Raw genomic sequence first — 144179 nt, 5'->3', positions numbered from 1 at the left:
GTCTGCCATTGTTCATGAAATGAAGTTCTATTCCTCACTTGAACTAGGTTGCACCACCTCAAATGACAGACTGGGATTCATCCACATAGAGCTCCAATATTTAATCTTCTGGAAATAAATATCTCTATAGAGTAGCACTAACAACAGATAAGTAGATAATTCACATGCAGCCTGAGGTGTCTCAATCAGGGCTCAAGTTTACTACTGCGAGCACGGGCAAACAGATATAATCCCTTGCCCTTGGTCGGGTTGGCTGAAAATGATGAAAATTAAAATCCAAAACATCTGGAGAACACCGAGTCTACTTTTGAACTATTGTGTAGGTCACTTTTTCTCCAAAAAGTTGTCTAGTTTTACTTAGCCTGCTGAATTTTTCTAATTGTAGAACTTCTTTCCAGATCAGATCATATTTTTATATGTATGTTTTGGGACTGGCTAAACTATCACTTATAGGACAGTATTTATGAATAGATATAGGATTAGATAGCAACAGAACAAAAAAGAGTGTGTCTGTTCAGGGTCAAATGTTAGATTAATAGTGGAGAAGAAGAAATCAAAAAATTATATTTTAGTTAGTTGGCAAGTAGTTCCCATCCATGATAAATTTCATTCCCAAGTTGACATGTTTTTAAATGTTAATGTTCTCTGGAGGAAGAAATTGCATTCTAATGGTAGAAATAATAGCTTCCAAGCTGAGTGTTCTACACAATCTGGATCCAACCCTTGGCATTCAAAATGTGTAGGTATTAGGTTTTACTTTCCACAAGAATGAAGCTGTGGAAAGCTGTAGCTGTGTAATGGAAATAAACTGTAAGAAAAAAGGAAATTATGAAAAGGATCTGAGTCACGAAGGAAACGGGCTACTTCATCAGTGAAAAGCCATGGACAATGAAGAAAGGTAGTCCATAACGTGGCTTGCATTTTATGAAAACTCACATATTAATTGAAGCATGGTGAATTCTGGGATGCTTTATTAAGTCACCCCAGGGGTCAGTTACACAATGTGTGTCTGCGCTTCTCCTTCGATCTTCTCTTTCTCTGCCCAGCTTTTGGGGTAAGGAAATAAAAAATAGGTTAAAAAAGAAAAGAAAAAAAGGGAAGTAACTCTGCAGGAAAGGGTAAATTCTATGCCAAATCTTGAAATTCTCAGATGAAAAAGTCCATGATCAAAAATCCACTCTTTTCTCTGGGCTCCTAAACTATCAGTCTGGTTACATACTAAATACTCCCTCCTTGAGGGAGATCGATGGTCTAGAAACATGAAAAATAAATAAGTAAATAAAAATAAATAAATAAATAATACACACACACACACACACACACACACACACACACACACACACACACACTTTCGGCAACCCAAATTACATAGAAGACTGTACTTTCTCTTTTACTGTCCAAAGTATTAGAATAATAGATGTTTTAAATAATCTATATACCCAGAAATTTATTTCCTTGGATAATAGATTCCCTGAGGATGTCCATCTAAGAATGTCAGGTGCAAGGGTGGGAAACCTGTTGCTGGAAGATCGCCAAGTGAAAGAGGTATACCCTTGACCGAAGATCAGTACACTCCTTCTATCTGGGATGGTCGTCCTCTTCCACCGAGCACGGAGCTTCAGGAGGGACGCACATGGAGTGGTGAGGGAGAAAGGGAACACCCGCCTAGCCAGCCAGATCAGCTGAATCAACCCTGGCGATCAATGGGGTGACAGATGTCACAGCCAGATCGCAGTGAAAGAGGTCAAATTGCACAGTTTTGTATTTGGAGCCTTGAGTCATCCTTTGAAATACAGAAATATAGAGATCACCTATACCGGTGTTTCCGAAACTGAATAATCTTAAAGTGTGTGAATGTCATCTCCCACAGTTCCCCAGATTACTGGCTGGGGAATTCTGGAAATAGAAGTCCACACATCTTAAAGTTGTGCAGGTTGAGAAATATTGATCTATAACATGGCCATTTGAAGAGAGGGAGGGAGGGAGGGAGGGAGGCAGGGAGGAGACATAGCAGTGATGAATACTGTAGTCTGCCTGATTTCAGACAGATAGATTAATTTGTCAGTCCTGGAATGCTTTTGATAAAGTTTTAGTTGTGCATTGTCTGTGATCTATCTGAAGCGGAAGTTAAAGTCTCGGTTAGCATCTTTGCCCTGAGCTACTTAATGAAATGTAAGTCTGCCTTGGAAAAAACTTCAGTGGATAGGAAATTCAGCCTCCTGGATGTTAACAGGGACCAGTGTGTCAGAGCATATGTTACCACTTTTTGTGCCCATTGAAACTTCTGAATTTCTGAGCCTTATTCCAACTGCTAATGGAGATGAAATAGAAATCTGTTGCATTACAAGAATGCAACATTCCTGTTATGTCCCGAGCCTTTGCAAACGGCTCGGGCGTTTGCAGGCAGTCCCGGGCAGGTGCAAAGCTGCCCGGGACCAGACAGGCTGTCGCCAGCGCCGTGCGCATGCGCAGGTGCTGGCGCGGGAAAAGTAACCCATTTACCCGGGAGTTGCCTATATAAGAGGCTGCAAGGCGTTTGGGCGAGGCTGAAGCCATCTTCCTGTAAGCTGAACGCTGAATAAATGAAACTGAGAACTCCAGCTGCTTCTCGTGTCTGTTTTCCCGCCACGGACTCAACACTGGCGACGAGGTGGGATGCCTTGCACTACCTGGAAAGGAAGAAGTGTAAGCTTACCCAAGGAGTCCTGAGCGGCGGAAGAGGAACGGCGTCGACTCGGCAGCTGCCCGCCAATCCGGTGCGCATTCGGGGGTAGGCTGGCTGATAGACCGTCTCCTGAAGATCCGAAGATGGCGAAAATCGGAAGGCTTTCGGAATTCGACGTCTCACATCCAGAGCGGTGGGAGTCCTACGTATCCAGAATGGAGAACTACTTCAAGGCAAACCAAGTGAGGGAAGATAGCTTGAAGGCCGCCACCCTGCTTTGCGTTTGCGGCCAAGACGCCTTCGAAATCGCAGAAAATCTTGCAGCACCTGTTCCAGTAGAGTCTGTAAGCTACGCAGACCTGAAGAAGCTGCTGAAAGAGCACTTCCACCCCAAGGTGTCCATTATCTCATGGCGCCACACCTTCGAGCAGAGGGATCAACGGTCCGGTGAAACAGCCAAGGAATACATCGCCGCGCTACGGAAGGCCGCCAAGCCCTGCGAGTTCAAGGACCTCGAGGAACGACTGAGGGACCGATTCGTGTGCGGGCTAAGGCATCGAGAGCTACAACAGAGACTTTTTGCCAAGGAAGAATTATCCTTCCAAGACGCCTTAAGGGAAGTCACCGCAGAAGAAGCAGCAGGCGGCGCCATCAAAAACATGCGGCCGATCAGAAACAGTGCAGAGGGTGCGTCCGTGCACCAGGAAGACGTCCGACGAAACTCCGAGGAGGATCCGGACGAGGAAGTCGACCGTCTACACCCCGCGAAGGAAGAGAACCAGAAGGGAAGCTCTTCGGCTCTGCTCAAGTGCATCGGCTGTGGAGGTCGCCACAGGAGAACCGACTGCAAGTTCCGCTCCGCTACCTGCCGGGCATGCGGCAAACAAGGGCATATTGCAGCTGTGTGTCTGAGCCGACGAAAGGCACAACCCCAAGAAGAACGCCTGAAAGGTACCAGATTCCCCAGCCAGAATAGGGTAGGGTTTTGCGCTTCGCGAAGAAGCATCTGTAGAACAGGCACACACAAGCCCATGAAGAAAAAGCTGTCACTCAACGTGAAGCTACAAGGGGTTCATTATCTATGGAACTAGACACAGGGTCTGCCCTGTCCATCATTTCATTGCATACATTTAGGAAGATTTGTTCCAGTAGTGGGTCTAAGGCCAAGTTAAGGCCTTCTGATATTGTATTAACAGATTTTCAGAACTCAAGAGTGTGTGTTAAGGGGGAGGCCACCCTTAACGTGCAATACAAGAGTTTTGAAGGTCCACTAGACTTATTAGTAGTAGGGGGTGAACGAACGAGTCTCATAGGACTCGATTGGTTTGAGGCCCTGGGGATACACGTCACAGGACTCAACAGCTTACAAACACTCGACCTACAGGAAGTCTGCAAAGAATTTGCAGATGTTTTCAGCCCCCAGCTGGGCACATTCAAAGGACCACCTGTGTCCTTAAAGCTAGACCCCACTGTCACTCCCATTAGGATTAAAGCAAGAAGGGTCCCTTTTGCTTTAAAAAGTAAGATTGACACTGAATTAGACAAACTAATCCAACAGGGAATCCTAGAACCTGTTGATTCCAGCCCATGGGAGACCCCCATTGTCACGCCTCTAAAGGCAAATGGGGACATTCGCATTTGTGCTGATTACAAATGCACACTCAATAAGGCATTGCAGCAACATGCCTATCCTGTTCCTGTGGTCAGTCACATCCTGGCCTCTCTCAAGGGGGGGCGTGTTTTTGCAAAGCTTGACCTAGCTCAAGCATATCAACAGCTGCCTGTTGATGATGATGCTGCCATAGCTCAGACCATTGTGACCCACAGGGGAGCCTTTAAAGTAAAAAGGCTACAGTTTGGAGTAAATGTCGCTCCTGGGATTTTCCAAAGCGTAATGGAAAACACACTACGAGGTATACCAGGGGTCTGCCCCTACTTTGACGATGTCTTGATTGCAGGAGACTCCACACACATTCTAGCTGAAAGACTTAGGGCTGTCCTGTTAAGATTCAGGGAATCAGGCCTCAAGCTCAGAAAAGACAAATGCAAGATCGGGGTGCCTTCTACTGAATTTCTGGGATTCAAAATTGATGCTGCTGGGATTCATCCTGCTGAATCCAAACTAACTGCTATTTTACAAGCACCCAGGCCAAAGTCTAAGGCCGAACTTCAGGCCTTCCTAGGCCTCCTGAATTTCTACAATTCTTTTCTTCCACATAAAGCTAGTGTAGCTGAGCCTCTTCACAGGCTACTAGACAAACAAGCTGTGTGGCTGTGGTCACAAGCACATGAGGCTTGCTTTAAAGAAGTCAAGGCCTTGCTCACTTCTAACAGTGTTCTTGCACATTTCAACGAGTCTCTTCCTGTGTGCATCGCTTGTGATGCATCCCCCTACGGGGTTGGAGCTGTCCTGAGTCACCTCAGGTCTGATGGAACTCAGGTTCCTATTGCATACTACTCCAGAACACTGTCTTCTGCCGAGCGCAACTACGCTCAGATAGACAGGGAGGCTCTGGCTGTTGTTGCTGGAATTAAAAAATTCCACGATTTTCTATATGGCAGGCATTTCACGGTCTTCACTGACCATAAGCCTCTGCTGGGACTGTTTACCACACGTAAGCAGACTCCCCACATCATTTCCCCTAGAATGCTTAGGTGGTCTATTTTCTTGTCTGCATATGATTTTTCATTACTCCACAAGCCTGGGAAAGAAATGGGCCATGCTGATGGCCTCAGTAGGTTGCCTCTGCCAGTAGTAGAAGCTGACCCCGCGCCAGCTGTCAACATTCTATCAATCCAAGCCTTGCCCGAGCTCCCTCTTAGTGCCAGGGATGTTACCGCTGAAACAGGTACAGATCACACACTTTCACGTGTCCGCTCCTGGGTCCTGTCCGGGTGGCCTGAGCACTGCCCTAGTCCTGAGTTTCAGAGTTTCTGGTCCAAAAGAAACGAACTGTCCCTTTCTCAGGGTTGTCTGCTTTGGGGAAACAGAGTTGTCATTCCCACCTCAATGAGGACTAGGGTCTTAGAATCCCTCCACGAGGGTCATCCTGGCATTGTCCGTATGAAGGCTCTTGCACGAAGCCACTTGTGGTGGCCTGCTTTAGATAAAGATATTGAGGCTAAGGTGCACGCATGCCACCTCTGCCAACGATCTCGCCCAGAGATGCCCCAAGCTCCTGTGCATAGATGGGAGGAAACACAGTCCCCATGGTCTAGGGTGCACATTGACTACGCTGGGCCCTTTCAGGGCCAGTTCTTCTTGGTCCTTGTTGACAGCCATTCAAAATGGCTTGAGGTTGTGCCTGTCTCATCCACCACCACTGCAAAGACTATTCAGGTACTGAGGGGGATTTTTGCTGCACACGGGCTGCCAGATGTCATTGTGTCCGACAACGGCCCTCAATTCACCTCCTCCGAATTCCAAGCTTTCTTACAGGCAAACCTGATTCGTCATGCCACGTCTGCGCCTTTTCACCCGTCCACCAACGGTATGGCGGAACGCATGGTGCGCATCGCAAAGGACGCCTTGAAGAGACTCACCTACGGGGACTGGCATCACAGGTTGGCTGACTTTCTCCTTTCTTATCGCACCACACCGTCCACTTCTACAGGGAGAAGTCCAGCTGAACTTCGTTGGGGGCGCCAACTTACTACTAGACTTGACCGGTTGCATCCGGACAGACTGCCTTCATCTACCTCACATCCTAGGGCACCTAGACGACTACTTGTGGGTGCCCCGGTTTGGGCTCGCAATTACGGGCCTGGTCATACATGGGTCCCCGCTTCTGTGTCCAGGATCACAGGTCCTCTCTCCTACGAGGTTGCCCTGGACAACGGTCGTGTCCTACGTCGGCACATCGACCAACTTCGCTCTAGGCGAGACTTTTCTGCTGAGACTCCTGGGTCTTTTCCAGGGGGGGAGGGGGACCCTTTGGAGCAAAGGGAAGGGCAAGAGTTACTGCCCATCTCCACTGAGGGAGCCACAAACGGCCCGTCCCAAGATTCCGCAATTGCTCCGAAAAGGAAGTCATGGAGCTTACCCACACAACAGGCACTCACGCCTACTCCAGCCAGGGAGTCACCCCGGGGGCATACTCACGTTCCACACACGTCACACAGCACTCCAGTCACGGAGGATACCCGGGGGCATCCCAACAAATCATTCCCCGCAAGAGAGCTGGCACACAATCCCCAAAGTTGGCCTGACCTTACCCCAAATCCTACAGGGGGTCAAACATACACGGAGCTAGTCGAGGAACCAAGTCCCGACTACAACAACCCTAGCACAAATCAGGGAACACCTGAGTTTTGGGAAAGTACAGAAACCCACACGAGCCCGAACACAGAATGGGGTTCAGGGAATGGACAGCCTCCTGACAGGTCTTGGACTGACCTAGGAGGTTCTACAGAGACGCCCAGCAGCGGCTATCACTTCAAGGGGCCCGAGGGTCTACAGCTAGGCAGGTCAACCAGGTCACAAAGCAACAGAAGCCCTGGCCTGACGAGCCCGGTGGGCAAGCAAGCAGGCCAGGCATCGGGGCACAGTCCTTGGAAGACACCAGGGCACAATAGAGAGAACAGGCTCACGCCTCCCTCCAGTCAGGGGACTTATGCCAGTAACCCACAGCTAAGAAGGTCACAGAGAGCAAAGAAATCTCCTAAGTACCTAGAAGACTACATAACATTGCTGGCAAGGCAAAGGCCAGTAAACAGTGGGAGCACTGGGGAGCAAAATGTCATATAAAATAAATGTTGTATGTTGGTAGTAGTTTTAGCCCGGGGGAAAGGGGTGTTATGTCCCGAGCCTTTGCAAACGGCTCGGGCGTTTGCAGGCAGTCCCGGGCAGGTGCAAAGCTGCCCGGGACCAGACAGGCTGTCGCCAGCGCCGTGCGCATGCGCGGGTGCTGGCGCGGGAAAAGTAACCCATTTACCCGGGAGTTGCCTATATAAGAGGCTGCGAGGCGTTTGGGCGAGGCTGAAGCCATCTTCCTGTAAGCTGAACGCTGAATAAAAGAAACTGAGAACTCCAGCTGCTTCTCGTGTCTGTTTTCCCGCCAAGGACGCAACAATTCCCTTATCAAAAAGGTCAGAAGAAATAGTAAGGAATTTAGAGAAAAAAGAGTAGCACTCAGAGTTAGGCTTAGGAGATAAGCTAGTTACATAAAATAAAAAGAAAAAATAATACTAGAAAATACTGGAACTCTCTATCAAACTCATTGTGTAACTAACTATTTTCTCCTTTTGATGCTCTATAACCTGTTTGTTTTGTTGTTGCATTTGGTTACTTGGTTTTGTTACTGGCTGTGTTTATATCCCTGCCTGTGAAGTCATACAGGATGACCAGCATGAGGACAGGGTCTACTCAGTGTGAGCCTATAGTTGTCACACTGGGAGCATTCTTCTGGCTCTTTCGAAGACAGCATTCAAAAAGACACATGAAAACTGTTTAAAATACATACTGGGTTGTTTTTTTAATGGATGGTGTAATCTAAAGCAATTCTTCTCCCATCTTTCTTTTAATCTGTCCACCTCTTGCTTAAATATGTTAATATCCATTCCTTATTTATTTTATGTCTATTGCTTAGTGAATATTTGATTGCATAAAACAACTAAGAAGCATTTTAATTAACTAATTAATTAAATTAATTATAAAAAGTACAAGCAAATACATTCACCCAATTAACATCATGATTATTTTGATGCTCCATCAGTGGGTCTCTCCAGATCATCTGAATGACTTGCTGTAGGAGAAACTGAAGTTGGATCTATAGAGGGATTAGTTCAGCAAAGAAAAAGGATCTGTTCCTTTTCAAGGCTGCAAAAAGGAAAATTAAACTTGGACTAACATAGTATTTTAATGATAAAAATTAGTTACTTGGCCAAGCTTCTTGTGCTGCAGAAAATGTAATGCCATAACTTCTCACATCTCTGTTCTAGATGTCACTTCAAGTGCACCCACTCTTATTTTCTTTGTGAAAATAATAACTAATAACATTTGATCTTGCCAATGACCCTCTTGTATCACCGTACAGATGTTCCTTCTGAAATGCCGCTTAGCAATCAGACAGAAAAAAACATATGCTATTAATTTAGCAATTTTGCAAATTTAGAAATACAAATTATATTGTTTTCAACCCAAATAATGAGCTACCAATTATTCTGCCAAAGAGATTGACTTGCACTTCTTGATATTTTTTCTTCCCATTGGCCATTGTTTTTTTAGTTATTAACAGGGTTACAGTTGGTCTTTCTTGACCAAAGACTTTTTTGCCAGAGTTGCTGCTTAAGCTTAAAAAAAAAAGATCTCTTTAAACTAAATACCTTCTGAAATCCCTTTGAAATTAAATCTTACCTCTTTTATAAGTAGAACATTTTTCTGCAATTATGTGAACGTCACATTTTGTAACACCAGGGTTTTTAAAACCCAGCTTGTAGCCGAAAGATTTTTCCTCCCTCTAACCCACAAGTTTAATAAAAGATCCTTCTGAGTCATTAAGCTTTGTAAATGAATTTATGTTAGGGAATATTCTACACAGAATTAAAATGGTAAAGTTCAGCGGTCTTTCTCATGATATTTCAAAGGGGGAAAAGTAGATATAAAAATGAAATGAAATGTTTGTCTCAGCCTTTCCCAACTGAATAGAAGGCATGTTCCAATAGTAATCAGAAAAAGAGATGTTGGGATAAGGATGGGAGGAGAGCTCTTTCTTAGTTAGTCATTTTCAGCTATGCCTCCCCGGGATGGAGTTTTTCTATAAGCTTATTTCCCCCTTCCCATCTTCACTTTGGTATGTTTGCTTTTATGAAACATTATCATGCAAGTTGTTCTTTTTAGATTTTGGCTTAAAATGTCATCCTTTCTGGTCTTCTCTACTGATGAAGAAACAAAATATAAATAGCAAAATATGGCTGTCAGATCCCAAAATCCTTACTGTTTCTCCTGCATATGTGCTCTTGTTTGAGGCCTGCCATTCTGCTAGGAGGTGGGGGGGGGGGATTTTGTTTTCACTTGGGATAACTTTTGCTTTTCCTCTCCCACCCCTATCCACTTGAGAAAAGATTGTGTCTCCCTTATCAGGAAAACAGCTACTGAGAAACGAAACTGGAGAAGACCTTGAGATGCTGCCAACTATGCCAGTTACCCAAACATCATGCCACCTGTGGATTGGCTGGATTTCAAATGGACATATGACTTTGGTGGGAGGAGGAAGATTGCTAGTTTAACTATACCATTTAGGCGGGATTTTCCCCAGATCTCGCCTTGACCTCCCTACTGTCACTAACCCCTAATAAAGTTCCTTTTGTGACAATACTGTTTCAAGAGTTCTGCTTTCTTGGGTGGTTAACTGAGGTGGGTCCTTACAATGGCACTCGCTCCCAGAATACTGTTCCTGATGCTGTCTTCAGATTGTATAAAACCCATGAACCAAACATGGACCAGAGAGAAATTCTAGGTGAGAAAGGGGAATAGAAAGCTAGCTGTTAATCACTTGATAGTTATCCAATGGATTCATCTATATATCTTTCTTGCCCTGGAGCTGAGATGGCCTCTTACCTCTTGTTGAGAATGTATCCTCACAATGAAACTTCATCTCCTTGCCAGCATGCCAATATAGTCACTTCTTCATCCCTTTGAAATTTCCCAGATGCCCATAATTCTATTCAAAAACAACCAATAGGAAGGGTTTGTTTTTCTGATTTGAATCAAAATATGAGAAGCCAGGAAGGCTGCATATTACACAATTTATTGTACAACCATGTATGCTCCTGGAGGGAGGAAGGGATGGGTCAAAAATCATAAATCATGAAAATATTTATGCGCATGTATCAGATGTTGTGAGACATGTACATAATTGTAGCCTATGTGTGAGGATATCACTGCATGCCTGTCATCAGTTTAGTATATTGAAGGTTTTTTACAGACACTACTGAATACAATGATAATGTATTCACACAAACAAAATATTTCATAAAAATGTTACATTCCCAAAAAAAGTTAAAGTCATTTTGGAAGCAAATTATTTTTCATACTAACTTATAGTGGGGGAAAGAAGCAGAGAATTCTTAAGTAAAGTAGACTAAACCAAATAATGAAACAGGTCGCTTCAGCACCAAACAAAGCTGTAATGTGATTTGTTTGACTTACAATGTTGTGTGAATCCAGCTCTTATCATCTGTACAACTTGAGACCCAGAACAACACTGGCATGGGGCTCCAAAAAGCCTTGGTCCTAACCTTACTTTTGTCATTTATAGATCAAAATAAAATAAAATAATTTGAAAAGGAAGGAAGATCAGAAGACAGAGATATATGAATGCACACACAGTGTCTCTCAAAGCTTTCATAATTAAAGTCATAAAGTGGGCATTGCTAAAATTATATCAATTCATTCAGAGAATATTACAAAATAATATTTACCTTTTTCATATCTTTTCATTCTTGTTGCATTTCTAATTCTTCTTTTTCTTGCTTTTCTTTTTTAATTTTTCTTTTACCATTATTCTGTATTTTGTCATTTTAGGAAATTCAATAAAGTTATATTAAAAGAGAGAGAGAGAGAATATTACAAAATAAAAAGGTTCTTTATATACATGTTGTATATTGGCAATTTAATCAAGCAAGGACTTAAATAATAAAGAATATATTGCACATTGCACAAACTTTTAATTAATCACACGAGAGATTGCATATCTGTTTGAATGTATTCCAGTGGCATCAGATGTTTATGCAAGGAGTAAAAAGCCTTAACCTTAAGGAGGACTCTGGGGCAGAAGTGAGAACTGGTCAAAAGGACTTCATAGGGAAGAAGTGAGGAAGAATCTCTTATGCATTATCCCTGTCTATATTTTATTATTGAATTTTGAACTTTTACTCACTGGGTAATTATTTTGCTTTGATCAGCTTGTAGAAAAGGTCCACAGTATTTACTGGAATAAGCATACTAGAAACTAGAAAGAAGATGAACATTTATCTGGGAAGGCAGCCTACTGATTTTTAAAGGGGATATAATGTCTTGTCATGAGAAATGAATCTGTAAAGTTCAGAATGGAGAATCTGTGGTCCTAGAGATCGTTCAGCTACAGATCATTTTTATTTGTTTGTTTGTTTGTTTGCATGGGTACCTGTGTTTAATTTTATTATAAATTTAAAAACAAAGGTAAAAACTAATACAAACTAATATAGAGCAAGGAAGAAAAAAGAAAAAGCTAAAAGTAAAGGAAAAATAGAAAATAAAGAAAAAAAATACAAAGAAGGGCCTTTCAATTTTCTTTACAGCAGTTATAAATGCAATTATAAACTTACCTCTCTCTCTCTAAAGTTCCATCATGATTCTCTCCTTTCTATAATCTATCCTGTCTAATCATCAAAACCATAAATCATAAGTTGATTTTTTTTCTGTTTTATGCAAAAAGTCCATAAGGGGTTTCCAATCAGCAATAAATGTAGATACTGTATTGTATTTTCTCCAATCAAACAAGTCAATTTGACCACCTCAGCAAGTTCTATCATGTTCACCAGCCCTTCCTTCATTGTACAGCGGGCATTGTGAAATCTTTCCATCTTTGTGCATACAATAATCTCTCTGTGGTTATTCTGTGCAGCTATAGATCTCATAATAAAACAGGATCTATGAGAAATTAAGTCCCATTTGGAAGGCATCAGATTCCTTCAGAAAAGTTCGTGAGTGTGCTCAGTGGATATGCATTTATTTTATGATTATTGAAGGTATCTCCTACCTTTCCTATGAAAGATCCATCCTTACAACCACAAATTCTGTAAAGCAGATTAGGCTGAGAGAAGGACCTCCAATGAGACGCATTGGTGCAGGGAGGCAGGAATGTGGCATTCCCAGTCCAGGTTTAACACCTTGACTGGCTCACTGGTGTGAGTGGAACTCACAAACTTTAGAAAGTTAGCCAAGAGTCTTCCCTGCTTTCCAGATTTGCCCATGTCAGCATGCAAAGCTGTATAATAACATGGTCAGTGGCAAAATTGTTTGGGAAAAAGTTTCTATGTTTCATAGAGCTCTACACTGCTGTAAATAGACTGAGGTAGAAAAGCAGACCAAAATACAGAGGCCATTTTATAAAGTTTATATTATAATTTCTGCCCTCATTTTTTTCTAAATTTTAACAAAAATCAGAACAAAAATTTGCCAGAACAGGCATCTATCACCAAACGTGGAGAGAGAAGGGAATTCTTGATCCCTTAAGACTTAAATGTTACAAAGGTTTTGTTTATACAAATAAAAACAGGCTTTTTTTTTTAACCATTACCACTAATGGTTTTTTGCTTTTGTTTTTTGGTTTTGTTATGGGAACAAAAGCAGCTTGTGGTTAAGTATTTCGTCTGTAAATACTTTTGTCTGAGTAATGAATGTTAAGTGTCTCGTTCTGCCATGGAGGGCTTCAATACAAAGTCTTCCAGTCTTCAATGTAAAGTTCCATGAAATAAAGACACATGAAAATCCTATCAGGAGAGGGCCCACCATTTGCCTCCCTTTCCCACATCTCATTCTGCTGCCAAAGGATAGCCTTGTGTTTGTCATAAACCACAGCTCTATCTTTCTCTGCTATTAATTTTAATTAATGTTCAAAGTGATCCATTTCTGGGGTAAGCAGATATGCTTCCTTATAAAACTACCACAGATGGAGTCCAATTTTCTTGAGGTAGTGAGTACATTAGAATGGGATGAGCATGCAGGACTGAGGCAAGGAAGCTGGCCTCTCAACCCAAAATGTAAAATTGAATGCTAAGAAAATATTCCTAACATCAAGAGCAGCTCAGCAGTGAAATCTAGAGAAATAGTTGGCTCCCTTTTGAAAGACGCATTCAGGGGAAGGCTAGAGAGTGGTTTGTCAGGGATGATTAAATTTGAATTCCTGTACTGAGCTGGAGATTGGACTGATTGGTATAGATGGATCCTTACAGGTCTGTGATTCTATGAAAATGGCTGAAATGGAGAAGCTTGATTGTAAACAAAATGGCTGACTTTTTTTAATAAAATGGTTCGGAAATAATCCTAGCCCCAAAACAGGTTGATTGTAAGCTCTCCCACAATAGGATTTACTTCTGTTAATGATCCAATATAGTTTGTCACCACAAATAAATAGAATATATGTTTCAAATCCTTTTGTTGCCGCAATTTAACCATTGTATTTTTCATTACACACAAACATTGTAAAGGTATCTGATATGGTCAAGCAAGATTTTTTAAAATGTGATATATGTAACAAGAAAGAAATATGTTTTATTTTCTCCAAGGCAATAGATGCAAGATTCCTTTCCCCTGCCCCCACAAGAATATTCTAAGCATTCCCTTTCTTTACTGCTAATAAAGATAAAACAACCATAAAAAATAATTACATCTGCGACAAAGTACAATAAAGGCCAGATCCTCAGCTGCCATAAATCAGCATAAAGCCATTAGCTTTAAGGGAATTATGTTGTTGATTTACATCTGATGAGGATCAGATACTACCGCTTTAAGGACTTATCTGCCTAATCATTAAAGACAGCTAGAAAATTGTATTTAGCTGCAACCAGCAAGTTCACCTTGTATCATTGGGCTGTATTTGTACATTTCCTGAACTCATCCATCATCGAGATTTAATTAACTTCCGTTCAAAATTATATAACTTGAACTATGGGTGGCATGCTTCTGATATAGACCGAAAGCTCCTCACCTTATTTTAGTGGGTCTGAAAATGTCTCCAGGCACATAACTCAAGCCTGAGGATAGTAACCATTAATTCACCTGAGGAACTCACTGCCTTGAGAAACAGCAAGAAAGAGTCCTCTTCAAATAAAACATAACAAATTCAAGGAAAATAAATACTCAGAGATACACTACTGCAAAGCTTTGGTTTGTTGTAATAGCAATGTTGTTGTTTTAATTAATAGTCCATCTTGACTAAAAGGCTGAGTAAACTGCTAAAAATACTTTAGCTAGCTCTATAGTAAAAAAAAAAAAGTTTACTGTACTTTCCAGTTGAAAAAAAAACCCACCAGTGCAATACAAGGCCGAGGACCCATTACTGTGAACTTTCAGACAAAATAAGTTGTGCATATAAACAAGAACTCAGTGTGAGGATGACTATGGAGAGTTTAGCATTTGAAATTTCATTTAACTTCTTCCTATGTTAAATAAAAGGCAAATGGTAGATTTACTCTAATTTTAGAGTTTGAGAATGTGAAAAACCTTGCAAAATAAGACACTAGAGGAAACTTGTTTTCTTCCACTTTCCAATCCTTTCCTAATTTTGCAATAATAAAAACTAGATTTTGTTTAATTGAAGCTGCAGTGTTCAGATCTGAGATACAATCCTGAAAGGTGCATTAAAGTCTTGGATCTATGCAACCTATGTGTTCTTTCCCTCGGAATCACCTAAGGATTTGTAAAATGCTGTTACGGAAGAATAAGGAACCAAAGAATTAACTCTCTTGGTCCTTCAGTTGGGTACCATCAGCAAGTAAGATGTTGTGCTAGGTGGTAGGTCAGTCCCAGGCTGGATAGGATCTAAAATTCATTTTCATGTCAGTAGATTGCTCTACACATAAAGCAATAATAAAGGGATCAAGAACATGATTATGGTCTCAAATTTATTGCCTTCAGGTGTAGTGACAAGCACCATTTTAGCAGTTTTTAAAATAGATCTAGACAGCTTTCTGGAGAATCAGCTATTATGAGTACTGTTCTTGTGAGTTGCACTCTAGCTCCAAAATAAAAAACAGAATGCTTTAGAAGTCAGTTTCTACAGTACTAATGGAATAAATCTATCACCTTCATTTCCTGCTCATGAATTTACTGGATGAATGCATCTGGCTGGTCTGTGGGTGATCCAGATTAGGTGTTTGTCTTGATTCAGCAAAATTCTTGATCTGTGTCTGAGCAATTTTATTCTTCTTTCAGGTGCCACAAAAAGATGCAAGAAAACCCAACGCATGAATCATATCACTAAAGGTTAGGACTTTAATGTTTCCAAGTGTGTGCTTTTGGCTTCAACACAAAGCCCTGGAGAGATATTTCCTGTGTTTCTAATAGTTCGTTCTAGTCATCATAACTTGCAGATAATTTTGCTATGCCTCACTTTGCAAAGTTCATAACAGTCTGAATTGCACCTCCCCACTGCTATTACCTTCATTTAACCTATATTCTGATTTTCATTTATTATTTCTTGTGATGGGAACAATCTAACAGGCTCTGAAGACTTTTGCTCATTTCAGTAGGCTTTCCTGGCACATTTTATCCACCAAATAAATTGACTGCATTAGCAAAACTAAAATCCAGCATCATGTTTCAGGATTGATAAATACTACATTTGTGGCTACCTTATTTAAATCTCTCACCCATTCATGGACCTACACTCTGATTAGCAACAACTCTCCAGATTTTTCATCAAAATGCTATTTGCTCCAGCTCACATTCCCTTTTATGTGAGGTTCAGCTTTTAAAAACTATTTTCAAATTGTACCTTCCAGAACCGAGTTCCGACACTGAAATATATCTGAAGTTGAACTTAGTGTAGAATACCTAACCAATTAAAAAAAGAGATTGCTATTTGGTATAAACAGTCCATTGTTTTAACAAATTTTAGTTTTGGGGAATATTTGGATTGTCTCAGAATTCATTGGCTTGAAGGAACAGCAGGAGCACACATCATAAGCTTAAACTTTCTTCATTTGGAGAAAGTGTTGGAATTTCCAAGTTTAAAACTATGGGAAGATTTACATATCTTCCCATATTCTAATGTATTAATGTATTTGTGTTCATGTTTTAGACTCATGCTTTAATCCAGTTTTTTCATTGTCTCTAAACTTTAGAAATGTTTCCAGGCTAATCCTGTAGCCAGGGTAGCAATACATAAAGAATTCCATGGTAGTGCATGGATAGAACCCAAGTTTCACAAATATAAAGAAAACACACAACAGGAGACTCATTCTTTTGAAATCAGGCATTTCTTCCACATGACTTTGGCAAGAAAAGGGAGCTATAGTCAATAAGTCCTGTTTGTTTGTTTAAGAAAAATGAAATGGTAATTATGTGCTATGTTGGTTGAGCTCCATTTCCTTCTTTTTCTTGCTTGGTTAGTTTCTGAATTGGAGTGGGGATAATTTTGGGCAGGAGTATTATAAGATAATTGACCAACTTTGGAAGATAAACTTTTGTGTTCCGATTCTGACATTCACAGCATTAGTGGAAAGTATTCTCCTTGGAGTGAATCCTTTGTATCCTTATCCAAATGAACTGTGTTGAAATAGAGATCTTAAAAGAGACATAGTCTTCTGAGATAAAGTTCACTGATCCAGTTTAATTTCTGTATTTTGTGTCTCTGGAAAATTGAAGGGCATAGGACTATATTACTTTGTACACAAAACCCTCATTTGAGCTACATTAAGAAATCCACATAACTGTAAAATTCAGCCCAAGACTCCATTCTGCCTATTTTTTTCCACCTGTTATAGTGGAGATACTACTCATTTTCATCTCTTGGGTCAAAAAAACAATAGGAACTTTACTTCTTTTGATATTTTTCCAGAAAACCCATGAAAATGATGACTGTTGTATTCAGACACTCAGTTTCAAGTCGGGGTCCCAAAAATCTTCTGTTCATTGATCCTTTCTTAAAGTTTCAGATTGTTCATCAACCCCAAACATTTATTATGTGAAAACAATTTAATAAATATTTAATTAATAGTACTATGAATAATAATAGCAACAACAACAACGGACCTTGGGGTTCAATACTAACCACTTTGGGGATCCATGGTTTAAAGAATGCCCTTCTACTACATAGTTCTCTCAGGATAGGGCATCTTGTGATTGTTTCAAAAACATCTCATAACTTGTATTTCAAGCTAAACAATATAGGTAATCCTCGACTTATAACCACAATTAAGCCCAAAATTTCTGTTGCTAAGGGAAACATTTGTTAAATGAGTTTGCCCCATTTTACAATTTTTCTTGCCACAGTTGTTAAATGAATTACCATAGTTGTTAAATTAGTCAAAACTGTTGTTAAATGATCCGGCTTCCCTATTGACTTTGCTTGTCAGAAAGTTGCAAAAGGCAATCGCATGACCATGGGATACTGCAACCATCATAAATATGAGTCAATTGCCAAGAGTCTAAATTTTGATCACATGACCATAAGGATGCTACAATGGTCACAAGTGTGAAAACTGTTCATAAGTCATTTTTTTCACTGCCATTGTAGCTTTGAACAGTCACTAAATGAACTGTTGTAAGTCTAGGACTACCTGCACTGAAATTTACAATGAGCTAGCAACAGAGCTTACACTGAATAATTAGTTCTCTGAAGTAAAAAATAAATTGGTACTCTGCTTTATTTCACATCCAGAAGCAGTCCAGATGGGCAGTTGAATTCTTCTTCAAATGTGGAATTGTGTTGTCAATTATGTTCAAAGGACAGGATGTTACTTAAAGGACCCAGAAAAAGATATATGGCACACACAGCTGTGGCTATGAACACCTCACTGCTGCTCCTAGCTTTTGCCATTTGAGGGGATCCACTCATGCTCTGTAGTGGAGGAGATAGTTTATTCTTAATGCTAATAAGAACGTCCAGGTTTCCACTGATTTTGGAAGAGCTCCACGTAAGAGTTTTTTTTACTGCTCTAATTTCAGTCTTATAATCACAGAGGTTGCTGAAGAGAGGTCTCATAAAAATTGAGAGAAGAGATTTTATATCTGCAGTTTTGAAGATTTCAGGCTCTTTTTCACTTCTCATTATATATTGCAATATACTTCTTAAGCAGAGAGCTTCTTTCTGTACTGCCAAACTATAGTAACTGCCATGAACGAGGCTATTGTTGCAATAGTAACCAGCAATTTTCAGAAAACAATATAGTGAACACTTTTTAGGCTATAAACACCATGCAGACAACCCATTTTAAGCTATATTGTAAAATATAGTTGATCATGAGTTTTGTGGCATGTCTAAATTTTATTTATTTTTTTGATTCTGAGCAATTATAATGCTGACTGACACAAACTCTCTGAATACAGATGGGTAAATAAATATACACACACAAGATATAACTATACTATGAACTTTTGTGGCTTTTATAAAACACTAACTGTTGTGGCTTTTCCTAAACAATTCTGATAATGTTAACCTGGAGGTGGAGAGAGAGTTGCCAGATTATAATAAGGCTATATTTTAGTTTCTGAAAACTATGAAGTATTGTCAACTGTTTCTTTTTTACAAAGACAGGGTGACATAAGAATAACAATAAAAAAACTAGGGTTATGTGTTAATAGTATCAGAGTAAATAAGAAAATATACTATCCCAAAAGCATCTAAACTGAGCAATGCATTAGTCTTCTTTCCAATGGAGAAAATGTGTTGAAATATTCTGAAAAAGCTTCCTTTCTTGCGTTTCCTGGATATAATGTCTCTCTCTTCACAATCAAACTTTATCATATAAATTTCTAAGGGCATCCCTAGGTTGCTGAAATCTAGACCATTTGTAACTAACTAGTTCTTGTTGCTATTGTTGCTGTTATTATAATTATTGTTAGGTTTTTATCTATCTCTTTAATGTATAACTCAAACTGGTGATCATGCCTAACACATTGACAAACTGTTTGATATTTCTGAAAACATAAAAAAGCATTCTTTTTCAAATGACACACCAGATAATAATGCTGCTCAATTTCACTGTAAACCCTAGAAAGCTTCAGGTAATGGGTCATTTAAAAATTGTAATCAATGTATTGTTGTTGTTGTTGTTGTTGATGATTGCACAGTCAGTTTAGACTAGATTGTACAGTTGTTTAGACTAGATTCGGCATGTTTATTCACCTAAGGACCTGGGATAGGCAGATGTGGTTGTTTGATGGTGTTAGAGATATTGTCACAGGATGTAAGTCAGGGGTGTCAAACTGCCGGCCCACAGGCCAGACACGTCATCTGGAAGCCGCACCCACCCCTTTGCCGGCAATGGCAAAATTGTCCCGATACGTTGCGCGACATCACATGATGTCGCGAGTTTGACATGTCTGATGTAAGCTGTTCCGAGTAAAGCTGCCTTCTGCAATTGACTGGTGGTGATTTTGTCAATGCCGATGATGTTCAAGTGGTGCTCCAGATGTTTTGGAATTGCACCCAAGGCGCCTATCACTATCATTTTTATTACTGTTATTATATTTGAAATCCCAATTCTGCTTTTATAGAGAAAAGACAAAGTTTAAAAGACCTGTTTTAAACATATTGAATAAAAGAGTTCAGAAACTTTAATTTCAACTATGATCTCATAAAAATATTATGGGGGTAGGGGAGGAGATTGCTGGATTTGCAACTATACTGACCTGATAGGAATGGAAAATGTCTGCAGGTATCTCACATGTTCTAATTATGCATGAATTTTCTTTTTTAGTAAGTATTCTGTCCCTCTTCTCTTTCCCTGCCTCAATAACATAGGAGAATCTTTCAGCAATTTGTGAAGCTGCAGTCGTCTGAGCATTCAATGTTCCTTTGCTGCCACCCAGTGCAAAATGGATGTATGGAAATTCTCCAACTAAGTTACAATACATTTTCATAGTTTTTGATCTTCATATTAAAATTTCTCCTCTGAAAAGGCATTTTTTAAATGAGTTGCCTGCTTTTTAAAAAATGCACCTATGTTCCCAAATCATTTACCATTCCTCTCTGAATTACCAACAATTATGAGAGAAAGCAAAAATATTGGCTGCAAATCTTCAGATTTCTTAAGTATGCACAGAAATAAACACAGGGATAACATTTGCATTTGCTGGAAATGGTGGGCGAGTTTCCAAGCAGGGCGCCTCTTGTGATACCAGATGGAGCTGTTAAAACTTTTCCTTCATGAATTCTGCCAAAGCTGCAAAAATGGAAGGAAAAGAAAAGAGTATTATAAAGGAGAGCTCATATCAGTCACTGCCCACTCCCCACATTTGCAAATGAAGAGTAGAAATTCAGTACATGTCTTCAAAAAGGAAAGGACAAAAATTCTCTATTACAGACCATAAATGTGCTTTTTTGGTCACCTTAAAGAGATCACGCATGAATTGTACACTTACTTACCAAAGCAAGATTGCGCCAATTAATTATTGTATTGGCACAGCAAGGAATTGTGAGAGCATTACCGTGAAGGCTCCATTGAAAGGAATCTCCCAGTGAGATGAAGGAAAAGTGAACTACCAATGAAAAGCATGGTGGTGCAGAACATCTCTTTCCAGTTTATATTCCAAAGAGAGACGAAACTAAGCAAAAGACATTTGGGAGGTGATGGTGGAAGAACAGGCCTGAGGGAATTGTAGCCAGTGGAGGGATTCAAATATGTGAACAACTGGTTCTCTGTGTGGATGCCACTTCGGGATGTCCATTCTGGGCCTGGGCAACAAAAAAATAGCTACCGGTTCTGCTGAACTGGTGTGAACTGGGTGAATCCCATCACTAGGAAAACCTCCATCTACTAGGGCAGTGGTGGCAAACCTTTTAGAGACCGAGTGCCCAAACTGCAACCCAAACCCCACTTATGCATTGTCAGGTGCCGGGTGGGCGTGGCCATTGAGTGGGTGTGGCCACCAAGCTGTCGGCTCATGCTCACTCACTCGCTCACTGTCTGCTCCAACTCGTGCTCGCTCTCAAGCTGTCTGCAGCAAATGCTGCTTCTGCAGAAAGTTGCTCCTTTTATAGCCTCTCACTTATTGCCAGATGCGTGTATGCGGAAAGGAGGAGGAAGCAGTTTGGCCCAGCAATGGCTCAAGTGCCACCAGAGATGGCTCCGCGTGCCGCCTTTGGCACGCGTGCCATAGGTTCGCTACCATGGTACTAGGGAGTCTCAATACTAAGTTCAATACTTAGTACTAAGGAAGGTAAGCACTGACAAATTATAGATATGCTGTAATATCTAAAACTGTTGAAAGCCTATTTTAAATTAGTTAGTAAAGATGAATTTACTTCTTCATTTAAATGTTAACAACGAGATTGTGCGGTCCTATATCTTTCTTATTCTACTTAACCACATCCTTCAAAGACACAGGAAATAGAGGGAACAGCAAAAGAATTTTTAAGCCAGAAAAAGGTTTAGTGGTAGCAGCAAGATAAATAGATCCCTTTAGTGTGGTTCCTGAGTTAATGGGGTTTTGCTTTCATTTTAAAAAACAAGAAAAAAGGGAAAAAAACTACCCCCTAGAGAACTTGTGGTTCTTCTGTGGCTGACAAAATTGGGTTACAAAAATCCAGACTAACCATTTCATTCATTCGTTCGTTCGTTCATTCATTCATTCGTTTCACTTTTGAATGACTTTTGGTGGGTGCACATAGAAAAGAAGAAAATGGTGTACATGAAAGGATAATAGCTGACCAGAAGACTAGGTCAACAAAGTTACCACGCACACTAGATCACCAAACACACCCCGGTCATGCAATCAAACACACTACAATCAGCCCAGACTTTCACAGCAGCCCTCCAATTACACACCAAGCTGCATCTGCCCATGGACACTTGGCAGTCCACAGGAGAGGGTTCTGTGGCAGATGGCAGTGAAGCCCTGAAAAACTATATTTTTATTTATAATTTCCATTTCTAAGGCTGATTATTTATCAATGAATTCCAGAGAAGGTGAAAGGGAAAAAGGAGAATTCCTATGTGTGTGTCTTTAGGATCACTGCATGAGAGTAGAGGGAAAACTCATATGAGGTCAGGGAAGGACAAATGACTTTATTGGAAGAAATAAAACATAATGGACCTGTGCTCTCAAAACAAAAATAGAGATTAGGCACAGAAACTGCAGCTAGTTGAGCTAGAGCAAGTATGCTCAATCTGTTTTGGGCCGAGTCCATATATTGTCTTGGGATTCCATTTAAAAGAAAAAGAATAAGAATAAGAGGGCCAGGAAGCAGATTAATTTAATTTCATTTAACTATAAGAAAATTAAATTAAGTTAATTAATTCAGTTAATATGATTACTTACAAAGTATTTAAGAACTTTCCCCTTCTGTCACATTAAAATTAGAGTTTAGGAAAATGTTTTAGATGGTCTCTGGAGATCTGAGCTCTGAGCCTAGAGTCAAGAATCACAAATAATAAAAACAAAGAGGAACAAGAACATGAGACCAGGATCATACAGATGAGAGGCAAGGAGCTATCCACTCTCAGTAGTGGTGAGATTCAAATATGTGAACAGCCGGTTCTGTCCAGGTCTTTCCAAGAAAAGTTCAGGGACTAATCCACAAGTCATCAGGAGTCAACACTGACTCAAAGGAAGGAAGGAAGGAGGGAGGGGAGGGAAGGAAGAGTTTTTGATCTATCTGTCTTTGAAACATACTTCAGCTTATTATTCTGTGTGGATGCCGCTTCCGGAAGTCCATTCTGGGCCTGGGCAACAAAAAAATAGTTACTGGTTCTGCTGAAGTGGTGCGAACCGGCTGAATCCTACCGTTGACTGTCCAGGACACCGCTGATCCTGGATTCCGTTAACTACATCAGAATGTTGATGTTTCCATAAAGACAAAGGTCTTATTGTAATGAGACCAAGTTTTACTCACCAAATAGGAGAAATCCCTAAAATGTTTCCCTTCTTTTCTTCCTCCCTCTCTCCATAAATCTCATGGTACTCCCACTACCAAGTATACAAATGTCTCCCTTAACAATTCCATTTTGGCTCTAATCCCATTGGCACTTGACCAATAGTATTCACCAGTATTCACATTATTGCCAGAATAAAATATCTTAGACCTTTCAGATTGCAGCCTAGATATATTCATTTGGAAACAGCAAATTAGATTTATGCTAAGTAAATGTGCTCAATTGTATTCTTAACAGTCAACATTAAGTTAGATTGCCATGTGATTTCTTTTTCATAAAATGGTTGAAAAATCATACAGTTGTTCTAGCTATCTATTTTCCCTGCCTTTATTCTCCAATAGTGTTAATGCCTATTAGACTCACTTAGTTGCATAATGCACATGTAATCTTTCAAACTCCTATTGATCTCCTATTTCCACATTAAACTATCAGTTGATTCTTTGGAATTAAGATAGGCATTGTACTGATAAATCAAATATGTAGGGCTAGTTGTCACTAGTACATCTATTGTATATCTTGTCTATTTCTATAATGGAGGTTCAGGTATTTCTTTGTTTATTAACTTTACATTTCACCATTCTAGCCATACAAAGCTAAAAGCATATTGCAATAATTAAGAATAAAAATAATTAATTGTAAAAATAAAAAACAATACAGTTTAAAAATAAAAACAATACAGTTGAAACAAGAGAAAAAACTAAAATCAGTGTCCTTAAAATTCAGTCCAGTTAACAACTGAAAGCTTGGTTTTGCCATTTTCCTGAATTCTGGGAGATTAATGGTGAAATGCGCCTCTTTCTGTGTGCCAGGCAGATAAGCTTCTGGCCCTGAGGAGAATTTCAGAAAGGCCTCTCCTGCTGATCTATGATACAGAGTAGAATCATAGTGAGAGAGGCAATCCCTTAGGGAAACCATTTGGGATTTTAAAGACCAAGAACATGTTAAATTCTCCCAAGCAAGCAATTGGCAGCCACTGAAGTCCTTTCCATTCAGAATTCATAAGATCTCAGTGCGTTGCATCGCTTAGTGGCCATCTGACTACCACAAATAATAGAAAAGTAAAGTGTTGAGAAAAGCAGGTAAGAATGCTTATTATGTGAAGATATTCCCCATGTTATTTATTGTCCAAACTGGATATTAAGTAAAGCACTAACCAGTAGAACTCAGAAACATCAGTACTCTTCTATTCTGTATCTTCAAAGACCAATTTTTATCTCATAGTGTCACAGGAAAACCACTACCTGCACAGTTTTGATCTTTGTAGGTATACCTCCTGGCATCTGAATATTTTTTTCCAAGCCCTTTGTAGCTACCCTACCAAATATTAATCTGTAGTATATTTCCTTTACTGTTGATAGTTGATCCTAAAAGGCAGAAGCTTTCCATCTCTTCAGTGTCTTCATTCTTAGTTCCAAGGCTGATTGATATAGATGTTGTCATTACTTGGTCCTCTTTGTATTTAATTGGGGCCCATAGTTTCACTGTGTTACTTAATTTTCATTCCAAAAGTTTGCAAATCATTATTATTTTCAGCAATCAGAGAAGCTTAGCTTAGCTATTGCAAGAGCAACAATATTAACCATATCAAACTATGAAAGATTAAATAAAAACCTCTATAACAGTATAGCTGAAACAAATTTGAATCTCATATATCCTTATTACCTTTACAATTTAGCATAATCAGATCTATGGATAGTTCTTGGTCAATGATAGTAATTGGGAATGGGAACCCTGTTGCTAAGCAACATGGTCCTAAAGTGTGACATCACATGACTGCACCAACTTATGATGGCACTCCCATTTCAGTTGTAAATGTAAAGCAATCCTGTGTGGTCATTAAGTGTGATGTCACATGCTTGCCATTTGCAAACTCTTGCTGGCTTCCAAATTAACTTTGCACATTGGAAGCTAGCAGTGAAGGTTGCAAATGATGATCACATGACTGCAGGGATGCTGCAGCCATTGTAATTGTAAGCCAGTTGCCAAGCACCCAAATTGTGGTCATATCATATGACCATGGGAACACTGCAATGGTCACATCTTCAAGGACCGGTTGTAAGTATTCTTGTTCAGTGCCATCATAACTTTGAACAATCACTGAACAAATAATTATTAACTGAGGATTACCTGTACATATGCAACTCTCAATTACATTGTTTTATTCAAAAAATTGGCTTGGGATATTTGAGTTCTGGCCACACAAATCTCATTCTGAGACATGGGTCCCAGTTAGTTGTTCATATGGTTCAAGATAACAATCTCTCTCTGTGATATACAACTGCCACCAATAATATACATTTTATATCTGCAATATGTGGTGCACCACAGTAACATGCATGTTCCAGATAAGGAGCTCGATTAAACTTTCCATGTTTTACGGTTATGCTTAGTTGCTCAGATCTCACACGGGTAAACCCTCGGACATTTTAATAAGTGAATACCTTTCAATTTAAAAATTACATTTACAGTGACTCATCTGTTTCCACATACCAGCCTTAGTGAAAGTAGCCATATCATTTGAGCTCTATATTGAAGGTTCTTTGTACAACAATTTTCTTAACTTTTTGTCTGCCAGGAGCCCAAATTCCTAATGTAATTTGTAAGTCATGGTGTCTTTGGTATTGTATGAAGAGTGACCTCTTCCAATCTGTAGGCTACTATGGCTGGTTTTCAAAACAAAAACAAAAAACCCCTATCCTCAGCATGGGGAAAGTTTGGTTTTGTAGGCATTTTGCAGGTTCCCAAGTACCCTTATTTATCCAATTTCTGTCACATTGGGTTCAGCTCTCAGCAAGTATTATGTTCATTCCTGGATTCTTTTTCTTCCTTGGCTCTGACTTCTCTTCTCTTTTTGGCAATTTCCAGCTAAGTCAGAGTTTATTTTCTTCTTTCTTAACAACTTGCTTGAATTCATTCCAGAGGTTCCCTATCTGAATCTCTGTCAATGGGGTTCAAAGTGATTCCTGATGTTCCCCTTGAAAGTAGTAGGCATTTACACAATATTAATCAGGGAAATTGGTTAGCTTTTTTATTTTCCTTTGGCTTCACTCATATGAACCAGTACATGAACTAGTCTCTATTCTCTGCTCTACAGTCAGCCCGTATGCGTCTTTGCAATTATAACTTAGATCTTCCACCACTTTGTGCCAATCATATTGTCAGTTGATTACTGGGTGCTCTGTTTGATGAAATCCACATATGTAAGAATAATTTTGTAATTTTCATTACAAAAATGCATTAGGAATGAAGAAATAATTGGATTGGCAGAAACTGATAAATTATTCTCTTGCTTGTTTCCTCTTTCCTAGGCCATTCAATCCCTCTATATTCTCCTCCTTACTATTTTCAATCTTGGCATTCCAACCATAGGCGGCATGTCTTGTTTGCATGTTCTGCTGATTTCAGATTGAAGTTGACCATAAAATCCATCAACTTTCTTTTCTTCTGCATCCATGCATAGGTTTGGATAATCATTATACTTAAAGGCTGTTTGTGAACCTAATTGGTATTATGCAGGTACTATCTTTGCCATATCTTTTTCAACTATGAAAGCAATGCCATTCCTAGTTTTTTGCGTCCTGATTAAAAACTGTATGCTTTTCTGACATAAGTTCCATTTGTAGTCCGTTTCAATTCAAGCCAATGCCTAAGATGCCAAGTGTAGTTAATTCATTTCATTTTTCACAGTGTTAAGCTTTCACATGTTCATGCTTCTTACATTTCCATGTTCCAACTGTAATTCTGTCTTTACAGCTTCAGATTTTCTTTTGCTGCATAGCCACATCAGCAATTGGATGCCTGAAAGACTTTAATTTAGCTGCATCATAAACACCATTGGCACATCAGCTTTTCCTCAGTAGAGGTTGAGTGGCATCCAGCATGAGGAATCCATCATTTGGCACTAAATCATCTATTTTGTCTATCCATGTGGTTTTCCTGGTAAAACACATTGCCTTCTCCCACACAGTACAAATTGATGTCTTTGCCATTGTCTCTGAAGTTACCATTGCCTCTACTATCTCTGCATGTAACTGGTCATCCCAGATGCCCAGTAAAGGAAGAAGACACCTATATTGGGCAACTGGGATAACCTTTACACCTTGTGCATCCACAGTGTCCTTCACTCATTCCTCCAAGAACAGCCCCTCCAATGATAAAGCAGCATTCTTCCTTGGGACAGAAGAATGAAAAGGAGATAGAAAAAAAAACCAAAGTCATTTAAAAGATTAAAGTTTCCTACCACTAGTCATTCCAAAGGTTTGCTGTACTTTCATAAAAATACAAGCAGGTCTACTAAGGGAAAGCAAAAATGCTCTTTATAAAGGTGTTAAAATTAGGCTTGGTGACCTTACATGCTAAATTTAGACTACTTTTGTCTGGTGCTAATATTATGGATCTCCTATAATGGTAAAGGAAGGCATCTTAATAAAACAGATTAAAAATAAATTATGACTTGTGTACAGACATATAGAAGAACTGCTCAAACCAGGTCATAAATAGGAACCGAGAGCGAGGGAGTTCACTGTGAGACACAAACAGGCTGGGATGTTAAGGGGCTTGATTAAAATGTCTCTCCATGGAAACACCACATGTTCACTCCTTCTCTCTTCATGAAGGAGGTTTCCCTAGCCTAAGGCAGCAAATTAAAAAGGCTGTTTATGTCCTCCCCGACAAGGTTCACTAGCAAGATGCCTGGATTTTTCATCTTATAAATAAGGCAACTACAGGAATTTGAACAGTGACTAATTCTTCCTCACTGAAGATGAAATGTAACAGAGGATAACAACAGTACAGGTGTTTACACCCCATAATTATCCATAAAATATCAATGTGATTGGAATACAAGGTTGCTAATCTAGTCTGCTTTTATTGTTTAAAAGATCTTGCTGTGTCTAGAAAAAGCCTGATTCAGAAATCCATGAGATTTATACTCCATAAATATATCCCAGAAATTAATGCATCATTTGAGATTTATAGTTTTATTTATATGTTCAAGCCAAAATGAAAGGAGCCTTTCTAAAATGATGAATTATTCTCTGTAAACCGACATCAATATTTCCCTTCATCACTGATCTATCTATCTTAATGGAAAATATGCTTTTGGATTGCTCAAATATACAACTATTCTAAGAAAGAGCCATTGCTCTTCCTGTCGTACGGATTAGGAATAGAAACTGAGCAAAGGTGAGGGATTATAGCTTTGCGGCCAAGTATTTTATACACCTAACTGTCAAAGATCCCAAGTTGAATCTCAAGTATGGCTGGAAACATTGGTCTGTCAGACAATATTGGGCAAGGTAGATCTTTCATCCGATATAAGGCGTCAGTTCACAAATGTTAAACTCTCTTCTTTTGATAGTGGTTTGTAAGTAAACCAGTTTCTGGGTCAAAACCAAAACTATATACTGTACACAGCATTATGGATTTCATTGTGTGAACCTAAGGCTGAACCTGATTCATGAAACCATGGTTAAAGAAAGTTTGTTGAGTTCTTAGTTGTGGAGTCATCTAAGCATTAGATGAGTCATCTAAGCATTTAACAGCATTAAACTTTTTGACTTCTACTGCATAATTATGTTATCATATGGAAGAAAAATAAAACTTCAAGCTGATGAAAATAATATGTACAGTATATGCTCTGGGAGGGAAGAATAATACAAATGTTGTACCCATGTCAGAGAAACTGATCCTTATATTTATCTGAAGGTTAGGATCTTGGTCCTCCACAATTTTGTCATATTCCACCACAGGGCTGAGGTCACCTTGGGCAGACTGGATGCCTATGCTTATTCTGATTATGATCCCATTCAGATGTGAGCTACTCAAGTCAGCTCACATTCTCATTATACAAAATCAGGTTGTGCATTTCTACTATAAATTTATCTGTGTAGCTGCTAGGAGTCGAAAATGACTTGATGGCACATAATCAATTCATCAATCTCCGGCTACAGATTTTGTCTATAATGCACAATGTTATGTGCAATTATATTTGAGAAATTTTCCTTTTAAAATATTTTAATGTAAAAATATTCTATGAATACTCTGTAGGTGGTTCAGTTTTAGTTTTCAATGATTTCCAACCTTCTGCTTTTTTAATCAACAGCTAAATATGCCCCTTGATTTCCACCAGGACTCGCCATGGCTAAAAATGACTCCTTTAAGATGTTCATAATGCTATTTGCTCAACTTCAGAATGAGAAACGAAAGACATTCTTCATCCTGAATGCAACTAATAAAAGGCAAATCAAACAAGCCCTGCTTCATTTATTATTAACATTCCATCACAGAAAAATTCATTGATGGAATCTGGATCCTATGGAAGTCTCATTTTAATGTTTTAATAGCTGTGCTATTACACTCCAACGTATGTTCAGAGAAGCAAAAATTAGAAAATTGAATTCAAGAGGGTAGCAGCTCTTCAATTTATCTAAAGTCCAGAAATAGCAATAAAGGAAGGCCTAGCCATCACTCAATACCAGTTTAAGGCTATAATATCTATCTATCCACCTCACTCTCTCTTACTTGCTTTCCATTATGGGACAGAGAAACAATAACATCCACTTCATATACCACCGTAATTTCAGGGGCTTTGAATTGTAGTATAGTATTATTATGGGACAGCAAAAACCTAGATGAATAGATACATCTTCAATACATGTATGGATTATATTAATCTTGTTGTGATCCTTATTTTTAAGAGGAGAATATTAGGGAAAGTGGTGGACATAATGAAAAAAAACCCCAAAACCCTCTTCCTGATGTATGCCAGATGAATTAAGATTCAACCAAAAAGGCCTCTAATTCACCGAGAGGATCATAAAGAACTCAAATTCCTTGATTCCAAGTGGTTTGGAGGTTTCTAATTAATTACAAATTAAAACATGGCCCATAGCAAAGGTGCAGCCAATGTGCTTTCCTCTGTAGTGATGTTATATCCCAGTAACTGGCAAGAAACCTAAACAACAACCTTTTTTCAATTTTTTTTTTTTTTGCACCAAAAGCATTTTTCAAGCCCACCCATTCAGTGTATTAAAACCGTTGGAAACACTACAGAATTAAAGAAGTGATTACAGTTGTTACCCAACAATCTAAGTCTGCGTAGCTGCACCTGATGCCAACTGGGTCTTTTTCATTCGACACATGGCCACATTTCAAGCAATTGCAACAATGTGGATGCACACTGTTACTACTGTGTTTCTCCAAAAATAAGACCCAACCGGAAAATAAGCCCTAGCATGATTTTTCAGGATGCTTATAATATAAGCCCACCCCCAAAATAAGCCCCAGTTAAGATCGTCAGCCAAGCAGACACATTTAGTACTGTATTTCCCCAAATATAAGCCCTAACCAGAAAATAAGCCCTTTTGGAGCAAAAATTAAGACTCGGTCTTATTTTTGGGGAAACATGGTAGGTGCGTGGATTTGATTATGTGAGTCTCGTTCCCTCTAGTTTATTCTCTTTTGTTTTTCAAATAAGGCTACTTGAACACAGAGACTTTCTGGAGCAGTGATGGTGACATGGCACAACATTTTGGGTAACATATCAGCATTCACCAACACTAAACAACAGCTATTCTCCCTGTTTGAGTTTCCAAAGAAACTGACTGAACATGAATACAAGAACTATACAAGCCTGCACCACTTGAAAGGAATTCTCACCATCCATATCAGAGAGGATCTGTCATCTTCAGAATTGTGTTTGGTGGTGACATGAAAGAGAGAGTAAACTTGCAAAATGCAATAGGAACATGGCAGATGTACAATTAGATGGACTTCCAAGAGTGGTTGTTTGTGCAGCGCAGTTCATTTTCAAGAGGATAGCTGCAACTGCAGTTTCCAAAATGAATGCACCATCAATGATGTTGTGAAATCAGCTTTTATATTCATGTAAAGAAGAATATGTTGAATTATAAATTAATATGTAAAGAATTGTTTCTCTTTTGTTCAGAGCAAGCGGGGTGACCCACTGACTAGCAGAATCAATTTAGTCATTTTTCTAAACTTTTGACACAACAAGCACAAAATGTTCACCATCACTGTTCTAGAGAGTCCCGTTATCAGAAACACAGAAAGCCATTTATACACAAGAGGGGAGAAACGAGGTTGGAGCAGAGATTTGGGAGAGTTCATCTCATTAACTCTGGATTTTTAAAACTCATTTTTGTCATTCATCCCTTCAGTGACAATAATCACAAAGTCTTCCAGCAGAACTTCAGTGTTCAAACCAGGTTGATTAAAATTTGTTAGCCACTGCTTTTTCTAGGCACCCATCCTTAGCCATTTCTGTCTCTGGAAGCAGCAGTCCCTAGCTGAACATGAGTAGGTACCTCTTAGAACCTTTTGGAAACTAGGAATGAAATCTAGAAGCAAAAAGCTTGAGGTCATATTTGGTGGTTACAATCCAATAATACGTGCAGCAAAAGTGAGAAATTTTTAGTCTATTACACCACGGGACATAAAATTAGAACTTCAACACTGAAGTTAGTGTAGATATTAATTAATAGTATAGATAGATTGTAGCTACTAATTACACGGAAGGTGGTGGGGAGAGACGGGGTGAATGAGAGAGATGGCTTGTTTTTTATACTCTGAAGCCATTAGATTTCTTCTCCGATGGCATTTTAGCTCTTGCAATCAGCATTGCTTATCCAACAGTTGTGTCCTCCAATCATTGTCTGTGGGACCTGTTCTGTTTCTCACATTGGTAGGCATTGAACAAGGCAGAGTAACAAACAGGTACTTCTTTATTCAGCTTTAACAGAACAGCAAACAAAATGGCTCCACCCCTTTTATACCTTTTGCAAGGGACAGCATCAGCCAATGAATGCAACATGCATGCTCAATAAGCCAGAGACAGCCTGTCTGGCCGTGCATGCTCAATAAGCCAGAGACAGCCTGTCTGGCCCAGGCAGGCCATGTGGTCTGCCCGTGTCTCAGGGCAGCTTCCTGCACCTGCTCTGTCAATCAGAGCCCAGGACATAACAGGACCCCTAATTACTGTAGCAATCAAGGTCATCTACATGCTAGACTGGAAGGTAAAACAATCAACACCTCAACTTCCTCAAAAAAAGTAATAGCAAACCAGAGGTCTCTTCAGGATCCTATACTTTCCTCAAAATGACAAAAGCAGCCAGCACAGCTTGGACTCTTTCATACACACATATATCATTGTGCACTTACAAAGGGGACAGAGCTTGGATTGCATCAGCATGACCTTGTTTTCATAATTTGCCTTCCTTGATACACACATATGGATGCTTCCGCATTTCCCTAATACTTACAAGACATTTGCATGGCAGTTACTAGCAATCAAACTTACAGTATATTCTGGTTTCTCTTTAGATCATAGAAACTTGCCTGAAAGATGTTTTTAGAAATAATTGTTAAGGGAAAGAGTTTGACAAGATTATAAAACAAAATGAACAAGGACAATGTGCAGCTCTTCATTTGGTTTTCCCAAACCTTGTCTTCTTCAGATACGTTGCACCGTAATCCCTAAGCAACTATCTTTATGCAAGCACTGTGCTCCTTTTCTGAGAAGGCATTTTCTTGTGTTTTTTTTTAAGAGCAAGAATTATGGATCTGAATAAGACTTACAAGGCCTATAATTCAGTTTTCTAATGGGCTTGGGCAAAATATATCCAGCTCGCTATGAAAGTTCAAAGCTCATGAAAGGAAATCAGTATGATGATCCTAGAAATAAGTAGGATGCCACTTATGAAACCAGTGTGTGAAAAACAGATTTTTGTAAACAATTTATTTATCTTTTTAATGTATTTCCTCAAAAGCACAGCTTAAAATTATTACTGGTCCTGATCGTATTCATTCATTTACTGTTTTTAGTTCTTCAGTGCATGATTTAGGGTCCAGCTGCTTCTTAAACGAAACTGTGAAGATTGATTGGGAGCGATTGCCAATTTCTCAGGCAACAATCCCAATCTTCCTTACGATTCTCTTCCACCACACATCCCAAAGCCACACTGCAAAGCAAACGATTGTTACATCCAACCCTTCTTTTTCCCTTTGAGCAAAATACCATCCAAGTCCTATTATGCAACTGTGGGGATTAAGAAAGCCAGACAGATGCTTAAAAGTGCATCTATGTTATTAAGGCCCAGGTATTTGGGAAAAAAGTCATTTTTCCTTCCTCAGGGGAAATTCAGAAGACTAGACTTGTCATTTGATATCAACCCTCCTAACCTGGTGGCTTCCAGGTATGCTGGCCTCTAATTGTCATCATCGCCAGCTCGCATGCCTTTGGGAAATGTACTACACCATACCTGGAAGGCAACAGGCTAAGGAAGGCTGATTTACGTCCCTCAGAGTCAAACCAGGACAGTTAAAAATGTAAGAAGAATCACAAACCTACAAGATATTGGATTTAATAAACTTGGTCATATTCGTGGCCTTTCCTTGACTGTCTTGTTCCAATTGTTCTCCTTCCTATCTATCAGCTATTTCCTAGCCTGAGTCCTGCCCAGTTCAAGATTAGATCCCATAGTTTAGCTTGAACCACTAGAATTTCTGCCTACATTCTTTTCAGCAAGATTGATGCCCTGTCGATAATTCATCATCTTCTTTGTTAAAAGGAAGTGCTATTTCAAATGGCTAATTTTTCTTTAGGAACATACAGGCTCCTTCTTAACTTCAGGAACCTGAAAGAAAGAGAAGTGTCTATAAATTATTATACATGGAACATATAAAGGAGGTAAGAAAGAGACAGTCCTCTGAGCCTTGAGGGGAAACACTGTACAAAGTGGATAAAGTGTAACACTGATTATGCATGAAAAAATGCCACGTAAGTTATCTTGGCACACACACATGTGGCTGGCAGGAACATGTCAACAGGATGATTTATTGTTGCAAAATCCACCTACCAGCTATATGCATTAAGTTAAAACCACTTTCGTTGCTTCCTGTCCAAACATTGATCAGTGTGCTCCCTGTATCCAACAATGTTTTTGATTACACTCCTCTAATGGTTTGCAGAAAATCCAAACAGTGGCAAACTTTATGATGTTGTATGTGTCCAGATTTGTAGTGAATGGCACTAAATCTATACAGATGGCATTTTGTATCTACAAAGGAGGGATGTAGCATTGGACACATACACACACACACACACACCAGTCATTATCCTTGCCTTAACCTCCAAGTTACATATTATGACCTAACACTGCAAGCTGTTGTCTATCATTTTTTTTCCCTTTGGGAAAGGCATAAAATCACATGATAGGTCACTGTGCCAACCAGACATGGGAGATCACAGAGCAGGTATATTTTGGTTCTCCAACAAGACCAATTTGCAGAGATGCTCTATGACATTGCACATCACATGCCTATGTTTGCTCCCCACAGCATGAACCATTTTTTTATTTATTCATTTCACTGTGCTCTACATTGGTTTAGAGTTCTGTCTTTTTAAATTCTTTTAAATTACCTAAAGCCAGTTTAATTATTGATTAAGATATCAGATTAGAAACCGGGAAAAACCTTTTTCCCAACCAGGTGAGATTCAATAATTTCTAGCTAAAAAGAAAAAAAATCTCCAGGTTTGTATAAGGAAAGTTAACGCTGATTACTGTTTATTAAAAAATTATCTTTTTAAAAACAAATCTTTTTAAAGCACTTATAATGGTACATCTCTAAAAAAGCGGTAGCCTCTTTGCCCACTCAGGGAAGGAAAGGAGATTACAAGACATTAAAATCATACAGTGAACCATCACTATATTATCTTAATGCAGTAATAGAGTTTTCTTAATATTTTGTATTAGCCCAGATTTAAAGTTACCTGCATTCTGTGCTGAGATCCTATATTTTAGTTGTGAGTTGGTCTCCCATTTATTCAGCAGTTGATTCTGAATTACTTGAATTGATGTTTTGCAAATGTGTTTGGGAGGGGATATGTTATACATTTGGATAGTTAATTAATATTTATTTTAACAGTGTTGGATACAGTTGGCTGGGGAAAACATATTACTAAACAAGGGAAAAAAATTACAAAGAAAAAAGTGTAGGAAAGTACTCAGAGACTATGAGATGTAAACAAAATTAATACCAGCAGAATAGTCAGGCTGAAGTTCCATATAAATAAAATAAATGTCCAAATATCTCTCCTGTTAAATTGTATTTTTAGTTCTCTCAAAGTAATATTTATGCTTCTTTCTCTGTCCACTTACTAGTATATCTTTGCATTATTGTTTATTTTAAAAAGATTAAAAAATATTTTTATTTAAAGAACAAATATTAAATACACTCCTGATTTTTCCCTTTTTCCCCACTGAAACCATTCTCTCTTTTTTGTAAATATTTTATTAATTTCCAATTTTACAATTATAAGTACTTAATAAACAACTCAGTGTCTGGGTTCGTTTATCATTCAGTGGTGTATATTAACCTTCACTCAAAATATCCAATACTACACCATCCAGTATTTCCCTGATCCTCTCTTCTTCCAATAATAATCATTTTCCCCACTATGCAAGTATAATTCTTACTGCTATTAATACCTATACAATTAAATATAAACATCTTCATCACGTTTCTGTTATAGTGTCAATAATATCAGTTTATAATATCTTCTGTAGCCAAAACATATCTCAAATGCATTTGCAATCAGAGTTTCCTTATTCAATCCGTATCCTATTTTTTTTTTCTTTTAATTTCCCATCAATATTCAAAACAACTTAATCAATTATCATTTTTCTCATAATTGATATTTGGGTAACTAAAAGCTTTCCTTATACCAATCCTCTTAGTATTTTCATATTTCCCATCTTATAGAAAATTATGTTATCCTAGTTACAAATCATACCCTTCTATTTTATAATGATCCTTTTATTTCTAACAATTATCTATTCTTTTAATCATATTCAAACATCCATTAGATGGTATAATACCTCATCTAATTAGTCAGGACCTCTATTTTCTTCAATCTTACTCTAGCTTTCTTCCTTTACCAAGTAACTTTGCAAATCAGTACATTTAAGTCACCAAGTATTTCTTCCTCTGTTTCCATATATATTATTTGGAATAAAAAAGACAATTAAAGTTTTTTTGTAAAAACAGCCTCCATTTTCTTTCTCCTTCAGTTTCTCTTTTAGTTTCTTGTTCCCCAGTTTTCAGCATTTTTCCTAATAGCTCTGTCATCCATTCTATCAATTCTTCTTCCTTGTCCTCAAATACAATCTGAAGTCTTGAAAAGTAAAATGTCTTTCCCATTTCCTGTGTTATATCTGGGTCTTCCAAATTTTTATTTATCTGCGCCTGTCTGTTGGTTTCTTCTTTCAAATCCTCTATCTTTATGTCAGTTTCCTCTATTTTTTCCTCTGGTTTCTCAGTTTCTAGTTCATTCTTTATGGTCATTTTCTGAATATTTTTTGCTTGTAAGTTTAAGTTGGAGAGTTGCTCATTTATGTTATTTAAATTATTTTTAGTCTCCTCATAATTTAAAACAATTGTTTCTTGAATTGATTTTAACATGGAAAGAATTTCTTTCTGGAGTCCATTTACATTTTCTTGTTGAGTATCCATGTTTCTTCCAAACAGAAATAGTCCAGAAGCAACTTTCCCACTGTTTCTTAATATTTCTTGATAATTCTTGAAACTAAAAGTCAGTCAATATTTGTAATCCAGGCCACTCAATTTAGAATGGTTTATTGTCTCCTTTGTACAGATAAAACAGCCCAAGGATTTTTCTTTTCTTTTCCCAGCTGCAATCTGTGAAAGTGAAAGTTTCCAGGAACAACAAAGAGCCTTACCTATGTCTGGGCTTCATGCCAAATTTTCTTTAAGCATAATAAATTGTAATGCCAAGGTTCACCCCTAGATGTTGTTAACTCCATCTTCCAGTTTTTAAATCCAAACCTATTTCATCAACATTCCAAATATCTTTTCGAATATAAAGTCTTAAAAATACTTTTAGTGCCCAAATTTGTCAAAGCTATGTCTCTATATTAAATCAAAATTAATCTTGTAGTTTTCTCTAATTTCCTCCTGAAGAAAGTTATTTGCCACTTCTCTTTTCCTGAGAGTGGGTTGGAAATTCCCCTTCTATCATCTGGGGGATTCTTTGCTTTGGGAGTTTTTTTCCAGGAAAAGGTTTTAAGGTTATAAAGAGGGGATTGTTCTCACCCAGTTCCATCCGTGTTGTTCAGAAGTTGCTAGTTAGTGCTTATCTTGGGTTGTCGGTGGCTTCTGGCTGGCTGTATTTCCACCAGTTTGAACGGCTTCCTCGGATCAAACGGAAGGGCTGCTACCCCTCCGCAATCGATGAAGGTCCCCTTCTTCTTGGTTGCCTCTCCGGGGTGACTTTAGTTTAGACCCTTTTTAGAATCCCCAGCAGAGCGAAATTGGACGTGGAAAAGAGAGCCCCATTTTCCTGCGCCTATCAGGCCACGTGGTCTAACCCGGAAGTCCCCACTGAAACCATTCTCAATCTGCACATAGCTTCTGATTAGGAAAAGACTTTTACAAACACGCACTAGTGACCAAATCCTTCTAATCAAATAGTTCAAAGAGGATGTAGCAACTTTATGGAGTAGAAGAGCCACAAGATCAATTCCTCCCAATGAAGTGGAACAGAGGAAAATGAATGTGCCCTGATTTTAAATCAACATTCAAAAAGAATCATGATTACAATTACCTATGGAAATAGTATTACAATATAAAACTGCAGTATGACTATCAAGAGGGCCTGAATTTATAATGATACCCCTTTGATGGCCTCATTTACATTGGAAAGGATATGTCAGTGAAAGCCCAAACTGGATTTGTTGTTGTTATTGATCTCACAGACCTTTCTGTGTTATACTGTTGTATTTTTAGAGTGTTATTAATTTTTTTAAGACAGCAGTTCTCGTGGTACAGTGCTTAGAATGCAGTATAGCAGGGTAACTCTGTCCACTGCCAGAAGTTCGATCCTGACTGGCTCAAGGTTGACTCAGCCTTCCATCCTTCTGAGGTTGTTAAAATAAGGACCCAGATTGTTGGGGGCAGTATGTTGACTCTGTAAACCACTTAAGAGAGTGCTATTAAGCACTATGAAGTGATATATAAGTCTAAGTGCTATTGCTATTTTAATCTAACAGAGAGGTTGTTATATTGTACTACTACCTTTGCATTTAAAAAGTTGGAGGTCACTTTTGTTTTATATTTTTGGTGTATTTTGTCATTTTTTAATGTTTTATTACTCCCTTTCCTTTTTCCTCCTTATATTCATTTATATTTTAATGTTTATGAAATACAATAAAGATATTTGTAAAAAAAAAAAAAGACAACTTACTAGGCTGATTTCTAACAAGCCTCAGACAAAAGATGTGGTTCCCCCCCCCCCAAGGCATTTAAGTGAATGGGCAGAATCCAGTAACAATAACAACTATCCAATTCATCTAGAACAGCAGGGAAGCTGAATGGCTAAAACCTTCCTTCCATTAGATTATTTGAATGAATTTGATAAATACAGCTGTTTACACATTACAATAAGTTAATTTCTCCTACAGAACATCCTTCCAACATCTCCTGCCAAGTAAGTGATGTGTGTTTAAACACTGACAAGCAGCCTGCATGCACTGATGAATTTCCTCTTAACATACCTCCTTAATTCATCAGATTTATATCTTGACTTTCCTTCAAGCAAGACAGAATACATATCACTCCCTCATCTAATTTTCCACCACAACCACCCTATGAATTAGAGTTGCTCTGGAGTCAGGCAGCCTTAAATCTAACAAATGAAGGAATGAATGGATTGATATCACAATCAACCCAAAGCCACTTCCATGGTTGAAGGTGGATTTTGAGTCTTCTTTGTGCTAATTTAACAGCTGAAGAACTACACTGCACTATCTATGTACCATGTTCTTTTCAGATCCAAGGTGGGAAAAATAGCCATGTGAAATATTTACAGAACACTGGGTTGATTTTACTTTCTAAAATACCCCAAACACAAATATGAGTAGATTTGGACACTCTACTTGGTGATATATCCATCTGTGAAAAAAATGCTATTTTACCAGGAAATAGTCTTTTTATCCTTTTCTATCAGAAATCAAAATAAAGATTAGATCTTTTAAAAAAAAGTTATAGGAGAGAAAAACAGAAATATCAAGGGCATTTTATTACATATAAAACTTATTAAAATAATTCTAATTAATACTGAACAGGGAGATGTTAATGAGTTTTTTTCTTTTTGGTTGGAATGGGACTTTTCTTTGCAGGTTTGCTTTGAGTTTTTGGCTCATACAGTGCATTTCGTAAAAATCTTGATGCCGCGCCTTTATCCAGCTTGGCAGCTTTTTTCTTTTCTTCAATCTCTTTCACTCTGTTCATGTATGTTCTTATTCTCTCCTGAAACATATGAAAATATAAAAAGTACATTTCCTATCATATCAAAAGGACCAAATATATTTTCAAACTCAAGTCAGCTGAAAAAAAGGCCAACAGTGAAGTTATTGAGACGTTCGAGCAGTATTTCAAAATACAGTGGAGAGTTTTGAATATTGAGCAAGTATTATCAGGGATACATACAAAATCCAAAGAAGATGCCCCTTTCCTGGAGGAAGATGCACGAGGAGGTTTCACATTGGTAAACAACTCTCTGGATGAGCCCATATCCAACCTCCTAGGCAGTACTACCTGACATGTGCCTTATGTTATTGAACTACTATTTTTCTTTCAGATCACCCAAATCTCAAAAGTTATTGCTAATGTAACAGATAGGAAGGCCATTTGACTCTGTGTTTCCTTCAATTGAAGTTGGCCAAAATGATCAAAAGGCAAGTTTTAAAACAGACATGTCAAACTTGCACAATGTATCGGAGCTTTTTCGCCATTGACAGCAATGGGGTGGGCGTGGTTTTCCGATGACGCATCTGGCTCACTGGCCGGCAGTTTGACACCCCTGTTTTAAAACTACCAATCAAATCAAATTGTTGTAACCTAAGCAAATATGACTTCCCATATGCAAGAATCAGTTGTTCCCAGTTCCAAAGAAGAGGTTTAATTTTAATCCTAATAAAGTGTAGTTTGTATAAAAATTCTCATATACTCATACACCTTACAGAACAGTCACTGTTTTATATCTTAATCTCTTCTACAAGATTACAAGAGAATGTGTGTGTGTGTGTGTGTGTGTGTGAGAGAGAGAGAGAGAGAGAGAGGGAGGGAGGGAGGGAGGGAGGGAGAGAATATTAATGAAAAATGGATTTGGACATCACAGAGCACTTGAGAATATCAATCTACTGAGCACCTATTACAAAGCATGAAGTTGCAAATCTGAAGGAAGCAAAACTGCTAAAAAAGTGCCTTGCTCCAAATCTATTTAGCATCTGTATACTGAAAAAAGATATTGTGTTGCTAAAAAAGATATGCAAAACCCCCATGATTAAGGAATTGGAGCAACTGTCCTGAAATAAAAGGTTAAAAGTAAGGCTTCCTAGCTTAGAAGAAAAGCAAAATAGTGGGTAACAATTATATCTGGGGTGAATCATTAAGGTAGTTTTTCTTTTTTTTTTCCCCTCCTCTTTTCTTAACAGAACAAATCAGTATTGTATAACAAATAATAGAAAATTCAGGTTGGATAAAAAAAAAAGTACTATACATAGTACTTTCTTGACATGTAAAATTTGCAAAAGATGTACTGAAGATAATACCAACATTTAAAAGGAAAGAGAAGAGGGAAACCACAGCAAGGTGGATGGGCTCAATAACAATGGATGGGCTCAATAACCAGGAGTCTTGAAGGGACAGGTTGGGGACAGATCATTTTGGAGTCTACCAGCATGATTGCTAAGAATGACATTGAAATAATCAGTCAATCAGTTAACTGATCAATGGCTCCTTGCCACAGCAATAACTATGTCATGTTCCACTATCTCTCTTGCTGAATGGCATTAAGTAGGAAGGGGCATTCCTGCCCTGCTTGTGAGCCTCCCTTTAGCATCTGAATGGCCATTCCAGAATCAGAATGTACCTTTGGTGAGCCATGACGGTTCTTCTTATGATATGCTAGCATGGCTGAAGTGTTGCTAAGGATCTTATGATGGAGGTAGCAGAAGAAGCAGCCACATAGGTAAACTGCTGTGTGCAGTATGGAGCAGTGTGGCCCAGACAAAATAAATCCAAGAGAACTCTGCTTCTTTTGACAATTGTATGTCTTAGACTAAACAGTATTCTACAGAATAGGAAAACAGCTTTTGACTTCTGTTTTGGCCTCAGTTAATTTCCCCATGCTCTCGGCCATCACTTTTGCCCCAAGGCCAGACTTCTGAGGTAGCCCTCAGCATCTCAGAAAAGGATTATTTTGGGAGTTGGGAAAGAAATGGGAGATTTTTCTTCCACTAGAACAGTAGGGGAAGGGCCTTTTCTGTGGTGGCTCCGACCTGGTGGAATCAACTTCCCCCCGAGGTTCGAACTACTCCCACCCTGCCGGCCTTTAAGAAAGCCGTTAAAACTCTCCTGTTCCGACAGGCCTGGGGCTGATGTCCCCGGGGGGGGCCGGGATATGATCGGACTCGCGGTATGACTGTATTATTTTATTGTTTTATGATTGTTTTAACTCTGTACGCCGCCCTGAGTCCTTTGGGATTGGGTGGCATATAAATAAAATTAAATAAATAAAATAAATAAATAAATAGGGCCAACATTTAATTTGATTCTTACTGTGTCCTTCAACTCTACTTTATCTCAATCATTCTGTCAGGATATAAGAAAGAGTATAATAGGAAGTAGAACTGCAGCACTAGCTCACCTAAAAAAAAAAAAACAGGAATTGTTGGCTCCTTTTTTTTCTTTCCAGCTAGCTGTGAAAGATGACTAAGAACTTCCAGTTGTATTATACCTGGTTATTACAAAATGGATATAAAATTAAAAGTCTTGCTTTCTGTTCCCTTCCCTTTCAATTCTTCCTTTTATTTCATCCCTTTTTAGATTTAGGGGGAGGGACTCCTGAATTATCAGTAACTTAGTTTGGGAGCCTTTCTGACAAAGGAATGATGTATAAATTATGATTTTAACTCTTTGATCCAAGTCACCAGCATTCATCCCCTTAACAGAGAAATTCCACATTTCTGTAAATGTTTTAATATCAAATAAAATCTTCATCTTCTAGTTCCCCTTCCCCAATAACACCAGCACACACACACACACACACACACACACACACACAACACACACACACACACACAAATGATAAATGTAAACTGATGGATTAATTATAGTTTCCCTTTTAAGGGAATTTAGAGATTGCTAAATGCAATCACCCAATTGTTGCAACTCTCCCTGGAAAATTAAGTGATTTCCATTCATTCAGTCAAGGCAATTGCTTTATTTTAAGTTTGTCTGCTACCAAATCTTAGTACTACTGCCTTTTGTAGAAAATGTGTAAATTAATTTTGACAAAATTACTTGTAAAAGCACATTCTTTTAATACAACCGTTTATGTTAAAATTACCTAAATAAAGATTTCAAAACTCAACCAAATCTGTCTGAATTCCATTTCATTTGTTATTCTAATGACACATTAATAAAATAACAGAATAAGGCAGGAATGTTCATTAATCAGGCAATACTGCATCCTGCAATATCACTGCAAAGATTGTTTATTATATTGTTTTTAACGTTTATAATGTTTAATTATAATATTACTGCAAAAGACCTCATTTAGCAACTGCCTTGTTTAGTGGTCATTCACAATTAAGATGGTCATTAAAGTGCCCTTTTTCTTAGTGACCACTTTATTTAACAACCAATTTTCTTGTCCCTACTGTAATCATTAGATGAGGACTACCTATAGCACTTTTAAAGAATGGATCCTGGTCCAGAAGGGAATTGTAGGAAAAGTAATTCATAATCTACTCTGGGCACCAAAAGAACACTGAATTTATCAAATAATTGTCTCAAATTAGGGGTATACAAAGGCACTAGATTTCATTAATGATTTGATCTATCAGACTTCAGAAGAGATCGGAAATCTACACTGTTCAATGCCTTCCACAATTATGGAAGCCACTGATCAGGAGAGAATGCAAGTCTAAGGCTGGTTTCATTTTTCATACTAAGGAATGATTTATTTTGGATTAGGTTGTGTGAATCCAACCCTGGTATCTTATTCAATAAACTGTGGACAAATGCAACATTCAAACCTAACCAATATGTTAGTGACTACCTTCACACTTAATCCTAAATCACAATTTATTATTATGTGGATAAGCCTCTATAAGCCTAGCCAAATAGGCAGGCCTTGAATTTCTGTATTGTCATTATAACCCCAACTCAGTCACTAAATATATCACAAAACATTTGGCTTAACTCATAGACTGTTTAACTGAACAAATCAGAGTCTGATTTATAGCATGGCTCTTGGTTCATATATAAATAACATATCAAGATAAGTCTTCTTTCTTGTTGCAAGGGGGAGTACAAATCAAGGCTTGCACAGACTTGTACACATGGTCCTAAATGATGTCTTAGTATTATGTAGCAACCAGTTCAAGATCCAAAAAAAAAAAAAAAAAGCCAGTAAGAAATGATCTGCAGAACAAATTCTCAGGTAACATGAAATAACTATTTCACTGAAAAGATACTTTTCTCTCCAGGCAGATGAAAAGTCAGTTCTCAGTATCAAGCTACCAGTAATAGCAAAATAAAAAAGAGCAGCTGACTGATCTTTTATATGCAAGAAATGGACATCAAACTGAGCTTTAGAAGGAAATAACATCCATTTCACACGGCATATATTATAAAGTCTATAAGAAATTAAGAGAAGCTGAAAAATAACTGCTTTCCTCTTGGGAAGTTCAAGATAACAGGAAATATAACAGTGATTGAGCTTTTCAACTTTCATTATATTTACTGTACTGGATATTTACTAGCATGACATACTTTTCATACTGATGCGACCTGGGAAAGAGTTAAAAAAAATTGAGTGGCAATTTGGACAATCTTGAACAAAAAGCAGTTTTGCTTTAAAAAAAAGCAACGTACAGCCACTAACCAATATGTATATATGTATATACCTACATTTCCCTATGAATTTTATTTTGTAATTAATTTTATTTATTACCTGTATTTGTAGTTATTATTTTATTGTATTAACAACATGGCATATCTGGATAAGTCTAATATATAGAACGTAACAATTCTGGTAGCCAACTGTAGATTTGATCTGTAGTTTTTCTATCTGCCAAGCTAAATCACTTGATCTGTTTCTTCAAGTCAGCAGAATTTCTAAGATATCCAGTCTTATACATTCTGCTCATGCTTCTAAATGGATTATAAGACAAACCTAAAAGATTTATTATAGGCAGTAAATATGTCACTAATGCAGAATTACTGGACAGAACACATATAACTGGTGCCAAAAAAGCTTTTAGCTTTGTTGCTGAACTGGATTCTTTACTGCTGAGAAAATGAATTAATGGAGGGATTGGAGCAGGGGAGGAGGGAATCTTTCCCGTCTTTGCTAGTAAATCAAACACATGATACTTTTAAAGTCAGGCAGGAGTAAGAAAAGGTAGCCTTAGAGATTAACACGAGTCCAAGTATTTATAGGAAAACATACTGTACTGGAAGTTATAAATAATTATTAAGACAGGTAACATTTTTCCACTCCGTAAGGAAAGAGTTGGTTGGCACAAAATTCATTTTTTAAAAAAAATGAAAAAGAAGGAAAGGATCATCTTATTTGAGAACTGAACTGAGATCAAAACATCTACTTTGAAAATGACAATATCATTTTGAGCAAAAACTATGTCTGGGTATTCAAGGTTTTGCAAGGTAAGCAAATGAGATGAAGAACAGATTAGATCCCATGGCAGCTTTGTCTCAGGGCTATCATATCTGGTTTGCAAAACAGCGGATAACCAGGGCAACAAAGAAATACCGAAAGTCCTTTTTGCTGCCACCTAGAGGTCATTAAGATTTTTACAACCCAGATATACAGTAGTAGTCCAGCTTTTATTTATTTATTTATTTTTTGGCTACAGGAACATTTGCAACAAAGTGATCCCTCAAACAAACCGCAGATGTTGTGATTCCCCACTTGCAGTAGAAGTGAAGCAATTCATCTCTGTTCTCCACCATGCATATGGAAGGCTTACACTAAGTGAGACACAGGCTTGTTGTTCTCCAGTGCTGCTCTGTTACCTTCACTTTTTTTTCCTGTCAAAATACTGACTGGCAGTTAAACCAAACAGGCTGTTTACAATAATCACCCCCTTTAGAAAACAATATGAGAAAACTGCACTGCAGTGTTTTCTTATATTGAGAATTATATGCTTCATGGAAAAAGCAGAAGGAAAACTGTTTGTGATGTGCAATGATCAATATTTAACTCAATTATGCTTTGTTTGGAATTCACAAAATTTCTGCAAACCATTTTCTCAACACAAGAAGAATTTTGCACGGTAGCGAACATAAGACACTTACCAATTCCTGTTTGACTGGATGTTCCTTTGGATTTATTCCTTGTGTAGCAAGGTACACTGCAAAGTGAACATATTGTTACCAGAGTTAATTAGAAAGATGTAGCAGTATATTCTTCACTGTGTATTTAAAATACAGGAATACATTATCACTTGCATGACTGGAAAAGTCCTTTGCCAAATCCTTAACAATCAAAAGGTAAAATGTTTAAGACTTGGGAAAAGGGTATATTTTGGTATTACAAAACTAAGTGCAGGTGAAAGTGCAAGTAGCTACACAAGACATAGTTTACTTGCTTGCTTATTTATTTATCTGCTAACCTCTCACACAAGTAGCTACACAAAATAGTTTGATATTTAATTGCTAAGCTATCACTTAGTTCCAGAGATTCAGGCAGTTGACATTCCAACAAAACTCATAAAATAACATAAATATCAGAATAACAATATAAACATAATGAAAAGGGGGAATTAAAACTCATATAGGCAGTGCTTTTTTTGTAAAAAAAAAAAAAAAGGTGCTGGAACTCACACACGTCATACAACCTGCCTTGCCTATCCTACACGGTTCCATCCAAAAAAGATGCCGGAACTCCGTTCTGTGCGTTCTGTGACAAAAAAAGCCCTGCGTATAGGTATTAGAGGCCATTAATGTTTAAATATGCCAGTAGATGCAGATTCATCTGTATGTATTTCTTACTCTGCATACTTACCCCAAAACATTGAATTCAGTGTATAAGCAGAGACCAAATCTATTTTGGCTTGTTCAAGAGGATCTAGCTAAAATGAGAAAGATAAAATAACCTTCAAAACAGTTTATCATGCACGAATCATCCGATGACACTGGCACTGATGAAAATTATAGTCAATGCCTTTCCTTCTACATTGTGAAGCTAGACAGACATTAGCACTTTGCTGAACAAATGAGTTTACAAGTCTTTGAAAAAGATTCAGACAGGGAATCCCTACCTGTAATTTAGTCTTTTATCCATTATGCAGCCCTTATTCTCACCTAAAATAGAGAATGTGTTCTTTCTTGAAAAATGGGAGTACCATTATCTGTTTGAGTTGCTTTCTCTCCTCCAAGTCCTTCTAGATATGCTGGACATGAACTCACATAGCCCATCAGACAGCTAAGGAATTATAGGAACAAAGTCAAGAACCTCTGGTGGGCACTGCTTAGGGGACCCTGCTCTAGGCACTTGCCACTTGTCATTTTTTGCACAATTCATGACTCTAAAATATCATGACCGCACATTAAAAGGCAAAAAGAGTTTAGGCAGCCAATGCCAATCTATCATTTTGTTCCTCTAGGTCTGCTAAAAACACAGGCTACAAGTTTGAACAGGGAACCTGTCAAAGGGCTGTATTGTAAAGCTGTTGTGCTCATAATTTATTTTTGACTGAAAGGCTGAAGACTTCAGGGGTGAAATTTCCTGATATATGAGCTCTTATTTTGCCCCAAAGAAACTACAAATTGGATGTACATAGGTACTTGTACAAAGAACTCAGGCAGCATCTTGTGCTGTTGCTTCAGGTTTAAAAAAGGGAACAAAGGATGCCTTATATATTCCTTTACTTCTTAAAAAAAACTTTCCCTGATACGTAGCAAAAATCCATCTAAATCAAACAATTTTGGACTTTCCATACCAGAACTCCCTTCTAGAGGCAAGGAAAGCAAGCAATATATTTTGCTTTTTAGTCACTGTGCATAACCCACTCAAGTGTTAAGAAAGCAACAAGCCCTGTAATTTTTATTTATTCTTCTAAATCTCTGTCACTGCCATTCCAACTGGCACCATCCAGATATATTGTTCTACAGCTCCAACCCATCCATCAGCACGGATAACAAAGAATTATAAGAATAATAATCAAACAAATATGCCTATGTCAAGGGTGTCAAACTCAATTTAACTGAGGGCCGCATCAGCATTGCGGTTGCCCTCGGGGGGGGGGGGTGTGTGACCAGTTCTACATCATTCGCGTCAATACCACTTTACAATGCCTTGGTAAAGCCACACTTGGAATACTGCATCCAGTTTTGGTCACCACGATGTAAAAAAGATGCTGAGACTCTAGAAAGAGTAAGAGAAGAGCAACAAAGATGATTAGGGGACTGGAGGCTAAAACATATAAGGAACGGTTGCTGGAATTGGGTATGTCTAGTTTAATGAAGAGAAGGACGAGGGGGGGACATGATAGCAGTGTTCCAATATCTCAGGAGCTGCCACAAAGAAGAGGGAGTCAAGCTATTTTCCAAGGCGCCTGAAGGCAGGACAAGAAGCAACGGATGGAAACTGATCAAGGAGAGAAGCAACTTAGAACTAAGGAGAAACTTCCTGACAGTTAGAACAATTAACCAATGGAACAACCTGCCTCCAGAAGCGGTGAATGCTCCACCACTGGAAGTTTTTAAGAAGAGACTGGACAGCCATTTGTCTGAAATGGGGTAGAGTTCCTGCCTGAGCAGGGGGTTGGACTCGATGACCTCCAAGGTCCCTTCCAACTTTATTATTATTATTATTATTATTATTATTATTATTATTATTATTAGGGCCTGTGGGGCCTGGGCAGGAGTGGGACAGATCTGAGGGTCTCTGGCAGAAGGGGGTGGGACTGGGGCAAGTGCCAAGGCATGGTCCACCGGGGCAAGTGCCAAGATGGCCACCACAAAATTGTACATTGGCTCCCGGCTGGCCTGGGCCAGGGCCAAGGCAGAGGGAGCCATTCCCTCACTGTTTCCAGGATGGCTTCGTGGGCCACATGAAATCACTTCGCGGGCTGCATCCGGCCACCAGGCCTTGTGTTTGACATGTCTGGCGTATGTGCAGAAAATCAAACTGGAGTCTCTCCAGTCAAGCTCACCAAGGGAGCAAGCAAAAATTAAACAGCAGCAAAAAGTTTCTTGCTCTCATCTTCTTACCTTCTGGAGGAGCTCACTTCTGGATACAGACATCATTGTCTTCAACACTGCATCTACTGAACCAACAGCTGTTTCAAAGGCTGAAAGGTAATCATGAATCTCTGTGGGGTAGTCTTCTTCGGCAGGATCCATTTTCAAGATGACACTCACTACATGAAAAGGTACCAAGAAATAAATAAGAAAACAAAGACTGTTCACAAATGGTGCCAAACTGTCTGGATTCACACATGCTAAACTACAGAACAATGTAGCTTACCACAATATAAAATACAAGCTATATATCGTTTGTGAAGTAGCAAAACTGGCTTACATGGTATTAAGGCTACCACTCCTCCTAACTGTAAATCAAAGTTTTGGACCCTTCAAAGAAGGGTAGTAGAGGTGGTCCTCAACTTACAACAGTTCATTTAATGACTGTTCGAAGTTACAATGACACTGAAAAAAGTGACTTCTGACGATTTTTCACACAATAACCATTGCAGCATTTCCATGTTTACATGATCAAAATTCACATGCTTGGCAATTGATTCATACTTAAGACTGCTGCTGTGTCCCAAGGTCATGTAACAAGCAAAGTCAAAAGGGGAAGCCAGATTCACTTAACAACTGTGTGACTATCTTAACAACTGCAGTGATTCACTTAACAGCTATGGCAAGATAGGTCTTAAAATGAGCCAAAACTCACTTAACAACTGAAATTAGCAACAGAACTTTGGGAAACCAAAACTAAACATTTCATATTAAAGTTCTGCACAATGTATGAATTGTGAATGTTAAACCATGTTTCATGACCTAATGTAATGTGACTTAAAGGGTTACGAAGAATAATGTGATGTAAAGAGTTGTGATGGGAGAGGATGGGATATATAATTTCAAAAAGAATTAAAACAAATCATGACTTAAGGCAATACACTAATTACTTAAGGTAGTATGAACATGTTGCTGCAGTTATATAAGAACAATTATTTATTTTTTAAAAGAAACCTGAAATAGAGAAATGATTAATCTATCAATTAATCATTTAGAGTAATTTCATGATATCTTCAGATATAGAAAAATATTTCTAGTTAATCAGAAAGTCAATATATTTATCAAATGTGGTCACAAAAGTTGCCAAATGCACAGCTGATTGTTACACGGTTCAACCAGTGTCAAAATATTTGTGTTACTTGCACAATATTTTGCACATATAATGAAACTAATTGTATCTCACCAAAGTTCATGAGGATTTCTCCCAAAATGGCAATCTCTCAACATCATGAGTCCTTATGGCCAATCAGAATTATTTCCACCTATACAAAAAGTCATTTCTACCTATAGACAGATGTTTAATTTCCTCCTGAACTTTCTCTGACCATTTGGATTCACTGAATCTTAATTTACTTAATGTGGAATCTATGTTATGGTATAAATTGCTTAGCATTATATAATTGAAATGGCCTAGAAGCCCTGGTAATAAATAAGTAAAAAAACAACCTGAAAAATTATTCTACCAAACAAAAACAGTATTTAAAAACCCCAAAAATATTAAGGGGTTTCTAAATACTCCCAGTTATAAAATGAAAGATAAACAGATAATTAAGCAGAGTCACAAGGGAAACAATACCAAATGGAGAAACTAGGCTGAATAAGTAATCATTTGAATCTGATGCTATTTACTAATTGACAGATTTTGCTAAAATGAGGAAATACAATGTTGTAATATTTGATTAGAAAAAAGACAATATCTACATTTATTGGTGCCTGCAAGCCTCTTATGGATTTTTTTGTGAAAAAGTGAACTTGTGATTTATGATTTTGATGATTTGATAGATTACAGAGAGTCATGATGTAGCTTAGACAAGGAGGTAAATTTATAAAGTACTTATAACTGATATAAAAAAAATCGTAAGCCACTTCTATCTTTATTCTTTCTTTGCTTTTTTTCTTCAACTTTTTTATTTTCTTGCACTTTTTGCCATTTCTTTTGTGTTTCTGTATCTCCCTCATTTTATATTAGTTTGTGTTAGCTTTTACTTTTTGTTTATATTTTTAAAATAAAAGTTATATACAATTTTATATACAACCTATATAAAATTATGGCGCTATGCTTCCAAATCCAATTGGAAGGGAGCAATGGAGGAAGTTTCCCTCTGCTGCTTGCAAAAGAGAAACTGTGAGAAACAAATATTCAACCACAATGGAGGCTGGATTTAGGAAGGCAATTAGTATATTCTGCAACAGAAGGCTGACCATCTAAATCAGAGGCCCCCAACCTTTTGGGCACCAGGGACCAGTTCCATGGAGAGAGGTTTTTCCATGGACGGGAAGGGGTTGCGGTTTCGTGTGCTGCCTGCATCTCACAGATAGGGCTTCACTTGTTTGCATGAACAGGTTTCTGGCATGCCACAAACTGGTGCCGGTCGATGGACCAGGGGTTGGGGACCCCTGATCTAAATCTGTGACACTCTAAAACAATTGAGTCGATGTCAATAAGGCAAAATGCCATGAGTGTGGTGCATATCATAAGAAATAGAAAAATTATATTACTACTGTTAGTTCATAAAAGGTGCTGAATGAATAATGAAAAGAACATAAAGTAGTACAACCACCAAGCATAGCTCAAAATCATGAAACTGCACACAGTTATTTAAAAATACATTCTTTTTGTTTCTGAGTTCAGTGATTCCTTAAATATTGTTTAGGAATATGAATAACGCCAACATTTAAAAAGGTTTTTTCCCTTGCACCCAATTGCTATTTACCAAACATCAACTGAGAGTTACTACATGGAATATATACTTTGTAGACTTTATGGTAATGTTTTCCTTTCAAATATTTAATATATAGGCCAGGTTCAAACCTGTTAAGCCATGTTTAACCACAGTTTGAATAAGCCACAAGCTAGATGTACATATACCATGAATCTTGGTTCACAAACTACAATGGTTAGATTGCATAACTAGGCTCATGAAACATTCAGAGCCCAATTATAGACAAACACAATATTGAAATAAGGAAAAGTCATGTCCTATTAAAACTCTTGAATCATATGAAGCGTAAAAATGTAAGCATTCAGGAAACTGCCACTTAATTGATAGCTTTAAATGACAATTCATGGGCTCTGTACAATTAGGAAGCAGGACTAAAAGTATAAAAATTTGGCTTTTCAAGAAAGTCTATAAATGGATTCTGGCATCAGGTAACTTTCACTTGTTAAAATACACACACACACATACACATACACACTAGATTGGATTCACATATTACATTAAATGATGATTTAAGCTAGGACTATCAGATCTGAGCTGCAAAAATCCAGAAGATCACTAGACAAGAGCAAAGACCTGCAGACAACTCTTACCATTTTGTTGCCATTTAGTGGCCATCCAGATTTGTGTACCCCAAATGTGGTAGCCTCAATTAAGCATGGTTTATTGAATGAACCCAACTGATTAGGCTCACACATTCTGCCATGCCAAAACCAAGTAAACAACATTGTCTTATGTAATGCCATATGAACCTAGCCACAATTTTATTTTGGAAAATGGTAAGTAAAACTGACCCAATTTCTCCACCTTGAACAATACTGAAAAAAGAGCATTCTGCCTTGACATCTATTTTCAGTTATACTGTTCAGGATAAAGCATCATGTTGGAGATTGGATTTGCTCTAGTGGACCAAAGTGCATCAGTTCCACTGATATAAGGTGGGGTGTTTCTATTTTACCCATCGGTCTCTCAGACAGATGTGACAACACAACGCTTTGTACTGGCATAGCCCAGACTGTTCCAAGCCCATAGCAGCAGCTTTTCAAAGTGACAAAGGGGATAAGAAAAGGGGCTGAAAAGTGGTTAAAATCGGGCCTCCGATCTCCTGCCACAACCAGAGCAACTATAAGCAAAAACACAGCCTTCGCAAGACAAGGCCTTTCTTCAGTCTATTGTCCAGCAAAGGCAGATGATGGCACCAACCCTGCAAGGTATAACTTCTCCCTCAAAGTCCCAAAGGTGCTTTTTTTTTTCTTTTCCAAAAGGCAACTGGCCTTCGTTTTTGCTTGAAGACGTTTCGCTTCTCGTCCAAGGCGCTTCTTCGTTCTGATTGTCAGAACTGAAGAAGATCCTTGGATGAGAAGCGAAACGTCTTCAACGGAAAAAGAAGCACCTTTGGGACAACCACCATGACCTGGATGCCTGAGAAGCTCCACAGACATTCTCTCTCCAAAGGCTGCTCAGCTGGCCCGTCCTTTGCGCAGCGGGAAAAGGATGCCCGGGCACGGCTGCTCCCAACCGTCAGGGCCGCGCACCCTGAACGTGGCCAAACGAACCACCCACGGCGGCAAGCGCCATCCGCCCTCAACCTACCCAGCCTTCTACCAGCACTTCCGACCTGCCGCGCGAAAAGAAGGACGCAACCTACCCGCACCGGCCTCCCCGCCCCTTGGCACCCACGTGACGGAGGCGAGTGCGGGAGATGAGGCGTAAGTAGGCGGAGTTACAGTATTAACTCCGGACCGGCTAGACCCGCAGTATTAATGGAAGAATCTCTCATTCCCCCCCCCCCCGATAAAAGGTGGTTCAATCCGATCCCCTTTCCTCCCATTCCCTTTTCGCCAGCTGCGATCCAAAGAATGGAATCAAGTTGCCTTAGCAATATAGTGTGTCCCTCCGTGTTTGGCGCTGTATGGCAGAAGCCTGGCAAGGAAATGGCCGGTCGGCTTGCTTTGAATGGCGATATATAGAGCCAAGCACGGGAAGGTGGTTCTCTTTCCCGCTGGACCTGTGCGGAAGGCATTCCGGCAGGAACAAAAGGTCGAGAGGAGGCATATCGGTCTAAGTGCTATTGCTATTAAAAGAGCTTTCTCGGCTTAGCGCCCGCCCTGCTACAAAGTGAAGGCCAAGCCTTGGGAAAGAGGTCGGCGTTGGGTTGGAGGAGGCTGCAATGTTCCTGGTTTATTGGGGCTTGCGCGGTGTTTTTCCCGAGCTCTCCTGGGGTATTTCCAGGTTTGTTCCGCCCTGTGAAAGCGCGTGCAATTACATAATTCAATCCTATCTTCATTTATTTCTCAGCAGATAGTGGCATTCGGATGATGTTACCGGAAGTCCAAAGCCTAGCAGTATGGTTAGCTCTGGCTGGGGACCACCCAGGACTCTTAGGGGTGCAGCCTGGAATGGGAAGTTGAAAAAAATCATGGAAGAGGACCAGGGACACAGTGCTTCCCTATTAATGCCTAAAAAACTGCCTGGGAGTGTCTATTTAATTATCAACTGCCACGTTTATTTTATCACAAATGTGGTTATTACTTGCTTCAGACAAAAGAGAGACAGATGTGTGAGAGGTAAAACGTTTCAAAGAAGGAAACCCCACCCCATATAGTCAGTTTTGTCCTGGAAAGATGTAAAACCAGTCAAGTGACCCATTAAACGTATCTAGACAGTTGCACTGACATCCATTATTATGAAATGCTTGGAGAAGCTGATAAAGGACATTATTGTATCAAGCTCCCTGCCAGCATTTGACTTGCTTGTTTGCTTACCGACCAAATCGCTCTACGGAGGATGCTATTCTATTCTCCATCAGAGCTTGAAGCACTTAGAGGAAAGAAATACTCAGGTATGTTTGTTGTTTGTCGACTTCAGTTTGGCATTTAACACAATCATTCCCCAGCAATTAGTAGACAAACTGGGCCTTTTAGGCTTAAACACTCCTTTGTGCAACTGAATTCTTGATTTTCTTACTAACAGGCCCCAATATGTCCGAGCTGGAACAAATATTTCTAACACCATTTTCTTGAGTGCAGGTTCTCCTCAGGGCTGTGTCCTAAATCCAAACATGATTCACCTGTGGAGATGGTTACCAGCATCGAATTCCTGGATGTGCATTTAATAAGTAGGCTGGCTTGGTCGCTCAACAGCGAGGCACTGATGAAGCAGGCACAGCAGCACCTGCATTTTCTACATCGCATGAGAAAAGCACATCTTCCTTTCCCTATCCTTACCACTTTCTACAGAGGGACGATTGAGAGCATCCTGTCATACAGCATCACAGTCTGGTTTAGAAGCATCACTGCTTCAGACAGGAAGGCAGTGCAGAGTGGTGAGGATAGCTGAAATGAATATTGGCAGTTCCCTCCCTTCCATCCAGGACACAGCATATAAGCTTTGCTTGAGCAGTGTCCACAAGATTGTCTGGGACACTACACACCCTCTTCACAACCTGTTTTCCTTGTTACCTTCTAGGAGGAGGCTCCGTGGTATCCGAAGCAGAGCATCCAGATTCAGTCAGTTTTGTTCCATACAGTATTAACCTTGTGAACTCTAAAGCTTCCTCCTTCCGTTATATATTCAAGATGAACAGTGATTAATATTTGTTACTTGTATGTAAGGGTGTAGGTCTATACATATGTTGTATATGGTGTGTTTAAATGTGTTATGTATGTGCACACTTTGAGAGCAAGCAACTAAATTTCATTTTTAATGTGTGCCATTGTACCCACAGTAAAAAATAACAAAGGCTCTCCCTCTCTCTCTCTCTCTCTCTCTCTCTCTCTCTCTCTCTCTCTCTCTCTCTCTCTCTCTATATATATATATATATATATATATATATATATATATATATATATATATATTTGTTTTCTGAGGTTTTCGCGGGTGTTTGTATGTAGGTCTTTGGTTGTTCGGGTTTTCTCCCGCGTAAAATTGGAAGTGTCTTGGCGACGTTTCGACGAAGTCCCATTCGTCATCTTCAGGCTGGTGTTTTCAGCTTCGTGCTTCGTCGAAACGTCGCCAAGACACTTCCAATTTTGGGAGAAAACCCGAACAACCAAAGACCTACTATATATATACATATATATATATATATATATATATATATATATATATATATATATATATATATATATAATCCCTCCAACAGAACTGGAGAAATTGAGCTGCTGAAAAACTACCCTTTTTTGGACTAAATGTTGAACTTGAGCAGTAAGGGACATACTTCTCAAACCTTGATTGGCTATATCAGGCATGTCAAACTCGCGATGTCACGTGACATCGTGCAACGTATCGGGCCGGTTTTGCCATTGCTGGCAATACGGTGGGTGCGGCTTCCACGTGACGCGTCTGGCCATGGGCTCGCAATTTGACACCTCTGGGCTACATTGATCCAGTAATGCCTGGTCAGTGGAGTGGATGGGAGCAATGTTATTAAGATTTATCAATACTTTCCTGGTATAGCTGATGACGTACTTCACATTTTCTTGAGAAAATAGATGGGGAGCTCCTGTTCTCAAAATGATAGCTTAAAAAGACTGCAGCTAGAAGCATTAAGAGGGAGATTTGATTATTTTAATAGTTGAGTTATGGTGTTATAGGAACAGGGTGCTTCTTTGCTTTGAACATTATATAACCCTGTCCTTGTGATTTATGGCTTACCACTTTCTTTGAACCTTGGCATTATGATTTCTTCATGAAATCAAGAGCAAAACAACCCATGGCATATCCAGCTTTGTATCTCCATGCTGGACCATCCTAATGATGTTATAGAACTTCTGTCCTTGGATGTAGCAGTACACAAATTAACTCATCCCTAAGACTGAGTGTCTTTCGGTTTTAGACTCGGTCCCTTAGTTCCAGGAATTCTCTATCTCCTGGAGTTGTTTTCACTGTCCCAAATTATCAGTGGGGTTTCACCAACCTGCCTGTGCAATTAGGTAAGCTTCTTTCACTCATGGCTGTTTGTGGAACAGATAATGACCATGATCAGGAAAGCCTTTGCACAGCTTCATCTTGTGTGCCAATTGCACCCTTTCCCAGGGAAGAGGAACTTTGAGCTACCAAAAAGTTAATTTTTTTTCGTATTCTCCACCCCACTCCACCCAAAACTGTGATCATCTGTAAGAAACTGGAATGGAAAGCAACTGACATCTAAATTCATTTAAAATGTGTATTTTGTGCCTAAGCATACAAATGCAATCCTTTTGTACAAGAGAGATCTGCTATTTGTAGCAGAACCCATTATAAACGAGACTGCATTCAATTCAATTTAATGAATCACTGGGAGATGGGCCACACAATAAATTATTTAATCAATTATTGTTGCTGTTGTTGGATTTACAGGACACTCTAAATTGCAAGCTAACCAAAATGAATTTGCCAGTACATTTGATTAAAATGTGGTTGGCTAATTGTGTTCAGTGTTACTATATTCATGTAATGCTTATCCGTGATTAATGTAAGCATAGCTTAATTAACCCAGTTAATTACATTTCACATAATGTACTGACCATTTATATATAGGGGCTGTGATAACAATTTCTTAATAAACACTTGGGAATCCTTAGAAATCCTATAGGTAGCTTCCCTGACATACTTCATTTTGTTCAATGCTTGTCATTCAAACCCTGTTTTTATTTTATTTGATTTTCTGTAATATGCCCAATTTTCCACTAGAGGACAGGATAACTATTCATACAATCTAAAATCATTATACTTAAATAATTCAAAAAATACAATTTTTTTTATTTGACACTCTTAAGAATTATATAAATATATCAGGTAAATTACATCTATCTGTTTAAATGACATCAATCTGATTAACATCTATAATACCTCAAACACATTTTAAGGACGTTTGTTTTTAAAGGCAGAATATTTACTGATTTGAACATACAGATTAATGTTTAAACAGGTAGTCAATAACAAAACAAATCTAATCTATTAAAACAGCTATTCAAATTTTAATCAGTTTAATCCAAAACATAGTACGGTAATAAGCAGGCTATTTGGAGTACTTGGGAATTCAAAATAATTAAAATAATTAATTTAAAGAAAATTGGTTATACTGCAACAATTCTGCTATAAGCATAAGGTAGCTTGGATATAAATACATCTATAACAGTGAATAGGTCTTAATATGTTAAACCAGTGTTTCCCAAACTTGACAATTTTAAGGCATGTGGACTTCAACTCCCAGAATTCCACAGCCAGCGTTGCTGGCTGTGGAATTCTGGGAGTTGAAGTCCTCATGCCTTAAAATTGTCAAGTTTGGGAAACACTGTGTTAAACTACAGGCACATTTTCTAGAAATATAAAATCCACAGTTCATGAAAACTTTTTCACATCTTGTATCTTCTCATTAAATTTCCAACTTTGTTCAAGAACACACATGAAAGTTTTTTGCTGTTAGAATTCCTGTCAAATCTTGTTCAATTTTGTGACTATGAGTACTCTCACAGTCTGATCGAACGAGCTACAGACACAGAGACCGCGTTTGTCAGGACTCCAGTCAAGACTAGAAATGGGCTGGGTTGATAATGTCACATTCTGTAAAAGGCTAACTGATCCCGCTATTCCCATTTCTGTTCCTTCTGAATCCTTCTTAGAGCGCTGTGCAGGATACTCACTAAAGCAGGGAAAATAAAATGAGTGAAACCACTTTATGAATATGTACAACGCAAATTATTTTGTCCTATCTTCCTACATTTTCTCCAAAAGCCTCAGGATGCCTTCCAAGAGACATTGCATTTTATCTTCAGAATAACTTTATGGCATGCGTTAAGATTAAAAGAAAGAGGTGTGCTCAAAGAAAAGGCCTGGAGTTAATCTCTCCGTGGTAACTTGCATCTCACTAAAGTCTGCCTGCTTTTTCCTGTTTCGCCTTTTTTTAGAGGTGGGGAAGGATTGGCATTATATTATTTTGTACTATTTTTATTCTCTTGAGTTCATGTAATATTAATGCTTTGTTTTTTAACTTGTTGCTGTTAGAAACACTTACTTCAAACTGCTGACTTTTTGTTTTGTCTTTTCATTACTTTAGTGTGTAATTCTATTTTGTTCTATTGTAAGTCTGTAAATATTTAGTACTTAGAATAGAGCTGGAAGGGACTTGGAGTTCTCCTCAAGCAGGAGAACCTATACCATCTCAGACAAGTGGCTGTCCAGTCTCTTCTTAAAAACCTCCAGTGATGGAGTGCCCACATCTGAGGGCAAGCTGTTCCACTGGTTAATTGTCCTCACTGTTAGGAAGTTTCAGATTGCTTCTCTCTTTGTTCAGTTTCCAACCATTGTTTCTTGTCCTGCCCTCTGGTGCTCTGGAGAATAATTTGACCCCCTCTACTTTGTGGCAGCCCCTCAGATATTGGAATACTGCTATCATGTTGCCCCCGTTTCTTCTTTTCTTTATACTAGCCAGACCCAAGTCCTGCAGCCGTTCTTCGTATGTTTTAGTCTCCAGGGCCCTGATCATCTTGTAATGTAATATTGTAAGCCTGTACTTCTGTAAGAGGTACAAAATTTGCATCACTCAAAAAACATGGCTTTGATGGAAAGTAAAATACTTACTATTTCCAGAGATGAAGGTTTCCAGCTCCTCCACTTGTCACAAAGATATCTCTGTTCTGTGGTAAGTGCCGAACTTGCCACACGGTGGATTTGTGAGCCTAACAACAAAATTATGTAACAAAATGAGAGAGACAGTAAAGAGAAATCTTTTGTAGTTTTCTGAAATCAAGACTCAAGAAAATCAGTAAAGTGAGTGATTAGAATATAGCTAAAAATTGTGTTCGTGCCCCAAATCTAGCCTGCAATGTGCAATGACGAACGAGCACACATTTATCTAATCATTAAGCAGCATGAACCCTTGAGTTCAGAAGTCGTCGTAATTCTGGCAGTCACATGACTGTGCCTAATTCTGTAAAACATAAAGCGATTTTCCCTTACGTTTCCTATTACAGAGAAAATGGAAGTTGGAGGAGTTTCATTTCATACTTGGTGAAGGAGACAGACTTTTTATACTTAAGTTCTTTAATACAAAAAGAAGTGAGACAGTTAGGGAGAGGCAGCCAGAGCATGCAAAGAAGGGGCTGATTTCCTGCCTGGGCAAGTTGAGAAGCATCAAGAGTCTCTTTTCCAATTCACAAAGCCCAGGGTGAGTAAGAAAGCATCTTTCTCTCTACAGTTCTTCCGAAAATACAAGACAATTCAAGATTCATCACAATTAATTGCTTGATAGCCAGGGTTACCTAGCCCAATATGTAAATGCATATTTGACTCTTCTAGGTGGCTCATTCATTTGTAGCACTCAGTCTGGGAGATACTCATCTTATTCAATGTACTTTTTTCACACGGAGGGCTAGATAGAAATGCAAATATAATCTCCTTTTTCCTGATTAAATGTGCATCTTGAGATGGATTGTTCTCCACATCTCAAGGGGCTTCTAACCTTATTAGCTAAAAGAGAGAATAATATTCCAATCCATTCTGAATTTAGCTTTGCATGAGACACATATTCCAGGGATTAGGGTATGAGTGCTTATGAATCACCTCCTCTAACTTCACCACCTCCTTCAATGGCATGTGTCAACAGAACACCTCCCACTATAAATCAGCAATCTCTTTTTAAACAAAATAATTTACCTTCTCTGAAACAGAAGCAAAACCTTTAGTTGGATGCTGAGTTCTCATATCAAAAACATGAAATTTTCCTTCAAGCGACGTAGCTACCAATTTGTTCATATTTATATCTTTCCTGTCAAATTCAACATTGCAGACCTAGAAATTTAAAGCAACCAACCAATAAATTACAACTGAATAACACATTACAAGAAAGAACTGTAATACAATTTATTTAGAGGCACATTCTATCAAGGATACAGAGAATAGCTAGCTCCATCTTTTTCCTCTTCTAGTTCTCTGCTTAGCCCTAGCAGTGTTTCCCAAACTTGACAATTTTAAGGCATGTGGACTTCAACTCTCAGAATTCCACAGCCAGCGTTGCTGGCTGTGGAATTCTGGGAGTTGAAGTCCTCATGCCTTAAAATTGTCAAGTTTGGGAAACACTGCCCTAATGGAATCAAAGGCCTTTTTTAGTAGAATTATGCAACAAGATTTCACAAAATTTTTACACTTCAACAATATTTCTGAATTTCCCATTGAATAATATAATTGAAAGTGAGAGACTACATTTTTTTTATTTTCATGTTTATTTTAAAGAATATTTGGGCAAGCATAATTATCGTTCCATTACAGATTGACCACACTGCTAGTCTAACAGTCAGGTAAAACAAACTGATTAACTAACCAACAAAAACTCTTAAAATGTTACCCATCCCCACAGAATTACAAAGATTTGTGAATAAAAATTGTGAAGAAAAAAAAGTCTAACCAACCCCATTCTTAATGTTGGTTTCCCATCGTAATGTCATATTCCTAAGGTCAAACAGCTTGATGTCCCCATTGTCATAGCCAGCACATACAACCCGTTCTTCTTGATTGTATGCATTGCCTAATTAAAATAAGATGACAGTATTGAGATAAAGAATCAACAATAACCAAACATTATTCTAACAATCCTGTATTTGTACACCAGTTTTAAGGAAATATATTTGTAGTAAAACAGTTTTGCAATGAGATAATCATTTTATTTCAGAAAACGTAGCATTAAAGCAAAAGAAGTATCAATTGCAGAATTTATATGTTATTTTAAATAAGACATTAATGCACATATTTTCTGCCTCTGAATAACAGGATTTGGAGTTTTTAAACTAGCTGTTTAATATCAAACTGGGTATCTGATATCAAACTGGCTGTTTGATACTGGAGAAGATTAAAAGCAATAGGTTGATTCCTGATTTCTAGAGGAATAATTTTATGATCAGCATTTCAAACAAAATTTGCAATTTTCCCTAATAATTCCTATCCTCTTTCTGTGTCAGAGCAACTGAAAAAAGGAATATTGTGATATTCAGTAATACTGTGAATGATATGAAAATTATTCTGAAGAAATGCTTCAGAACATGCGTGAACAGTGTATTGTTTCAATATAGCACAAAGTTCCGCACACAAATGTGTGCGTCTCAAAACCTCTCAACAGTGTTTTTAGGTTTTAAAGCCTGAAAATAGGCTGTTTTAATGAATATTAGAGAAATATTACATTTGTGTAAGAACCTAAAGACTTTTTCCCATTTTTTTTAAAGTGAAAACAGCCATTCAGAGAATAAAGTAATGGGAAAACAAGATAAATTCCATGACCAATTTCTATAGGGCATGAACAGGTTAGAAACTCAGACCTACCAAATGCAACTGTCCAACAATCTCTTGTACTCTCTCCTTGTGCTGGCTCCATATTGGCAACAGGAAAATCTTTTTGTCTTGGGTCCCAGACTTTCACTGTCCCTGCAACCATCACGTAAATTTGTATTTATTCTTCTACATCATGCTTGCAGCTTGCTTTTGAGAAACCATCATGCATATACATGCAGAGTTATCTATCTGTATGTAAAAGTCTTTTCAGTTTAGTTCAGCCCCTGGTGACTTCACAAATGAATCCCTGTAGTTTTCTTGGCAACAGTATAAACGGAGATTACCATTTTGCTTTCTACAACTTATATGTCTCTTCATTTCCAAAAATTATCAATGACTGACAATATTACTAATAAAAGATAACATTTTAGTCAGTCTGATGTGCCAACACGTTAGCATGATCATATTCATTCTCAAATGTCTTTCTGAAGAGCCATGTTTCTATAATTCCTTCCGACTGAAGTCAGGTCAGAGGTCCCTCCTTCCTCAGAGGTTTATGCGGCCATGGAAACCAGAGCATGACCTGACTATTACAAAGAACTAATGCAACGTCCTGTCTTCAGATTATATGTTAGTTGGTTGAAGACACAAATCAGATCTAATGTGAGGCTGCTTACATGAATTGAGCCTATGTTCACCTAGGTAGGAGAAGCTCATGGTTACCTTGGTGGCACTGAACCCCATCTTCCCTTCCCAGGAAGGGTAAGTTGGTGCCCAAAAGCAAAAATATAAGGAAATCCTTTACCTTGGGATCATATATGAAACTGAGCCGTGCACACCTCTGAGTGAATATTTCCCTGCCTCATCCATATGGTTTTAGTAATATGGGTTGTTACCTTCTTTGGGGAGCCTTTTCAGCTTCACAGGCTAGCTTATAGCTCACGTATTTCCCAGAATTTCTCCATTCAAGGACTAACTAGATCTGAAAGTTTTTATCCCCAGACCAAGTCCGCCAAATACTACCAGCTTAAACATACTTTATAAATCAGTTTTAGACTTTTGTAACTGACTTATTTTGTGTTCCTCTTTTTTCATTTCATACATGTAGCTATCAGTTTGTTCCAGCTCTCTAATGACTTATGCGAAAATGCTGTTCGATGGAGACTCAAAATAGAACATACAGCATATGTAGATCTTATTGCAGAATCTTGTAACTATATCATATGGCAACTGAGGACTCTCACATGGAAAAAAGCTGGCATATAATGCTGTTACCAAGTTTATGCGAGTGAAAAATGTTTATGGAATGTCAGGCAAATTTAATCTGCTGATTGTTCTTTTTCAATTCTTCAGAATCTGCTGGATTAAAAATAAATTTGTAGCTTGTTATCACTGATATTCCACAAAAATATTTGCTTGTTTAATAAATGTGATAATAGTAATAACTCAATTTCACAGGAAAAAAACCTTTATAAGGTAAGGTCATACTTTTAAAATTCTCTAAATACACGTATTCCTTGATTTACAACCATTTGTTTAAAGACTGAAGTTACAATAGTGATGAAAAAAGTGTCTTATGACCAGTCCTCAAACTTACGACTATTGCAATGTTCCTACAGTTACTTGATCAAAATTTGGGTGTTTGGATGATGGGGAAAAAAACATAAGGAACTCATCACCATGTATTTTCCATTCAATTTAAAGCTAAAATGATCTTAAATTTAAAATCAAAGTTAATTCATAATGCAGATTTTTACAGATTTAAAGTATCTGTATCCTATTCTAATCTACTTCCCTTGTTCTCTCTTTTGAGGACATTGCAAGACGACTAACTTACCATCACGACTTCCTGTCACAATTTCTGGAGCTCCTTCACCAATTCCCAAACCACCAACTCCATCAATGCTATTTATGATTTCTTTATGCCCCTTCACAGAATATACTGGTATTTCTGGAGCTTCCAAATTCCTAAACAGCAGAAATGGAACTGTTATTTTATGTTTGTTCATAAACATCTCCTTCATTTAGAATTCATCTCTTGATGACTATATAGATACCAGTTTTCTTGATGCCAGGATGGAAGTAGTTTGTCATTCTCATCTTTTAAAAAGTTTCACAATTTCCTAATTTGACCTATTGCCAATGACACTTCCTGGTAGTCCATAAAATCTACTACTACCCAATCCAAGATCAGAAACATGTATTTATATTTCTCAGTAAATCTATTTAGAAATGTAACATTCAATACTCAAAATATAATTAATACAGCTATGCATTAGAAAATAATTCTGCAGATGTTTTTCTGTCCTCCTGAGGTCACATCACATCTCTATTATTCATTAATAGTCTGGGTTCCCCCCACCCAGAATTTCACATAAGTTCAGAGAAAAGATGCACCTCCTTTAAGGCAGGGGTATCAAACTCAATTTCATTGAGGGCCGCATCAGCATTGCGGTTGCCCTCGGGGCCGGGTGGGTGTGGCCAGGATGGGTGCGGCCTACTGAGTGGCTGTGGATGGAGTGGGTGTGGCCTACTGGGTGGGCGTGGTTTCAGCAGGCAGCGGGGCGCTCTCCTCACAGTGCCGAGAGGTTGAGGCGGGTGGTGCGAAGCTCGCCAGCTTTGCACCTTGCTACCTGCTGAAACTGGGCAGACTGGGGGCTAGGCAGCATTGCCCTTCTCATCAGATTCACGCCACCCAGCTCAGCTCTTGGCGCTGTGAGGACAGCACCCTGCTGCCTGCTGACACTGGGCAGGCTGGGAGCTGGGTGGCCTCGCGTTTCTTTTGGGATTCGTGCCGCCCGGCTCAGCCTCTCGGCGCTGTCAGGAGAGTGTCTCACTGCCTGCCGAAACCCCTCCCCCGGAGCCCATCAAGCCAGATAGGTGAAGTAGGCGAGGGCCATTTGCTGGCCACTTCCAGGCGATGGTGCATTTCTTCATTCCTCACAAAGGGTGACACCTCCCCAGCATGCACCCAGGGGGCGGGGCCGACATGGCAGGGGCTGGTTCCTCGCTGTTTCTAGACAGCCTTGTGGAGCTAAGACTGAATGTGTTTCAGCATAGATGGCCACCACAAAATTGTACATTGGCTCCCGGCTGGCCTGGGCCAGGGCCAAGGCAGTGGAGGCTGTTCCCTCGCTGTTTCCAGGATGGCTTTACAGGCCACATGAAACCACTTCGCGGGCCGCATCCGGCCCCCGGGCCTTGTGTTTGATATGTCTACTTTAAGGAATCATTTTATTAAAGTTAATATAATTCTTAAAGTAACCACATTTTCAAGAATCATGTAGAAACTTTCAAAAAGACAAGACTGGTTTTACTGAGTAGCAGAGAAATGTCTTTGCAAAGGATTCAAAGTGCTTCTGAACTATTTTTAACATATAAGTCTAAAAACTAGACTCATCTATTCATACATGGCACACCAGTCATCAAATTGATACCTAGTGCCATTTATAAATTTTCTGATGAGAGAACCAATGGCAAGATAGTATCAGTTGCAGAATACAGAATTCTCATTTATCTTTTGTTGTTGTTAATTGCGAAGTCGTGTCCGACCCATCGCGACCCCATGGACAACGTTCCTCCAGGTCTTCCTGTCCTCTACCATCTTCTGGAGTCCATTTAAGTTCACACCTACTGCTTCAGTGACTCCATCCAGCCATCTCATTCTCTGTCGTCCCCTTCTTCTATTGCCCTCAATCTTTCCCAGCATTAGGCCCTTCTCCAGTGAGTCCTTCCTTCTCATTAGGTGGCCAAAGTATTTGAGTTTCAACTTCAGGATCTGGCCTTCTAAAGAGCAGTCGGGGTTGATCTCTTCTAGGACTGACCGGTTTGAACGCCTTGCAGTCCAAGGCGTTTTGCATTTATCTTTACTACATAGAAAACTGAATACTAACATGAAGTTTTTTTTCTTCTTTAAAACATGACAGTAGTCAAAAGAAAAATATATGTTATTACCCTCATGATGCAAAATGGAAAGATATAAAATTGTAATTGTTACAATGCGGAGTTTTTTAAAAAATGTTTTTACAAACATTTATTATATAGATAGTCCTTGACATACAACCATAATGGAGTCTACCCATTACAACTGCATGTTACAACTGTCATAAATCAGTTCGGTCATGTCACCAACTCAATTTTACAACTGTTTTTGTAATGGTCAGTAACCAAACACAGCAGACATAAAAGGAACACTACAGTATTAAATGAACATCGTGGTCATTAAGCAAACCATTATTTACTATGGAACAGTTTTGCTAGAACTCGGAAGTTACTTCTGATTTTTAGCAAAACCATTGTAAAATGCAGTTATGTGATACCAGGATGCTGCTAATGGGAGTAGATGCAGCCATGCTGTGGAGCGCTCAAAGTGTGGACATGTGATGAGGAGGAGCAGGAGGAGCAGAACTGAGTCATAACCCCTGTTTTGCAAGTGGGTTGCCATTTTGAACGATCACAACTATAAATCATGACTATCTGTACTGAATCACAAATTGGTCTGAAAATTAACCTGGGCTTTAAAACATATTTTATAATTGACACTGGAAGATTCAGAAAAAGAAAATCATAAAAGATAATAAAGTTAATTCAGTTTTCTTCAAAGTAAATGTTTTATTGCTGTCTAAAAACCTAACACTTCTAAATTAAGAATATTTAAGACAGTGAACAATACTGATTTTACAGTGACTTTAAATTGTCAAATAAGAGATAAATCCATTTCTTTAAAATTTGCAAAATGAACATTTCTTACCATATATTTAAATTTCCACCAAAATCTCCAGTAGCTAAGTATCTTTGTTGCAAAGAAGCAGCCCCAAAGGTTCCACATTTAATAGGATGTGATTTTTCAATCTGGAAGTAGAGATAAATATTTACATTGAATGATTATTATTTTCGATGTATATCTTGTTTTACCTGTTAGAACAGTGGTTCTCAACCTATGGGTCGGGACGCCATTTGGGGTCGAACAACCATTTCACGGGGGTCGCCAAACGCAGTCTGCCATTTTTTCCCCCCTTTTCCTTAGCTGTGCATAGTCCCTTTTATTCTATTGGCTTTTGAAAGCCAATAGAATAGACTCTCTTGAATAGAGTCTAATTCTATTGGCTTTCAAAAGCCAATAGGAATTGTCCAGGCTGTCTCTGCCCTGATGAGCCTGCCAAAAGTCCAATTCTGCAAACGATGCTGCACCAGTTGAGTAGTCCTCACTTACGACCGGTTGAGTAGTCCCCGACTTACGACCGGTTGGGGGTCGCGGCATTAAAAAGATTGAGAACCACTGTGTTAGAACATATTCTACATATTAGAATCAAACATTGACTGAACACAATTTTTCACTTCCATTAGGGTTCAAATGAATGAACAGATTTGACTTCGTAGTTTTTGGGGAAGAATTCCAAATAAGTCAAAGAAGATTATCATTGCAAAGGCATAAAGAATGCCTCTCCCATGCACGTTCTCCTTTATTTTCTCCAGTTGAATGTATCTACAAATTGTTAACCTAGTACTTTCTAGATGCATAATCTAAATGCATAATCTAAATAGGCATGAAACAGAAAAATTAGAAGTCGCCATTCACATTAGTTTGAAGTCATTTTTTAATTGCAATTCGTATCTCAAGCTTTTAAACATAGGTAAGTCCTCAACTTACAACCATTCATTTAGTGACTGTTCGATGTTATGCCACGGAAAAAAGTGACTTCTGACCAGTTTTCACACTTATGACCATTGCAGCATCCCTATGGTCATGTTATCAAAATTTGGACACTTGGCAACTGGCATGTATTTATGATGGGCCGCAATGTACCAGGTTCATGTTATCATAGTTTGCAACTTTGACAAACAAAGTCAGTGAGGAAGCCAGATTCATTTAACAACCATGTCACTAACTTAACAACTGCAATCTTTCATTTAAGAACTGTGGCAAGAAAGGTCGTACAATGGGGCAAATCTCACTTAACTGTCTCACTTAGCAATGGAAATTTTGGGCTTAATTGTGGTTGTAAATGGAGGGCTACTTGTACATCCCTTACAAATCATACATGTGCTTAATAGAACTAATATATATAAATGTATACACAGAAAGATTTAAAGATACCATTAAATTCAGAATGACCAACATTCAAATTTGCCAGATCCATAAAATTCAATTTCTTTACAGAAAATCAAATTAAGATGCATTTTTTTCCTAAAACTTTTGAGCCAAAATGAACTCTTTCTGTAAAAACATGCAATTATATTTATTCTGTCGCATTTTGCCTCATCTTTAAAATCCCACTTCATATGGGCAAATTCATCCATTTCTATTTTCTCCAACCTTCCATTTAGTATGTGTTTGTAGACGATTGGGTTTTTTTTTAAAAAAAAAAAAAGTCCACAAAAAATAGATATAGCACACACTTTCCCTGTCCCCACATTTCCTATAAGGCAGAGGTTCTCAACCTTTTGGGCACCAGGGACCGGTTACGTGGAGAGGTTTTTCTGCGGACCGGAGGGGCAGGGTTTTGTATGCTGCCTGCATCCTGCGGATGGGGATTTCCTTGGTTGTGCAGCCCGGTTACTGTCATGCCGCAGCCCGGTAATGGTCCAGGGGTTGGGGACCCCTGCTATAAGATATATACTAATATACTATGCTTTTCCACATACTTTTCTTCACAGCCAGTATATTTTGCATGCACTTCCGTTGCAAACAGAACTTTGCATTAAACTAATTAATTTAGCCTGTCCAGCTAGTTTACGGACGATATACTGTATGTAGATCTTCTAAAGAATGCTTCACTTCAAAGTAGATATGCCCTGTTTCAACTCTCTGCCAACAATTCATTAATGCCATTCATGGTGATCCATTCATATTAAAAAAAACCTTATTTATAGATAAAATATGCTTTTTTTGGAAAGTAATATTAAAACTAAAACCTAATTTCATTTTCCGTGAAATGGGAAAAAAATGAAGTGTTTGCCCCTTATGAGGATTTAATTATTGTATTTTATACTCTACAAAGTCAATCTGTACTATAGAAAAGAATAAAACCAATGGGCTGTGCATCTCTTGCAGTGCTATGGCTACAGTAATTAACTGCACTATGTTTGGCAGACTGCTATGTATATAAGAACAGTTAATGCCTATTTCCATGGTGAGCACTGTGGCATTCTTTATTATTCATTTCTTCACACGTGACTCTTGAATATACTGCTTTGCCAAATACTGGGTGCTGACATTGTTACAAGATACTAATGCCAATACAAATAGTCCTTCTAGACTTATGACCACAATTGAGCCCAATATTTATGTTACTAAGCAAGACAGTTGTTAAGTGAGTTTGGCCCCGTTTTGCAGTTGTTAGGTTAGTAACATGGCTGTTAAGTGAATCTGGCTTCCCACTTGATTTTGCTTGTTAGAAGGTCACAAAAGATCATATGACACCAGGATACTGCATCTGTCATAAATATGAACCAGTTGCCAAGGGTCCAAATTTTGATCACATAACTATGGGAATGCTGCAATTATTGTAAGTATGAAAAATGGTTATAAGTCACTTTTTCAATGCCACTGTAACTTAGAATGGACACTAAATGAATGGCTGTAAGTCGAGCACTAATTGGATATATTTCTTCATGATTTGTTCTAAGATGCTGTTGCATGTATTCTGTTAACTGGAATTGAAGCTTCTTAATTAAAAGATTAATATTGAAATGACCAATAACTTTAAGCTGTTTTCCTACTCATCTTCTGCATTCATTTGCATCTTGCTTCTGACTCTGTACAAATGCTACACTGCAATTAATGCCAGTGGAAGCAAACTCCAGGCATTCTACTTGTAAGAAAAGGAATGTGGAGCCCCCAACATAGGGCAATCTTTACTAAGTACACAATGAGCGACAGAGAGCAATTCCTGATATCACTTCTTGATAAACATATGTAATTCTCACAAGACCTGAGATCCTGAGATCTCATTTTATGAATGGTAAAATCCCATTAAAGGACTCTGTGTCAGTATCAGACACATACAAAAAAAATCACATCTGGACACCATTCAAGAGACAATAAAAAAGGAAAGAAAAAGACCAGGTTGCATCCTCTACTACAGCAACCCACACTTAGATAAGCAGGAATTAACATTAGACAAGAAGTAAAGCGAAAAAAAAAACAATATTCTAATCAAGGAACTACCAAAGAGAAAACCACATTCCACCAACTCTAGCAGGGCATGCTATTGTACATGAAGAGGGAGCAAACCGCAGACTCAGGACTAGCACTGATGATGTTACCTAGTTGGGTAATGAAACGGCTGCGTGCAAACAACCAAGCCCAGAGAGCACAACACTTCGTAGTTCAACCCTGAGCTACACATATTCTCTTCTATTGGAATTAAGGTATCAGCCCTCGATCTCAGTCGATAGAAAACTTAGGGAAATTTGAGCTTCCACTTAAGCCCAGGAAAGTATCCTGTGGCCCATGCAAAATTAGCATCGTGGTTGTCAAGTATATAGCAACTCCTGGGAGTGAGGCTGGTATACATGGGCTTCTTGCTGCAGCCCAGTGCGTTCTCTTCCTTACTTCGCGGAGGAGGTTGAGGCGGCCGCCCTGCAGCTCGTAGAGCTGAATGACGCCGGTGCCGCGCGGGAAATTGCCCAAGCAAAGAAGGCGAGCGCTGCAGGGCACCCATTTGCAATCGAAGACAGTGTAATTCAAGCTGTGTTGTGTATGCGCGATGATCTGCGGCTTATCCAGCAAGCCTCCTGCCGACATGACAGCAAGAACCCGCCCCTGAGCCCAACGGCACCAGACCGGGCCTGAATCTGCGCCACCACCCTCCCCCTACTCAGCGTCTCCGCGCATGCGTAGGCGACGGAGAGGTCACACATCCGGTATACTAGATCATAGAGATTCAGAGGGTGTTGTTGATCCGTACTCCTTTTTTGCGCAGCACCGCAATCCCTTTCCACCCAAGCCTTCGCTCTCTCTATAGGGCGGAAAAGGGCGGGGAAAGAGAGCGCGATGTCCAACCATAGAGTGCAGAGTGGAGGAACGGCAAGGCTTCCTATCGGCTGTCTTGCGTGGCCCGAGACGTAGTCCCGCCTCTTCCTGTCAATATCGTGTTAGATAAGGCCGGCTAAGCGTGGAGATGGAAAGCGCTGGCGGAGAGCGGCTGCCGCTGCCTCCGACAGAGATGGAAACACAAACTCACCAAGAAGGCTTCACGAAGGTCCTCAAGCGGAAGAGGCGCCGGGAGCCCCAGATGGACACGAACGAGAGCCCAGTGCCTAGGAAGCGGCCGGATTTCCCTCCTCTTAGCGGGGAAGCCCTCGCCGTAAGTGACTCCAGTTGCTCCTGGCGTGGCTGCGCTGGGCTGGCCGAAGTAGAAAAGGGTCACCGGGAATCGTTCCTCAATGCCTGGGCGCAGATTACGTTTTCCCCTCCCAGCCTGGCGTTTTTCGAGGAAAGGCATATGGCGTTTTGGAATGCAAATGGCAAGCAGGCGCCTTAAGCTGCGGGTGTTTCAGGACCAAGTTTATACTACATTCTAGTAGTAACCCGAATGTGGCTTACTCTGGTTTTAAGCGCAAATGTAATCATCAGGTCAATTTATTATAATTATATTGTGGGTGGGCGGGTCTGTCTGAACGTAGGCATCCCCGGCTTCCCGTTCTTCGCTTTGGTGTTCATTCTGAGAAAAAAAGCTATTTTGGTGGAAGTCAGAATCAAGTTTCAAGCAAGGTCTTAGTACTGAGATAAGTCTTGGTCGCACTTGTCAATGACCTGTAGCAGAGCCGGGATGGCGGTGATGCATCCACTCTTGTTCCCCTGTATAGTTCTCTCTTCCTTGGTTGCGGGAGGCAGGATGGATGTTGAGATGGTCAGTCATTGCTCTGGACAGGCATGTTATGGCTTAGGTACTGCAATGCAGTCTACATCTGGCTGCCCTTGAAAACCTGTTGGAAGCTTCAACTGGTCCAAAATGCAGTGGCACAGATAGTGATGGGCATGCCTCCTTATGCCCAGGTAACACCTCTGCTTTGTGAGTTGCACTGATTGCCACTTTGCTTCCTGGTGCAAAATAAAAGCAACAGGTTTTTACCATTTTATGCTGCTTTAGCTTCTCTAACAAATTTGTTTGATCCTCAGTATACTGTTATAGGGTGACTAAGTTTGCCATACATGTTGTATATAGAAATCAGGATTTTTATTAGATCTGTATAAGATGGACATCAGTTTTTAGTAACAAAAATCAGAAGGAATCTGATGCAGTCAGAATAATAGACTAACACTAGCATAAACTAACAGCTCTTTTCTAATTTTGAATAGGTAGAACTTTAGAGACAGAATCTCTAATGTATCTAATATTAGAAAAAAACTAATATTTTCTGTAGTTTATTGTATGTAAACTGAGTTAAACTAAATGCATGGAATAATTTTATTTGCTGAACATTTTATTATGTGATGGTTACTATTTTTTCTAGTTTGGAAAAGGTGAATTGAGAAAAATTCCTGTACCAGCAAACAGATATACTCCTTTGAAAGAGAACTGGATGAAAATTTTTACACCAATTGTAGAACATTTGCTGCTTCAAATTAGATTTAACTTAAAAACAAGGAATGTAGAGATAAAGGTAAATTGTAAGTCTACTGTTTTTGAAAAGTTAATGATGTCTTGTATTTGTGTCTGCTGTTAGAAAAAAATCACTCCTAAATTTCTTTTTGGCATTAGAAATAATATTTTGTTAAAACAAGTTATCTGCTTAATGTTTTGGCAGTAAGCCATAATAAGCCTTATTAATTTGGTCAATAAAAATTCTAAATAATTTAATTATATGAGAAGGCATTCCAATGAAATAAATATTCATTCAACTATAAATAGATAAGTCAAATGTGCATTGTTTAAATAGGAGCAGATCTTTCACAAGGGGAACTATTTATCTGGTTGCCACCCAGAACATGTTGCAGAGTTGATAGTAGCAAATTATATTGCAATTATACTTGGATGCCACTGGCATGGCTAAACAGAAATTTCCCCCTTCTGTTTTTGTCCTTGGTAAATGAGGAAGAGTAGATCAATACTTTGGTTCACAACTTCACTAATTATTTTGGCCTAGGGATACTTGACAGCTATTTTTGAATCTGTAAAGAATGCTTTAATAATTCTGTTAATTTCAGAAAATGCTGGTTTGTTAAAATAGCATTTTAGTTCCGAGTTATTAAAATTGGAAACGTCAGTTCTAAATGGTTTGAAATTAATGTATCAATTCATTTAGTCAACCACAATATAGAATATAATTATAATTCTATACAGATTTGAAGTTTTTTTTTAATTTATTCATTAGCACTGTCAAATTAGCTTTATATAATAGAAGCAATAGAATATTGTATTAATAGAATCTTTTAAATTAATATTTAGAATTAATTGGATTAAATATTTAGGAGAGTAGATTATGGTGCTTCATGTAATATTTTATGTATCTTCCAAAGGATCACTTCCTAAATTGTAAAACTTATTTTATTTTCTAGACTTGTAAAGAAACAAAAGACATAGGTGCTTTGACAAAAGCAGCTGATTTTGTAAAAGCTTTTATACTAGGATTTCAAGTTGAAGTAAGTTCTTGTCTACTGTAGTTCACTTCATTGTATGAAATGAAAAGATCTAAGAAGTATTTTCCATACAGGGTTGGGGAAGAATTTTGTTCTTTTTCAATAATTAGCTGAGGGATTTAATACTTTGTGAGTCTAGTTGCTGAATCTGTACCGTGTACCGTGAGCATACGCAAATAAATTGGGGAACAGTCTGGAATGAATTTTGAGATGGTAAAACCCATGGGTTAAGAACATTTTAATTGACAGATAATTTCCTGCCAATTGATGACTTCCAGAATTATGTAGTGGTATATATTCTTTGAAGTATTTGTATAAGTGTGCGTATTAGGGAACTTAGTACTATTGTCCATTATTTCAGATTTCTAGCCAATTATTTTACTGTGTTTTGGTAATGCAAAGCCAGAGAATCCATATGCTATGGTGACTTACTAATGACTGTTCTTGATCCTGTATTTTTAAAAGTCATAGTTATTTTTTTTTTAAAAAAAATGCTGTTCTCTTTTTCAGGATGCACTTGCATTGATCAGATTAGATGAGCTTTTTCTAGAATCATTTGAAGTAACAGATGGTAAGTATGAAAATCAGTATAAGATATCAAAAGATCAGAACATAAATGGGTATTGGGATGTGAAATACATATAGTTAAGAACTGTTATTCATTGATAGGAATACATCAAAGCCTGAAATAGCCTCTGAAAATAAGTTTGAAACATGTATTCACAGTGTTTGGTCTGAAAGATCATTTCCCACCGATTAATTTTTTAGTTGAACTATTTCTCAGTTAAAATTGCCAGCCTTTATTTGTAACTGTTAACATGTCTTGTGGATTTCAAAAGATATGTTAAAATTGTAAAAGATCAACTATTATGGAATATCACTGTTAGGTCTTCTGCTGAGTTATCATGAGAATCTTTAATGCAGATTGAACAGCAAAAGCATTATTAGAGATATGTTACTAAATAATTATGATTGTGATTAGAGTTGTGTAATTTTTTTCTAGTTTCAGCACTCTCAAAGCAAATTTGTTGTTTCTGTGTATACATATATATTTCTAAATGTTATTTGTTAGCAGATTTTCTATACCAACAAAGATTTGGGTTTCATTTCTGTGGATTGCCTTGTTTCATCAGTGTACCTGAGAGAAGTGTTGAGAAAATGGTTGAATCCTGTCATCTTAATTCTTGTATTATTACTTATCAGCATAGCCCATTAAAATGTGGGGGGAATAGGGGGTAAAACTTCATAAATCTTTTTGAAGTATATATTTTAAAAAAATAACTGGTTCTCACTTGACTGTTAAGTGAACTAAGTCTCACACTTACTCAGATTTAGCAATCACGATTCATTGGACTCCAACATGAACAAACTAAAGCCCAGGGAAGTGGTAAACAAATAATTAAAACAGAGTTTTCTCTTTAGTCAAACCTTTAAAAGGAGATCATCTTTCAAGAGCAATAGGAAGAATTGCTGGAAAAGGAGGAAAAACCAAATTTACTATTGAAAATGTAACAAGGACGCGAATAGTTCTTGCAGATTCGTAAGTATTACATAGTTCCCACCTTTTTAAAATTTTGAACCTTGGCTAATAAACTTCCAGGTGTTAGTGTAATAGTCCTCTGTATATTTAAGCAATTGCAGAATCCCATTTATAATTTTGCCATGCTTATTATACAGAGGGGCAAAAAAGTATTTAGTCAGCCACCAATTGTGCAAGTTCTCCCACTTAAAAAGATGAGAGAGGCCTGTAATTGTCATCATAAGTAGACCTCAACTATGAGAGACAAAATGAGAAAACAAATCCAGACAATCACATTGTTTGATTTGGAAAGAATTTATTTGCAAATTATGGTGGAAAATAAGTATTTGGTCAATATCAAAAGTTCATATCAATACTTTGTTATATATCCTTTGTTGGCAATGACAGAGTTTTCTGTAAGTCTTCACAAGGTTGGCACACACTGTTGCTGGTATGTTGGCCCATTCCTCCATGCAGATCTCCTCTAGAGCAGTGATGTTTGGGGGCTGTCGCTGGGCAATACGGACAACTCCCTCCAAAGGTTTTCTTTGGGGTTGAGATCTGGAGACTGGCTAGGCCACTTCAGGACCTTGAAATGCTTCTTACGAAGCCACTCCTTCATTGCCCGGGCGATGTGTTTGGGATCATTGTCATGCTGAAAGACCCAGCCACGTTTCATCTTCAATGCCCTTGCTGATGGAAGGAGGTTTGCACTCAAAATCTCATGATACATGGCCCCATTCATTCTTTGGTGTACACGGATCAGTCATCCTGGTCCCTTTGCAGAGAAACAGCCCCAAAGCATGATGTTGCCCCCCCCATGCTTCACAGTAGGTATGGAGTTCTTTGGATGCAACTCAGCATTCTCTCTTCTCCAAACATGACGAGTTGTGTTTCTACCAAACAGTTCTACATTGCTTTTATCTGACCACAGGACATTCTCCCAATCCTCTTCTGGATCATCCAAATGCTCTCTAGCAAACTTCAGACGGGCCCGGACATGTACTGGCTTAAGCAGGGGGATACGTCTGGCACTGCAGGATCTGAGTCCCTGGCGGCGTAGTTTGTTACTGATGGTTGCCTTTGTTACGTTGGTCCCAGCTCTCTGCAGATCATTCACTAGGTCCCCCCGTGTGGTTCTGGGATTTTTGCTCATCGTTCTTGTGATCATGCTGACCCCACGGGGTGAGATCTTGCGTGGAGGCCCAGATCGAGGGAGATTATCAGTGCTCTTGTATGTCTTCCATTTTCTAATTATTGCTCCCACAGTTGATTTCTTCACACCAAGCTGCTTGCCTATTGCAGATTCAGTCTTCCCAGCCTGGTGCAGGTCTACAATTTTGTTTCTGGTGTCCTTCGACAGTTCTTTGGTCTTCACCATAGTGGAGTTTGGAGTGTGACTGTTTGAGGTTGTGGACAGGTGTCTTTTATACTGATAACAAGTTCAAACAGGTGCCATTAATACAGGTAATGAGTGGAGGACAGAGGAGCCTCTTAAAGAAGAATTTACAGGTCTGTGGGAGCCAGAAATCTTGCTTGTTTGTAGGTGACCAAATACTTATTTTCCACCATAATTTGCAAATAAATTCTTTCCAAATCAGACAATGTGATTGTCTGGATTTGTTTTCTCATTTCGCCTCTCATAGTTGAGGTCTACCTATGATGACAATTACAGGCCTCTCTCATCTTTTTAAATGGGAGAACTTGCACAATTGGTGGCTGACTAAATAGGTACTTTTTTGCCCCACTGTACATGCTGGATATATTAAAACTGAATCTTCAGTTTATTGGATCCTACTGATAAATTCCCAGGAATAAGACACTTTACAGTGTATCTTCTGGCTGAAAGTAGTATATATACAAATTGATATTGCTTGCATGCATCGCTTGTGACAGCAGATGAAGCCTCTATATATGCTATATTGTTATTACTCATATAATGATAATGCCTGGATTTGATTGGCTCAGAGATTTCAAAAATATTCAAGCTGTCAAGATTTCTAGCCTTCCATCAGTCAACATATTACAAAAAACAAGTAGCAATAGAAAAGGTCTATGGGCATTATTTCAAATTGTTTAATATCACAATCAGGTGTGTGTGTCTCAGTGTCTGTAGCAACTTGTATCTATATACCAATAAAACTCTTCATGACCTTTAACTGGATGAAATGTCATAGGGCAATGCTTTTTGAACCAAGGTACCTCAAATTAGCTAACTTATGGAATACATCCAAAATCCAGACCCATGACTCCCATGGAACTGAAATTTGGCAAATTTTATAAAACATGAGATAAAAATAATCATAAAGCATTCTATGACATAATATAAAATGTCATAAAATATTTCCTGTGAGCAACTTCTGATGTTTGACTATAATACACAGTTCAGCATGGGCTACTTTCAAGGTAGATAGATCTCTTTGAATTTTAAGAACTTTTTAAGTACATTAAAAGTTATGCCATTGTTGAGGACATTAAGGAATCTGGCAAGGATCTTAGAAACAACCCAAAGGGTCATGGGTTGTCTAATTATATTTAAAAGTAGAATGGTAATTGTATTATGCAATAAGAGAAGCAAAAATTGAAGAGTTAATGAGCCTCAATTAAGACATTCAGTGTGTCCCAACAGATGGTTCAGGAATGAAATAAATGAGAATGGCATTATGTCATGAACATTTCTAAAGATTTGTAAAGGCAAAGCATATCCAGTTGCTGAAACTGGTCCTTATGAAAGTAAATTTATCTTGGAGTTGCTTTTGTATAAAAATATAAAATATTATATAAAATTGTGTAGTGAGTAAAAGTAGAATTCTTTCAGATGTTCCGTATCTAGTTTATATGAGAGATCTTTTATTTTTAATTACAGGAAAGTTCATATTTTAGGATCTTTTCAGAATATTAAAATGGCACGGACAGCCATTTGCAATCTCATTCTAGGTAAAACTTGTTTTCCTTTTGTTAACATTATATTTTGAATCTTGTCAGTTAAAGTGGAAAGATTTGCAAGCAGAAAGTGCTTTTAGTTAGAGAAATGTAACTTGACATTTCTATGAGGGCAAGGGATAATCTAAAGGCTATAAACAGTGATCAAGGGAGTAGGAGCCATAACTACAGGCTGTTTCCCTATACACCTCAAGTTTTCAAGGGTGGGTAATCAAACACAGAAAAACTGAGATGGCACAAAATTGCTGCTTTCCATACATGTCACATTGGAAGGCGTTTTTGGAGCAAGAAATTAAAAGTTAATTTTTTTCATATCATTAAACTGATGGCTCATCAGTGGGCTTCATTATTACCCTTGTTCTGAATCTGCTATCTAAATTCTAACCTAAATATATAGAATTTTGTGTTTAATGTAACGTAACATACTTTCATTTAGGGGTACTCTAGTTAGAAAAAGGCCTAAGCTGTACCAATTTTAAATATATATACATAGACATACATACATGAATGTGTGTACACATACAGCATATACATACACATATACACACGCACACACATATATTTCATGTTTCTAGAATGCCCATCTCCTTCAAGAATGTATGACACAGCAGCCTGATAAGAGCTTGCATTGTCCTAGAACTAAATTCTATTCCTAAGTGAATAGTTTATTATTAATAGTTTTTATTATACTAATTATAACTGTAGACCTTTGCTGTATTTTTAAAAATATATTGTATCAGTAGCTATAAATCAGTTATATTAATGCACTGTTTTCTTCTACAGGAAGTCCTCCATCTAAAGTTTATGGCAATATTAGAGCAGTAGCTAGCAGAGCAGCAGAAAGATTTTAAAACTACAGTTTTTGAAGTCACAAAATTCTACACAAGATACTGGAAAACACTTGAAGAAAGAAGCCATGTCAAAATGTAGATTACAAGAAAGTGTGCTTTTCTTTAAAACCCAAAACAAACACATTGTGTTTCAGAAGCTCTGCTAAACCATTTCAAGAGGGTGACAATTCAGCCAAACCAAAAATTGGGATATTTTGTTTGTCCAGAGTTTGGGCTGAAACAAAATTCAGAAGGATTTTAAGGGTGGGTTGGGCAAGGCTGATATGAAATGCCTATCTCTTCCCTCCTTTGGCTTGTGGCAGACTACCGATCTTCCCAATGTCTTCCTTGCCCTATTTCACACTAGCTACTGCCACATCCTTAGCTTTCAGTGAAAATATCCACCTGAACTGCTCCTTCCTCTGATCTTTGCAGCATCTTCATTTTCTTTGTTTCTGGTTGCCACCAATATCCCTAGGATTTTCCACTTTCTCCCTGCCCCCAAATACTTCTTTCCGAATTAATTCATGCCTATGCCACTCATAACTAGCAGTTTCATGCATGGAATATTCTTCACATCCCTAGTAAACTGGTAGCAATTTTCTGTTCCAACATGACTGGTATATAATAGAACTGCTGCAGCAATGCTCTCAAACAAATATCTATCATCAAGCATTCTAAATGAAATTATGTCCAATAAAAACTGGTACTTGAATTTCCTTCTAGCTGACATAATTGTTATTTTGTAAATTAAATGGATACAGGGTTAACTGAATACAGCAGCTATGATCAGAATACTTTGGATAGTATGCTGCAAGTCACTATTAGATGTGTTGTTCTTAACACAAATCCCCAACTCTCTTAAAATACTAAGATATCTAGAAATATAACTGGTTGCTGGCAAAGCTGCTATTCTATCAAAGCATGGGGCTGCTTGCTATATTTAGCAGACAAATATATTTACGGTTAAAGTGTATTAAACTAGCAAACTACACACGTCTAACTACATCTATCCAGATGTTAAAATGAGTTGATCAAATGTTTCCAATCACACATATTTTTCCTTCTTATTGAGGAAGTTTTCAGATGAAGGAAGGAAGCTGTTACAATGTTGCTACCTTCCTTCCTGGAAGAAGAGAGAAATAAGATTTTTTTCAATATTGTGGAAATACAGAGGGAGATACGTAAAGATCCTAGGGTTAGCTGTTTTTGCATTAGGGCCACCTGCTTTTCTAATTCTATAGCAGAGAGAATGCAAACTAGACTTGAGAGGGCACCAAAGAAGTCTAAAAAATGGAGGCGAGTGGAATCTTACACCATTAGTCTCGACTCTTGACAATTGCCTGAGCGAGTCTTTGCTGTTTTGTTGGCAGACATTTTGGGAAGTACCTTGATTTTTCCTTCCTAGAGCTGTGAGAATAGAATTGACCCAGTTACCTATCTGCCTTTCTACCTAAAGCAGGACTAGAATTCGGTCTCTGCCTAATGTCTTTAACCACTACACCAAACCACCTCTCAGGACATGAATATCTATCTGTTATAAAAGAGCCTTGCAGGTTCCCTTCACTTTAAAATGTAATTTTTAGTAATTTGGCATCAAAGCATTTATAGATCAGAGCCCATTTCATATTATTTCATGGCCCAAATGTGTAGACATTTTACAGCAGCTTTTGGAACAACTGATTTTTTTTTCCATTTTTTTTGCTGTAAGATTCTGCAAGCAGCTAAAAGGGGTGTCCTACCCCATGAATGCACATGCTAATAAGGGCTTGCTAATAGCAAACTAAATATCCTTTCATAGTAAAATTCATAATTTTAATACCACAAACTAGCTCTTAAACTATGTAAATTCCCAGTAATTTATTCAAGCTTAATGTCAATTTGCAAAATCAGATTGAATGGCTGAATTATATATTGTATGTATGGTGCCAGTTCTTAGTTACAGCCCCTCATGTTTTCTAATACTTTCAGAGATAGTACAGGAAAAGCCCTCTTCAGATTCAAGGGGATTCTTTTAAATTATACATGAGGCTCTTTGGATCTAAGATACTATTGGCTTTTTAAAAAAGTATAAGATTCTGTGCTGAAGTAGGAATGGACAATATGTATATTCAATCCTAAATTCATTCCCTGATGTTTACAGTAGATATATCTTAGATGGAACTTTCCCTTATATGTGCAATGAGTCAAGATTGCAAATTTAGAAAAAATACTATGCTTAAAGTAAAATTGGTATTACCATGGAACTAAGAATAAAACTGACCAACTAAAATTCTCCCCATTAGTGTGCCAAAAACTTCCATAAAATTACAGCTTAATGTATCTTGATCTTACGGTTCCTATTCACTAATACAGGATAGTTAACATGTCTATGAAAGAAAAATTAATTTGGGAATTGGTTATCCCTTTAAACATTAAATCTGATGCTACCTGTTGTTAAATGAACTGTCACTGAGAAAAATGGGCAAATGATGTTACAGATATTTAATTATACATAAAAGTGTCAAATAATTTTAGTACAATCAGATCTGCAATTCAGAAATTTTTTTTTCAACTGAAGCTTTAACACCATGCAGTAAAGTTCAAATAGTTTATTTTTATTCATACATTATTAAGGTTCCTATAGTTCCAACAATGTATGATATAGCATGCAGAGGAAAAAATCTAAACATTCAACATAACCTATTTTTTGCACACAAACTAAAAAAAGCTCATTCCCCCAGTACGAAAGTAACATTAGCACTATTTTCTATTATGCCAGCAACGATATGCACAAGCAATTAAGAAATAGAAAGCAATTGCTAAAATATTTGTAACAAATATTTATGTACAAAAAAAAAATTCACAAAAGACTAGTTCCCCCTGAAGCAGAGCACATGGCAGTTGACAATGGAACAAATACAACCACTGGCTGGGATTATAATCCACATACTGATCCAGAGGAAGAAAAGATACATGTAGTGGAGACTTTCTGTTTTAACATTTACCAAAAGTTTGGCAACATTATCTTTTTAAAATTATGCAAATCATGTAAACAAGAGGAACATTTCAAATCGATCTACATGCAAAACTTCATGTCATGCAAGGACACCAAGCACCTGGATTTCTCTCTCACAGACAGAGCCCATGATGTGCAGCACTCAATTGAAGGAACAGCTATGGCTGGCTGGGAGGCAATTGATTTTGAGCAACCTGCCTTTCCACCGCGGATTATAAAACATTTCAAATAGAAAAATTGCTAGAGGAAAGGGCGTACTATCCTAAAAATCTAACAATTTTTTTCTAGCCAATAGTACCATTGCAGAAAAAGAATGATATAAAGTTGTATAACATGCCTTGCTACTTTTATATCACACATATAAAGTCACTGTCAATTACAAGTCATGATAAAAACAAATTTAGAAAAAAGAATTCTCCAACTGACGATCAGGAGGTTAAAAAAAAGTTAGATAATGTGAACCTTACCTCTTTCCCTATGGCAGAGGCTAATGTTTCTCCTGTAATAAACCTATATACACATATATAAAATATTACCAGGCTTTATGCAACTTAAACGAGTATATTAAATGCTTTAGAGAAACTATATAGTTGGAAAATATTTTAATGGCATGAGAGGTTTTGTAATCTTGCTGCAGAAGGTATCCTAGGAAATGAATCCTAATTCTTAATTATGATTAGTACTGAAAAACAAGTGTCTTTACAACTGTTATATCTATACTTAATGGAAAAAAACCAATGTTTACTAGGTTTATTTAATGCAATTGTGTTCATTTATTAAGTGAAAAAATGAAATGATAAGCATCTTTTTGCACATACAACCTAGTTCTTGGCAATTAAATTTTTATAACATGCCTTGCTATTTTAATACCCATAAATAGTATGTGTACATATATGTACATGCATATACTATTAAATAGTGTACATATATACACAAACTAACCTACATTCCTGTCATACAAAAATGTAATTAAGATAAATTAACAGGAAATAATGCTATTTCAGCCAGCCAATATATAAACATCTGAAACAGTCACAGGAAAAAGTTGACCTAACATCCATTAAAACATTATATTCTTCTAAAGTATATTTGCCTGCATGTGTGTATCTGTGTGACATAAAAGTAAAGATGTATATCTATATGTGTTGAACTAAATAATGATCTGCTTGGCACTTTTGTACTCTAGTTTTATGCCTAAATCAAGTATATTAAATTAAAGCTTGCCTAACTACTAAATAGAAAGCACAACATATATATCTATATATAAATACACACACACATATATATAGATAGATATTTTCTTGTTTATAAAAGTTGAGAAAAATAAATTAAAAAGCCAACCCCCTTCCCTTTCTCCACCACATTGATATGCTCTTTCCATTTTGCTGTCCTTCAGACTTTTAAAGTGCTACACTTGCGTTATTGAGAGAATGAAAGTTCAACAACACTTAGTTGGCTTCATGAGGCTCATGTTGGAAAATGTGGTTTCACAGAGAAAAATACTTCCATTTAAATACACAGAGAGCATTGCTGGACGTCTTGAGCAGATCTTCAGAGATGGAGAAGAAAGCAAAAGTGTTGGGTAGTATCATAAAGAGTCACACATCTACCACCATCTTTTTGTGAATATCTAGGCCTCCTACAACCTGAAATATTGACAAAATAAATACTGTGAGAATTAAAAAGACATGAAACAACAATAGGTACGACAAGAATAATCGGATTTAAAATATTAGTAATAAATATGTTGGTTCATACATTAGATAAAATTGATGTAACTGGCCTAGAATCCAATTATATAATAGGAAAAAAGGAAATATAGTTCTGGGTTTCATTCAGTTCTTCCTAACCAACCTGATTATTTTGAACTGGGTGGGTGCTGACAATTTAAAAAAAAAAATACTTCTACTTAATGATTGTTATGAAGCACACACTGAAATCATTATAATGACACATATAAGAGAACTGTCAAATAAAAGTGAAATAACAAAAACAGTTGCTGAATAAACTGTAATGGATATATGAAAATACTAACTGCAATGATAGGGGGAAAATACACTTACAGCACAGAATTCTTCGAAGCTTATTCTTCCATCACCATCTTTATCTGCATTTATTATGGTTTTGTCTACAATTTGCTGCAACTGGGTATCTTTGAGATTGTTCCCAACCATCATTTTCAAAACCTGGAAAAGCTCCCCATTGGAAATATAACCATCTTTGTCCATGTCATAGATGCGAAAAGCAACTACCAAGGAAAGAGAAAAATATAGTTCTGAGTAAGACTCTCTGAGAGACTGGGAAAGCTGAGGATGAGGCTTTTGAATGCCTGTTTTAATAGAAGCAATTCATTGAAGCTACTAAGAGATTGTGGAAAAAGTTTTCAAAGAGATTTTGCCAGTGTAACTCAGGCTTGGAAATTCCTACAATTGAAGGAAAATTAAAGAAATTGCTCCTTAATTCTAGGTTGCTAAAACTAAGTCAATAATAGTCAGTAATCCTATTTAATCCTCTAAGGACTAGTTATGAAAAGTCTGACATCACAATACCAATGACTACTTTATTTTATATTTTGTTATATAAATCTCTATTTCCATGGGATTTATATAAACTATGATGTAATTTGCATTATCTGAAACATACATTGTATATCTTGTCAAATTCTCATTGCTAAAATTCAGCAAGAATACCTATGTCTATATAACTATAATTTCCAGCTACATGTTATTGCTAAGGAAGAGTTAAAAATCAATTCTATGCACTATTTCTTAGCAAATATCTCACTGTTCAAAGTATCAAAAGGAAAAGGGGGATGGAGAAGTATTAGAATAGCCATTTTTATGTAAAAGCCATTTATCTCAGAAATATGAAAATCATGTTATCACTGTTATCTAGCTCAAGGTATATTAAAACTTACAATTGCTTATGAAGTAAGATTAAGTGAGGAAGAACAGAAAAATAACTTTAATAAAACATAGTAGCTTGTAGTTAACAAAACATAATATACTTACACCTCAACTTCTGCTCTTTGTCACCTTTGACACTGAACTGAGAGACTCCTTCTATAAATTCTACAGAATACAGGTATAAAGAGAATTTAGAAAATATTTTATATATCCCAAACTTTGGAAAATACCCTCAAATTTTCTTCCATAACAATCTTAAAAGTAGTAATTTTTAATTATTGTTTTTATGACCCCGAGTTAGCTACTATGTACTTACATTTTCTTATTTGACAAGATCTTGTGACTCTTAGAAGATACATAAAAATGCAGCTTTTAAAGATAATCATTGACTTACAACCATTTGTTCAGCAACTGTTTGAAATTATGATGTTGGTGGACCAAGGTACTTATACCCTGTGGGCAAAGTTACAATCATTGCAGCACCACCTGTGGTCATGTGGTACCAATTCAGGTCCTTGGCAGCCCACCTGCACTTACAACACAGGGATGCTGCAGCTCCCTCCAACTGCCTATCTCATTGCTCCCTTGGCCGAGAAGGCAAACAAGGCCCATCCGGCCTATTAGTTCAAGCAAAGCCTTCCTGGGTCTGGGCAGCTTTGCTTGTGCTGGAAGGGGATGAGGCTTTCTAGACCTGGCCAGCTTTGCTTGGATTGATGCCTGAGTGAGCAGCTAAGATTGCCATGGGCAGCTCTGGTCAATTGCCATACGACAGCACTCTGCCCAAGGTGCAGGTATAATTATTGTAACTGGTTTCTCCCTGTAAGTGTTAAGGAGTCTTAGCACAATGCAACAGAATACTTTATTTTTCATCTCCCTACAGGTCTCCAGAATTCAAGAGTCAAGGAACTCTGTGTGGAATCATCAATAGTTGAAAGGGAATGAATAGAAAAACATAATCTCCTTGCATTTTAACCATATCAAACATCCAGCTGCCCACTGGTTGTCATCTACACTTTAAAAGCAAGTATCTAGCGCCAACCCAAATCAGCTATGGAGCCCAAAATTAATGATCTAATTATTAAGATAAAAAATATCGAATGTGGAAGTTTAAAATTCTGTTTCTTTAGGATCACAGATTATTTAAATTATTTAAATATGCTCCTAAACTATTATTTAAAAAATACAGCCTGGGACTTTTGTTTATTTTACTTTTTGATAAGTTTTACTTTTCAAATTCTAAAGTACTGTGACTATTTACAAGATCACTTCTTTTCACACTAACCAAACTCAGCATTAAGACTTTTAATGGCTCTTCTGCAATCCTCGTGCTATTTGAAATGGTATCAAGGATAAGTAGGGTTTTCAGCTGTCCAAGAAACTAATTCCTAGATGGGGTTAACCTATGGTGATTAGAACTTTTAAAAACTGAATCAAATGAGATGTTTCCACTGAGGGAACTGCACTCATGAGTAGGACAAACCATTTTCCCTTTTCCCAAACAGATATACAATTACGAAACTATTCATAAACTATTTATGAATAGAAGCATTATGAATCCTTCCTAGGTCATAATACAAAACATTTCTCAACTGGAAAGCTACATTATCACATAGAATATGATTAACTAAAGCTTATAACTAACTTAGAAAAACTACAAAACGTCTACATCTTATCACATTAGACAAAAGCTGACAGTTTGAATACGTCTATAGCAAATTAAACTTTTCTTACCTTTGAAGTCTACTTCTCCATTTCCATCTGTATCAAATATATCTATTACTCGTTGTACCAAGGGATTCTGTTGTAACTCAGGCAAAGACATAAATTCTTCCACACTTAAAGAACCAGAGTTATCTAAATCAAGCTTCTTAAATCTCTTCCCCAATCGTTTAATCTCATCTGCATCAACTGGCAAAGGGGGAGGAAGAAGACAGAGAAATATGAAAACCTAAACTGAATATATAATAGTTCTTTCTTGTAATACAATTTCTTGTTCAGATCTAAAAACGATGACTATTTAAGAAGCATATCCTCTTACTCTTACAAATAGTTTTAAATGTAATAAATTAATATGGATTACCTTTCACAGGACAGGACATTGCAGATTTTACTGTAGAGCTCTGTATAACCTAATACATGCTGACTCAAGTGTTCAAAGGACTAACAGTGCTTGGTTAACTTCAGCCTTATGTTTACAAGCATCTGTCAGGTACAAATCTTTTAATTATCTAACCACGTCAGTTATCTTTTAAATAGGAGGGAATAAGAGTGAGGTCAGTTACAATGCATAAAAAATGAGTTTATTTCTATTTGTAGTTTTAACTCCTTATGAAACTGAACTGGTGTTGGTCAAATATTAAATTGATAATACAATAAAGAAATTATCAAAAGATTAGATACCATTTAACTGTCTATTGAATGATCAAATATTCTTTATTTTAAAAAATAAAATCTTGCCAAATTTTATTTCTTTTGGCTGAAATGTATATTATTTCATTCTATAATATTATAGAATATTAGCCTGGATGTTTTCTTTAAGGAAAAATTAACATTGGAATGAAATGGAATGTTGCATCATTTTCTTTGTATCCAACAACAGTAAAAAAAAAAAAAAGATAGCCACATCTTATGTCATTTTACAAGTAGCAGAATAAGCTGAATAAGTAACAAAAAGTATGTGATGTGTGTAGTTCTACATATTCCTTGAATACATTTGAAACTGATCTGTAAATGTTAAGGAATTTTCCTATAGACTGAAGGAATTATACCTAACACTGGTTAGTAGATGAATATCAGCTAATGACTGAACACCAGTCACATAATTGTTTGTTTCTACATCACAACACGCCATCCCAACATTACAGGGAAAAAGAAAAAGGTCTATTCCATTATATTAGATGAAGTCCATAGTAACCCAGCTATTAGGTAAACCAACTGAAAATATTTTTTCCACTGACTTCAAAAACCACCAGAAATACTGTATAAAGTTTTATGTACCACTTACAAAACATATGTGTCTGTGTGCACACATATACACACTCTCTCTCTATATTATAGATTATTGAAATAATTAAATGTGCTTTGTAAATTTTAGCCAATTCTTGATATAATGGAAGCACTTTCAGAAGACTGCACGCCTATGTTATAAAGTACAGATAGTCTTCAATTTACAACCACAACTGGGGCTGGAATTTTAGTAGTTAAGCAAAATGACTGTTAAGTGAGACATCCGATGCTTCACTTAACAACCAGAATCCTGGCACTCCCAGCTGCAATTGTTAAGTAATCTCTCAGGTCATTAAATGGACAGAGTCCCATGTGCTTCAGGGGAGAAAGGGAAGCCCTGGGGGACTCCACTTAGGCACCACATTCTTCTCTGCCAAAATCCGAGCAGGATTTCCAGATTCTAAAGACCATATAGCACCCTTTCTGAGGTCATCGTTAATTTGAACTGTTAAGTAAATAGTCATAAATTGAGGATTACCTGTATAGCAAATTGGAGGACAATTCAAAGTAACATTCTTTTTTTTATGTCACTAGCAATCTTGATCAAATCTTGGCGAACTATTAAGTATCCATTGGATTATGAACATGAGATACAAATTAGTAATTTCTATTCAAAACTCAGTTTAGGTATGAATGCAATGGTACTCTATATTTACATACTACAGTTTTAAGTATATATTAGCATCTTACAAAGTGCTTTTTTTCTCCAAAAGATGGCATAATAAAGTAAAACATTTTCTGTGAAGATGACAATACAGGTCTGGTCAAAAATATGATTATATTAATTACTTTGAAAAATAAGAGTTCTAATCTAATTGTATAACAACCTTCTGGAAAGGTGAAGAAAAGCTGTGTTGTGTGTTATTCCAATCTGGGAGCAAAAAGAACCAGAACCATATTGAGACTATCAACATTTGTGCAAAACAAATTTAAATTCATACTAAAAGTAGTATCAATTTTCAAATATCATGCACTGAGATTCAATCCATCTAATCATATTATTGAAATATCTAAGCCAGTGGAACATCCAGTTAACTATATATACTTACCGATCCTGAAAGCATGGTGTTCTTCCAGTATGATTTCAGGAACAGCATATACATAACAAAATCTTAATTCTAGTGTACAATTAGAATTAACAATGCTACAAAAAAGTCTTCAGAATTTTTTTTTTTGAGTGCAATATTGTAAACATAATTCTTAGCATACTGAGAACAAAATCAAAAGACTTAGAACTTGGGGGTTCTCTTAATGATAAAGTAGAAAGTTCCTAATGCATCTGGTTCATTCTGGGGAGAGCATAACCAAATGACTGGGTGCAATTGTTCCTGCAAGGCCTCTTTTCAGTTACCAATCCCTAACAGTTTTAGGAGTGTTGGGAGATAAAGCAAGTGAAAAGTCAGTTTGACCAAGCAACCATTCAAATAGGTTTTGGGCTTTCACAGTACTGTAGTGATAAATGCAAGTACTAGACTCTGCTGTATCTGCAGACTCTAATCTAATCTAATTTAGTCTAATCTGCAACATTTTTAGTGATGGGACTAGCTAGATGATTTTGCTGATTTCATTGCAGATGGTGTCACTTCCATTAGCTCAAATCCAAATATCAATTGGATAGAACATATGAGATAAGTAGAATTCATTAATTCAATCATGAAATTACATTTCATTATGACTTTGGATTCTTTATAAAATGATTCCTTGTACTTGCTACATACTTTGTAGCAGGGCTCCTTGGGAAAATATGGGAAGCCTGCAAAGATCACAAATGGCAATCCCAAGATTGTGGTTCGCTGCAATATCATAATTGTAAGTTGGGCATTTATGTAGAAAACGTACCTGTATTCCACGTGGAGTTATTTTTTAAGACAACCCAGAAGTTTAAATGGGTAGAAAATCTGGTGTCCAGGAAGTTAACATAAAAAATGTGTTACTCCACATTGTAATCACTACCTTAGTTGCCAGGAAAATTCTGGGCAGGATTCAAAGCACTGGTTATTACCTATAAAGCCCTGCTTGGTGTGGTTCCAGGAGGCTATAAGACACCATCTTATCAAGCATGATTTTGCCTGTCCAGTAAGACACTTCATCGTACAGCTATCAGAAGAAGATAGTGGATTTTGAGGTAGACCTTTTCCATGTTCTCCTTCTTATAGAATATTTTGCCCTGATATGTTTTTAAATTTCAGCATTTAAAAAGGCAACAAAAACCGTAAGTTTTAAATATGGATTTACTGCCTTTTATTTTTCTTTGGGCATCTTTATAGTGAAGGGAATGGTTTTGTTTTATTGTTATTTATTATTTTGAATATACTCCAAGTCTTCAGAGAAGAAAAGAATTACAATGAAATATGTACATCTGTTGGTTAAAGAAGTTCAAAGGGACTAAGAATAAATTGTCATGGTTTGTTGAAACTAATTGTCAACTTTTGTTGAAACTAATTTAAATCTTTCACTTTGTGCATAACTTTTGGGAAGAAAGATTAATGACAGTGTTTATGCATAACTAATCCTCCCATCCTTTCTTTTTCAACTCACAGACAATAGTTCAATGAATCCCTCAATACCTTAGGAGTAGCTTTGCAAGAATACAAGAATAATACAACAGAACACCATATAGAGATTTTGTATATACAAATTCAGTTTAGCTGAATTCCATATACTACATTGTTATATTAAATTATAATTAAAGCTGAATTACTTCCAAGAATTATAATTGGCCTTCTTCCTTGTTTTAAAGCTGGTAATTAGAGGCAGTTTGGTCTATTGCAGTGTTTCTCAACCTTGACAATTTTAAGGCATGTGGACTTCAACTCCCAGAATTCCACAGCCAGCAATGCTGGCTGTGGAATTCTGGGAGTTGAAGTCCACATGCCTTAAAATTGTCAAGGTTGAGAAACACTGGTCTATTGGTTAGACACCAGGAGACTGAATTCTAGTCCTGCTTAAGGCACGAAACCTGGCTGGATGACTTTGGGTCAGTCATCTCTCCCAGCTCAACTCACATCACTGGTTTGTTGTTGTAGGAAAACTAGGAGGAGGAAGGAATACTGTGCAAATTATTTATAAAAATAATTAAGATGGGATACCAATAAATAAACAAAATTTAAGTTTAAAGAATAAAAGTTTTAAAAAATAATTATATATATTGCCAATGTTTAATCCACTTATTTTTATCCTTTGAAGGTACAAATCAAATACTACTAATATATTGACCAGTTATCTTTAAAACAGATACTATTCAATGGTGGCTCATTCTCAATTAGCCGAAGCAATTTATCCTTGCCGTATGGTGAGAAATAAACCAGCAAAGAACTGTTCGTGCCTTTTTATTATAAACTTGAACTATCTATTCTCTTCTATACTGAGAAGAGTATTCTCAGGACAACAGCTGCACTTTTGTTACAGGCAATCTAAGTAAAGTTGAACTTACAGTGCGAACACATTTCCAGTGGGTAGCTTGCTTCATTTCCCTGAAATGAGAAAAAAAAAAGTGTTGTTTAAAAAGGCAGTTTAGCAGAAAGAAGCCAATGGAATACACCAAATAACTGCAATGGGCAACAGCACAATCCTAGGAAAAACCATGGCTGCTTTAAAGAGATGGAAACCAGTGTAAGTTTCACACTTATACACACCAGAGCTCAATAACCCAATTACGCAGCTCTTCTGGTATGACTGCCTTTAATTTTGATGCCCTTCATCCAATAGATATCTAAGAATCATTTTCTTTCATTAAATTTCTAGAACCAGACCTTTAATTCTCATACCTTTTTTTCTTTCCAGTTAAGCGGTACTAGTGTAATGCTAAGACTTCTCCTAACTTGCAATGAACTGAGTTTATCTTAAATCAGCAGAAGGTACATCAGGAAATATAATAACATTTTATCATTTTCATCTTTGTACTTTTGTCTTTGTCATGGGATAGTTTAATTCAGTATACATCTGTGAATTGATGTTTTCCCTTTTTCTATATATCCTGTGGATATGGATTATTACTTTTTTGGAGCTGATCTTTTACCCTAAATAAAGACCATATGTCTAAAAGAAATCATTAATCTCCAAATTCCTATGACTTGGTTCTAAAATATAACTGCACAGAAATCAATATATCCATAAATATACAAGCTGCACACACACTTAAATCGATTTTCTTTTCGGCAAATGTACATTTCAATATAAGTAGATATTTTTCTGACTACCATTGTTTTTAGTTGAAGATTATCAAGTCAGGGCTGAAAGACTAAGAGAAAGAGCAATAGTTTTCAGCTACTGTATATGTACTAAATATATATTTTTAAATACTAAATCAATGCAGTTGAGATATTCTCTCAAGTGGGAGCAGGGAAAAAAGTTAAAATTTGGGGAACACTGTTTATTTTTCTTCTTTGATTTCTATGCATGTTAATCATTTGTACTGTTGACAAGGATTAACTTTAGTATTTTATTCTAAGACATGGCCTTTTCACCTAATTATTAAACTTTAAAGCACTACTTTTTACTCTTAAAACATAAAAGAAGGTTTAAACCAATCTTCAGAAGTCTGGAGTAGAATGCCTATGGAGATTCTCAATCATCCAGATCATGATTGTCTCAAAGGTGCTGTTCAAAGGGAAACTTGGACTTTCTTCATTTTTTTCCTTGAAAACATTTTGCTTCTCATCCACGAAGCTTCTTCAGTGTGGTGTAAAATAGTTATACCATAACATATATCTACTATTTTTATCTGAGAAACTTATTTTTTCCACTATTCATCTTCTGTCAAAAATATATCTTTCCAGATTAATCTGTGTAAAAAATATTATTTTTATGTCAGAAGACCCTAATTAAGATTTTTTGAGGAAACATTAACAAGAAAATATTCTTCTACAGTGAAATTTTCCCTAATCTGATATTGAAAATTTATTAAGGTAACCGAAAGCAGATGACAGAAAGAAAGTCTTCAGTTGACAGTCACTTAACCTGTGAAGCAGCTGTCTATGACTCATTAACTATTTATAGTTACATACAGGAATCAACTTAAGTCTTGGCTATACCGTACAGATCTAACCTAGAAGCAGACCGAAGAAACAGAAAAAGCAGAATTTAAACTACTGATACATTTTAAAGACAAATGTCACAATTAACAATGTAATGCATTGCTTTCACCCCAAATTAAACAATTACTTGCTTATTTAAGAACTGAGGCCAAACATTCTTAAATAATGTATCCTAAGAACTACTTCACAAGTATGAGATCAAAGAAATGGGTAAACATATTAACAGTTTGAAAATAATGAAAAGTCCATTGTCTATTGTGAAAAAGAGAAATTCCATAAAAAAACCCACTTTGTCCAACAAAGTGCTGCCTGAAATTGGTGAACAAGCAAAATAAAATTAAATTAATTTTTACTGATACATGTGGTTCGAAGGATTTCTAGCTCTATCCAAGAGTATTGCAGAATTGAAAAATACTGCTAACCCAGAATGGAGCACTGTTGTGGAATGAGGCAACATTCCTTATGAAGCTGCATCCTTCCAGCTTAAAAAAAAAAAGTATGTATATGGGGTTCCTCAGGTAATCCAATCTCAATACCATGAAGGGCTCTAAAGGTGACAACCAGTATTTTTAATTGCACTCAGAAGCACACTGGCAACCAATGCAGCTTACAGATGTATGGATTAACTGTGTCATTTACTACCCATACAGGTGCTCTGTACCAGTTGAAGTTTCCAAATGCTTTTTAAGGGCAGCCCCATATAGAACATGTCTAGTAGTCACAAGGGCTTGAGTGACAGCAAGAAGGACCTCCCTACCCAGAAAAGAGCACAAATGGCACACAACCCAAAAGATCTACAATGTCAAAAACAATAACAAAGTTAACAGCCTCAAGGAAACAGTAATTTAAATATATGAAAAACATGCTTTGAGGAAGTATGAAAATAATTATTTAATCTACAGCTGTGTGAAATATGCATGATTTTAACTTGTTCTGGGGAAGGAGGAGGAGGAAGATGTGTTGGATATGTTCACCGCCTTATTTGTAAAAGTAATAAAAGTCAGGATACAAATAAAATTTTAAAAATATTTTTTTTTGAAACTTTTCTCCGAGACTTGGAATAATTACTTGCAGTGAAAAAATGAAGGGATAAAAGGCCTAAAGGATAATAACAAAAGGATGCTAGACATAAGATAATAACAAAAGGATGCTAGACATAAATTTTAAATATTCTTGTAATGTCCAGTATGATAATTGGAATTAATTTCATTTTTTTCATATTGGGTATGTTTCATGTTGACTATTGAAGTACAATTAAAATGCAGAAAATAAATCTGTGGAAACTACAAATTCCTTTGCTACTTATAGTAAATTCTGCTTATTAATTATGATTAGTAACTACTGGAACAGACAGTATAGAAGACATTGTAGCTACCATTAGTCATAATTTTAGAATCATTCCCCCCAAAAATGGATTACTTTTACTCAAGACAGGTCTGATTAAAATCAAATTGATTTAAATCCCTCCAAAGGGAGACTGAGGTTTAATGATTTCAGAAACCATAAGGAAGATTCTACTGAATCAACCTTTTAAATTAAAATATACCTTTTTGTTGTTTAATAAGCAAGTATTTGTCTTGATGTTTTTCAGATTTTCATTTAAAAATTGGACGGTTTTGTAATTTTATTTAATATCAAAACATATAATATGAAATCATCAGGATCAAAACCAATTTGTCTAATTAACCATGGATGTTTGGAAAACATTTTCCTTATTAGAAAACCAACACCACAATTAAGCTTTTATACTATCATCAAAAACAGATGTATTTCTTAACTTTTAAACATAAAAGCGACTTCTTCAAAGCTTTTTTCATCCTTCCCCACTTTTTAACTTTTGTTCAATGAAAAATTAAGAAACTTGCATATTCTTTTTCCAATTTTCTTTGCCCTAATAAAGGGATTGCCCAAGTTCAAATTTTGAATTTTAAAACTGGTGCTGCTGATAGACTTATTACAGCCTTCATTTTTGTCATGAAACATTGTAAATTGTACTTTAAAACAAATGCTAACATTCTTTGCCATTAAATCAGTGGTTCTCAACCTTTTTAATGCTGCGACCCCCCAACCGGTCGTAAGTCGAGGACTACCCAACCAGTCGTTAAGTCGAGGATTTTCCCTGCCCAGGAGCGCCACGCATGCGTGGTGCCGCCCCCTGCGCTGGCTGAGGCGTAGCTGGCAAGGGCGACCAACGGCTGGACCACCAGCTGGCCCAACCCAAGGGAGGTAAGGCACCTGCCGGGCCCCACGCACGCCAGCAACCCTCCCTGCACCCGCCAGCCTCCCACCTCCCACCCCTGGCCCTCTTTTACTTACATTTTTAGTAGTTGCTCAGCAGGGAGGAGTGGAAACTTCCAGACAGCTCGCCTTCGCTGCAGACAACTTGCAGCACCGTTTGCAGAATGGGACTTTTGGCAGGCTCAGCAGGGCAGAGACAGCCTGGACAATTCCTATTGGCTTTTGAAAGCCAATAGAATTAGACTCTATTCAAGAGAGTCTATTCTATTGGCTTTCAAAAGCCAATAGAATAAAAGGGAGTAGCACAGCTAAGGAAAAGGGGAAAAAATGGCGGACTGCGTTGTTTGGTGACCCCCGTGAAATGGTCGTTCGACCCCAAATGGGGTTGCGACCCACAGGTTGAGAACCACTGCATTAAATAATCAAGTTCTAGTTCAGATTACAGCCCATCCAGATGTTGCTGGTGAAAATTGCATTATCAGCCCTTGGCACTAATCATGCCATATAGGAATTCTGTAAAAGTCGATTCAGTAGAGTCCAAAATAATATTTTAAAAGACACATGTCCTGATCAACCAACTAAAATAATAAATAATTCATCCATTTTCCTGATACAGGTAGTCATTGACTTATGACCACAACTGAGCCCAAAATTTCTGTTGCTAAGTGAAACATTTGTTAAATGAGTTTTATCCCATTTTATGACATTTCTTGCCATAATTGTTAAGTGAATCACCACAGTTGTTAAGTTCGTAATACAGTTATAAAATGAATTTGGCCTCCCCATTGACTTTGGTTGACAGATGATCATCACATGACCATAGGATACTGCAACTGTCATAAATATATGAACCAGTTGCCAAACTTTCAAACTTTGATCATGTGACCATGGGGATGCTGCAGTGGTCGTAAGTGTGAAAAACAATCATAAGTCATTACAACTTCAGATGGTCACTAAATGAACAGTTGTAAGTAAAGGACTACCTGTTGAACTATTATGTTAATTAACAGCCAAGACTACAGCAAAAGTGTTTCTTTTGCAGTATCTCCATAACAGGAAAGGAATTGGTAGAGGACAAGAAGGCCCGGAGGAACGTTGTCCATGGGGTCGCGATGGGTCGGACATGACTTCGCAACTAGCAACAACAACAACTCTTTTTACTGGAAATCTACCAGAACAAGTTGGCAATGGAGTCATGTGCATTGATAAAACTATACTACCTAGGATGCACTAAATAAATAATTCTCAGATTCTCAATCCTTAATATTTTAAATAATTCTATCAAATAATACAGTTCTCAACTAGAAAGGGGAGCCCTATTTTTTCTGAGAAAAACATGCATATGTCTGAGAAACAATGGACTAAACTAACACAAGTTATAGCATTTTTGTTCACGCATTATATTTAAAAGTTACTGTCCAGTATTACAATGCAGCTATAAAAAGTTCAATGTAACTCCAACTAAAGCCTTATCAGTGCTACTTTGACCTGTATTTTAACACATTATCACACATATAATGAAATCTGAAAGGGGAAGAATTGCTTCCAAATATTAAGAATCCTACCAACATAAAAGCATTTCTCCATATTGATAAAGGTAAAGGTTTCCTCTGTCCAATCATATCCAACTCTAAGATATGTACTCATCTCCATATCTTAGCCTAGGGAGCCAGCATTGTCCAAAGATGATCATGTGGCCAGCATGTCTATGCCAAAGTGCATGGAACTCTGTTACCTTCCTTTCAAAGTGGTACCTATTTATCTACTCATATCTGCATGCTTTCCAACTGATACTTGGGCATATATTCATACTGATACTTTATTATTATCATGATTAGATGACTGTTGCCAAGCACCTCATGATTATGTGATCGCCATTGGCAATCTTCTTTGCCAGCTTTCCCACAGTCAACAGGGATGCTGGCAGGGAAGATTGCTAGCTTCTGCCACCTGCTGAAGGATTTCTCCTCCCCTCCATGCATGGGGGAAGAATCTTTTATTGGGCTCTTATATTTTATATCCCCGCTTCATTTCTCCAATACAGGAGTTCCTTTTTGCACATAGAGAAGAGCTACCTCCCCTCCTTCAGCAGGTGTTTCTTTGCTCCATCTGCTTGAGAACCACAACTGGGAGAGTGAAACAGTCTTGTGGGCATTTCACTTAATGACTGCTTTGTTCTACAACTGAGATTCTGGTCCCAACTGTGGTCATAAGCTGATCTGTACCCGAGACTGTACTCTGCAAAGGCAAGGTTGATCAACCAGCAGTCTGGCTGCTATATTCTGCTATATCACTGATGGCGAACCTTTTAGAGACCAAGTGCCCAAAAACTCGCCGCCCCCCCGGCCACCCACCGCCTCCACGGCCCACCGCAAATCGCACAGGCAGCCCAGCAGCACCATGGTACCCAGGCCCTCCACCCGCACACTACAGCATCAACTGTGCCTGACAGGGCGTGAGGGTGGAGTCTTGTCCCCTCTGCCCGGCTGCCATGTCCTTGGCTGCACTGCTCCGCGCAGGCCACGCTCGGGGGCGAATCTCCTCCGGGGGCCTGCTGGTCAGGAGGGGGCCGCGGGGGGAGGTGGGGCTGGGGCGACAATGCATGTGCCCACAGAGAGGGCTCTGAGTGCCACCTCTGGCACACGTGCCATAGGTTCGCCACCCCTATGCTATATATGAGCCGAGGTGGCGCAGCAGTTAGAGTGCAGTACTGCAGGCCACTTTAGCTGACTGTGTTCAGCAGGTCAGCGGTTCAAATCTCACCGGCTCAAGGTTGACTCAGCCTTCCATCCTTCCGGGGTAAGTAAAATGAGGACCCAGATTGTTGGGGGCAATGTAAATATATATATACATTGCTTACTGGTGTACACCGCTTAGAGAGTGCTTGCACTTAAAGCGCTATATAAGTCTCATAAATAAATAAATAAATAAATATTATTAGAGCATCTGCATCATCTCCAAAGCGTTCCACATATTTCAAAATATTTAAAGCTGATTTTTTCTTTAAATTACATTTAAATATTTGGATATTTTTATTTTACAATGACTTAGCATCAAGTCTTTCAGAAAAAAAGATTAAAAATATTTCTTTTACAACAAAAGATTATTTTCTGCTATATTCTAATAAAATAAATGTTTGAGCTTCAATAATAACATTATTATTTTCATCAATATAGTCTAATAGGTGATATTCAATATAACAAATTTAAATGAAGATTAATACCCCTTGGACTGCATGTTTATAAAAGTATACATCAGAGATAATAAATGAAGGCAAAGGAGATTTCAAGATTTAGGATTACAGACTAAATCAGGTCAACTTACAGCTATTAACTAACTCTGCACTGCAGAGTTATAATAACAATTTTACTATATTTCAGAGAAGACATACTATACACCAGGGGTTCTCAACCTTGGCAACTTTAAGACTTGTGGACTTCAACTCCCAGAATTCCTCAGCCAGCAAAGCTATACAGAGATTACATATTTATAAATATAATGTAACTGGCATATGCCAAGTATAACTGGGAGCTCCAACAGAATTTGAAATTCTTATTTTTTTAATGTTTTCTATTGATATTCATAGCAAACATTTCGTAAAGCAAATGCATGGCTTTGGAATTTGCTCTTTACTGGCAGCTTTTTTCAAAAGTCCCTTATTCTTATTCAACACAATGCATATAAATTATTTGTAAATATCAAATAAATCACAACTATTTGAAGCACTATATCTGTATCATGCATATTCAGTATTTTGGACGATTTTGTACTATTGATAACTTTACTACAATCAATAAGTTTGAAAATATTGCTCAAACAGTCATTACCACAAGGAAGTCTGGCAGGCAGATAGTGAGAAAAGAGAAATCACTTAAATACATTTTCTCATGTTGTCTTACTGTTATCTCACTGTTCAAAAGAAAGCACTGTAAAATATTCAGAACAGGGACCTCTTTATATTTTTGTTATTTTGTTGACCATCACATAAATGGGTTAATTCTGCCCTGGGTCTTTATTCAATGGCAGAACTGAGTCTCCATATAAATTCTAATCAGAACATTTCTACCATATTAGAGATGGAGGTGGGGGGGGGGGAGGATATGACACTGCCTTTGGTAATTTTCCTACTTCTGGCAAACCCCAGGATCAATTTTCCTACGATCTCCTGAATATCCAGAATAGATTTTAGAAGTTTAAAAGGCATATTCTGCCAAGGGAGAACGGAAATGACTAGAGTCGCCACTTTCATTTAGCTAGTTAAATATTTCTAATAAATTAGAAGCTTCCCAATACCAGAAAGGTGTTATGGAGACTATCACTTGATTCCAATCTACTATAAAGACAACCTAAATTCATCAGATGTTAGTCTTGTATTCAGCTTGGTTTGACCAACATGAAATTATATACAGCTGAATATTTACATAAAGTAATTTTATTATAAAGTGTTATTTTCAAATAATAAGCTTCAAACACTTCAATTGGGTAACTAACTTTTACATTAACCCAAGCGATTAATCACTCTCGTACATTCAGGTGGCAAAAGGTAAGAAGCAGTTCTCGCTTTGATGCCCACTTATACAGTAACCATTCAAAGTTTTAATGGTGCTCAACAAGGGGTATTTATAGTTTCCCCTACTTGCAGCCATTGCAGCATTCTCATTGTCACATGATCATGATTTGGGTGCTTGGCTTGCAATTATTCCACAACATGCTACAGTCACGTGATCAATATTTCAAACCTCCACTACAGGCTTTTGACAGGCAAGTCAATGGGACACTCTGGCTGAACAGGATTTGTCTAACAATGGCAACTGGGTCAGCCATTGTAAGACAGCACAGTCACATGTTGCTCAATGATGGAGTTCCTAGTCCTAATTACCTGTTTCGGCAATTTTCAAATATCAACTTTTTATTTCATGCTATTTGTGCCAAGACAGTTGCTCTGATAATTGATTAGGTTAGCTATGCTTCTTTTAAAAAAGTCAATCATCATGCATCAATAGCTATCATCAGCAAAAATGAACAATTATTGATTGATGGAGGGTAGAGGGAACCAATATATTTGCATCTGTGTTATTCAATTAAATATTTTACCTATATGAATAACAGAATAATGGGAAGGGAACTTGGAGATCTTCTAGCCCAAGGCCCTGCTCAAGCTGTCCAGTCTCTTCTTAAAAATTTCCCCACAACTTCTGAAGGCAAGCCATTCCAATGGTTAATTATTCTTTTAGGAAGTTTCTCCTTAGTTCTAGGTTGTTTCTCTCCTTGATTAGTTTCCATCCATTGTTTCTTGTCTTGCCTTCTGGTACTTTGGAAAATAGACTGACCCCTTATTTGTGGCAAACCCTTCAAATACTGGAACACTGCTATTCTGTCACCCCTAATCCTTCTTTTCACTAGAGTAGACATACCTAATTCCTGTAACTGTTCTTCATATTTTAGTCTCCAGGTCCCTAATCATCTTTGTTGCTCTTTTCTGAACTTTTTCCAAGGTCTCTACATCTTTTTTTATATTGTGATGACCAAAACTGGATCAGTATTCCAAGTGTAGTCTTACTAAGGCTTTATAAAGCGGTACTAATACTTCATGTGATCTTGATTCTATCATTCTGTTAATCGAGCCTAGGAGTGCATTGACTTTCTTGGCTGCTGCCACACACTGCTGGCTCATATTTAAGTGAATGTCCATTAGGACTGCAAGATCCCTTTCATAGTTGCTGCTATTGAGCCAGGTTTCACCTAATCTGTACCTGTACATTTGATTTTTCTTGCCTAAGTGTAGGACCTTAATTTTCTCTCCATTGAATTTCAGTTTGTTAGATAAGGCCCAGTGTTTGATTCTGTGGAGATCCATCTGGATCTTAAGCCTATCTTCTGGGGTGTTGGCTATTCCTGCCAGTTTAGTGTTGTCTGCAGATTTGATGAGTTCCCCTTCTAATCCCTCATCTAGATCATTTATGAAGATATTGAAGAGTACTGTACCTAAAATGGAACCTTGAGGTAGCCCACTACTTACTTTCCTCATGTAGATGTAGTTTCATTAAGGACTATACATTGAGTACTGTTTGTCAGCCAGTTACAAATCCATCTAGTAGTGCTGCTGTCTACCCCACATTTTTCTAGTTTATTAAGAAGGTTGTGGTTCACCTTGTAAAATGCCTTAGTGAACTCCAAGTACATTATGTCTACAGCATTTTTCTGGTCCACTAATTTAGTCACTTTGTCAAAGAATGAAATAAGAGTTGTTTGGCATGATCTGTTTTTGACAAACCAATGTTGGCTTCTGGTTATAACTTTGCTTATTTCTAGGTGTTAGCAAATCTCTTGCTTATCTTTTCCAGGATCTTCCGCAAGTATTAATGTCAGGCTAACTGGTCAGTACTTTCCTGGACCTGTTTTATTTTTTTCCCTTTTTTGAAGATGGGAACCACATCAGGTTTTTTCCTCTGGTAGTTCCCCGGCACTCCAGGATCTTTGAAAGATATGGTTCAATGGTTCCGAGATCACGTCTGCCAGCTCCTTCAGAACTCTGGGATATAATCCATCAGGTCTAAACCGGATAGGTGTTCTCTTACCGGTTGTTTATTTGAATTTGACTCCCTACTTTGTCCTTTATGGTTCTGTTTTTGGTAGGTTGGGCTATATTTTTTTTTTTGCATGAATGTTTTTTTTAAAAAATGATGAAAACATTAATGAGTTATGAAACTTTCCGATACTTAGCATAAAGGGCTTGCTTATAACTGTTACTTCATTTGTATACTTATCTGATTTCATATGAGAAATAGTAATATTATTTTAATAACATTTATTGCTATTCATTTGTTCTATACACCTAAAATGTTGTGCTAATATTCTAATGAAGTGTGCTGGAATTTGGGACATCTAGTCTGAAGTTCCAGTGCTGTCACAACTTATTGTGGAAGATTTTATTAGCTTCAGTTATTCATTTTTAAAATACAAATAATAGTCCTCTTCATAAAGCAGCTGAGAGGATAAATGCAATAGATTATGTCATTAGAATAAGAGGAATAAACTACTTCTGATTTTATTTAACTCACTGAAGAATTGGTCGGCTGCTTGCTGCTGCTGGACCTGCCTGGTACTGGTGTTGGACCTGCCTGGCGTTGCTGCTGCAGATGTAATAAAGATGTTACACTTTTTTCCTCTTTATAAAATGTTATGCTTTCATATAGTAATTTATATGAATTGTGCTATCTAATAATTTATTGTGGCATGAGCTTTCTTAAATATTACTTCATCAGAGTGTCCAGTGCCATTTAAATTATGAGATCATGCAAGTTAAATATTACATAATTTTCCAGAGCTTTAAAAATGACCTTTTAAAGTAAACACACTTATAATGGAAATAGCCATATCTGCCTTGTCCACATTATCATTTTGAAATAATTATTTTTTAGTTATTCATACAACAAATGGAAGGTCTTAATTTAATTGAAGTCAAAGCCTCAAATCCTAGACTTACAGAGGCAAATAGAATTTTGAAAAAAAAATAAGATTTGTTATGAACTAAATATGGAGTTTTAATTATATTACAATGGTAGCAAAAATGAAGAGAACATTTATCACATTTATGGTAAACTAGATTCTTGCCATGATGAGAGAAACTTATTTCTATAATTTACTACAATGCTGTCTCTGTGGGGTGATTTCTACAGATCTAGAAATACATATATATTTTCTAGCTACTTTCTTTATATTTGGAATATATCAAAACATACAAAATGCAACAATGGGAAAGAAATATATACCTAGTTTGCAGCAAAAGATTTATATGTACTTGTCAAAATTATACATACATAATATATATGTATGAAGCTGAAGACTTTTTGAACAGAAAGTTCCTTTTTTTGGAATTATTCCATTTCAAGCGTTTTCCAAGGCTTTTAATATTTTTAAAATATGACCAAGATTATTAATGCTGAAGATATATATTTGTATACTTTTTCCTCTATTATTTGCTATATCAACATTTAATATTAAATTATATTAATATTAATTTATTTGAATTATTTATATAACCACCCATCCCATGAATCTAATAGTAAGGATAAACTTGCTCACCTTTTTTTTTTTTTGCACATCTGATTTTCATTATAGTTACTTTCATTTACCAAAATCAGGGGGGAAAACAAACAAGATGTTCTTGCCTTAAATCAGCTACTTTAAAAATCATGGTTAAGTTTTTTGGGTGACTCTCTCAATACAGCTGCACTGAGATAATAACCATAACTTTCACCCCTTCTCTTTCTTCCTCCTTCCAAGTATCTTGTGTAGAGTGAATTTTCCATCAAAAGCTTGTCCCCTTCAAGACAGAATTACTCATTATGTGAAAGGCAAATAAATGCATTATATAAAAAATTCCTAGGATGCTTCGGGGACAATATTCAGGTTTCATTCTGGACTGTGATACTGTTACATATTCAGCATTCTGTATTTTTGCATCAATCTAATAAGGCTGCTTGCAAAGAATTTGCAAGGAAGACCTCATCCGTTGTCTTAAAACCCCTTAAGCGTGACACACAATACGTACTTTGAAAAACAAAATGTTGCCTAAATCCATTCTCAGAATTTTCCAGTGTTATTGGATCAAAGATTTGCAATGAGGACAGAAGGACATTTACATTTTTTACATTTCACACATGAAAAGCAAAAGGTCCTCCTGTAGGAGCATACACTGGTTACAACCTTTAAATAATTGCTACGATTTCCCTTTCTACAAGAAGTGGAGAGCTGGTTAACAACTTTAGATCCTTGCTTCTTGTTAGTATCTCTGCTCATCCCAAATATATTTCTACTCATTTAATCACTTTATGTTTTTGGGAAAACCACCCTGAAATGTCTACATTTTCACGTGAGCGTAAAGATAAGCAATGTCTAATTATTCTTAAACTGGATTTAAGAAACTAAGTATCAGATTTCTCTCCTGAGAGTTATTTAGCACTACAAAAAAAATCCAGATATTCTTACTGTTCCTTACCCAGTTCCTTCCTTACCCAGTTAGCTTTACTTAACAAAAAGGATTAATGTGTTACAGTACTTATCTATGGATAATTTCAAATTAACTTTAAGTGATTCAGTGACTAAAATCTACAATCAATATAGAAATCCTAAAGTCATTCCATAAAATCCATAGAGCTAAGATTCATATTAAAACAAAATTAAAGCTACTTAAAAAGCAACACAAGCTCTTGTAATTTAAAATCCACTTCCCTCCATGCAAAACATCCAAACAAGATCTAATCTCCCATAGGTTTAATTCCACCACTAGGTAGGAATGAAGTTTCCAGAAGAAATCCAAGATAAGATTTACTAAAGAAAGTAGGACCTGATACCAAAGAATTTCACCCACTACAGCCATTCAGGGACAAAGCTTATACATTTACTACTGTCCAGACTTTCTTTTAATTTATTTACTTAATGGACTACTTGAAGCTAATTGGCTTCCTTCTGTCTTTTATTTTTTAAATAATACAGTATCATTATGTAAAACAAACTCTTACCTGTTACCCCAATACAATAAAACAGTCTTAACTACTCTGCTAAAGCTCAGTAAAGTGAGGGTGATCTGGGCCTGTGGAGAGACCACCAGGATCTCCTTGTTTTCTTCCTCATATGTTTCCCAGGTAGAAAAATAGCCCTCCATCAAAATACACAGAACAGGCATTCAGATCAAAGCAGGCAGTCTTTAAAATAGCTGTCTAAGTTTTTAAGATAGAGATAATCCACACAGAGTTTTATAAGTTAAAGTTATCATTTTGAATTGTACACAGAAAATTCCCGGAAGTCAGTGCACAATCTGTAGAACCAATGCCACATGGTTAAATTGGCTCTTATTTGTCAACCTGCAACCCACCACAATCTCCAACAATCTGTTTTTATGTAGCCTTGAAAGACAGTCCAAAATAAAATACATTGCAGTAATCAGTTTTCAAATTGATAACAGCATAAGTTAATGACATAAGATAATTCTACCCAAAAAAGGAGTAGCAAATGATTTATTAGCCAAGACCAGTGACCAAGCAGTGACTATAAGTTCAAGTCACATGCTCCTTTGCCAGGTGGGTGCAATCTGTTTTGAGTGAAGAAGCAGACTTTGTGCCATTTGGTCTCTGAAAAAACAATATTTTCTTTTTTCATAGGATTCAATTGGCTTGAGGACTTTTAGCAATCTCTAGCTTGGTCCAAGGTAAAGATATATAATTTAGTATCATCCTCACGATAATATTTTATACTAAATTAATATTGATATTAAAAACCATGATAGAAAACAAGCCCTCAGGCTTATTCAAAGTTCAGGAAAAAGCAGAGCCATTGTAAAATAGTGCCACCTATCTACCACCATTGCATGCAATTTAGGACACAATGGTCAATGACACAGAATATCATACTCTCTCCTTCTCTCCACATCTTGACAAAGAACTCCCTAGTTCTCTCAACCGAATCTGCCCTTGCAGACTCCAAGCTCAGGAATTCTGGGAGTTGAAGTCCACGAGTCATAAAAGAGCCAGGGTTACCTACCCTGGGTTTAGGATAAGGTAGAGAACCTTGGAAAGATTCTTCCAGCTGTCATTTATTAGTGACTACATTAAGACAGAGTTTCTTTCAATATTTTTAATTTTTTCCCCAGGCTTGTTTCAGGCAAGGTTGAGCTGTCATTAAAGTAAGCTACTAAATTCTTTCTTATTTCGATTATTTATATCTAGCATTCCATCCAGTAGTTTCCCAACATCCCTACAATCTCTCACACAAAGCAACATTGCTGCCTTGTCCTACCATGTTTTAATAATGAATGCCAAGTCTATTTTCTTATTTAAAATAAGGTCATGTGTGAGAATGTTTTTATTACATAAAGACTGCTACCCCATAAAAGAGTGCTACCCAGAGCAGTAACCTGAGACCAAGGCACATAGGAATCCAACCTCCCAAACCCAAGATATTCAGGCAGAAACTGCCAACCCAATTAACTCTATCATACCTTTCTCTATCCATCAATGTACCTTCATGGTCTCTAAGCAATAACTTTAGAGACCCCCAACTCTGTTTTCCCTTGTCATTTAAACCACAAGCTACTATTATTCCAAGCCGGTTATCTTTCTATCCTAAACTTCCCTACCTTCAGCCTCTGATCTCCAATTTTTTTATCACTATCAAGGCCACCCCACATGGAAAAAAAATCTTCCATCTTAGGTCTCTGATTTCCCTAAACTCCCAACACCAAATATCCACAAAATACAACCATCACCAATGATTATAAGCTATGCTCTCCATACCTCCACTTCATAAACAGGTTGTTTCTCTCCCCCAATCACTAGCTGGAACTGCAAAGTCAGTAATATTTACCATGTTTTGGTACAATATGCTGCCAAGGGACCATACTCTAAAACCAAAACATAGGAGAGCTAGAGTAAGTCTCCACTCTCTCAAGTGTCTCTTTGATGGAAGGAATGATGCCATCATCTTGAACAACTATACCCTTCTTGATGACATATTCTCTCAATCCAGCTATGTTAGACATAGTTTCAATATTTAAAACAATTATTTAGAAATTTTATTAGATGAATTCCAAGGGTAGCCAACCAACTCAATTGTACAGTAGCAACACAAGGAATAAAGGAAGGCTGTATCCTTAATCCAATTTTTATGTAAGTTGTCACACAACACATCAATAATGGCAATTTTCACCCACCAAACTATTTAACAGATCCCTTTCAGTTTTCCTGTATGCTGACAACATGGTTATTTTATCTGTGACAGGAATGCAATGAATGACTCTTCAGATTCTTTCCTCAATATTGTGAAAAAAGAAAAACAGATGTTAAACCCTCCTCTCCCAAATTCTGGCCTTTAACAAAAGATCTAAAATTCATAGTTGATTATTATATGGAATTCAACTGAAGCCTTACAGTAATCTAACTGCAAGTGTATAGTTCAAGTTCTGTTAAGATTGATTGTGCAAGCCTCTAGATGGGTATTTAACACAGCTTTAATACTAGAACTAGGAATTACAAGGATTACTGCCTAAACCTCTCTTTAACCCAACTAGGCTGACATCTCTCATTAATAGAGGTAACTTTCAGTCTACCTAGAACACGGGTGTCAAACTCGATTGTGTCAAGTGATGTATCGTGACTTTTTTGCCTTTGTGAAGCCAGGGTGGGCATGGCCTGTGCATGACGCATCTAGCCTGTGGGCCTTCAGTTTGACATCCCTCACCTAGACTATATCCATTAAAGAAAAACTGCCAGCCTATGACTTCTCTAGTGAGGCAATACAAAGGATATGATATGACCAAATGAAAAGATTGCTATATTTATTTATCAAACAAATTTATATGCCCCCCCCAATTCACACATTGCAACTCCTGGCATTTCACAATATTAAAATATCACAATGTAAAATGCCTTAATCCTCCCACCTGCCCCAGTGATGGTAACCAAACACTCACACCAACCACTTGATCAGCTTTGAATCAACCAGGGGTCTCCAGGCCTGCTGACACAACCACATCTTCAGGGCCTTTGGAAAAGTAACAAGGTGGTAGTTAATCTTAATTCCAGGAGAATGATATTCCAAAGGAAAAAACTGCTACAGAGAAGGCCCTCTTCTTTGGTCCCACAAGATGCACCTCCCTAATAGATGAGACCCAAAACATATGTTGCCTACCTGCTTTGGTTGGCTGAGTAGACATAACTGAGGAGAAGCAGTTTTTCAAATAAGCTGGCCCCAAGTCATTTAGGAATTTAAAGATAATAACCACCATCTTGACTTGCACCAAGAAGCAGATCAGTAACCAAAGCAGCTTCCGCAAAATATTTTTTTTTAGAGATCAATAAATCTCAACTATTCTGTCTGCTGCATTTTAGCCAATTGGAGCTTCCAGATAACCTTTCAACCCCATATGGATTACATGGAAATACTCCAAATTGTAGGTGACTCAGGTAGGTGACTGTGAAGAGAGCACATTGGTTCAGAAATGGGTGTAACTAGAATATACCTTGCAATTGGGCAAAGACACGCATGACTATATTGACAGGAGTCACACGTCCAGACAATTCTCCATATTACGCACCAGATTTGTCTGGTGGTAATTACTACAACCACACCAACTATGCTAATTCTCCAAGAAACCCTGAACTTAATGCCATTCCATCTTGCCAAGGTTCAATTTTAGCCTGTTCATCCCTATCTAGGCCTCAACACCGTCCATGCACCACAAAAAGGCAATCATGACATGGCTTAACTCACCACAAGCAGAGATGTACAACTATAATCAGGATACTGATGATATCTTATCATCTTATTCAGTGGTTTCATGTAGAAATTAAACAGAAGAAGAGAAAGCACTAACATCTGCAGAACCCTGTATAGCAGGAACAGAGGATCCAACCTCTCACTCCCAATTAACGAATGAAAACGGCCTCAGAGGAAGGGAGTGAACCAGGCAACAAAATGCACCCCACTTCCAACCCCCCCCCAAGCCATTCTAGAAGGATACCATGGTTTATAGTATTAAAGCTGTTGAGAGATCAAGCAGAGCAGGGACAGGTGCACTAACCCATCCTACTCCCTTCAAAGATCACTGAAAAGCACAACCAGTGTTATTTCTTTCACATATCTAGGCTTGAATAACAACTGAAAAGGGTGCAAATAATCAGTTTCAGAGAGGGGGGGGAGAGACAGAGACAGACAGACATAGAAAATCCTTACAGTTGTACAGAAAAAGGAAGATGTTAGAACATAAAAAGTCCTTTGAAATATAAAATATTGATGGGAGTTAAGCCTAAAAAGCAGTGAATTCCAGCTTTTATATAGTTTATATACATTTTTGCACTGAGGCAAAAGTTGAAGTTTAGCTATATGATACTATATATATGTTATCTATTAATAAAATCAAACATGTAATTTAGATTACAGTTTTTAGAGAAGTACAAATGTTAATACTTTTGCTGCAAATCACCCACTACTCCTGGTAAAAAGCTCCTACAGAAATATGCAAATACCGGTAGTTCCTTGTTCATTATTATTGTACACACAATCTGAAATCACAGTTCTTTAGCTGACGTTGGCCTTCATTCATACCAAGTTCTTCCCAAGAATCTAGGATGTTGTAATGTATTGGCAGATCATATGTGTGGATTGTCTTTTCTAATTTACAGATGAAATTTTGGTCAATATGCAGATTTTTAAGTGTCATCTAAGTGTCTGGCACCTTAAACAATTTAAGTACAAATTTTCTAAACTAGAAAGCAAGGGCAATGGAGAATGAAGAATCAGTTTCTTACTATTAATTATATCAGAGAAAGTATCTAGAAAGCAACATTCTAGCTATGCTACATACAATGTAATCCTAATATGTGTGTTTTCCATGAGAAGAATATCTGGATACATACAAAATACTGTAGCATGAATGATAGGAACATATGGTGTCCTGGCAACAGAAACAAACTTTGAAAAATCTAATTGTGCAGCAAATGAACATATTTTTTTTACTTAACACAGAGGGAGGGAGGGAGGGAGGGAGGGGGAGAGGGAGGGAGGGAGGGAGGGAGGGAGGGAGGGAGGGAGATTTTTAAAAAGATGGCCTAGAAAGTCACTAAATATACAACTAAATAACGCCCACACACCTAAATAGAGAAAAATACAATTTGATCTTTTTGCAGTTACTGAAGATAGTGCTGGACCAAAGTCATAAATCCATATGTTGTTTAAACCATTTAGTCCAGTGGTTCTCAACCTGTGGGTCGGGACCCCATTTGGGGTCGAACGACCATTTCACGGGGGTCGCCAAACAAGGCTGTCTGCAATTTTTTTTCCCCTTTTCTTTGGCCACGCCCCTGGCACCCGGTGATGTATAAGTGGTTGGGGATCACCACAACATGGGGAACTGTATTATGGGGTCGCGGCATTAGAAAGGTTGAGAACCACTGATTTAGTCCTATCTGACTGTTGGTGACTTTATAGGCAAGTGCTATTCATGCCACCCTGTCAAGCATAGCTTCTTTCAATTGTTGGATGTTCAACTTTGTATCAGATTTGATGTTATCAAGCCAGCATGTTCTTTGCTTGCCCCTTCTTGTTCCACTAAACATTCCGAGCTTCATTGCCTTCTCTAATGAATTTGTATGCATGACATGGCCAAAGTAAATCAGACATAGTCTTATTATTTTAGCTTCTATAGCATAGCAAATGGCTTTAAGATCCCGTTGAAACAAATATTCTGTAAAATACATACAATCTGAATGTGCTTATGGCTCTGAATAGCCTAATAAATACATAAATAAGTTAACTTATTTCTAAGTTTGCTAGAAAAATTCATGGCAATCAAAAACTTTATCCTGGGTTCTTAACTCCTATGTAGACTGACACTGTCAAAATAAAATCAAAGCAACTGGAATTCTACTGCATGTGGGATAAATCTTAGAATTCAGATATTTTTCAATAAGGAGCTTTCTCAAGAGACATTTATAGACAAATATGTCTAAAATGACATACTCTGATTTTACAGGTCTGCATTTTTTTCACTTTACCTACACTCTCCAACATATATTTCTAATATACAACAAACCCATCTACCATTGCAACCTTTATATTCATTATTATTCCTCAAAATGTTGGTTTATAAATGGAATTTCACCATTTTAAGAAAGCAAAAAAAAAAGATTTAGGAATTTTTTTAAAAGATACTACATGAAACAGCTAAGATACAATAAAAAAAGTCATACTAAGCTAACATAGGAGTTTTGAAAACAGGAACTGATTCTTGGCAATAGCAGCAAACAGGAAATACCCCTAGTGTTAAAATAAAATACTACAGGAGCAGTATCATTTATATGCAGCAAGCAGTACAGTTTAATTGCCATGACTTACAGTTAAGATATTGTATTCTATTTTATCATTTTTATCCACTATATTATAATCAAACTTAGTTGCTCCAAATTTTGTATTTCAGATTCAACATAATCCAAGTCAATACACAGAATGTTACCTAGTATATTTTCCACAAGTTTGTTTATTGCTGCATTCAAACTTGAACAATAAGTTTGAAGATTGAACTACAACAAAGACATATTTAGGATTGAAAAATAATCCGTTGTGGAAATTATACTATAAAGATAACTTGGTCTGAAAATCTATTTCATCTAGAAGAATATAAATTTTAAGAAAGATTAGGGTGACTTGATTGCTGGTACCCTGAGAAAGTAAACAAAGCAAATAAAGAAACAAGCATACTAAGAGATAACAGAAATAAGAGATAAGAAATCTGGACACACTGAGAACAGGAGAGAAGGGGGGGGGGGAGAGAGAGAGAGAAATCCCAGGACAATAAGTTCGATAAGGTAACAATAACAAAACAGCATATACTGTGTGGAATTTTAGGCAGAATAAGCCACTTGGTATAACTATACAACACAGGGATATCTAGAATGGATATAAACAGTTTAAATAGCTACTGAACAAGATGTTATGCACACATCTCTGAGTTCTATTTAACACTGGATTTACTTTGAAAATTATACTCTCTAAAGTTAGACCAATATCTATAATTTCCAAAGAGCTCACCCCCATTTTATGTGTGTGTATACATAGATACACATACACACATAGGTGCGTGATGTATATACAAAAATGGTGTAACTATGTTCAGTATGGCTCACTGCACACAAAGATGTGCATAGGCTGCAATTTCTATCTATCTGATGAAGTACATTTTAGTCCATCTCAAGAAGAAAGCTTATGCCATAATAAATATAAAACTTTATAATGCGGTTTTAGAAGGCTCCTTTTTGACCCAACAAACTGTCCCTCTTGAATAACTTATGAAACAACCTTCTTACTACAGTCAAGGTAATTAAAAAGGTACTCCCCAAAGAAATGCCCCTTCTTAGCTATTCAAAGTAGTTTTATGGATTAAATGCAGCCAACAATTCTTAGCATGCACCCATGACAGAAGTTTCTCCACAGAGGTACAAGACTGTTGAGGCACACAGAATTGGGTAAAGCTGAATAAGAATAACTCATGGGGAAGTAGAAGAAAGAGTTCTTAGTAGGTAGCAGGAGTACAAAGTAAAAAAAAAAAAAATACAGGAGGGTGCAGTAGGAAGCTACTTGAATGCGCAAGAGGAGCTGCGTGGGACGAAGCGAAATTCGCACGATTTTTTTTTTTCCTCATACGGAGCTGAGGAGGAGTTCAGAATAGAAAGAAGTGTGCTTTCAAGAATGCAGGTGGGAAAAGCAGACATTTCATGCGGGCAAAAGGAGCATTAAGCATATTTGCTTTGCTGGGGTGGGGCACTGCAGGGAAGAGGTCACCAATGGGTGAAGGGAACTACCGGAAAGGCGGGGGAAGCCTTAGCGAGGAGAGAAAATGCATGAGGTCCCGGGGGAGGGAGGGGTGCTGCGGGGAAAGGCGAGCGCCTCCGAAGGGAGCGGGGACCAGGCGAAAAGGACGTCACTACGCCAATGGGGAACTATGGGAAAGGGGGCTGTTAGGCCGGGGAGAAGAGGAGGAGGAGAGGAAACCCCTGACGCAGAGGGTCTTGGCGCTCTGTGAAGGCCTGGCACGAGAGGAGAGCAGCGCCTGCCGTTTCCGCAGGCGGAAAAGACGAGGCGGGGGAGGACCTCCCTTTTCTTTAATAAAAGAGAAACCCGCCTTCGTCCTCATCCCTTTTAATATTCCGCCAAGGCCTGAAGAAGATGGACGCGGAGAGACCCGGCGGCCCCTTACCATGGTGGCGGGAGGGTGTTGAGGGCTTGCCCGCAGCTAAATCCACCGCCGAGTACCAGCCGCCTCTTCTCTCGCTACTGGTGCTGCTGCTGCTGCTACCGCAGCGCACGGCTGTTTCCTTCCTCGCCTGCCTCGCTTTCCTGCCTGCCTGCCTTCCTGGCGGCTTTACCTCAGCCCAGTCTGCGTCTGGGCTCGCGCTCGGCTGTTATTTGGTGCAAGGCCGGAGCGGCTCGTGACGGTTCCCGACGGTTTCACTGCTGCAGTGGCTCGCGCTGACCCGCAACCTGGAGCAGGGGGAGGGGGAAGGGGAGGGGGGAGAAAAAGAGAAGGAGGCGGAGACGAGACGGAGGAGCGAAGACGCGAACGAAGCAAGCAACAACAAAGGGGAGGTGCTCCCAACATCCGGGCAATTCCACCTCCAAAGCAGGAAACTGCATTTACATACGCCGAAGGGGCGAGAGGGAACGTGCGTGTGACGTCACACGGGCGAGAAGAAGACTGAGGGAAAAGAAGGCGGGGGTGGAGTTAGGCAGCGCAGAAAATGGAAGCGGTGCTGCAGGCGAGCCTAGTGTCCATTAGGCTGCCTGGGAGGAAGCCATGCGGAGAAGTCCTGCTTTCGCTGCAGCCCATTTCTGAAGCAACACAAAACATGATGAGACAAAGGAGGCTGCAGCTCCTCAAATGGCGGGAGGATTGGGGGAGGGGGGCGGCGAGCTGTCTGCTGCCGCAGTAATACCGTAACCGGCTCAAAGACACTTCAGCCGACTTCGTGCTTCTCTTAAATCCGGACTCCTGCATCCAGGGGGACTCTTTGGAGGATGCTAGTATAATATCCCTCTCTCCATTTTAGTACGATGAAATATACTTGGAGAACAAGAAGACTTCTTGGCCAACCTTTAGGAGCCTGAAAAAACCTGCACGAAAAGCAAAACGTCAGTTATTGCAGGAGTGATACGTGATGGCTTCGGAAGGGGGTGCTCATCGCAGTGGCAGTTAGACCATTTAATTTGAGGGTGATAGTTCTCCTTGAATTGTCTCCAGGGTCTCCATTCCATCAAGTATTTCTTTTACTTATTTATTTAGAGGTCAGCCAATTAAATTGTTGTCTGTTTCTGTCCAACTTGCAAAATGTTGGTGGCTAACAGTTTTTTTTTAAAAAAAAAACAGTAAAATAAATGATACAAAACCATAAAAACACAATATAATATGGTGTAAACTAAGGCAAAAAAAAAAAAAAAAAAAACCCAACCCCAACATATTTGAATCCTAAAGCATGTAATGGATGAGGTCATCCAACATCTTAATCTGATGCTTGGAGGGAACATCCACATTTTTTATAGTCTTATGGAAGGCTTCCAAGGGTATACTGTTCCAAAGGGCAGGAAGAGAGAAGGAGAAGGCACACTACACTGTCTGACTCGATTAGATGGTATTGATTCATGGAAAGGGCCTGAAGTGTGCCCACTCTTTCAGATGCCATGGGATGGACAGATACAATTAGAGATTGGAGTCTTGCACTGTTCTTTAAAGACTTTGTGGGTGGCAAACAGCGCTTTGAATTGCATCCAGACGCTAATAGGAAGCCAGGAGAGCTTGTAAAGTAGAGATGTTCAATAGCTGTATTGTGGTGTGCCTATAACTACCCATGCTACTACTTTCTGGATCAACTAAAGTTTCTAGATGGTATTTAAGAGTAGTCCCATGTTGAGCACATCATAGCACTTAGAACTGCCTATGCTTGATGTTTTCTGTCTATTTTACTAATCTGGCAGGGGGGGGGCTTGCTCTGATTCCTCTCAGTGAAGCAGTGTTGCCTGATAGAGCCTTGGAAGCATGCTTTTCGGTTATGGCATCTGCCTTGTATAACAGCTTCCCAGTGGAGATTTAGATGGTCATGACCTTCTTGCCTTCAGGAAAGTGATGAAGACTTGGCCTTTCCCTCAGGCATGGGGCCAGGATGTTCATAGAACTGTAGGGAAGTGGGTATTAAAATGGCACATGTCATTCAACATGAACAAGTGTAAATTGATGCCACAACCATAATATCCTTATATAAATCAGTGGTGAAACCTCATCTGGATTATTGTATGCAGGTATAATGGAGCTAAAGAAGGTTCAGAAGAGGGCAATTAAGTTGATCAAATGGCTGGAGCAGTTTCCAAAGGAAACATTGAAACATTTGGAGATTTTTAATGTAGAAAGGAGGCAAATGAGAGGTGCCATTATTGAAGTGTACAAAATGATATGGATAAAATGAACAAGGAAAAGCTGTTTTTCCCTCCCCAAAAGAATAGAACCAGAGATCAATCAATTAAATTCAAGCAATATACATAGTGTGTTTAACTGTCTAAGAATACTAAACTGATAATGTATTTATATTTTTATTTCATTTTAACACAAACTTACTATAGAGAAATGCATTGGTTGCTTTGTTAGTAAGTCCTTTTTTGTTTTTGTTTCCTTGTTTGTTTTAATATTTAATTTAGACTGTAGTTTGCTTTGTTCTTTTTGCCTATTGTCAGCAAGGAATTTAAAAAAAAAACTAACAACCATTAACCTCATTACCGAATCTGAGCATTCTATTAACAACCGGTAAAACTGGGTTCTCTCAGCAAGTTCTCCTGCAACTGTTATGTGACGACAACTGTTTCATTAAATTACAGGCTAGGAAAAATTGAAAAACAGCACCAACTTTTTTAGGACTTCATATTTTTCTGAATTTCTTTTTGATAAAGCTGACAATAAAACTTTACAAAGTGCACGCAGCAAGTCATTAACTTATAATCGTAATGCAGCTTGCCCATTACACTCATACATTATTGCAGTCATGAAGCAAAGTGCCCATGTGATTGCCTCACAACTGCTGTCCCAGCTCTTCCCAGTGCAATTGCTAAGCGGTCATTAAATGACTGGAGTGAAAAAGCTGAAAGAGGGTAGGCAGCCCCCCTCTATGCAGAGACCCAGCATGCTGGACTGATCTGAGCTTTCTTTCTCCAGCCCAGTTCACTTGCCTACCATGTGCTAGAATGTTGAAAAGTTTTTCTAGCCCACAGAGGGGAGGGAAGCCGGTGCACTGTGCTAGAGAAACAAAACTGCGAGAACTTCATTTCTCCAATGTAGCACATCAGTTGCCCTGCCCTCTCTGGGCTAGAAAGTCATTCTAGTCCAGGGTGGGGAGGGGAGATGGCGCACAGCATCAGAGAAATCAAGCAGCTTGGGGCCTTCCCTGCCAGCTTCCCTGTTGATTTTCTGAGAAAGCCGGCAAGGAAGATTACAAATAACAATCGCATGATTGTGGAGGGCTTCGTAACCCATCATTAGTGCAAATGGGTTGCCAAGAATCTGGATTGCAATCATGTAACCCCAGATGTGCTGCATTGGCTGTAACTTTTGAGCACAGGTAATAAATCTATTCAGTGCCGTCATAATTTAAAACAGTGACTGGGAAAATGGTTGTAAGTCAAGGACTCTGTATACACACATATGCAAATACACACACATATATGTACACATGAATATATATACATCTACAGTATTTCCCCAATCCCCTTGATGTTATCCTTTTTACATTTTAGACCCATGGACAAAGACTGCCTTATTTTTATGGATCATTTATAAATTGCTCTGGGTACCTTTACATCTGTAGATATGAACTGTATTAAATGTGAAAGAAAGGTGGAAATTTTTCTGGTCTCAGGGAGCCCTGCAAAAAAATATATCTACAGCTCATGATATGTGATCTAAAAACAATCTGTTATTCTTTTCAGTTGTGATCTCTCATAAGATTCCTAATGACCTCAGTTAACCTTGGAACCACTGCTGAGAAAGACTGCTCGAGAGTATAACACTATAACTTAGGGCTACATTGCATGTACCAGATTCCCATTTTGTGTTTGCAGCCACACAGCTACATGGGACATAATGTGGAGAGAAAATGATCTGATCTGTTTTACTTCCTTTTTATGTAGTGTGGATAGGAGGTAACTGTTGTTATATTGGGATCTACTGTTGTTCAGGACAAGGCACTGAACATTATACTTTGCACTTTCTTATTGGCCAGCCACAAGAGCAATGATTAGATCAAGGCTGTCAAGAGACTGGGGGTTAAGAATGGTGATGTAAAGACAAACATACCTTCATATCTACCATATAAGCCAAGGGTCCGCGGCCCATTGGGAACCAGTCCCTGCAAACGGCAGGCAAGTGCATAAAGTTTCATTTGTGCGTGTGCAGGTTTAGGTTGCACATGAGAAACTATACTTTCTCCCTCCCCTCTCCCCAACCGCTGCCACTGCTGCTCCATGGTGCTGGAAAGATTGGGGATTGCTGATGTAAGCCAAAGGAGTTCAAGGCATGAAAAAATACAGCTAAATCTACTTTGTAATGAAAAGATGTTTCCCTAGTTTATTTATTGTTTTATACTAATCGTGTTTCTGCTATATCTATACACTACTTTTTAAATTGTCTCTTGCTCTTTAAATTTATCTATTTTTTTTTACTATTTCATTACTCACATTGAACCATGATTTTCTTGGATTTCTTTTTCCTGTTGAGTCATTGACTTCAAATGCTGCATTGTCTCTCCTTCTGTTGATCTTAACAATTTGTTGTTTTCTTTGACAGCATTCCTTGCAATAGTTTGTTTTTCTATATACAATTATATATTTTATACGTCATAAATTCTCTCAGTCTCATTTTTCGAGCAACCATTCTCTTGTTTACAGTTTGCTCTTTCACAGCTTCTTCCAACCACTCTGAACTATATCAAGAGTTCCCACAAGTAGCAATCCTTTCTAGTGATAACAAAATAACAGAGCTGGAAAGGACCTTGGAGGTCTTCTAGTCGAGCCCCCTGCTCAAGCAGAAAACCTATACCATTTCAGACAAATGGTTGTCCAGTCTCCTCTTAAATCCTCCAGTGCTGGAGCACCCACAACTTTTGCAGGTAAGCCGTTTATAAATATAGATTGTTCATAAATATATAAATACAGAACTGATTAGTTGGGGTAATTTTTGGCCAGCAAAATCCATCTCACGCATGCTCAAACTGTTACTTGCAAGCTAGGACCTCCAAACTATAGATTACCTTGCAAACTGTACAATGAATATCTTTCTTTTATAGAAATAAACTTTATTGTGAGAGCTGAATATGCTAGACCTATATATCATTGCTGTATGTTGTTTTAAATAGATTTTTAGCTTCTTGCCCTTTACAATGCCCGTCTGGAATTGGCTGTCACTTGCTGCCTTTGCAACGCACTAATCAGTTTTATGATAACTCATGGTTCAGGATCCCACTTAACTAAACTGATTTTCTCCTTTGGACATCAAAAAGCTATAAACTGCTTTTTACCGCAAAGCATGTGAATACTTGAGTCCTTGTAAATTCCATTGCAAAATGTCTACCTTTTTAAAACTAAGGTACACAGGTGATAAAATTCTTTGTTGCTATTATACAGGCTCATATTTATTTTTAGTAAAGGTTACTAAAGGTTTCTTTTAAATGTTTTGAGAGAATGTTGTGTTACTATACTACCTACTTCTCAAAAGTCAAGTCAGCATTTTTCCAAATTCAAGGAAAGAGAAACATTTAATAAAATAAAAAAGAATACCATCCTACTAAAATATTACAGATATATTGTTTTTATTGTTGCCTGAAGCTGAGAGTAATTAAAAGATACTATGAATTCAGGAAACTATTACTTTATTTTTTGAATACTACCTTGGAAAATGTATCCCTGTATATAAATTTGTCAATATATGCCCCTGTCTTCCATCAAAAACCAAGATAAATTATATTCCAATAGCACTTATTTATTTATTATTTATCTATGAAATAATTTGCTTGGTTATTATATAGGGCACAGTTCTCGTATGTAACTTTAAGACCTCATATTTCTCCTGTGCAAAAGTTCCACTACATTTCTTAAGACCTCTTTTTCAGTCCCCTAGCAAGGTTCCTCATGCCTTAAATTAGGGGCAGGACTGCCAAACATTCCAACTAGTTATGCTGACATCTTCACCAAGGCATATCCTGGCCTCAGTTGGGTTGCTGCCACTAATACCATCTGACAATTTTAGATCTACATGATAGGAAAGCATTTCAAGCTAATTACATTCATATGGCCTTTCACTTATGTATCAAATATCAAGGACTAGTTAAGGCTAAGAAGATCATTAAACAGAGGAACTAGGACACAGCATTACAGAATGACCGAGTTGAATCTGCATTATGTATTGACACTTACAGATTTCCAAAAATTTATCCTGGCAGTTCTTTGGTATTCATTCATCCATCATAAATATTGATGGGCATCTCCCCAACTCAATTTAATGCTCTACCATAAACTTTTTCTTTTCTTTCTTTTTTCTGGAAGACAGGCACTGTAAAATTGCAATGTCCTCGAGGTTCTGTCCATTTGAATCAGGTGAGACTGAATCAAATGAGCGTATTCTACTCTCTGTCAATTTTACTCTGATTTCTACCTTAGATTAATTCAGTCTTTGATTTTAAAAAAATCTTGTACATTTAGAGAAATTTTTATGTTCGGTTCCTTTTACCTGACAGGGATGCAAAAGTCATATTTTAATTATTAACATTTAGTTTGATAACAGTAAGGAATTGTCATATGACTATAATTTCATAGCACTGGTTCTATAAAGTGTCTGTTGTGAGAGTTGAAATATTTTAATTTGTTTTATTATATTGCTATTATTGTATATTAACATTTAATTTTAATAACTAGATTTTGACTGTGTTCCATTTTAAAACCATAATATTTGATTTGATCTGATCTGATCCTGTTGAATGGGAAATAAAGTAAAATACTTACTAAAAGCTAAGTTGTATTTACCTGTTCTTGCAGGAGTAGAAAATAAAGCATAAATATGATATGTGTATGGATGGTTGTAAAACATATTAGTATTATTTTAAATACATTCAAATAAGATATTTCTACATAATTAAGGGATGATGTTGGGAAACATCACTGCACAACCACAAAAGGGCTAGGACCAACCCGTCCCCCATTCCTTGGAGCCATATCTAATTGTTCCCACGAGTAGGTTGCCAGATTGGGAGATTCCTGTATTATAGGCAGAACGTAATAAAGTAGTTAACTCAAACTCTGCATGTATGGGTCTTGTTCGCACCTGACAGATATATAGATTAGAGCGTGAATCAAATAAAGTAGAAACTATTTGAAAATTACTGTTCAGTAAGAATAATAGCCATCTAGATGACCATAATCCATGGTTGATCTCTAAAACTAAGTAGGGCTGTGTGTGGTTGACACTTAGGTGGAAATCAACAAGAAATACTAATACTGTAAGCTGTTTTAGAAAGTTGAAAAACAGGTTTCTTTTTTTCATATGATTGAGGAAAAAAAATCAGGAATGTGCTCATGAAATTGCCAGGATCTGCCTTTACTCAAAGGAAACTACCATTATTATATCCAATAGTAGTAATTTCAAAAAGAGAGAGCAGTTGGTCAGCCTTTTTCTCACCGTAAGTGGAGTCAGGCTTGTAATACTGGATGAAAGAAGGTAATTCTAGGACTGGGAATAGGGAAGAGATGAATAAACTACAGTATTAAGAGAGATGGTGGTTCATACAATATTTAAAAAAGAGAAAGCAAAGCCTGCTTTGTTTTTGTTTTGTGTAAGATGTTAAGAAACTCTGACAGGTCTTCAACATTCTGTTATTGTACCCTACAAAACTAAAGAATATTCCTGAACCCTCTGATGCTCATGTTTCCTGATGTTGCCTACCTCAGATGGCTGATAATTGCAGAGTCGTAGACAAGATTGGGAAGTAAAACAATGTTTTAACTAAGGAAGTTACTTTAATACTGTTGAAGAAAATTGTATGGATATGTCCATGCAGGTATCAGAAATTGACTCAAAAGTGTCTTTATACTTTTGTCAATGGAGTATCGAAAAGAAATGAATCACTGCTGTATCATGTATAGAGTTGATTATAGGAGAGACCTACTTTGACTTGTCAGTGGAGAATGCAATGGGAGAAGGCACTTCATATGCTTCTGAGGAATTATGGTGCCCAACAATTCAGTTTTTCACTTTTGAAGTACAGCTCAACAATTACGAGTTGCTACTGTGACACACATTTCCTAGCCTGTCATGCGTCAAAGAAGAGTTGGTTATATGTTAGTGTCCAGGTGACAAATGATGGAGGTTGAACTCCATCACCCTCTCTCCACTCCAGCTTCATATCATCAAAAGATTATATATATATATATATATATATATATATATATATATATATATATATATATATATATATATATATATATAAGTTCTATGTAAGTTCTATAGCTACCTCAGAAAAATATAAGAGAGTAAAAGCTTTGTTTAAAGAATCAGACAAAGAATTTTAGTACCATTTTGGGAAATGTAAAAAAGCTTTTCAAACTTTAATAACAATAATAGGTTTAACATGAGTAATAACATGTGGAATTTGTATTTCAGTATTTTATAGTGTATTTTAGTGACATTGGGAGCATAATTGCATGTACCAACATAATGAGGCAACATTTTCATACCTATTTTTTCAGTAACCTAAAATAGTTTATCTGTAGAAAATTTACAAGTTTACCACTAGGTAATTCCAAATCAGATTTTTAGGTAAATTTTCAGTAGAATTTTGCTTACATATTCAACTGCAAATTAAGACAAACAGCTTTCATCATCAATCAACTAGTTTCGTCATATCAATCAACTAGTTCATGGGTCGGCAACCCATGGCTCTGGAGCCACATGTGGCTCTTTCAGCCTTCTACTGCGGCTCCCCGTCCTCCTCCGCCATTTGCAGAGAGTCAGAGACAGAGAGAGGCACTTGGCTTCCTCTTTCTCTCTCTCTCTCTCTCTCTCTCTCTCTCTCTCTCTCTCTCTCTCTCTCTGTCTCTCTTTCTCTCTCTCTGGGCTTTAAGGCTGCGGACCTTCTGGACCTCCGTCTTCTTGCAGTTCCAACCAACTGCTTTGTATCTCGCTCAGGTCCCCAGGCTGTAGCCAAAATAGCTGCGATCGGAATATGCAGATAAAGCAGCATTACGCTGGCATCGAAGGCAAGCGGAGGCAGTGGATAGAGCAGGCAGGACTCACTCCCAACGTCTAGCCTGGGACCTGGGGCAGCTCCTTCAGACTAACAGACTGCCTGCTAGCTAAGCACTTGGAGCTGGCAGCCTGGCGAGCGAGTCTGACTGCACGCTGCGGCCAAGCTACTGCCAAAAAGGCCACCCCCATTTCTCCTCTGCCACTTGCCCTTCCCGGGACGGCCTTGTGTGCTCTCTCGCTCTCCTCCTGTGGACGAGGTAGTGGCGTCCCGACTGCAGGAGATGGAGGAGGGCAAGTCCTTCCTAAGTTTCTTTTTCTGACTGTTAAATCACTGGAGGCTTCTGCCTCTCTTGTCTGATTATGTCCTAGGTAGCATCTCTTCCCCTCATTCCCCAAAGTTATTCATTCATACCATTACATCTAACTGGGTGAAACAGTGTATTTTACAACAACAGTTTTTGAACCAAGTAGCCCAAATGGGCTAATTTACAGAACACATGCAAAATCTGGAACCCATGACTCTTGTGGGATTAAAATTTGGTAAACTTGTGGTTGCTTCAGTGCCGCTGCACCACTCACTGCTGCCCAAAAATTCAGTAAACTAGTCCTGCCCTAGCCCTTCAGAAGCTGGGCAGACTGGTTACACCATCGGCTGCTGGCAAGCAGTCGGCTGCAGTCAACCCGACAGGAAGTTCGAAGTCACTCGCACAGCTTTTTTGCACTTGATCATTCTGTTTCTCTGTTTGGATAGGGAAATATCTTTGAAATGAGGAGGACTCAATGGGTCACGATTTGTCTAGTAAATAATAAAGTGACCCCAGTGAGTTTATTAACAACATACCAAAGTTGTGCTGTAATTACACAGTATCTGCTTTTTTCTTTGTTTGTCTTCATAATGTAGTTGGCCAAAGCAGAATCATGTAAGCTATGGTTCTGCTTTTTCTTTGGAGCTGTTCATCAAGCTGCCAATGCTTTGCTGGGAACTATGTGTACAATTCAATTGTTTGCATGCTTAATACATTTATGCTGTATCTTCAAAGTGGTTTGGTTGCTTTTGGTGAGCCAAATTTTGGTCATAATACTACAGATGCAAATATTAACAAAGGCCAGAAGTTAAATCAAAACACTAACTCATAGTTCTTTTAGAATTATCAGTTAACATAACTCATTAATAATTTACTGAGATTTTAAAAAATTATTCCAGCACACAAAGTCTTGTTTTAGAATATGTTACCTTCATATGCCACAGCATATGACATAACTTGTCTTTCAAGTTATGTAAACTTACAGAATAACTGTCTAACTAACTAACTAACTAACAGGTATGTCAGAACATGCACAGTCTTATTGCACTGAGGTAACCCAGGAGTAAATACAGTAAATAGTGGTCTATATTAAATGATGGTTTATCATAAACTGTCTACAATACACACTAGGAACAAGATACATACACATGGTAATACAGCAAACTCCAACACACAGCAGTTACAGCAGGAAATGGATGACACAGAAGACAGTAGTAAAAGCCTTCCCTCTTATACTCAGGCTCTTAAAAGGATACAGACACCTGCTGAATCGTTCCTATCATTGCATCATCCACCTTACATTACATCAGCTGGTTAGCCTTTAAATCATCCTGACAAGGTGTCATAGATTTTTTTTTAAAAAAAAATTGGCATACAGATAGTAAAACTGAGTACTGCATAACTGTGTCAACTAAGTGATTAAGACTACAGGATGGCAGTAGGCAACCTCTGGTCAATATAGTCCTCAAGTCCTTTATCAGTAGACCCCCATGTCTCCTTCAGCCTTGATTGCTAAAAAATGACAATAAAATATTCTGCTATTTTATGCTGGATGATGCAATGTGTTAGAAATTCTGTTTATATAAAGCACCACACAGAGCAAACACCATGTGCTTTACTGCTCAACTATATAACTGTAACCAGAAACAGGAAACTCTACTTAGAATAAAAGAGCATAGAATTTATACCATAGATCCAAACTTGTAAACACTGCATCTACTGGCCAAATACTAATGTAGTAGTGATAATAGTAGTAGTAGTAGTATAGTAGTAAAGTTGGAAGGGACCTTGAAGGTCATCTAGTCCAACCCCCTGCTCAGGCAGGAAACCCTATACCATTTCGGACATAAAAATACATTTTGGCAATGAATTTCAACACAATGCCAATTCAACACAGAAGAGATATTGCAGAAGTCTGAATGACCTGCCTGACTTATTAGAATACATCCTGGAAAAAGATGTAACTACTTTAACAAGTTGCCTAAAGGAGCTGCATTTTTGCTCTCGCTGGTTCTGAAACATCTCTTCAAATAGAAATCAATATATTGGATAGAGTATCACAATTAAACATCAGGATTCTCCTAAATTCTTCCCCAAGCCTCTGGTTACTGAAACTGAGATCATGCTGTCATCTTTTTCCTTTGGTTACAGATTCATGCTGAATGTGCCATAATGGACTTTTGTTAAATATATAGAATTCTATGAATAGGCCAATGAATTATAGAATCCCATATTTTCAGCCCATACTACTAGTATAACAATACATGCAGAAGAAAAATTCAACAAGTAAGCTTTGCACAGCTGTCCTTGTTTCCACTGGGACCAATTAAATATTGTACAAACAACCTGTCTCTTTAGGAGCCTTCATCATGCCTAGTATTCTGTGTTTAAAAAAAAAAACTGTTCAGAGTTTAATAAATTGTTTTCAAGCTATGTCACTAGGGCAGCAGTTCTCAACCTGTGGGTCGCGACCCCATTTCACGGGGTCGCCAAACAATGCAGTCCGCCATTTTTCCCCCTTTTCCTTAGCTGTGCTACTCCCTTTTATTCTATTGTCTTTTGAAAGCCAATAGAATTAGACTTTCTTGAATAGAGTCTAATTCTATTGGCTTTCAAAAGCCAATAGGAATTGTCCAGGCTGTCTCTGCCCTGCTGAGCCCGCCCAAAGTCCCATTCTGCAAACGGTGCTGCAAGTTGTCTGAAGCGAAGGCGAGCTGTCTGGAAGTTTCCACCCCTCCCTGCTGAGCAACTACTAAAAATGTAAGTAAAAGAGGGCCAGGGGTGGGAGGTGGGAGGCCAGCGGGCGCAGGGAGGGTTGCTGGCACGCGTGGTGGCCCAGCCGGTGGTCGGCCTGCTCTGTCTCTGCCACTTGCCAGCTACGCCTCGGCCGGTGCAGGGGGCGGCACCACGCATGCGCAGTGCTCCCGGGCAGGGAAAGTCCTCGACTTACGACCGGTTGGGTAGTCCTCAACTTACGACCAGTTGGGTAGTCCTCGACTTACAACCAGTTGGGTAGTCCTCGACTTACAACCAGTTGGGTAGTCCTCGACTTAAAACCGGTTGGGTAGTCCTCGACTTACGACCAGTTGGGGTCGTGGCATTAAAAAGGTTGAAAACCACTGCACTAGGGCCTCATGACTAAATTTCCCTATTGTGGAGAATGGGGAAGGAGAGGGATGCAAGAATCACACAGACTATATAGTACTTACTGTATAGTTTGTATATTACAAATGATACAATCTACAAATTGTGCTTTATTCTGAAAATGGAATCAGATGAATAATTCCTCTCTCCTTTCATATCTCTGACTCTAGAAATACAGGCATTCATAGATGTTTAGAAAATAGCAGGTTTTAAATATCTTAGTAATCAGGTTTTGTTTTTTTAATTCCATCATATTCTTAATTAGAGATGCTAATATTTATTATAGATGTACACACTGTACACTGGAAAGTAAGCAATCCGCTTTACTAGATTTATGCAAGCTAGCCCCACCCTTCTTTTCTTAAACTATCTGAGGCATTGTACAATATTGGGTTCACAGAAATTACTAAGGCATAACATGGTTGGCTTAGTGAAAATGTAAACCAGCTTAACATGCTGTGTGAATCCAGTCACTATCACTTTTTCAACAAACGTGCTTTAACAAATCATGATTTAACATAATATATAAACCCAGTTTGGATTTGCAAATCACTCTAGTCCACGACTTCGTATTAGCATAGGATGATATGTAAACCTAGCCATTGGGGTTCAAGGCTACCAGATCTGGGTAAAAGAAAAAGAAAACTTTGGATGATCACTACACAGCAGCAAAAAGATTTTGAAAGCTGAAATTTACTGCAGCCATCTAGTCATCATCCAGACTTTTGCAGCATGGGCAAGTTACTTCTTTTGTGGCTTATTCAACAAAACATGGGGTAAATGATAGTGACAATACAACGTGTGTGAACAAAAACGGTACTGCTAATGTTTCTAAATTTGTAGACTTGTTTTCTAGAATTGGAAATGGAATGTTTTTTTTCCATTTCAAATGGATGCTGCAACATACAATAGTTTATTTACACATTACATTATAATTCACTCTAAATGAGTGATCATGATTCACTCTAGGACCTTCTATTGCCCACCATTAAAATATAGTTTTTTCACACATGTAAGTGCTTTTCAAGATAGCTGAGCTGCATTGAATATCAGTCTTGCCAACCAAAGAAACTAAAAATTCTTCTGTGGGAAGCATTCCTGTGACGATCACAATATGTATTATTAAAATATACATCTTTATCCATTATACAGAAGTGGTTGAAATGTTTCATGAATGTTTTCCCCAGTGCTGCTTTAATATCAGAAGTGTTTAGAGGAGGTAAAGGGGTTCAATTGCTCTCATCCTCTATCTTTTGCTGGTGTATAAAATAATTGTGCTTGCTATGAGATAATTGTCTCTTGTTTATGGCACATCAAGTTCTGAAAGAACAAGATGTATTTAGTACATAATATTAAATAGATTTATCTTTCAAGGATAATTTGAATCCAAATTTATTTACTGTGAAAAATGCAATCTGTTCTCGTTCTCTTTCTCTCTCTCTTTCTCTCTCTCTCTCTCTCTCTCTCTCTCTCTCTCTCTCTCTCTCTCTGTGTGTGTGTGTGTGTGTGTGTGTGTGTGTGCCTGCACCTTCGAGTCAGTGTTGACTCCTGGTAACTCCCTGGATTAGTCTTTGCATTTTTCTTGGCAGGATATTCAGAAGTGGTTTGCCCTTGGCTTTTTCCTAGAGTTGAGAGGGAAGGACTGGCCCAAGGTCACCCAATTGGCTCTGCATCTTAGGTGGAACTGGACCTCATGGCCTCTGTTCTTTAGGAAAGTATATCAATGTTCAAAGGTAAATGAGTTCTGTCTTTTATTAAGCTTTTGTAATTTGTGGTTTTAAAGGTAAGCCACTCATGCTTCTCCTCTAATTAATAAATATCCATTCCCATATTTGAATGGATCTTTCAAGGACACTTTTCTTTCTTTCCTTAACAGAAGATGTTAACTTCCAATGTTTTTTCAATCTTATTCTTTGGTTGAGTCCAAACCTCCTATGGTCCAACCCATTTTACCAATAAGAAAAAAGACTTACAGCAGCAGCGCTGCCAGACTGAATGCTATATGATAGTTCTTAACTTTTCCTATCTGTTGCATTTTCTTTAATGCAAAACTAAAACCATCAAGCATGGAATAATTCAGAATCCAACCCAATGTGTCCCCCTTTGCAATATATAAAGGAGGAGAGGAAGTGGTTTCATACTCCATGCAAAATATGTTTACTTGGTTATTATGTCATTTCTATTGCTTGAAATGTCAGGTGTACAGCTGTCCCAGTGGCATAACTCCCAGTCCCATTGCTAAGAGTTAACTCAAACTATCAAGAGGAGTATGTAATAGAAAGTAGACCAAAGGGAATGCGAAAAACTCATTAACAGATGATTAGAACACTGGAAGCTTTGTGCCAGTATTCCCTTGGCTGTGAATCACTGAGATCTGAGATAGAGATGGTTCACCTCCTTAGGGATTTCTCAGAGCAGCTGCATGGACATTTCTACCAAAGAAGCTGATTAGGCTTTCTCATTAAGTAAATGGTAAGACTGGCAAGTGCATGACAAGCTGAGTTTGCATTTACAAACGTGCATTAAACACTTACTTAAACTTAAAATTGAATTTTAAGGATGAAAAGAAGGTTTCTTTGCCAGTGTTGGAAGTTAGGAGAACCACAGCCAAAGATGTTATCTTATTTTCAGTTAGTGTTGTAATACTAAGGTGACCAATCATCCTCCTTTAGGGAGGACAATCCTCCTTTTGTAAGTTCTTTCCTCCCTCGAAAAGTGTCCTCCTACATGTCCTCCTTTTCGATATTTGAAGACTAATCTGCAGGGCTTTTTTTTCCCCCTCATAGAACGCTCAGAACGGCATTCCGGCACCTTTTTTTGATGGTTTTTTTTTTCAACTTTTGCATGAGCTGTGCTACTCCCACTATTGGCTTTCGAAAGCCAATAGGAATTGCTGCTGAGCGCGCCCGGCTGGCAAACTTTGCACATGCAAGTTGTCTGTATTGTTGCAATGAATAAAATGTTTCTTTTATTTACAATATTTTTTTCTTCAATTTATTTGTGTCCTCCTTTTCATTGTAAAAAAGTTGGTCACCTTATGTAATACTGATTTCAAACAATTACCAGTTCTTCATTATTGTAATAATTTCATTTGTATCTTTCAAATGCCTTCTATTACTTGCTTTCAAAGGTCCAACAATAAAGGCAATAACTAATTATCAATGGAAATATGTGGAAAATGATTCACTTGAAAAATAATTTTATAAAGTCGACAAAACCCGACATGCTACCGTGGGTTGGAAAAAAGTAGCCTTCCATACACTCACTTTTATAGCGGGCCTACAAAATTAAGTTACCACTTGCCAGTTAAAAAAAAAGGTTACATTGTCAAATGAGTATAACTTGTATGATACTTTAAATTAAAGTGACCTCAAAATTACAAGAAACTAAATAAATCTTTGTAATAGAAATGCTCCCTCTTCTGGAGATATTTCTTGTGTAAATGTTAGCTGGAGGTTTTTATTTTTTGCTGCATGTTATTAGTTTGCAATCTTAATAGCTTTGAAATAAGGGACATTCCTTTCATTGAATTGTCCTTTCATTTATAAGCATTATGGGTTTTTTTTGTTGTTGTTGCTTAAATGATTATTTTATCTTAGCTTAGCATCTAAAACTTTCTATTTGCAATCGGTGCAACAACATTATACTCCAAGCTGTCACTTCATTTGTTTTATTTTGGCATAGCATCCTGTGAAAAACCTATCCAAATCAATAAGCCAAACAAACAAACTTTAATGTAGCATAATAAGCAAGCCAAGTTAATATCCTTAATGTTACAGTCTTCTTGAAGGAATACATAACTCAGTTGAACCGAAATTGGTTTTATTTGTAGATGACATTATTTTGTTTATTTCTAAGCTCTATACTATTATTCCAGGATTGATGCAAAAGATAGATGCTTCCCAAATCTGGAGCTATATCATCATGTTTGCCTATTGTCAAGTATTAAATGCTGGAAGCCAACAATTTGGACAAATTTGGATGGCCAGTATTAGGATTCAAACATGCTAAAACTCTAGTATCTCTGGAAACAAGTATCTCAATTAGAAAAATATGGAATGGAAAGTCTAATTTAAAAAAAGAATCAATTCTTTTTCCCATGCCAAATTAACTTTATGGGGAAACCCAAATTTAAAAATTTGGAAAAAGATGGTGATATGAAAAAATGGATGGAAGTGGGGATATTGACTTTGGGCCAACTGATAGATGATGAAAATGATTTTTAACATAACCCAATAGCAATATTTACAATTACAATATTGGTTAAGAACGCTGTTTGAATTGGCAGTATTTTCAGCTTCTGAGACACCTAGACATTAGAATAACTTGTTAAATCCTTTAATTCTAAAAAACCTACGATAAGCTTTTGTAGATATTTGTTACCACTAAATTTTGTATGCAAATGTTAAGAAATGTGAAATAGTGAATTAGAGATTCCTATATTGTCTAGACCAGTGGTTCTTAACCTTTTTGAACAAATCGCCCCCTTGAGCCAATGAGGAAGTTGTCATCACCCCCCTGCCCCAACATAACCTCTTAATCACAACATAGGAAATAATTCTTCAATTTATGCAAACACTTTTTTTGTTTTCTTTAAAATTGTCATCAGGACATATTGATGCAAATAGTTTATTTCCAGTCTTTTTCCCATATCTCAACTGTGTGAAAAATTTTGGTGCCACCCGGCACTTTATTCCCAAACTTCGTAATACATGTATTTCATTATTATCTTATTTATTCAAGACACTTAAATGTAATGACCACTGAAAACAAAATTCAATTGCAAGAAAGTGAAATGCCCAAAAAGAAAAACAGTAATATTTAATGATTAAATTACAAGTGAAATTTAAGACGCAAAAAAAAAATATATATATAAAAAGGGCATAAGAACAAACCGCAATGCAGGAACTAAGAATTTCAAGACAAAAACTCTGAAACTAAATTAAGATTTGAGGAAAGTATATATAGTCACGCACACTGTAAAAAGGATTAAAAAGACACAAAGAAAATATAATATCAAACTGGAGTGCACGCTAAAAAAGTATAATACAAAGAGACACACAAAATCTTTTACAGAGCACAACAAAAATTTGAAAACAAAGCTGAAAACTCAAACTGACGTCAACATTACAGCTGATATCACAGGGGATAGCCACTCAGCATGCGATGTTTCAAAAGAAGTGCTCCCCCCTCCATCACTGCCCATTCTGGCCAAAGGCGCGCCACTGTATGGGTAGAGGCTGCTGCGCAACGCGCATGAAGATAAGCGATGTGTATTCACATATGTACGGCATTCTGTACTGAAGCTAGCTGGAGGAACATTTGAAAACAATTCAATCCACTAATAGCGAGCAATCTGATGTTTTTGTATGACAGATATACAGCGATTCACTGTACGAAAAAGTCTCAAAAGTGTCCCCAAAACCTCTTGCTCCATCGCCCCCATATCGCCCCCTTTTCGTTCCTTCGCCCCCGCATCATGCCTTTTTCATTCCATCACCTCCCTGAAAAATGAAATCGTTCCCTGGGGGGCAATCTCGCCCAGGTTAAGAACCACTGATCTTGTGGCCAAGTTTGATATTACAACTTGTTATTGTCTAAAGGAGACTTGGCTGGAAGCCCAGACTACAGATAAGACTTTTTCAACCTTGACAATTATCAGCTGTGAAAAGCTCAGCTCTGTTCTAAAATTAGGTCTCAGTTATAAAATTATTTTCATTCTCTGACTTTAAAGCTCTTAATTTAACACATCACTAAGAGAATATGGATGAAGACCAGGAACAGATTCTTCTTATGTTAAAAGCAATACATGAAACCATTCTTTCAGCTTGTGATGAAATAAGATGCTACAGAAGAACAAGATGTCAGCCTAGATCAGGGGTAGGCAACCCAAAACACTCAAAGAGCCACTTGAACCCGTTTCCCACCAAAAACAAAACACCGGGAGCCGCAAAACCCTTTTGATATCTAAAATGAAGATAACACTGCATATATCCTTTTTTATCTTTATTATAGGTGTGTGTGTGTGTGTGTGTGTGTGTGTGTGAGAGAGAGAGAGAGTTTGTGTATGTGTGTGTGTATACACACACACACACACACACACACACACACATTAAAAATAAAAGTAAAAATATGACTTTTGGGAATATCCATACTATTAAAACAATGATCACCGAGAGAATGCTTTAAGAGAATAAAATTACATACACACACAGGTAAAAAAAGGATATATGCAGTGTTATCTTCATTTTAGATGTCAAAAGGGTCTCTCTCTCCCTCCCTCCCTCTCTGCCCTTGGTCTGCCACTCCTCTTCCCCCACTCTCTTTCTTTCTTTCTCTTTCCTCTCTCTCCCCCTCCCTCTCCCTCTCTCTCTTTCTCTCTCTCTCTTTCTCCCCCCCCCATCTGCTGCTCACCTGGCAAGCTTCAAGTTGTTCTCCAACAATCTCAGGGGTAGGCAACCTCGTCTCTTTTATGACTCATGGACTTCAACTCCCAGAATTCCTGAGTCAGCCTAGCTGGGCTAGCTAGCTCTCTCCTGCCCTTCCTGCTTCCTGCTGAGACACAGCAAAGGGAGGAGCTCCGCCCAGAAAGCTTTTCAGCTCCTCGGAGAACAATGTGAGTGCACTCTCTTTTACACACACACACACACACACACAAAACACACACACACACACACAGAGAGAGAGAGAGAGAGAGAAGCAGGGAAGCGCAATTGCCTCTCTCTGTCTCTCTCTGCAAAGGTAGAGGAGGCTGGGAGCCACAGGGGAAGGCTCAAAGAGCCGCATGCGGCTCCGGAGCTGCAGGTTGCCGACCTGTGGCCTAGATATACAAACTCAAATTTTGACTACCACTAAAGAATCAACTACACAGAACATAACAAAAGAAGTGGAACAATTAAACACTATGATAGAGGATTCAACTGACCAACAAATACGGTCAATGGAAAATCCAGAAAAGGGACTGACAACACTGAAAATAGAAAAGACTTTCTATATAAACCAGAAGAAACTTGAGGAGCAAGAAGAAGAACAGACCGAAGGGAAGACAAACATATCAGAACAACTATGGGGATCTGGAATAATAGAAAGATGATTTGCTAGCCCTTCCAAAAAATTGGCGACTGGATGGTCTCTTTTATTTCAGATAATATATATAATAACAGAGGGAGATCTATTTAATAACCTAAAAGCACTGACATGGAAGGCAAGCTGGCAAAGGAAGAAAGCTAGAATAAGGCTGAAGAAAATTGGGGTTTTCATTTATTAGCAAGGATTTTATACCCTATATGGCTCAGGGCCAGGCTATTTGTGAGACCGCCTACTACCTCATAGTTCCCTACGTCCGGTTAGATCCCACAGGCTGGGCCTCCTTCAGGCCCCGTCGGCCAAGCAGTGCCATTTGGCGGGGCCGCGGAGGAGGGCCTTCTCTGTGATGGCGCCCACACTTTGGAATCAGCTCCCCCGGAGATTAGGACTGCTCCCACCCTGTTGGTCTTCTGTAAGCTACTTAAGACCTGGCTTTTCCAGCAGGCCTCGGGTTTATAAAACCTTACCCCTGGATGATTGTTTTTGTATTGTTGTTTTGTTATATTTTATGTGTTTTTTATTGTTAGCCACCCAGAGTCCTTCGGGAGTGGGGCGGCTTATAAATTTTAAAAATAAAATAAAATAAAAATAATTACCAATTAAAATAGAATATACTTAAATAGACAAGATGTGTACTTTGAGTACAAGATTTTGTTATGAATTGAGATAAAGAAAACTGGTTATTTAAAACTTGGAAGTATAAATATTAAAAGTTAAATTTAAATATTAATGGAAACTAAAAATTGGGAAAAACCAACTACAGGATATTGATTGTTTATAAAGATTGTTAAAAGTAATTAGGATATGTATAAGCTAAAAATTTATTGATAAATGTACCAATGCTATCTTTACTTAATTGATATAATAAGAATTGTATTAGTTTAAATATGAGACAGTAGATATTAATGGAAAATGAGAGGAAATATTTGATGTGGTAGTTTGAGATTTGTACTAAAGATTTTTGTATCTTATTGAATTATTGATTAACCCAGCCGCCATGTTGCTTTTTAAATACTTAAATGTAAAATTAGAAAATAAATAAAATATGACCAAAAAAAAATGTCAGTGGACCTCAGATTATGACTTACAAAACAAAAAATAATTTTTAGAATTTATTGACCTCCATTATGTTTGTATACAGTAGTAAAGGACTCTCATAAACAGCATTTTGTTGGAGATGTAATAAAAAGTGCTTCTTTAAAAATATATATTTCTAAAATGTTCTATATTTAGCAGGCTTGGTGAGAAAGTAGTGGTTTATATAAATATGATTGTTCAACAGAAGCTTAAATTTTCAGAGGATAGTATTCTTTTGAACTACATACTTAGTACATAGGCTGCCTGAGTTGCTTTTTTTTTAATGAAAGTTTTTTATTTTTTCCATATAAACATTATATAAAAAAAGTATACAATACAATTTTAAGATAAAATAAACATTATTACGACCTGCGCACTCCCCCCAGGCCGCGTCCACCCTCTCTTAAAACATTCCCTACTTCCCTCCTCTTTCTCACCTCCCATCCTACTCTCTTCCCCTCCCCTTCTCCTCTCACTACCCTACTTCCTCTCTACACTTGCCCACCTCTCATCCCTATCGAGCCCATGAACGCAGCATAAGGGGAGTGCCCAGGCCGCACCCCTATAAGCAACCATTATCTATATTACACTTACCCCCCCACACACTTCCTCCCTCCCACCCCCAACCCCCCTCCCTTCACTTCCCAGAGCAGAATACAGGGTTAATAATTAAAAGAATTTATAATAATAAGAAAAAAGAAAAGAAAAAGAAAAAAGAAAAAAAATAATAATAAAAAAGGAAAAAAAATATCATACTTAACCTTTAACTCCAATAGCCTATAAGACAATTCTCTGTAATATTTACTATAATATTCATTCATAAAATAAGTGAAACTTTTTAGTTCCATACTTTTTCTGAATATAATCTATCCATCTTCTCTATACAGTAATATATCTTTCTTGTGTATGATCCTTTAAATAGGCAGAAATTTTTGCCATCTCTGCAAAACTAGATACTTTAAATACCCATTCTTCTAAAGTAGGCAAAGAATCTTTCTTCCAATATAAACCTATTAATAACCTTGCGGCAGTTAATAAATTCAACATCAAAATAGTTTCTTTATCATTTAAATCCACAAAGATACCCAATAAAAATAGTTGAGGAGCAAACTTTATCTTCCTTCTAAAAATCTTTTGAATGTTCCACCAAATCATAATCCAAAATGCCTTTACCTTTTTACAATTCCACCAAATATGAAAATATGTCGCATCTTTATTGCCACATCTCCAACATTTGGGCTGTATGTTAGGATATATACAAGATAATTTTTTAGGATCTAAGTGCCATCTGTAAAACATTTTATAAAAATTTTCTCTCAAATTTTGAGCTTGTGTAAATTTAACATTTCTAGTCCAAATTGTCTCCCATAAATCCAATGAAATCGGTTCCTGTATATTTTGAGCCCATTTAATCATACAGTCTTTAACCAATTCTGTTTCCGAGTCTAACTCTAATAAAACATTGTAAATTCTTTTTATATGGGCCTGACTCTGATTTTTAATCTGAATAACCAATTGTTTATCTTCTAATGTTATTCCCTCTTTCTTATCTACAGTCCATCTATCCACTATTTGTAAGTATTGAAATCATGACTGTAGAGTATTTTCTTGCCTTAATACATCTAGGGATTTCAAATGCCAATTCGAACCAGACCAAATTAACAATTCTTTATACGAGATTTTATCGAAATTTGTCCCCTTAGAAATTCCCTCAATTGCATGTCTGGGAATCCCCCAGATAGGTATTTTATAATTCAGTCTAAAATAATACTTTTTCCAAACACGAAGTAAGGCATTCCTCAAAATATGTAATTTAAAAATCCGATCAACTTTCTTATTGAAAATCAGGTATGCATGCCAACCATATATTAAGTCCCAACCTTCCAAAAACAGAATATCCTTATTTGTTAAGTTGAGCCAATCGCTTAACCAAGTTAAAGCGGCTGCATCATAATATAATTTCAAGTTGGGTGCCTTAAGTCCTCCTCTTTCTCGAGCATCCTGTAAAATCTTAAACTTAACCCTTGGTTTCTTTCCGGCCCATATGAAATTGTTGATACCCCTTTGCCATTCATCCAAATCTGCCTCTTTTTTTAAAATAGGTATCATCTGAAACAAAAAAAGAAACTTTAGTAGAACATTCATTTTTACAGCTGAAATTCTCCCCAACAATGACAATTGCAGTTTTTTCCAGTCTTTTAAGTCCTTTTGTACTTTTCCCCATAATGGTTCATAATTATTCTTATACAATTTTCCATTTGAAGCGGTTAAATATACTCCCAAATATTTAACCTTTTTTACCATCTGAAAACCTGTGGCTTTGACCAAACTTTCCCTATCCTTAACTAACATATTCTTAGATAATATCTTAGTCTTATAATTATTGACTTTAAAACCAGAGACATTCCCATACTGTGTTATAAGTTCTAATAAACAATCAATCGCTTGATTCGGTTGTTCCAAAATTAAGACCAAATCATCCGCAAAAGCCCGCAATTTATACTCATTCTTCCTTATCTTTACACCCTTAACTACCTTTGATTCTTGAATCTGAATCAATAAAATTTCCAACGTTAAAACAAATAACAATGGGGATAATGGGCATCCTTGTCTTGTCCCTTTTTCAATATTAAAATTCTCAGTCAATCCCCCATTTACAACGATTTGTGCGGATTGTTGCTGATATATAGCTTTAAGCGCATGTAAAAAATTATTCCCAAAATTCATTTTCTCTACCAATGAAAATAGAAATTTCCAATCTAATTGATCAAAGGCTTTTTCAGCATCCAAAAAGATAAAAGCCACAGGAATCTGATTATTCTTATCCAAGTATTCAATTAAATTTATAATTTGTCTAACATTATATTTCATATATCGCCCTGTTATAAATCCTGCTTGGTCATTATGAATCAAGTCCTTCATAACCTGCATTAATCTGTTTGCCAAAATTTTTGTAAAAATCTTATAATCAACATTTAATAATGAAATTGGCCTATAATTCTTAGCCTCTGTAAGATCCTGATCTTCCTTTGGAATCAGTGATATAAAAGCTCTTTTCCAAGAAGGAGGCACTTGTGTACCCAACATAATACTATTAAAAAGTTCCTTTAGAGGCTCCATCATTTCTTCAGATAAAGTCTTATAATACCTCGAAGTCAATCCATCTGTTCCCGGAGATTTTCCAACCTTTAACTGCTTAATAGCTAAACCAATTTCCTCCACAGTAATTAATCTATTCATCCCATTTTGTTGTTCCTCTGAGAGTTTAGGAAAATGCACAGATTGTAAGTATTTGTCTATATCCACACCCTTTATGTTATCACTTGAATATAATTTTGTATAAAAATCTAAAAAACTCTTTTGGATCAAATTTTGCTGAAAAACCTCAGTACCTTTATATTTTACTTTCTCTATAATTCTAGCTTTCTGTTTCTTTCGTAACTGATAAGCCAACCATCTCCCAGGCTTATTCGCGTTACAGAAAGTATTATGTCTCATATACGACAGATTAGTAGCCACCTGATCTGCCATCAACATATTAAATTGTTCCTTAAGCATCTTTATAGATACCTTTAAATTATTGTCAGTTGGATTAAGAACAAACTCTTGTTCTTTTAATTTAATCTCTTCTTCTATTTCTCTACGTCTTTTTAACCCTTTTTCCCTAAAAACCTTATTCAATTGAATCAAAATTCCCCTCATATATGCCTTACTGGCATCCCAAACCATGGACATCGATGTTCCCTTATTCATGTTTATAGCAAAAAAGTCCTTTAAATGCTCTTTACATTTTTGTACAAACTCTTCCTGAGTAAACAAATTCTCATTCAATCTCCAGGGTCTTCTATTCCCATCTTCCAAATGTAATACCATCCACACTGGACTGTGATCTGACAAAGTTCTGGGAAAAATTTTCACCTTCCTCACTCTAGAAAGAAGGTCACTAGTAATCAAGAAAAAGTCAATTCTTGAAAATGATTGGTGTCTATCCGAATAAAAAGTGAAATCTCTATCACTTGTATTCCTTTCTCGCCAAATATCAATAAGCTCTAATTCTTCTTTCAAATCAAAAAAAGTTTTAGGTAACCTAGTTTGGGTAAAAGTTTTAGAAGAGCTCCTTTTATCTATAGTTGAATCTAGAACCCCATTCCAGTCACCCATCAAGATTACAGATTTATAATCCAACTGGGATATCTTCCCATGCAAAAACTTATAAAATTGTTTCTGTTGCTGATTAGGAGCATATAATCCAACAATAAGAACTTTTTTACCTTGTAATGATAATTCCACAAAAAGATATCTTCCTTCAGAGTCAGTCTCAATTAATTTAGATGGAAAATTTTTCTTCACGTAAATTACCACTCCCCCTTTTTTCCCTGGAGCTGGAGCAATGAAATATGAACCCAAACGAGGATTCTGAGTTGCCTGAGTTGCTTGATAATGAGATGGGCAGCGTAAAAATTTAATAAATAGAAAATAAATATATGGAATTTTGCAATTGGACAACATAAATGGATCCTCTGTGCTCTTATTATGGCAAAAAGACCGATACTACAGCACGGGAAAGATAAACGTGTGCCCCTTTCACTCACTGGATTGAAGACCTGACTGCATTTGCCTCTTCACTTCTGTAGGAAAGTTGCTTTTGAATGTTGAAGAAGAAAGGTCCAGTCCTTTCAGTGTTGCGGCATCAAATTGCAATCTCTTCCCCTTCTGTACATGTGTGATGATGTTGCAGCTATGAAGAAAAGGGATGGAGCTTGCACTGCAACAGGCAATGCGGCTGTCATTGTTTTGATATAAGCTACTGGTCCTGTGAAAAACTTGGCTTCCCTGAGAAGGGAAGATTGCCATTCAACACTGGGGGAGGTTAGGGAAGTTCATATGAGTCACTCGTTAATTTGGGGAAGTTATCCAAGCCCCTTGTTTAAAACAAATAGTTTGATAAAATTTAAGAAATCCTTTTAATGGGGGGATGACCATTGATTTTTTTTTTCTTCAAATTCTTCAAGTCTTCTTTGGTTGCCAGAAATAAAGCAGTCAGGAAAAGGTTTGGCTGCCTGACTTTTGGTATGTGGTATATATAATCATAGATATCAGTATTGCTTTTGAGACCAAAGCTGATCTTGAAAAATGTAACCTGGATGAAATCTGGTTACTGCTTGAATGAGAAACACCAGGGAACTCTAGGTTTATAAACTAGCCTGGGAAGTTTTTTAAAAAAAACCCTCCAGAAGAATTTAACAGTAAATCTCTTCTGTACTTTTGCCAGAATTACGTAACCCTCTTCTGTGGAGTATCCTTTTCCTGGAAAGTTCAAATGAGGTAATCTGAATGAATGGGTTGCCTCAAGTATCTTAGACCAGGCTACCCAAATCCTAATAGCCCCAGAAAATTCTAATCTCCCCATATAACCTCTCTAATCCAACGGTCTCTGCAGGTAAGAGCACACTTATCCTCTATGGATAGCTTCTCCAATACTAATATGGGAGAAGACGGCTTTAAGTTTAACTTTTTCAACGATCCCTACAGGAAAAGGATCTTGTGTCTGGGTAAATGAGCAAACCTGAGTTGATATGAAGAGATGAGAGTATGAAAGAATGTGCCCACGTGTGTGCTGGTAGAGAAGTTGGGTGAAAATTGATACTGCCCAGCTAAAACAGCAGGCAGTAGGAAGATACTGGAGGCAGCTCACTTTAGTGGCAATGGTAAAGGCACCATTTCATGCTGCATAGGAAAAGGCACTTCTGTATTTTACCAAGAAAACCATGTCAGTAGAAAATATAATATGATTGGTGATATGGACAATGGGCCCTTCAGGTTGGATGGCACTCAACCTGCTAATGAGGAAAAACAGAGGACATTTTGGAATGCTAATGGTGCTTATGACATGGCTACATTAAAGCCTCTAGGATGTTGCTAAACAGGAAAAGAAAATCCATAACTGCAAAAACAGGTTCACCACTACTGCAAAAAAACTGAATTATGGTAAGAAGTATGGTCACAATGAAGCTCAACACAGAGCAATATAAAATTAAATGACTATAAATTCATATCTTGGGCATCAGCAAATTGAGATGTCAGAAGTTAAACAGTATGTGCTTCATCGATTGTGGAAAGGTCTCCAATTGTGTTGATCTAGGGGTCTTCAAACTTGGCCCTTTTATGACTTGTGGACTTCAACTCCCAGAATTCCTCAGCCAGGCACACTGGCTGAGGAATTCTGGGAGTTGAAGTCCATAAGTCATAAAAGGGCCAAGTTTGAAGACCCCTGTGTTGATCATTTCAAGCTGTGGAATGTTTAGAAAAAATAGGAATTCCACAACTTTTTATTCTCATGGGAAACTTATATGCATATCAGAAAGCCACAGTTTAGCGAGAACATGGTGAAACAGATTGAAAAGGAGTGAGGCAAGGATGTATCCCCTCCCCTTATTTATTCAATCTATATGTGGAATACATATTGAGGGAAGCTGGATTGGAAGAAGATGAGCATGGTTTTTAAAACTGCAGAAAGAAACATCCCCAATCTGCATCATGCTGATTACGCTATTCTATAGGCCAAAAATGCAAATGATTTGCAAGCTCTTGTAAAAAAAAAAAAAAAACCTCAAGAAGCACAGTAAAAACAAATGAGAGTATAGTTAAATATAAGGAAGATAAAATTAATCACAATAGGCACAGCAACCAGCCTTAAAACTGACAGCAAGGATATTGAAGTGGTGCATAGCTTTTGCCTTTACAATCAATTAACAACAGTAAATGAACAGCAGTCAAGGAATACACCACAGAGTAGGTTTAAAGGTTTCCCTGTCTAATTGTGTCTGACTCTAGTTGCAGTGTTTATCTCTGTTTCTTGGCTTCTCTGGTCATGTGGCCAGCATGGCTATACGCCGAGGGGCACAGAACACCTGTTACCTTCCCACCCAAGTGGTACCTATTAATTTACTTGCATTCACATATTTTCAAAATGCTAGGTGGGCGGGAGTTGGGGTAAGTAGCGGGAGCTCACCCCATTGCACGGCACTCGGGTCTCGAACCCGAGCTGTCAGACAAACTCAGCATCTTTAACCACTGAGCCATTGTGCCCCCATTCACACCACAGACTGGCACTCTGTAAAATAGCAATGAGGTCCTTGGAAAAGTTACCCAGGTGCCAGGATCTGTTTATACCCAAAAAGATCAGAATGTGCAACTATGTAGGCAATAGATTTCCCTAGACACTATATAAAAGTGACAAATGGATTTTGAACAAGCAGGATACAATCTTTTTTAACTTTGGAAAAGACCTCTGAGAGTACCATGAATAGACAAAAAAGCAAAACAAAACAAAAATTCAAGAACCCCAAATTAATAATCAAACAAATCAATCCATAGGTTTTTTTTTTTACTTAAAAGACACAAATAACCAAGCTCAATTTATCATACTTAGATATACTCTGCATAGACTTCACTCTCCTAAGAAGACCTAATCCTGTGAAAGGTGGAAGAAAGGAAGAGGGTGGATTTTCTTTGGACAGTGAAATCAGAATGCAAAAGAATCACTCTTTTTTTTAAACAATTAAATTTATATAGGTGAGGAAAAATAGGAAAAATACAGGTATGATAAAGGGAGGGGTAAGAGGAAAGGGGGAGGGAAAGGAAATAAGGAATTAGGGTAAAAATAAGGATAGGTACAATCCCATATTTCAACAAACAAGCAACCGTCCGGTTCATAATAATGAGTAAATATCATATTCAACCATTTTTAACAAAGCTTAAACTGTAACATATTAAAAACAATTAGTAAACAAATACGTTGATCTATTAAGTAAACACTACTAATAAAATCTCAAAAAAATAAATAAATCCTAACAATCAAAAGTAACAAATGAAAATCAGTAAATCAGGAAAAGTAATCGTATCATCAAAATGTTAGTTAGAACTCGATTAAAAATCAGTCATCTATTCTAAAATATTAAATCCTTCAAGTTCTAACGTGTCTCTAACCATTGATAAAATTTTTCCCAGGTTCTAAAATAAATTGAATCATCTTTTTCTTTCATTTCTAATGTTAGTCTATCCATTTCTGCACACTCTAAAATTTTGGTAATAATAATCTGGTCAGATGATAGATTCTCATTTTTCCAAAATTGGGCAAATACTATCCTTGCAGCAGTTAAAACATGCAATATCAAGTAGTCATTCTCTTTGCCATAATTAGGTCTTAATATTCCTAACAAAAACAATTCTGGTTTAAATTCTATTTGTAGTTTCATCATCTTTTCCAACCATCTATGAATCTTAGACCAATATTTCTTAGCGATAGGCCATGGTAATAAGTGCCTGGCTGTTGTTTACATTTCTAGCAAATATCCGAAACATTTTTAAACATTTTTGCTAAGCGAACTGGTGTCATATGCCATCTATAGAACATCTTATATATGTTTTCTTTATATGCTACTGCTTTTGTAAGCTTAATGTTTTTATCCCAAAGTTTTTGTCAGTCTTCCAAATCTATAGAATATCCAAAGTTCTTTGCCCATACTATCATTGTTTCTTTCACTTATTCTTCTTCCACAAAAGAATCACTCTTGTGCTTAATCATACTAGCCTCCAATAGAAGAGCATATACGTAGATCAAGATTGCAATGTGGAGTCCTTAGTGCTCTCTGAGCTTGTTGTTGTTGTTTTTTTGCTTGTAGACATTTCATTACTAGACTAGGTAACATTATGATGATTCCTACTTGGGTAATGAAACATCTGCAAGCAAACAACCAAGCTCAGAGATCAGCAAGGACTCCTCATACTATTAAATAGAATGGTAACTACGTCTGGGCTGCAAAAATCTGATTTCCCGCTATTCATTTATGGCAGTGGTTCCCAACCTTTTCTATATCCAGCACCCCTAGAAGGCTTCTGATATATTCTCACACCCCTTACAAAAGTTCAAAATAATGGCAACGAATTATGCATATACACTATAATTTTGAAAACCCTGGAATATCACCTCGCACCCCTGGTTGGGAACCCCTGATTTATGGTAACCATAAATATGTAGTGGCTATATTTTTAAGTGGAGGTAAAGCATGAAATTCTTTGATAGAGCTTCTTCAGAATCTGGGTGCCACTGATGACTTGCCTGCTCTGATGAAAATATTGGATAGATCTCCCAGTGTCTCAGCTATAATATTTTTTAGGATCAGGCTGGGCCACCAGATTTCTACTGTGATTATTTTAGCATGACTCCAATCGGGTTTTTGCAATTATGACCAGGGTAAGGGATGGGAAAACAATGTCATAGTAAATAGATTACATGATAATCTTTGCCTATTTCTATAGTTAGATTTCTGAAAGATTACCCCCAAACTAATACTATTGGACTTATTTCATGAGAGATTCCACATTATGATGGAATGCCAAGAAATCTACAGTTCTCCACTCACTTTACACACACACACACACACACACACACACACCCTTGACATCAGTGCTGATTTCTGGCAATTGCCCTCACCACTCCCTGTAGTTTCCTTGGAAACACTTTCAAAGTGGTTTGCTGAGAGTGAATGATTGGCCCAATTCATTCAGTTGCCTCTGTGCCTAAGGAGAGGTTAGAATTCACAACTCTCCTGTTCCAAATGTGCCTTAACCACAACACCAAGCTGGCAATATATAACCTATGCAATCTCTTCCTTTAGCCCAAAGGTCCCCAACCTTTTGGGCACCAGAGACCAGTTACATGGAGAGAGGTTTTTCCATGGACCGGAGGGGGCGTGGTTTTGTGTACTGCCTGCATCCCATGGATGGGGCTTTGCTTGTTTGTGCAGACTGGTTGCTGGCATGCCACGGCCCAGTACCAGTACACAGACCAGGGGTTGGGGACCCCTGCTCTAGCCCATTGCTATTCCCTATAGCAGTTGCTTTAAAAAGCAACTGCTCTGGCACTTTCCAAAGCACCTCTTCCAAACTGAATTGGAAACCATGCACAGCTCTAACACATGATACGAACTTGGAACACAATGTTTAATTTAGTTCCATGTCATGCTGGAAAGAAATATGCAAAAAATTTGTTCAGCTCCTCACTGCATTGATGAAACCAAATTTGCTACAGTGGATGTGCTTCACAATGAACCCATTAATCCATTAGATGCAATGAAAACATACAGCTTTTGATTGAGAGCCATGGTGAGCTAAAGGTGTTACGGTGGAAATCGGTGTGGGATGTAGGATCCTGGCTGCCAAAATGTTCTCTGAATTAAGGAGCTATCTTTAAGATAGCCTACATGACTCTGCACAGTCTTCCTCTTGAGTAAATCACAAGAATCATCATTTTATGGCTTGCCTCTGGGTCAAGTAGCTGGAAGTTGATGAAGGAATGATCTTTGCTCATAAGCATTAATGCAGCTTTTTAAAGAATCATAGGCTCGACCACACCTCACTTAATCATTTTGGATTTTTTTTTCTGTTGCCTTAAAATGATTATGATCCTTCAGGATAGTGAGTTATACTGTATTTATTAATAGAGTCATCTTCTCCTTAGAAAAAGAACTGAAATGCAATTTTTAAAAGTTTTTGAAAAATATTACTTTATGTATTAAACAGCAAAAGGATGCGGGGAATATGGATTTTATAAAGTTTAACAATAGAGTAAGTTAAAATGTCCTGGAATTATAATTTTAAATGCCCACAAAGAGTTTTGAGTTCATTAAAAAAAAAAAATTACAAATGAGGAAAATGGCTATTGTTTTGAGTTTTTTTCATGATAAGGGAATCTTGAAGGTTGAACACTAGAGGGAGCTAGCGGATTAAGACTATGGAGCAAAAATCTATCATGCAAATTTGATCTGTCTGCCAAGCTTTTTAGCAAAACAGATACATTTCTTGATAAGATTGAGTTACAAGTTCAGCCATGATTTTGAAATTATTTTTAAGGAGGATTTAAATGTAACAAGTAATGAGAAAGATATGGAAGAAGATACGGGCCTAACAAATGGAACTGATGGATTATTTATTCACAAAAATAGATGTACAAATATTGAACCAGAAAACTGATATAGATTTTTTTTTAATATACAAAAGAGCTCTGTTAAAGTTTGGAAGGACTTTATTAAAAGTGA

At 37.6% G+C, this 144179-nt stretch overlaps 4 protein-coding genes across 6 annotated transcripts; 1 reads left to right on the top strand and 3 right to left on the bottom strand.

Moving 5' to 3' along the window:
* Positions 1-39344: 39344 nt before the first annotated feature.
* Positions 39345-53101, bottom strand: C1D (C1D nuclear receptor corepressor). Of its 2 annotated transcripts, none has more exons than XM_039349339.1 (5): positions 52991-53101; positions 48593-48741; positions 46383-46449; positions 45674-45729; positions 39345-39595 (listed from the first exon to the last, which is right to left on the bottom strand). In XM_039349339.1, exons 2-5 carry the CDS (start codon positions 48722-48724, stop codon positions 39419-39421), a joined length of 432 nt encoding a protein of 143 aa, XP_039205273.1. In that variant the 5' UTR covers positions 48725-48741; positions 52991-53101; the 3' UTR covers positions 39345-39418. The 2 variants fall into 2 exon arrangements, with proteins under 2 accessions (XP_039205273.1, XP_039205272.1); XM_039349338.1 differs by having other exon boundaries at positions 52936-53025.
* A 3959-nt stretch (positions 53102-57060) lies between these two features.
* Positions 57061-70513, bottom strand: DNAAF10 (dynein axonemal assembly factor 10). Its single transcript, XM_039349329.1, has 8 exons — positions 70142-70513; positions 66335-66435; positions 63422-63552; positions 61636-61737; positions 60732-60847; positions 59980-60114; positions 58906-59003; positions 57061-57967 (listed from the first exon to the last, which is right to left on the bottom strand). The coding sequence occupies exons 1-8, from the start codon at positions 70331-70333 to the stop codon at positions 57760-57762; spliced, it is 1083 nt and encodes a 360-aa protein (XP_039205263.1). The 5' UTR covers positions 70334-70513; the 3' UTR covers positions 57061-57759.
* A 130-nt stretch (positions 70514-70643) lies between these two features.
* On the top strand, positions 70644-79188 carry PNO1 (partner of NOB1 homolog). The gene is made up of 7 exons (XM_039349334.1): positions 70644-70895; positions 72046-72195; positions 73091-73174; positions 73682-73742; positions 74594-74711; positions 77557-77627; positions 78417-79188. Exons 1-7 carry the CDS (start codon positions 70710-70712, stop codon positions 78482-78484), a joined length of 738 nt encoding a protein of 245 aa, XP_039205268.1. The 5' UTR covers positions 70644-70709; the 3' UTR covers positions 78485-79188.
* Positions 79189-81039: 1851 nt separating this feature from the next.
* PPP3R1 (protein phosphatase 3 regulatory subunit B, alpha) lies at positions 81040-112729 on the bottom strand. Of its 2 annotated transcripts, XM_039349335.1 has the most exons (6): positions 112397-112729; positions 90807-90846; positions 86099-86275; positions 84473-84532; positions 83525-83709; positions 81040-83107 (listed from the first exon to the last, which is right to left on the bottom strand). In XM_039349335.1, exons 1-6 carry the CDS (start codon positions 112397-112399, stop codon positions 83060-83062), a joined length of 513 nt encoding a protein of 170 aa, XP_039205269.1. In that variant the 5' UTR covers positions 112400-112729; the 3' UTR covers positions 81040-83059. The 2 variants fall into 2 exon arrangements, with proteins under 2 accessions (XP_039205269.1, XP_039205270.1); XM_039349336.1 differs by lacking the exons at positions 90807-90846; positions 112397-112729 and adding an exon at positions 86448-90143.
* Positions 112730-144179: the final 31450 nt, after the last annotated feature.

Source organism: Crotalus tigris, unplaced genomic scaffold (assembly GCF_016545835.1).
Source record: "Crotalus tigris isolate CLP2741 ecotype Arizona unplaced genomic scaffold, ASM1654583v1 scf7180000018260.1040479, whole genome shotgun sequence".
Lineage (NCBI taxonomy): Eukaryota > Metazoa > Chordata > Lepidosauria > Squamata > Viperidae > Crotalus > Crotalus tigris.
This window is presented reverse-complemented; position numbering and strand designations above follow the sequence as displayed.

Coding starts and splice junctions, on each gene's coding strand:
- C1D (XM_039349339.1), bottom strand. CDS start 48,724: ATGGATCCTGCCGAAGAAGACTACCCCACAGAGATTCATGATTACCTT. Junction 46,450..48,592: donor GAAGTGAGCTCCTCCAGAAG/GTAAGAAGATGA, acceptor TTCTCATTTTAG/CTAGATCCTCTTGAACAAGC. Junction 39,596..45,673: donor ATCCAGTCAAACAGGAATTG/GTAAGTGTCTTA, acceptor CATATGTTTCAG/GAGAGAATAAGAACATACAT.
- DNAAF10 (XM_039349329.1), bottom strand. CDS start 70,333: ATGTCGGCAGGAGGCTTGCTGGATAAGCCGCAGATCATCGCGCATACA. Junction 63,553..66,334: donor GGTGGAAATTTAAATATATG/GTAAGAAATGTT, acceptor TCTGCTGTTTAG/GAATTTGGAAGCTCCAGAAA. Junction 61,738..63,421: donor TGTGACAGGAAGTCGTGATG/GTAAGTTAGTCG, acceptor TGATGGTTGCAG/GGACAGTGAAAGTCTGGGAC.
- PNO1 (XM_039349334.1), top strand. CDS start 70,710: ATGGAAAGCGCTGGCGGAGAGCGGCTGCCGCTGCCTCCGACAGAGATG. Junction 72,196..73,090: donor CAAGGAATGTAGAGATAAAG/GTAAATTGTAAG, acceptor TTTATTTTCTAG/ACTTGTAAAGAAACAAAAGA. Junction 73,743..74,593: donor ATCATTTGAAGTAACAGATG/GTAAGTATGAAA, acceptor TTTTCTCTTTAG/TCAAACCTTTAAAAGGAGAT.
- PPP3R1 (XM_039349335.1), bottom strand. Junction 84,533..86,098: donor TGGAGAAGTAGACTTCAAAG/GTAAGAAAAGTT, acceptor TGTATTCTGTAG/AATTTATAGAAGGAGTCTCT. Junction 83,710..84,472: donor CAAAGAGCAGAAGTTGAGGT/GTAAGTATATTA, acceptor TTTCCTTGGTAG/TTGCTTTTCGCATCTATGAC.